Source organism: Hypanus sabinus, chromosome 2 (genome assembly GCF_030144855.1).
Source record: "Hypanus sabinus isolate sHypSab1 chromosome 2, sHypSab1.hap1, whole genome shotgun sequence".
NCBI classification, from domain to species: domain Eukaryota; kingdom Metazoa; phylum Chordata; class Chondrichthyes; order Myliobatiformes; family Dasyatidae; genus Hypanus; species Hypanus sabinus.
Window position 1 is genome coordinate 207,416,095 of NC_082707.1, and position 113,921 is coordinate 207,530,015.

The following is a 113,921-nucleotide window of genomic DNA, read 5'->3' on the forward strand; positions in this document are numbered from 1 at the left end:
TCCATTTCCGACACCTCGCTCCCCTTTCTCGATCTCTCTGTCTCTCTCTGGAGACAGCTTATCTACTGATGACTATTATAAACCTACTGATTCTCACAGCTACCTGGACTATACCCCTTCCCTTCCTGTTACTAGTAAAAGCATTTGCTCTCAGGATGAGGATTTTCATTCCAGAATGAAGATGTCCTCCTTCTTCAAAGAAAGGGGCTTCTTTTCCTCCACCATCAACGCTGCCCTCAACTGCATCGTTTCCATTTCACGTACGTCTGCTCTCACCCCATCCTCCTGCCACCGAACCAGCCCCCACATCCAGCACATAATTCTCCACAACTTCCATTATCTTCAATGGGATTCCACCACCAAGCAGAGCTTTCTCTCCCTCCTGCTTTCTGCTTTCCACAGGAATCACTCCTTACACAACTCCCTTGTCCATTCATTCTTCCCGACTGATCTCCCTCCTGGCACTTATCCTTGCAAGCGGAACAAGTGCTACACCTTCCCCTACACCTCCTCTTTCACTACCATTTAGGGCCCAAACAGTCTTTCCAAGTGAGGCAACACTTCACCTGTGAGTTTGTTGGCATCATCTACTGCTTCTAGTGATGCTAATGTGGCCTCCTGTATCTTGGTGAGACCCAATGTGGATTGGGAGACCACTTTGCCAAGCACCTATGCTCCATCTGCCAGAAAAAGCAGGATCTCCCAGTGATCATCCATTTTAATTCCACTTCCCATTCCTATTGCAGTATGTCCATCCATAGCATCCTTGACTGTCGCGATGAGGCCACACTCAGGTTGGAAGAACAACATATTATATTCTGTCTGGGTAGCCTCCAACCTGATGACATGAACATCAGTAACTCAAACTTCCAGTAATGGCCTCCACTTCTCCTTCACCATTCCCCATCCCCTTTTCTCTCTTTCCCCTTATCTCCTCTCTTTCTTTCTTCCATGGTCTTCTGTCCTCTGCTATGAGATTCCCCCTTCTCCAGCCCTGCATCTCTTTCACCAATCAATTTCCCAGCTCTTTACTTCACCCCCCCCCCCACCTCCTGATTTCACCTGTTATTTGGCTTTTCTCTCTCACTGCCCAACTTTTTACCCCACTCCTCATCTTCTTCTTCTCCAATCCTGCTGAAGACTGTACTCTTTTCAAAAGATGCTGCCTGACCTGCTGAGCTCCAGCATTCTGTGTGTGTTGCTTGAATTTCCAGCGTCTGCAGATTTTCCCTTGTTTTTTATTTATATTTTATTGTGTATTTTAATTATTATTGTGGGCTTTTTTGTGCTGCATCGGAGGTGGAGTAGCAATTACTTTGTTCTTTACACTTGTTCAAAGCTCAAAGTAAATTAATTATCTAAGTACATATATGTTACCATATACAATCCTGAGATTCATTTTCTTGTGGGCATACCCAATAAATGCATAGAATAATAACCATAACAGAATCAATGAAAACCTGCACCAACTTGGGTGTTCAGCCAGTGTGCAAAAGATAACAGACTGTACAAAAACAAATAGAAAGAAATAATAATAACAAATAAATAAATGATAAATATCAAGAATATGAGATGAAGAGTTCCTGAAAGTGAATCCATAGGTTACCAGGAACAGTTCAGTGATGGTGTGAGTGAAGTTGAGTGAAGTTAATCCCTCTGGTTCAAGAGCTTGATGGTTGAGGGTTAATACAATGCCTATAAAAAGTATTCACGACCTTGGAAGTTTTCATGTTTTATTGTTTTACAACGTTGAATCACAGTGGATTTAATTTGGCTTTTTTGACACTGATCAACAGAAGAGGATAGAGGGGCATCTGTTTAAAACAGAGATGCGGAGAAATTTCTTTAGCCAGAGGGTGGTGAATTTGAGGAATTTGTTACCACAGGCAGCTGTGGAGGCCAGGTTGTGGGTGTATTTCTGGCAGAGATTGATAGGTTCTTGATTGGACACGACATCAAAGGTTACGGGGGAGAAGGCCAGGGAGTGGGGCTGAGGAGGGGAAAAATGAATTCAGCAATGGCTGATTGGTAGAGCAGACTCGATGGGCCAAATGGCCTAATTCTGCTCCTAAGTCTTACGGTCTAAAAGGACTCGTGCCAAAGTGAAAACAGATCTCTACAAAGTGATCTAAACTAATTACAAGTACAAAACACAAAATGATTGTATAAGTATTCACCCCTTCCCTTTAAAATGATACACCAAATCATCTCTGGTGCAGCCAGATAGTATTAGAAATAACATACTTAGTTAAATGGAGATCTATTTTTGGAGACCTGTGCGCAGTCAAGGAGTTTCAGTTGATTGTAGTAAAAATACACCTGTATCTGGAAGGTCCAACTGCTGGTGAGTCAGTATCCTGTCAAAAATTACACCATGAAGACAAAAGAACATTCCAGGTAACTCCCCAAAAGGGTAATTGGAAAGCACAAGAAAATTTCCAAGTCACTGAATATCCTTTGGAGTACGGTTAAGTCAATCATCAAGAAATTGAAAGAATATGGTACAGCTGTAAATCTGCCTGGAGCAGGCCATCCTCAAAAACTGAGTGACCGTGCAAGAAGGGGACTGGTGAGTCAGGCCACCCAGAGGCCTATGACAATTCTGGAGGAGTTACGAGTTTCAGTGGCTGAGATTGGAGACACTGTGCGTATAACTGTTGCCCATGTGCTTCACCAGTCCCAGTTCGATGGGACATTGGCAAAGAGAAATCTACTGTTGAAAAAAAACTCACATGAAATCTCAGCTAGAGTTTGCCAGAAGGCATGTGGGAGACTCTGTAGTGAGCTGGAAGTAGATTCTATGGTCTGATGAAAGCAAAATTCAGCTTTTTGGCCATTAGACTAAACACCATGTTTGGCGTAAGTGAAACATCACACACCATCAAAAACACACCGTCCTTACTGTGAAGCATGGTGGTGGTTGTCTCATGCTGTGGGGATGCTTCCCTGCAACAGGCCCCAGAAGGCTTGTGAACATAGATAGTAAATTGAGTGCAGCAAAATACAGGGAATTCCAGGAGGAAAACCTGGTGAAGTCTGCAAGAGAACTGCGACTTGGCAGAAGATTTGTTTTCCAGCAAGAAAATGACCAAAGCATAAAGCCAAAGTTACACAGGAAACAACTAAGTTAACGTCCTGAAGTGGCCAAGTCAGAGTCCAGACCTCAATCCAATTGAGAATTTGTGGCTGGACTGGAAAAGGACTCATGATCCCCCTGCAATATGACAGAGCTTGAACAGTTTTGTAAAGAAGAATGAGGAAAATTTGCTGTGTCCAGATGTGCAAAGCAGATAGAGACCTATCCACACAGACTCAAGGCCGTAATTGCAGTCAAAGGTGAATCTACTAAATACCGACTTAAAGGGGGTGAATACTTATGCAATTAATTATTTAGTGTTTTATATTTGTAATTAATTTAGATCACTTTGTAGAGATCTGTTTTCATTTTGACACAAAGTGTCTTTTTTGTTGATTGGTGTCAAAAAAGCCAAATTAAATCCATTGTGATTCAATGTTGTAAAACTTCGAAGGGGTGTGAATACTTTTTATAGGTACTATAACTGTTCCTAAACTTAGTGGTGTCCTGAAGCTCCTGCACCTTCTTTCTGATAGCAGCAGCGAGAAGACAGCATGTCCTGTGAGAGCACTCCATTTAGATGTGTTTAAATGACATCAAGCAATCTTGAATCTTGATGTTGACCTGATTGTCAAGATAAAACGTGTTTAAGCAAAAGCAGGGGTTGACTCTTCGAGCTGCTCCGACGTTCAAAATCATCATTTGCTTCAGATCTGCTTCCGAAGTGCTCCACACCCCATTGTCTGGGTCATATCCAAGGTCAGTCAAAATAGACTCAGATAAATGTCCAGCTAGTACTGTAAGTGGGGCAACCATAATTGCAAAATGTGACACTACAAATGGCAGTGGACTCAGTATGAGTGATTGTCAGTGAACAATAATTTTTGAGTAATGAAACTAATTTTATCAGATTAAATAGAACTAAGAAATGAATTGAGATCAAATCATCCGAAAAAATGCTTCCTATTTGCAATGATGATACAAGTAGAAAATAATGGCTAATTTTAATTCAATCCATTAAGTTACCACACTGAGATGTTCTCGATGCATTCCTTGTTAATATGGGATTCTCTAGATACTTTTCTTTTGTTTTTGACCCTGCTGAAATACCTTTAACATCATCTCATCAGGAACATCAGGCAATTAGACAGACATCCATTTAGAACAGAGATGGGAGGAACAGAGAGTGGTGAATGTGTGGAATTTGTTGCCACGGGCAGCTGAGGACGCCATCATTGGGTAAATTTAAGGTAGAGGTCGCTAGCTTCTTGATTGATCAAAGCATGAAGAGATAGGAAGAGAAGGCAAAAGAATGGGGTTGAGAGGGAAATGGATCAGCCAAATGGCTGAATTCTGCTCCTATATCTTATGGTCTTGTTATGTTTTGTAACTACAAAGCATTAAATTATCTCAAAGAAAGCGCAGGAGTCTGGGAATACAGGTGCAACTTCCAGCTAGCTTTAAACGAGGCACGTGCATATCACATGGTAGTATGATGACGTATGCAATTAACGTATTGATACATATAACCAGTAATTAATTATTGAAAGAACAGGAATGCTTAATCAACAAATATATATATAGTTAAGATTACTTAACAATTATTGAAATATTAAATACACGACACTCCTCCCTGCTTAGTGATAAACTCCAACACCATAGAGAATGCATTTCAATTATATACACAGGATACTATATAATACAACCACAGTAAATTTTAATTGTCCCATTCAGGCAGAAAGATTTAATTGTTGTTAAGGATTTCTTACTCTTGTGTGATAATGTATTTCTTGACAAGTGAGATCGCTCTGCTTGGCCAGTGTGACTTGTGGCTGTGAAATAATAGGAGTTGACTCTGAGATTGCAGGTAGCGATCCTGACAACTCTCCTCCCTTCCTTTTTCCCTCTCACATTCCTGCTCTCTTTCTCATTCACATTCTTTCTCTCCATCTCTTTCTTCTTCCCTGTGTAGACAGCTTATGTTTGTCTGTCCAACCTGCTCTTTGCATATGCCCTACTTTGTTGCAATTTCCGTAAGCTTCACCTTTAAATTTGCATTTGTTTGGAGAATGTGAGCTCCTGCCACAACTTAACACTACATGTTCGACCAGGTCGATTTCTGTTTAGACTGTACAATTTTTTCACACTCGCTTTCATTTCTGAATGCAACTCAATTGCATCTCTGTCTGCAGTTTCCATGGAAACAGCGATTTCCACTGCTCTTCTACATGTAAGTTGTACTTCAGTTAGGAGTTTTTGAATGCTTTCTTTTAAGATTCCACAAACTAAACAACCTCTTAGTCTATCATTAAGACCATTACTGAACAGGCAATGCTTATATAATTGCTTCAATACAGCCATCTATGCTGAAATGAACTCCCCTTCTTTTTGATTACGCTAATGAAACCTAAAGCACTCTGCAATTAATAATAGCTTTGGTTCTAAGTATTCCTGCATCATTTTTACAATAGTCGGAAAGCTAAATTCTGTTGGTTTAGTTGGAGCAGTCAAACTTTGAAGCAAGCTGTATGCCTTTAAATCTAATGCACTCAGCAAAATTGGAACTCGCTTCTCCCCGACTATTTCATTTGCTTCAAAATACGGTTCCAATAATTCAGTATACATGAGCCAATTACACATCATGTAATCAAACTCATTAATCTTTTCAATGTATCCAGCTATTTTGGATTAAAAAATGATTATCACTCAGAACTCACTATTTATGAACCCATGAATTCTTCTGTTTTTTATTGACTTAAAAAAAAGTCAATCATGTCTTCTCTTGCAAAGACCATTTTTGCACATGCTGGGCTCTTTTTTACTTGCCCGTGCTCTTGCACCTTTTTTAAAATTTTGAACGCCTTGTTCTGCTTCAACGGCTTGGAAGCCCTCTCAGGTTCGTTTTAAAAATACCTCATCACCAATGTTATGGTTTCTAACTTTAAAACATTAAATTAATTCAAACAACATACAGGAGTCCAGGAACTTTGTGTTTACTTTAAGTAAAGCACGTACATATCACATGATAGCATGATGACATATGCAATTAACATATTTTTACATAGAATCAACTATTAACTATTTAAAGAACAAGAATACTAAATCGACCAATAATAAGATTACTCAAACACAACTGAAATATTAAATACACAACAGTGTATCTCCATGTGACAGAAAATGACCACGGTAAAATGTGGTTGTGTTACCTCATGTTTGGTATCAGTCCATGTGGGGACACCATTCAGATTTGATAGAGGCACTAAAGTGAAGAGCATCTTACAAAAAAAACTTACAACCCAGAGGGCGTAGGACGCCATGGAAGTCTAACAACAAGTGTATGTAAATATGAAGTAACAGAGTGCCACCTGGGTGGCAAAACTGTGGGAATGTAAAGACTGCAATGGAAACATTTGTAAAGGACTGAGAGTCATTGAATGATTTATTGTACATAATTTTATTTTTGAATAAAGTATATTTTGATTAAAAAACAGCTAGTGTCACACTATTACAACTCTAGGCATTCTGTTTTCTGTTCTTATTTGTTGATCAGTGTCAAAAGATAAAGTAAATCCACTGTGATTCTGTGTTGGAAAACAATAAAACATGAAAACTTCCAAAGGGGGTAAATACTTTTCATAGGCATTGTAACTCATAATGAATTATTTAAGCAAGTGAATACTTAATCAACAATTATATATACAAGATGACTCAAATATTCCTGAAATATTAAATGCAAAGAATAAGAGGTCAGATTGAGGAATAAAAAAAGGAGGGAAGGAGGAGGGGGAAAATTATCAGAAGGAGAAATTGATGTTCATGCTGCCATTCATTTTCATGATCCATCATTCATCGTTTGCTATTCAATTGTGTTTTTTTCAAATATACACAACTTTGATACAAATAAGGTAACACATACACAGAATTAAATATTACATGACCATTATTTTCCACTCATGAACATGTCAAATATCAGCTCTGTGGTTTTCAAAGAACTATTATTGAAAATCTTAAAGCTGGAGTTCTGCTGCAAGATTTTTATTTGCCTTTTGTGAACAAGAAAGCTGTTTATTGTACCAGTCAGCTTTTGTCATGCCTGAATACATTCACGTAAAGAATCTGCACTGCACCCCTTCCCTTTGCCAATTACTTCTCCCTTAACATTATCAGGTACTTATTTATTTATTTAGCAATACCGCATGGAGACGGCCCTTCTGGCCTTTCGAGCCATGCTGCCTAGCAACCCCACAACGCTGGTTAACCCTAACCTAATCAAAGCTTCAAAGTACATTGATTATCAAAGTATGTATGTAGTATACAGCCCAGAAATTCAACTTCCCCACAGATAGTCACAAACCAAGAAGAACCATGGAACCAACCTGTTCAGAGAAAAACATCAAACCTGCCCCCCTCCCCATGCAAAAAAATCGTGCAAACAGCAACAATAAAAGAGCGAAAACACAGAAGATAAAACACAAAAGTCATATTTCAGTCCAGTTCAGTTCACAGGACAATCTACAATGACCAGTGAACCTACCCGGTACGTCTTTGGATGATGGGAGGAAACCAGAGCACCTGGGGAAAACCCATGCATTCCAAAGGGAGGATGTGCAAACTCCTTACAGACGTACTCAGAATTGGACTCTGGAATGCCCCAAACTGTAATATCATGACACTATCCACTAGCTATCATAGATTAATAGTCCTTGTAGATCAGGGGTAAATATCAGATTCTCTTTGGAATGTATTGACTTTTTAAATTCTTTTGTTGGGATACCATTTTAGTGGAATTTGCGAGAGATGTATTGGTCTGTTGTTTTGCATTATTAGTTACTCCTGGTTTATTCTGAATTTGTTCTGAGGTACTACTGGTTGTTGTTGGATCCATGTGTGATGCCATTTGGGTAATCATTTGCTTTTCCAAGATGAATTCCTGTAATACAAGCAGAGGACATAAATCAGCCCTGAAACATTATTATAAGGATACCTGGTAACGTTCTGTAGGACTGATTATTTCAGATCACAGGGCACCTGGGTAGTGTAGTGGCTAGCACAACGCTACTACAGCTCAGCATGTCAATTCCTACCGTCTGTAAGGGGTTCGTACATCCTCCCCACTGAATGTGTGGATTTCCACTGGGTGCTCCAGTTTCCTCCCACAGTTAGTAGGCTAATCAGTCATTGTAAATTGTCCTGTGATTAGGCCACGGTTCAATCAGGGTTGCTGGCAGTGTGGCTCAAAGGGCCAGAAGTGCCTGTTTCATGCTGTATCTCTAAATTTTTAAAAAACGTCATCTTGTATAAAAACCATCAGGAAGAAGGTACAGGAGTCTCAGCACTCACACCATCAGGTTCAGGAAAAGTTATTATCCCTCAGCCACCAGTCTCTTGAATAAAGGGGATAGCTTCACTCAATTTCACTCACCCCAACACTGAACTAAGACGATTGTCATGGTGGGGTGAATTAGAGTACGGACAGAAGGGCCTTGGATAAGCACATTGCAAGTTGAAAAGCCCAAGGTTCAAAGTAAATTTATTATTAAAAATCACGTATGTCACCATATACTACACTGAGATTCATTTTCTTGTGGGCATTCACAGTAAGCAGAAAGAAACAGAATAGAATCAATGGAAATCCACACACAATAGAGATGAACAAACAACCAGTGTGCAAAAGACAACAAACTGCAAATACAAAGAGACAAGAAAATAATAATAATACTACATAAATAAGCAATAAATATCAAGAAGACGAGTTGTAGAGTCTTTAAAAGTGAGTCCATAGTTTGTGAAGTCAATTCAGTGAAGTGGGGTGGGGCAAGTTGAGTGAAGTTATCCCCTCTGTTCAAGAACCTGTTCTTGAACCTGGGGGTGTGATTCCTAAGGTTCCTGGATCTTCTTCCTGATGCCAGCAGAGAGGTGAACATTCAAACTGTGGAGCAATTTCCTGAAAGGAAGATAAGAACTCATTGGAAATAACAAGGCTAGAAATTAGAGACACAGGAACATCCAAATTAGATGAGTTGAATTCCAAATGGTGATGGCTGACAATGCACAGGGAGAAGAAACAACGTTTATATAGAATAAAAAGTTAAACGTTCTGACCTTTACCATGTTCAGTTTTGTCAGAATCAACATTTCCTCCAATGTCCCGTAATGCTTGACATAGCACTGATCTGCCAGATTGTTAATAGCCAATAGGAGAGCGCCAACCTCTTCACTCTAAGAAACACAAGCACATTTTGAAAACAACCATTAAATGGCAGATGAACATAAAAAGTATTTTGCATCAGTTTTCGCTGTGGAAAACACTAGCCATTTGCCAGATATTCAAGAGTGTCAGGGGATAGAAGTGAATATAGTCGCCATTACTAAGGAAGTTGAAAAGTCGGAAAACAGATAAGTCACTTGGACCAGGTGGACTACACCCCAGGGCTCTGAAGGAGGTAGTTGAAGAGATTGTGGAGGCATGAGTAATGATCTTTCAAGAATCACGAGATTCTGGCATGGTTCCAGAAGACAGAACCTCACTTTTTTTTAATACACATTTCTTTTTTTTGCACGTTTTAAAAATCTATTCAATATACCTATATTGTAATTTATATATTTATTGTTATTATTTTTATTTTATCATCTTTTTCTCTTCTATATTATGCATTGCATTGAACTGCTGCTGCTATGTTAACAAATTTCACATCACAAGCCGGTGATAATAAACCTGATTCTGAGACTGAGACTAGGAATTTGCGTATGTAACTTCACTCTTTAAGAAGGGAGGGAGGCAGAAGAAAGGAATGTATAGGCAAGTTAGTCTGTCTTTAATAGTTGGAAAAATGCTGGAATCCATTATTAAGGACAAGGTTCTGGAGTACTTGGAGGCACATGATCAAATAGGCCAAAGTCAGCATGGTTTTCTGAAGGGGAAATCATTGCCTGGCAAATCTGTTGGAATTTGTTGAGGAAATAACAGGATGGATAGACAGATGAGAGTCAGTGGATGTTGTGTACTTGGATTTTCAGAAGGCCTTTGACAAAGTGCCACACATTAGGCTGCTTAACAAGATAAGGTCCCATGGTATTACAGGAAAGATCCCAGCAGGGATAGAAGATTGGCTAATTGGCAGGAGGTAAAGAGTGGCAATAAACGGGGCCTATTCTGGTTGGCTGCTGGAGACAGGTAGCATTCCACAGGGTTTGATATTGGGACTACTTCTTCTCACATTATATGCCAATGATTTGGATAACAGAATTGATGGTGGCCAGGCTTACAGACAAAATGAAAATAGGTGAAGGGGCAGGTTGTTCTGAGGAAGCAGGAGTCTGTGGAAAGACTTAGACAATGGCAGATGGAATACAGTGTAGGGAAGTGTATGGTCATGCACTTTGGTAGAAGGAATAAAGATATAGATTATTTTTAAAATGGGGAGAAACTTCAAATATCAGAAGCGCAAAGGGTTTTGAGAGTCCTTGTGCAGATCACTCTGAAGGTTAACTTGCAGGCTGAGTCTGGTAAGGAAGGCAAATGCAATGTTAGCACTCATTTTGAGAGAATTAGAATATAAGAGCACGATGTGACAGGTGTAAGTCTGAGGTAGCTTCTTTGACACCTATGTTCTGGTCTTGTCCTCTTTGGGAGAATATTGGAAAGATATTTTAGCCTTAGTATCTTGTAAAAATATCTTGTAAAAATCTTTTTTCTTTGAATCTTTCTCATGGTTAGTTACTAAGAGATTGGGAGGCTTAGATTACACGTTACTCGGAGTCTGTTTACGTATACGTTAACTGTTATTAATGTAATCCTGATCTCTTTGTATCACTACCATTGTTTTGTTTATCTATTTGAAACTTAATAAAAGTGATTGATAAAGAAAAGAATATAAGAGCAAGATGTGATGCTGAGGCTTTATAAGGCATTGCTCAGACCGCACTTAAGAGTATCAGGTCCCTTATCTAAAAAAGATTTGCTGGCATTGGAGAGGGTCCAAAGGAGGTTCTCGAGAATGATTCCAGGCAAGAAAGGCATGAGGAACAATGGATCATTTTCAGGCTGTACCTGCTGGAGTTTAGAAGACTGAAAAGGGATGTCATTGAAACCTATCAAATATTGAACACCCTAAAAATTCTATATCTGAATGCACGAAGTGTCAGAAATAAGGCAGATGAGCTTGAAGCTCAGGTGCGAATGGGTAACTATGATGTTGTTGGGATAACGGACATGGCTGCAGGAAGATCAGACCTGGGAAATTAATGTACAAGGGTATACGTGCTATCGTAGGGACAGAAATGTGGGCAGAGGGGGTGGGGTGGCCCTGTTGGTGAGGAATGAGATTCAGTCCTTTGCAAGGGGGGACATAGGGTCAGGGGAAGTAGAGTCTGTGTGGATAGAACTGAGGAACAGTAAGGGCAAAAGGACCCAAATGGGTGTGGTCTACAGGCCACCAAACAGTAGCATGGATATTGGGTGCAAGTTGAATAGGGAGTTAACATTGGCATGTGGCAAAGGTAATGGCACAGTAGTTATGGGGGATTTCAACATGCAGGCGAACTGGGAGAATCAGGTTGGTGCTGGACCCCAGGATAGGGAGTTTGTAGAGTGCCTACGGGATGCATTCTTGGAACAGCTTATACGAGAGCTGACCAGGGACAAGACTATTCTGGATTTAGTCTTGTGTAATGAACAGGATTTGATAAGTGATCTTGAAGTAAAGGAGCCATTAGGAGGTAGTGACCATAATATGATAAATTTTTATCTGCAATTTGAGAAGGATAAGGGCAGATCGGAGGAGTCAGTGTTGCAGATGAACAGGGGAAACTATGGAGCCATGAGGGAGGAGCTGGCCAAAGTTGACTGGATGGATAGCCTAGCAGAAAAGACAGTGGAACAGCAATGGCAGGTATTCTTGGGAATAATGCGCAAGGTGCAAAATCAGTTCATCCCCCAGAGAAGGAAGGATTCAAAGGGGGGAAAGGGGCCACAGTGGTTGACAAAGGAAGTCAGAGATTGCATAGCATTAAAAAAAAGGAAGTATGACAGAGCTAAGGTGAGTGGGAGGACAGATGATTGGGAAGTTTTTAAGGAACAACAGAACTTAACTAAAAAGACAATATGGGGTGAAAAAATGAGGTACGAACGCAAGCTAGCCAGGAATATAAAGGAGGATAGCAAAAGCTTTTTTAGGTATGTGAAGAGAAAGAAGATAGTTAAGAACAATGTTGGACCCTTGAAGAATGAATTGGGTGAAATTGTTATGGGAAACAGAGAAATGGCAGAAGAATTTAATGAGTACTTTAGATCTGTTTTCACTAAGGAAGACACAAGCAATCTCCCAGATGTATGGTTGGGCCAAGGACATAGGGTAAAAGAGGAAATGAAACAGATTGACATTAGGAAGGAAACGGTGATGAGAAGACTGATGGGACTGAAGGGTGACAAATCCCCAGGTCCAGATGGTTTGCATCCTAGGGTACTAAAGGAGGTGGCCCTGGAAATTGCGGATGCATTGGAGAATTCAGGGTGACTTGGATAGGCTGGGTGAGTGGGTAGATACTTGGCAGATGACGTTTAAAGTGAATAAGTGTGAGGTTATCCACTTTGGGAGTAAGAACAGGAAGGCAGATTATTATCTGAACGGTGTAGAGTTAGGTAAGGGAGAAATACAAAGAGATCTAGGAGTCCTTGTTCATCAGTCACTGAAGGTGAATGAGCAAGTGCAGCAGGCAGTGAAGGCTAATGGAATGTTGGCCTTTATTACAAAGGGAATTGAGTACAAGAGCAAGGAAGTCCTCTTGCATTTGTACAGAGCACTGGTGAGACCACACCTGGAGTATTGTGTACAGTTTTGGTCTCCAGGGTTAAGGAAGGACATCCTGGCTGTAGAGGAAGTGCAGTGTAGATTCACAAGGTTAATTCCTGGGATGTCTGGACTGTCTTACGCAGAGAGGTTAGAGAGACTGGGCTTGTACACGCTGGAATTAAGGAGATTGAGAGGGGATCTGATTGAAACATATAAGATTATTAAGGGATTGGACAAGACAGAGGCAGGAAATATGTTCCAGATGCTGGGAGAGTCCAGTACCAGAGGGCATGGTTTGAGAATAAGGGGTAGGTCATTTAGGACAGAGTTAAGGAAGAACTTCTTCTCCCAGAGAGTTGTGGGGGTCTGGAATGCACTGCCTCGGAAGATAGTGGAGGCCAATTCTCTGGATGCTTTCAAGAAGGAGCTAGATAGGTATCTTATGGATAGGGGAATCAAGGGATATGGGGACAAGGCAGGAACCAGGTATTGATAGTAGTTGATCAGCCATGATCTCAAAATGGCGGTGCAGGCTCAAGGGGCCGAATGGTCTACTTCTGCACCTATTGGCTATTGTCTATTGACAGAGTGGATGTGAAGAGGATTTTTCCTGTAATGGGTGAGTCTAGGACAAGAGGGCAAAGCCTCGAAATAGAGGGACACTCTTTTCAAATAGAGATAAGGAAGAGTTTCTTTAGCCGGAGAGTGGATAACCTGTGGAGGCCAAGTCACTGGATGTATTTAAAGTGGAATTTGATAGGGTCTCGATTAGCCAGGGCATGAAAAGTTGTAGGGAGAAGGTAGGAGAATGGGGTTGAGAGGGATAATAGTTAGTCATGTTGATATGGTACAGCAGACTCGATGGGCCAAATGGCCTAATTATGGTCCTATGTCTAATGGTTAATAGCCAATAGTTACAGCTGGTATGAAGGGTAGAAATGCAGATATGCCCATTAGCTACTAAATCAACCACTGTTTCCTTATGTTCTATGTTCATCAGATCCAGCCCGAAAATCCAGGCTCAGGGCTGATATGTTGGCCTCCTCTTCTGCCACGATGAGGCCATTCTCAATCTGGACGAGCAACACCTCATATTCTGTCTAGACAGCCTCCAACCTGATGGCATGAACACTGATTTCTCTAACTTCCAGTGCTCTTTTTACCTCCTCCTTCCCTCTTCTTCAATTCCCCACTCTTACCTCTTTTCCTCACCTGCCTAAAATCACCCCCCCCTTCTTCGGGTGTCTCTCCTCCTTCCCTTTCTCCCATGGTCCTACCTTCACTAGCCCTTAACCTTCTCCACCTATCTCCTCTCTGTCTTTGACTTCATCTTCCTGCCCCCATCCACCTGGCTTCACCTATCACATTCTAGTTTACCCTCCTTCCTCTCCCCCACCTTCTTATTCCAGCTTCATCCCCTCCCCCCTTCATTTCCAGTCCTGCTGACGAGTTTCAGCCCAAAACATTCTCTGTGTAGTCTCCAATTCAGTTTTGATATTTCACACACCAGCATCCTGTACATCAACCATTCAGAGATCAGTTGCATAAATTTCACCAATACATTTTAACAGGTGAAAATTTTAAGCAAGATCCTCCTGTAATATCTGATGTGCTCTGGATGAATATCTCTCTCTACAGGGATTATCTGAGCTACTGGATATTTCCAGTACTTTGTAAACAATCTTAGCCCTGATCTTGCTGAATCCACTTCTATGGCTGTCATACTATAGTATACATTCACAATCACTATCATGCCCAAAGAGATTACAGAGAGTACAAACTCAAATAATAAAACCCATTCAGATGAAAGGAAAGAGGAAAGTAGTTTAAAAAAAGAGACAACATATGAAGAGAGGATGCAGAGATGGGTAACAGTCAGAATTAGGGAAGGGAGTTAAAGAGGCCTTCATAATCAGTGTATTGAGCAGAGGAGATGAGATGTTATGTTGAAGTTGTATCAGATATTAATGAGGCCTAATTTAGAGTATTGTGTGCAGTTTTGGTCACCTACCTACAGAAAAGATATAAATAAGGTTGAAAGAGTACAGAGAAAATTTACAAGGATGTTGTCAATACTGGAGGACCTGAGTTATAAGGAAAGATTGAATAGGTTAGGACTTTATTCTTTGAAATGTAGGAAACTGAGGGGAGTTTTGATAGAGGTATACAAAATTATGAGGGTTAGAGATAGGGTAAATGCAAGCAGATTTTTTCCACTGTGGTTGGGAAGGACTACAACTAGAGGTCATGGGTTAAGGGTGAAAGGTGTGAAGTTTAAGGGGAACATGAAGGAAAACTTCTTCACTCAGAGGGCAGTGAGAGTGTGGAATGAAAGCCAGCACAAGTGGTCCACGTGAGCTCAGTTTCAACATTTAAGAGAAGTGCAGGTCGATTGGAGTTTGCAGCTTAAAAGATTTTGCCACGGACATGATGGGCCAAATGGCCTGCCTCTGTGCTGTACTTTTCTGTGACTCTAGGAAATTCTACTGACTGTGGAGATTAACACAGTGCGCATTCCCTTTCACAGTAATGTGAGGAAAATGGAAGGATAGGGTCTTTGTGTCGTTCAGTTGACAATTTGATGACTAATTATTTGGTTCGGCACAACATTGTGATCTTAAGGGCCTGTCCCTGTGCAGTACAGGCCTATGACCTAGCTGAAGTAAATACTCCATGCATAAATTAGATTTGAAAACACCAGACGACAAATATTTTCAGAAGTATTGCTTCTTCAGAAATTTTTCTGTTTATGGTAGGTTGCTTGAAGCTGAACACAAATATAATTTCAGACTACTTATATGACATAGGAATTTGGAGAAACAAGAAATTTACTTTTACAGTATTGAATACAATGTGTTTAATTGCATAATGGTACTGATGTTTTGCAATAGTTCAACTAAGCTAAATATGTTCTGTTGATAATTTTCATTTGTACTTAGTGTCTAAGGTCTCTTGCTTAAGTTTTCAACAATAATCAGTCAGCATTGATGGATTCCAGTTGCCCTGATAACTTTCACCATGCTCGTCACTGACAGCACCAAGATTTGCAGGGGAAGTCTAAATGGGAATGCAGAAAATGAGTCATTAGTGATATGTTGCACTGCATGGTTTTGTATGCTTGAAGAATGTTGTCAACCAGATGCACGTAGTTTGGTGCTCTGCAGTTGCCAAGAAATTTTTCAACAACATCCTTGAATCCATTTCATGTGATTTTCTCCAGTCCCTGTAAAACTTCTTCAAACTGATTGTCAGTGATGACCTGTTTGATTTGTGGACCAACAAAAATGCCTTCCTTAATCTTGGCATCAGTTATTCTGACTTGGATTATGAATTGAAATAACAATTATGTGATTTCAAAAAATGCTGCATGATAGGGAAATTTCATGGCAATTTTCATGATCAGCAGTCCAAAATTTATAAGATACACAGAAAAGTATTCAGGAAGAAAAATCTTTCTTGTCCAGTGAAATTATATAACAAGATGTAACTATGTATTGTTAATATCTTTTATAAACGACACTAATACCTTGTAATTACCAACCGAGTTTATGGCATTACTAAAAAGTACATCCATCTTGATCATTTAAAAAAATTCTCCTTAATCGTTTTACAAGTTACCTGGTGGATGAGGTTGCCTCTGTGCAGATTTAATATCTGTTCCATCCGTTTGTTCTTCTCCTTTTTGTCATCATATTCCATTTGGAGCTGTGAAAGCTGGCTAGTCATCATCTGTTTGGAAACAAAGACCCAAAAAAGGACTCAATTCTGAACGAAAATAAGTGAATTGTCCTTGCAAAGTATAAACACAAGCGTTTCTGCAAATGCTGTAAGTCCAGAGCAACACCCACAAAATGCCGGAGGAACCCAGCAGGTCTGGCAGCGTTCGTGGAAGCGTTTCCAGCTGAGACCCTTCATTAGGGCTGGAAAGGAAAGGGGAAGAAGCCATAATAAAAAGGTGGGAAGGTGGGGAGGTGGTGAAGGATGACAAGCTAGAAAGTGATAGGTGAAGCCAGGTGGGTGGGAAAGTTAAAGAGCTGGAGAAGAAGGAATCCGATAGGAGAGGAGAGTAGACCATGGGAAAAAGGAAAGGAGGAAGGGACCCAGGGGGAGGTGACAGGCAAGAGAAGAGTTAAGAGGCCAGAGAGGGGAAATGAGGAAGAGGGAGGAATGTGGAAATTGGAGACTACTCAGACGGAATATGAGACATTGTCCCTCCAACCTGACAGTGGCCTCAAGTCAGAAGCAGAGACCACGGACTGACACAAATGGGGATTGGAATTGAAATGGTTGGCTACTGGGAAATTCCACTGCTCCAGTCCTGAAGACGGGTCTGGCCCTGAAAACTCAATAGGTTATTACTTTCCATTGATGCTTCCTGACCTGCTGAGTTCCTCCAGCATTTTGTGTGTTATTGCCTGACCTGCTGAGTTCCTCCAGCATTTTGCGTGTGTTACTCTGCATTGTATAAGACTGGTGGTTAATAGTCCTCAGCAATGTGCCAGAAGCTGAGGTCACAGTATCTGTTGAGCCGAGGAACACAGCCAGCTTTCAAACCAGAAAGTCATAGCATTCCTGCTGTCTGAGCTAGTTCATTCATTCAATCATGAAGGACACAATGTTCATAACATGACTGTTGCAGAAATGGACCCAAATATTGACACAGCTGAGCTGTGTTAGCAGTTCAGAAGCAGGCCATGTTACTCAATGGGACTTTGCCTTAACTGTGTGGTGGTGTCCATGTCACCCTCCTCCCACTTCCCCACTTTATCCAGGCCTTTCAATGGAGTTTCCAACTCTGCCATCGTACTTGTTCTAGTCTCCTTCTTGATACAGGACAGCCATTCTTCAGAATTGTAGCACACTCAACTGTTCAGCTGTCCCTACCACAGAAGGAGTATAGTGATATTGGGGAAGGTATAGAAAATTTAGTACAATGCATGCTAACAGGGGCTTCAAGGACCTGCAGCCAGGTGCACCTCACACAGATGTAGTTCCCTGGGACACTCTGGGTCTCCTGGGTCTGCAACATCTGGCATGAAGAACACACAATGGCCATTTAAACTGCACTAAGTGCCCCTGACAGAGTAAGAAAAAAAGGGAAGCTTACAGAAACTTACCTGGCAACTTACCCAGAGCCAACACCTCTTTTGAACTGAAGCCCCCTTTGGGCCAAAGCCTGACACTCCCACTCTCACCACTGGCCCACTCCAACAATGGCCGCTCCACGTGTCCCTTCTGTACTTTTAATTACTCCTCTCTGCACTGCTCCTGCCGCTGTGGGCTGGAATGAAGATGAACGCCCGTGAAGCTCTCCTTTTAAACAAGTGCCTTCTCACTGTGCACTACTCCTGCCACTGATCAGGCTGCTGGAATGACACTGGATGCCTGCAAAGCTCTCCTTTTAAATGAGTGTCTCTCCTTTTGAACGAGTCCCACCAACCCATGGGGAACCTCCTTGCCACGTGTTGCTCCTGCCGCTGATCGGGCCACCAGGATGACACTGAATTCTTGCGAAGCTCCTGTTTTAAGTGAACACCACTATCCTGTGAGAAACCTCCTTGCCACGTGCTGCTCCTGCCGCTGATCGGGCCACCAGGATGACAACGAATGTCCGAGAAGCTCTCTTTTTAAATGAGTGTTGCTGACCTGTGAGAACCCTCCTCGCTGTGTGCTGTTCCTGCCGCTGATCGGGCCACCAGAATGATCGTTTCTACTGGCAGGAGAAGGGGAAAAGGCAGGTGACTGGCACCTTAAAACCAGTCACTTCCAGGAGATGGGGCTCATCAGTCATTGTCAGCAACTCTTTCTGGAGAAGGAACACTCATACCCACACATAGGGAAGGCTTTAGAAGTAAACACCAAGGACAAATCTGGAGTCGGAGTCCATAAAGCTGTCCTAGGTTGAGTTTAATGCTGATTGACAACTCCAGTGATGCCACTGCTGCCAAATTGTCTTTGATTCATCAGCTGCATGGAGGGGGAGCCTGCTGTATGGGCAACCGCTTGCTCTCCATATCGTACTGCCCTGGCTTGTGTACAGCTAGGACACAAGATCCATGGTCAACCCTGATCACCCGAGGGCTAGTTACTACAACTAGAAGCAGAAGGTAATACCAGCTGGCAATGTTTGAAAGGAGCCGCAGCCCTTTCATACAGAAGCTAAAATGATCAAAAGTGTGTAGGTAGATTGGGAAAAGCTATGACACCCGGAGGAGATCCAAAGTCAGTTCCTATAATGTAAGTCAGTCTAGTAGGGGGTTCCAGTGAAACTAATTTTCACTGGATATCTTATCTCTTCCTCCCTGACCAGGAAGAATTGAGATAAAAAGCTGAGATGCATTCAGGGGATACCAGCAAAACACTGGAGAGAGCAAGAAACAGGTATTCAATAGACACCCACAAAATGCTGGAGGAACTCAGCAGGCCAGGCAGCTTCTATGGAAAAGAGTAAACAGTCGACGTTTCAGGCCGACCCTCCATCAGGACTGAAGAAGGGTCTCAGCCCGAAACATTGACTGTACTCTTTTCCATAGATGCTCCCTGGTCTACAGAGCTCCTCCACCATTTTGTGTGTGTTGCTTCGGATTTCCAGCATCTGCTGATTTTCTCATGTTTGAGATATTTAATAGTACTGTACTTGGAGATTAAAACCACTGGAAAAGATAGGCAAGGTTTCATTCACTCCCCGTAGAAAAGAGAAGACTGAAGCAAAACAAACCAGAAGTGCTGGAAACACTCATTAGCTCAGACAGCACCTGTGGGAAGAGAAACTGTTCTGAGATTCTCTGTCAGGACGAGGAGAGATAACCGGAAACTCAGGCTCAGCCTGGCAGACTCAGGGTCCTTTGCAAAATGGGTTTTGTAGACTAAGGTATGAGCAATTGTGGTACTGCAGAAGCAGATCTTACTGTGATTTTGTTCCTCCTGACTCATCACTTTGTAAATTCTAAGGGATGGAGAATGAGATTGCAAAAACTGTAAATGGTGGAAATTGAAAATAAAATCTGAAAAATCATATGCAGGCCATAAACACCAAAGGGGAAAAGACTACCTGACCCTAAAGAACCACTGGCTGACTTTGTTTTCTGATATTAAATGGCCCAATAAGCATTTCCAGTTCAAAAGATAATTAGCAGGTCAGCTTTTTTGAAATACACTCCTAAACTGTAGAATTCAGTACCTAAAGCTATAAGGGATGCAGACTCGTTTGACAGTTCAATTATTTTAAATTACCCAATTATTTAACCTTGCTTTTAACCAACATCTTTTTGTCTTTTATTTTCATGTTTGCACTTTATCCCATTATAAAGGTCTTTGAACTACATTGTCTGTATGGAAAGTGCTCTATAAATAAGCTATTATTATTATTAAATACAGCTAATATTATGGCATCATTGGATGTATACAAAATATGGGCAAATTCTTGGTCTCCCTTTATCCTCACGTTTGTGAACAGACATAAAGTAGCTTCTCACAGCAGAAAGAACACTTAGTCACTGCATGGCACTGTTACAAATTCGTCTGTCGGGGTAGGAGTTAATTTCCAGCATCCTCCTTAAGGAATTCCTACGTTCTCCCTGTAACTGCATGGGTTTCCTCCAGATGCTCCGGTTTCCTCTGAATTTCCAGTCAGTAGGTTAATTATAAATTGTCCTGTGATTAGGTTAGGGTCCTGTAATGGTTTTCTGGGTGGCGTAGTTCGTTGGGCTGGAAGGGCCTGCTCGGTGCTGTATCTCTACAATTAAATCAATAGATGCTGTCATACCAGTTTCGAGGTGTCGTATTCTTGGCGCAACGTTTCAAAGTTGTGCTGTTGCTGTTCCAGCTCATCGGACAACCTGCTCAGATTATTCACCAACATCTCGTTGGTGGATCGCAGTGTTTCATATTTTTCAATGACACACATCACCAGAGATTCTGCACTATCCTCCAGGTAATCTGCAACGTAAAGCAAGATTAAAATAAATACTGCAATCACCCACTATAATGTTGAAAAACAAGCTGGCAGTTAGAATAATTCCCTCTGTGTGTTTAATATCGGTGCAATATGTCATGAAATTTGTTGTTTTGCAGCAGCTTTACATTGCAGTACATAAGAATAAAAACTAGAAATTACAGTAAGTATCTATATCTATATGTGTGTTTCTTAAATTAAATTAAACAAGTAGTGTATAAAGAGCAACATTGAGTGAGTTAGTTTACAGGCTTGATCGTCCATTTAGAAATCTGATGGTAGAGCAGAAGAAGCTGTTCCTGAATTGTTCACTGTGTGTCTTCAGGCTCCTGTACCTTCTCCTTAACAGTAGCAATGAGAAGAGGGCATGTTCTGGGCGATGGGGGTCCTCAATGATGGATGCTGCCTTTTTGAGGCATCACCGTTTGAATATATCCTCAATGCTGGTGTGTGTGTGTGTGTGTGCGTGCGTGCGTGCGTGTGTGTGTGTGTGTGTGTGTGTGTGTGCGCATGGTAATGAAGGGAATGGAATACATGGACAGACTTTGACAGAGTGCATGTGGAGAGGATGTTTCCCATAAGACAGAGCCTCAGAACACAGAGACATCCATTTAAAACAGAGACGAGCAGGAACTTCTTTAGCCAGAGGGGTGGTGAATCTGTAGAATTCATTGCCACAGAAGCTGTGAAGACCAAGTAATATTTAAAGCAGAGGTTGATAGGTTCTTTATTAGTCAGGGTGTCAAAGGTTTCAGTGAGAAGGAGGAGAATGGGGTTGACAAGGGCAATATAGCAAGCATGAGGGGATGGCAGTGCAGACTTGATTGTTTGAATGACTTAACTCTGCTCCCATCTCTTACCTTTTACAATATGCCTTAAAACCAGATTTCTCTTTGTTAAAGGCACCAATCATCCTCTGGTTGTTGTGTTTTTATGATAGGTAATGCTTAACATTTTTATTTTAAAAACATATTGTTCCAATCATTGATCTATCAATGCCCCATGGACTATCAGAACTCCCAAAGAACTTCAATATACTGGATTTGATTATATTGTGATCTACAAGAATATGAAAAAGGTATGCGTGGAAGTTGCAGTAAAGCAAGGGTTAACAGACACCATCCAGGTAAATTTAGTCTACAGATAGAGTGCAGACAGCCCAGGCAAGAAAGGTCTTTGAAAATCCTGGCTTCCCCTTGCACACCAGGGTGAGAAAGAGAGGACGCAATGCTGTAAACTGGGCGAGGAATGGACCCCAAGCAGGGGTCCAAGGCCAGGAGGTACCCCGAGGAGAGGAGATGAGGATAGATGTGTTTGGTTGACCACTTCAGGTGGTCCTGAACTGCGAATCGAGGAGTTCGGAGGGAATTGGTGGCCAGAAGACTTCAGTAATTGAGCTCCAACGGTTGTGCATGAAGTGGTTTGGACTTTGATAAGTTTGGCGCCTTTTCTGTATTTTCTTATCCTTCATGTATACTGTATCATTATTAATCACATTTATAGTAATCTTTATAAATTGTAATCATTTAATCGCATATGGTGAACTGTCTGTTTTTGGGCGAGGCGGGGACATCACACAGCATCCACACCAGCTGATTACCCAGTTTGGCGGGGCCGAAGGCTGCTCCCCCTAGATGAGAACGAGCTGAGCGAGCCTGAGGCGACCCAGGGGGGTGCATGTGGTTCAGTGGCAAAGAATGGCACACAGTGAATCAGAATCTTTCCCTGTCATAGTTTGAGCTGGCAATGATGGAACCCAAGTGCAGAGGAAAGACAGGCTCCCATGAAGGGTCCATACATAAGAATTCCAACAGAACTCCACGGCCTAACTGAGTGACACTGTGAGACGAAACGTTCTCAAAACTAGAACCCCATTCTAAACGCTAAGGAACTGCCTCTAAATAGTACAGGCGATGTGGAATCACCAGATCTACCAAAATAAACTTAAATGGGGTAAACATTTAAAGATACTAGTTTGAACCATAGAAATTTTATTTCAGTTAAACTTCTTAAGTTCGGTTTTTAAACTGAAAATCCTGTACTCACTTTCTGGTAATTTGTCAATAACATTCAGGAGGTAGTCTTCATACATCTTGTAGTTTGACACCTTTCTCTGTAGTTTCTGTTGCCTGTGGATGGCAAGAAAAGTGACTAACATTTTGTTCAGATAGAAAAAAAATTGCTGTTGAATGTTAATTAAAAACAGTGTTAATTATAAACCATAAAACTGTAAGACATAGAAGCAGAATTAGGCCATTCATCCCATCGAGTCTGCTCTGCCATTCCATCATGGCTGATCCCAGATCCAACTCACCTGCCTTCTTGCCATATCCTCTGATGCTCTGACCGATCAGGAAATGATCAACTTCTGCCTTAGGTATACTCACGGACTTGCCTCCACTGCAGTCTCTCTGGCGTGTTCTGAAGGGTCACCCCTCAATTCAGGCTGTGCCCTAGGGTTCTGGATACCCTCATCACAGGAAACATTCTCTCTTCATCCACCCTATCTAGTCCTTTCAATATTCGATAGCTTTCCCCCCAACTCCCACATTCTTCTAAATTCCAGTGAGTACAGGCCCAAAGCTGCCAAACGTTCCTCATATGTTAACCCCTTCATTCCTAGAACCATCCTCGTGAACCTCCTCTGGACTCTCGCCAATGACAACACATCCTTTCTGAGATATGGTTCCCAAAACTGTTGACAACACTTCATGTATGGCCTGACTAGTGTCTTATGAAGCCTCAGCATTATCTCCTTGCTTTTATATTCTATTCCCCTTGAAATAAATGCCAACAATGCATTTGCCTTCTTTATCACAGACTCGACCTATAAATTAACCTTCTGGGAGTCTTGCTCGAAGACTCCTAAATCCCTCTGCACCTCTGATGTTTGAACCTTCTCCCCATTTAGTTAACAGTACACACTGTTGTTCCTTTTACCATAGTGCATTATTATACATTTCCCAACACTGTATTCCATCTGCCACTTCTTTGCCCCTTCTTCCAATTTGTCTAAGTTCTGCTACAATTGCATTTCTTCCTCAGCACCACTTACCCCTCCACCAACTGCAAACTTTGCCACAAAGCCATCAACTCCATGATCTAAATCATTGACAAACAATGTGAAAAGTATGGTCCCAATACTGACCCCTGAGGAGCCCCACTAGTCACTGGCAGCCAACCAGAAAAGGTCCTTTATTCCCACTCGCTGCCTCCAGCCTGTCAGCCAGTATCTTTCCTGTAATGCCATAGGATTTTATCTTGTTAAGCAGCTTCACGTGCAGCATCTTATCAAATGCCTTCTGAAGATCCAGGTAAATGGCATATTCTGCCTCTCCCTTGTCCACTCTGTTACTTTCTCAAGGAACTCTAACAGAATTGTCAAGATTTCCTTTTACAGAAACCATGCTGACTTTGACTTATTTTATCATCAGTCTGCAAGTACCCCGAAACCTCATCCTTAATAATAGACTCCAACAACTTCCCAATCAATGAGGTTAGGCTAACTGGCCTATTCTTTTGCCTTCCTTCCCTCTTACAGAGTGAAGCGACATTTGCAATCTTCCAATCCTCTGGGACCATACCAAAATCAAATGGTTCTTGAAAGATCATGACCAATGCATCTGTTATCTCTTCAGCAACCTCTCTCAGGACTCTGGGATGTAGTCCATCTGGTCCAGGTGACTTATCCTCCTTAAGTTATTCCTTTCATCCTCATGATGTCATTATAACCCAGCCAATGACAATACTAAATGTGCCGATGTTGAGGTGTGACCACTTGGAGAGGTCAAACTCTGACATCACAAGGCCACTGTGACATCATAATGAGATGCAACTTCAGGGCAGGATTTAAACTCTGATCACCTGGAGACCACAGGCAGAGCAGGCAGGGATGTAGTCCAAGGATCAGGATGCTGAATCTAAGGAAAAGGCCCTTCATCCTTAGATTCGACTGACTTTCCTGAATTTAATCTACTACATTGAAACTCTGAAGAGAAGAGAGACTGAACGGAACAACAGCTGGAGACGTCCAACGGGGAAGGAAGAATCCTACACCAGATGCACAGATTCCCCGACAGAAAGAACTTCAGCAACAGTGAGACAAAGTACCGATTCCTTTCATTCCTTCAGGGGTAATGTTCAGAATGATTACCTTTGGGAGGGATGATAGATTAGTTGCTGGGATTTAGGAAGGGGGGCTCAGTACTGGGTAAATATGGGTAATTACTGCTTGGGGCCCACTGTGTTTATTGATCCTGATTGCTAAGGAGCTGCTCCCAGTATCAACAAAGGCCCTCAGTGTGTCAGACACACCCCTCGTGCCTGTCTGAAGATGGTACCCAATGTCTAACTACAGACTGGGAAGCCTATAGCCTTTAATACTGAGGCAGTGTTTCACCCTATTCTGAATCGAGAAGTATAAACGTCTTGTTGTTTGTCGTGTGTTTTTAACAAGTTGCAAGAGAATGTAGGTCGAATAATTAGTGGGTTTGTGGATGACACCAAAACTGGTGTGTGGTGGAAGTGAGGGTTTTCTAAGTTTATAATGAGATGGAGACCAAGGAATGGGAAGTGGGCCGAGGAATGGTAGGTGGAACTTAACTGGGGCGAGTGTGATGTGATAGATTTTGGAAAGTTAAACCAATGCAGAACCAAGAGTAAATGACAGGGCCGAGGGAGAGTTGTAGAACAGAGAGACCGAGGGGTACAAGTAATGAACTCCCTGAAAGTGGGGACATAGGTAGACAGGACAGTGAAGAAGTATGCACAGGTTCTCACGCTGTGTAAATCTGTGTCTCCAAGTGTAAAGGGTCCTGTCATTGTCTAGTTTTAAGCTGGTGAGTTTAACCCTTTCTTCTTCCAGAGGGACAAGAGCATCAAAAGTGTGCAATCTGTGTGAGTGGCCAGTTTTAGAACAGATCCTGACTGTAATCGAACCGATGCTCCTCAGGTCAGGTACTCTGTGTCCCATCCAACTCTCTGTACTAACGACAGCCACTACTGTTCCCCTCCATGGATCAACTGGGTCATGGAAACGGTGTGAAACCACCTCTCTCACCTCAGGACTATTTCCATCCCGTCCATCCTGGGGTCAGAGTGTCCATCCTTCCACCTCTGAATATGTTTTTATGTTGATTTATTTCTGATTTCTGTGTGGTGCTGGATGTTTGTCATCCTGACCAGTTCTGCCTGAAGTTGTTTGGTATGATTGTTTCTCAGTGAAATTTGACAATGGGTTTCCCCCCGGCTTGGACCTTCACGTCCCCCCATTGGCACCAGGAATTGACCCTGATCCAGCTCTAGGCTCAGCTTGGCATTGCTCGGAGTGACCGCTCTGGCACTGGACAGGGCCCAGTCCCTGCGGTCAATTCTGGCCAATGTCGGCAGGGGACTCTATCTTGGCACTGAGGCAAACGGAGTCTCCGAGGATTCTTCAGTTGTTCCACCCAATCGTGCAGAGCGCGAGGGGCAGGTCAGGGCCGCTCGCCAACCAGTCTCTGTCTTCCCAGGCCCCACCATCAGGTAAACCCCAGTACACATTGGCACTGAGGCTTCCCAGAACAGAGGAAGGGTCCTTGGCTGGCACCAGCTGGCTCTGAGGAGTCTCTGCCCACTGGTACCAGAATCAGGCTGGATCCCCCAAGAGCCAACAGCTACCGTTGGTGTCCCTCACCGAGTGCTCACATCGTGCTTTCTGATAGCACCAACCCAGCATCACGACCCTGGTCTCCAGTTGGCACCAACTCATTTGGAGGTCCACCCTCTTGGACTGCAGCCCACTCAGGGGCTCCCATGTTGTGGGTTAGTTAGCCTGTGGGGAGAGCAGTCACTGCTCTCGATTTGCCCTTTATTTAACTCCCCCCTCCCAATGGGGACCCACCCACAGCTGCTCTCCACACTTCCTTTGGGGGTATCTGGGTTCCTAGGGCTAGCACACCCAGGGAGGGTATATGGGCCCCAGTGTCACCTCCCCCTCGTGGCAGGTGCTCACTGTAAGGGTAGAATTCCTTCGGCCCCTATACGTAAGTGAGTTCGGAGCTGGACAGCCACCCTCATCCCTGTTCCTAGGGATTCCCTCTTACCTTCCCTCCCTGCTGGTTCATCCGAAGGAAGCTTTTCAGGCGTCCCCATTCTCCAGAAGCCCAGTAGGAGCCCGAGTCGGTCATGACCACCAGTTGTTTCGGCTGATGTACCAAACACAAGCGTGATACAAGCCTGGAACTGAAGGTCTGGAAGTCCCTCCATGTGTCCTCCCAATCTGGCAGGTGAGTGGAGGCAGCAACAGGTGTAGGAGAGAGGTCCACCTTCCGAGAGTGCAGTAGGCTGTGGGAGATTCAGTGATGGAGCAAAGTCTCTTGTCCTATCCATCTGATGTCACCATTGCACCTGCCCTTCCACCTTTGACCTCCACTAGGACTTGTACCAAAAGAAGAGGATTCAAGCAACATTGAGCAGTTTCGTATCATCTCGCTGCTCACTGTTGAAGGGAAGATCTTCAAGATTGTGGCCCAACGTTTAACTGAGTTCCTCTTGAAGAATGGATACATACACACCTCAGTACAGAAGGGGGGAGTCCCAGGAGTACCTGGATGCCTAGAGCACACAGGAGTGGTGACCCAGCTGATCCGAGAGGCAGGGGAAACCTTGCAGCACTCTGGCGAGACCTAACCAACACCTATGGATCCATCCCACACAAGCTCATTGAAACAGCACTGACAAGACACCATGTTTCAGAGATGATCCAAAACCTCATTCTGGACTATTACAGTCACTTCAGGTTGAGAGTCTCCTCGGGGTCACTAACATCTGCCTGGCGTCAACTGGAGAAGGGTATAAAGCACTGGCTGCACAATCTCAGTGTCGCTCTTCTCATTGACCATGAACATGATTGTCAAGTCAGTGGAGGCGGAATGTAGAGGCCCCATGTCTAGATCTGGCACTCGGCAGCCCCCCCCCCCCATAAGAACATTCATGGAAGACCTGACGGTGATGGCAACATCTGTCCCTGGGTGCAGATGGCTCTTTCAAGGGCTGGAACGGCTCATCTCATGGGAAAGGATGAGCTTTAAACCAGCCAACTCCAGGTCTCTGGTCCTGAACAGTTCTGCTTTACCCTGGGAGGGATCCAGATTCCAATGGTGACAGAAAAACCGGTCAAGAGCCTGGGCAGGATCTTCGACAGTTTCCTGAAGGACACAGTGACACTTCAACAAACCAGGAGCGACTTGATAACCTGGCTCACTGCGATTGACAAATCGGGGCTTCCAGGAAAATTCAAAGCCTGGATGTAGCTACACAGAGTCCTGCCAAGGCTACTCTGGCCCCTTCTAGTCTACGAGGTGCCAATGTCGACGGTGAAGGCTCTAGAGAAGACCATCAGTCAGTTTCCCGGAGGTGGTTGGGGCTCCCCCGGACCTTAAGCAGCATTGCCCTGTCTGGGCATTCCACCAGCTGTGGCTCCCCATCAGCGGAATTCAAAGTCACTCGAGCCAGGGATGGTGTGATATACCGAGACACTTCGGCAGGAAGGAAGTGGCAGGCACAGGGAGCTGGCGACAGAGCAGAGGCAGGGCTGTGGCACAACATTTCGGTGGGCACTGTGGTGGTGGGGTGGGCAGGACTGGGCTGTTTTCCCAAACCGTGCTACAACAAAACCCACGGAAAGGAGAAGCGTCAACTGGTTCAGGACGAGGTACGAGCAGAAGCGGAGGAAGAACGATATAGCAAGATGGTCGGCACGTACATTCTCTCAACCCCGGCCAAACTGCACAGGTGGGGCATGGCAAACACTCCAGCATGCCAGCTGTGCCAGAAGAGGGGCACTTTGGAGCATATCCTCAGTTGCTGCCTGAAGGCCGTGGGGGAAGGATGATACCACTGGCACCATGACCAAGTCCTAAGGTCTATGGAAGATGCGATCAGCACAGCGATTCAAGACAGCAAAAATCAGCACACTCCCATACAGTCCATCACCTTTATTAGAGCGAGGGAAAAGGCTCAGCATTGGCCTCGCTCCTCGGGAGGGCTTCTTGCCACTCACGAGACTGGCAACTCCAAGTCGACCTAGGGAGGCAACTCAAGTTCCCAGAGATCATCTCAGCCCGGACATGGTGTTAATACGGAGTCTACAAAGCAAGTGGTCCTGCTGGAACTTACTGTCCCCTGGGAAAACCGGATTGAAGGAATTGGTGATGCTGGCTGGTTTTCCATGATACCATAAGGCCCTCTTCATTATTGCTGGAGACTTCAACCAGGCCAAATGCTAGAGTGAATTACCAAAATACCACCAGCACATCTCGTGTCCCAAAATCCAGGGGCCCAAAATCACTTTCACCACAGTTGCCCAACCTCCAGGTTCAAAGTTGAAAGTTCAAAGTAAATTTATTATCAAAGTACTGTACAGATCTGTAACCATATACTTCCCTGAGGTGCATTTTCTTGTGGGCATTCACAATAAATACAAAGAAACACAATAGAATCAATAAAAATAGGGGGCTTCAGTTCAAGAAACCCTTAGAAGACAGTGATCATAATGGGATTGAATTCTCCCTGCAGTTTGAGAGGGAGAGGCTAAAGTCAGATGTATCAGTACTAGAGAGAAGTAAAGGGAATTACAGAGGCATGAGAGAGGAGTTTGCCAAAGTTGACTGGAAGGGAACACTAGCAGGGATGACGGCAGAACAGCAATGGCTGGAGTTTTTGGCAGCAATGTGAAAGGTGTTGTTGAGATAGTTTCTAAAGAAGAAGCACTCTGAAGGCAGGATGACACAACTGAACCATGGCTGACAAGGGAAGTCAAAGCCAACATACCAGCCAAAGAGAGGACATATAATAGATCAAATATTAGTGGGAGGTTCGAGGATTGGAAGCTAATAAAAACAACAGAAGGCAACTAAAAATGTCATTAAATAAGGAAGATTTGGGAATACAAAAGTAAGCTGACCAATAATATTAAAGAAAATACCAAAGGTTCCTTCAGATATATAAAGTGTAAAACAGAGGCGAGAGTGGATATTGGAATGCTGGAGAATGATGCTGGAGAGGTAGTAATGGGGGACAAGGAGATGGTGGAAGGACTGAATAATAATTTTGCATCAGTCTTCACTGTGGAAGAGACACAGTTTGAGAGTATCAGGAGGCAGAAGTGAGTGCAGCTAAAGAAAAGTGACTGGGAAACTGAAAAGTCTGACAGTAGATAAGTCACCAGACCCAAAGTTCAGAAAGAGGTGGCTGAGGAGATCTGGGGCATTAGAAATTACCTTTCAATGATCTCTAGATTCTGGAAAGGTTCTGCAAGACTGGAAATTTGTAAATGCCATTTCACATTTCAAGAAGGGAAAGAGGCAGAAGAAAGCAAATTTTAGGCCAGTTAATCTGCAAAGATGTGGGAGTCAATTGTTAACCATGTGGTTTCAAGGTATCTGGGGCACATGATAAAATAGGCTGAAGTTAACATGGTTTCTTTAAGGAAACTTTTTTCCTGAGAAATCAGTTGGAAATCTTTAAAGAAATGACAAGCAGAATAGAGAAAGGAGAATCGGTTGGTGTTGTGTACTTGGATTTTCAGAAGGCCTTTGGCAAGATGCCACACATGAGGCTGCTGACATGGTTAAAGCAGTGACCGATTGGCGGGAGGCAAAGAGTGGGAATAAAGGGAACCTTTTCTGATTTGCTGCTGGTGACCAGTGGTGTTCCACAGGGGTCTGTGTTGGGATCATTTCCTTTTTGGAATACGGAATTGAAAGCTTTGTGGACAATACAATATGAAGATAGATGGAGGAGCAGGTAGTTTTGAGGAAGCACAGAGGCTACAGAAGGACTTGGATAGATTAGGAGAAAGGACAAAGTGGTGGCAGGGTTGGGAAGTGTATGATTATGCACTTTGGTAGAAGGAATAAAGGCATTGACACTTTGCTAAATACAGAGAAAATTCAAACACCTGAGATGCAAAGGGACTTGGGAGTCTCGTGTGGGATTCCATAAAAGTTAATTTTCAAGTTTAATTGGTGGTGAGGAATACACATGTGATGTTAGTATTTATTTCAAGAGGACTAGAACATAAAAGCAGGGATGCTTTATAAATCACTGGTGAGACCTCACTAGGAGTATTGTGAGCAGGTTTGGGCCCCTTATCTTAGAAAGGATGTGCTGAAACTGGAGAGGGTACAAAGGAGGTTCACAAAAATGAAAGGCTTATCAAATGAAGAGTGATGGCTCTGGGCCTATATTCATTGGAATTCAGATGAATCAGGGACTGTTGAAAGGCTTCAATGGAGTAGATGTGGAGAGGATGTTTACTATGGTGGGGAAGTCTAAGACCAGAGGGTAGAGCCTCATTTAGAACAGAATGAGGAGGAAGATTGGGCTACGAGACTAATGATGACTGTCACCACTGTGGTCTTGTCACTGGGACAGAAAGCTGTTTATTGCTGACTGTACTATTTACTTGTGAAACACCTTGGTTTCCCTGGCTGCATAGGTCTAGAGAAGACAACCTCTGGCCCGCCAAATGCGTGAGATTGAGGCGCGCTCCATTCCACGCCAAAGCCTGGTGTGTGTGGATGCTGTGTCATTTTATACCCTGTGACAAATTAATGCCACAAAATAACAGACAGTACAGTGCAGACAATTAAAGGAATTATATTTATGAATCTTAACTAAAGGGTTAGAACAAAGAACAATACAGCACAGTACAGGCCATTTGGCCCACAATGTTGTGCCGACCCTTAAACCCTAAATTCTAATTAAACAAATATACACAAGTTGGAGTTCATCTCGAACTTCTCTGTCATTCACTCGCTGGGCCCTCGGTCATCGTGACAGGACACACCACCTTCCGACCATCGCTTACAATCCATCTCGAACAAATGGGTTTCCCACCAGATCGTATGCTACGACCCGTTCTCCCCAGTGTCTTCTCTCTTTATCTCCTCTCGAACAAAAGCCCCAAGCCCCATCTTGGTGTCCCTCACCAGAGAAACCACCCCCAGTTCCAGCATCCTAATTGGATGGCACACATTCCTCATCATCCCTCATCTTCAACAACAATCCAAACAAGCATGAAACAGAACAGACTGCTCTTACAGAACTGCTAAATGAAATACATACAGCATAGCAATAAAAGGGCATTACACTTGTATTGTGTGCAACACGTGCATTTTGAATTATAATTTATTCCCTTATTCCCTTATTTATGGTAATATTTTGGTTTATGCGCCATGTTTGGGTGCACCATGGTCCGGAGGATCATTTGTATATAACAATAAACATAGAAACCCTACAGCACAATACAGGCCCTTCAGCCCACAATACTGTGCCAAATTTGTACTTATTTTAGAAATTACCTAGAGTTACCCATAGCTCTCTATTTTTCTAAGCTCCATGTACCTATCCAGGAGTCTCTTAAACGACTCTATCGTATCCACCACCGTCGCTAGTAGCCCATTCCACATACTCACCACTCTCTGCATAAAAAACTTACCCCTGACATCTCTGTACCTACTTCCAACCACCTTAAAACTGTGTCCTCTTCTGTTACCAATTTCAGTCCTGGGAAAAAGCCTCTGACTATCCACATGTTCAATGCCTCTCATCATTTTATACACTTCTATCAGCTCCCTCTCAACCTCCACAGCTCCAAGGAGAAAAGGCTGAGTTCACTCAACCTTTTCTTATAAGATATGCTCCCCAATCCAGGCAACGTCCTTGTAAATCTCCTCTGTACCCTTTTGATGGTTTAAAGTACCGATTCCACTCTAAGTAAGCATTCCTGCCCCTGAGCCATCCAAGTCTCTGTAATGGCCACAACATCATAGCTCGAAGTCCTGATCTACGCGCTAAGCTCATCTGCTTTGTTCATGATGCTTCTTGCATTAAAATAGACACATCTCAAACCATCGGTCTAAGCGCATCCCTTCTCTATCACCTGCCTATCCTCCCTCACACACTGTCTCCAAGCTTTCTCTATTTGTGAGCCAACCGCCCCTTCCTCCGTCTCTTCAGTTCAGTTCCCACCCCCCAGTAACTCTGGTTTAAATTCTCCCCAATAACCTTAGCAAACCCCACTGCCAGAATATTGGTCCCCTTCGGATTCAAGTGCAATCTGTCCTTTTTGTACAGGTCACGCCTGCCCTAATGATCCAGAAATCTGAATCCTTGCCACCTGCTCCAATCCCTCAGCCACGTATTTATCCTCCACCTCACTCTATTCCTATTCTCACTGTCACATGGCACAGGCAGTAATCCTGAGATTGCTACCCTGGAGGTCCTACTTCTCAACTTCCTTCCTAAATCCCTGTTGTCTGTTTTCAGGCTCTCCTCCCTTTTCCTACCTATGTTATTGTACCAATATGTACCACGACCTCTGGCTCCTCACCCTCCCACTTCAGGATATCGTGGACGGATTGAGAAACATCCCAGACCTTGGCACCTGGGAGGCAAACTACCATCTGTGTTTCTTTCCTGTGTCCACAGAATCACCTGTCTGACACCCTAACTACAGAGTCCCCTATCACTACTGCATTCTTCTTCCTTTCCCTGCCCTTCTGAGCCACAGGGCCAGACTCTGTGCCAGAGGCATGGCCACTGTTGCTTCCCCCAGGTAGGCCATCTCCTCCAACAGTACTCAAACAGGAGTACTTATTGTCAAGGGGGACAGCCACAGGTGTACTCTCTCGTATCTGACTCTTGCCCTTCCCTCTCCTGTTACCCAGTTATCTGTCTCCTGAGGCCCTGGTGTGATTACTTGCCTATAGCTCCTCTCTATCACCTCCTCACTTTCCCTGACCAGACTTGAACTTGGATGGACTTTACATTTAATGTAATAAACAAAGCTTCTCAGTCCTGAAGAACGGTCTTGTTTGAACCATTAATGTTTATTCATTTCCATAGGTCTGCCTGACCTGCAGAGTTCCTCCAGCATTTTGTGTATGCTGCTCTGGATTTCCTGTTTCTGCAGAATCTCTTGTCTCGATCAATTGACCCAAGCCATACAACATGGCCCAATGACAACAAAGATGCATGAGGCGATAATGGAAAGCGAGCTACCCCTCGTGTGATAGCCGACACCATGATGGAATTTATCCTCATATTCAGTACGGCACACTGCCTTGGGCCAGGTGAGGTAAAGAGTATTTAAAGACCCAAACCCAGCACCGAGCTCGTGGTCTACCAGACTTGGCCTACCAAAATTTCTGAGGCAGAGGTTATCTACAGCATGTACCTCAAGTACTTGGGAGACAGCAGCTTCATTGCTGCAGCAAAATTCTTCAAATCCGTAACTAGTGTAAAAGAATCATCCCCGCACAACTTCACAAACCTGTTGGACCAAACATCATACACGCATGGGGGACTCCAGCAGCTCTATGGCCAGTTGCCACGGGGAAGCAGAAACATCAGTAGACCTCAAAGGAGGAATAAAGACTGTGTGGAAGCCAGCATTGTTTAAAGTGGGCTTGTTCCCTGGCATCTGGGACATAAGGCACAAGACAGAACCAGCTGACATGTCTTGCTTAAACGTGCTCACAGCAGCTTAGAAGACGGGCATTGTGAAGACCTGGAGAACACCCAACAGACGACGGAGGCAGCAGCAACAGGATCGGGACATCTCCCTCATCCTCACTGTGAATATTTGTGCTGTACAATTGGCCTCTACAGTCACCTCCAATCACACATCAGATGAGCTGAACATCTCTATCATCAAAATCAATGGACAACCAGATCCCACTATCTACACTCAGCTCACTCCAATGAGCTGGACAGGCCCTTTGTCTGTCATGTCCCAAACTCTGTCTAGGCAGGAGATCCCACTATCTACACTCAGCTCACTCCAGTGTGCTGGACAGGCACTTTGTCTGTCATGTCCCAAACTCTGTCTAGGCAGGAGATCCCACTATCTACACTCAGCTCACTCCAGTGTGCTGGACAGGCCCTTTGTCTGTCATGTCCCAAACTCTGTCTAGGCAGGAGATCCCACTATTTACACTCAGCTCACTCCAATGAGCTGGACAGGCCCTTTGTCTGTCATGTCCCAAACTCTGTCTAGGCAGGAGATCCCACTATCTACACTCAGCTCACTCCAGTGTGCTGGACAGGCCCTTTGTCTGTCATGTCCCAAACTCTGTCTAGGCAGGAGATCCCACTATCTACACTCAGCTCACTCCAATGAGCTGGACAGGCCCTTTGTCTGTCATGTCCCAAACTCTGTCTAGGCAGGAGATCCCACTATTTACACTCAGCTCACTCCAATGAGCTGGACAGGCCCTTTGCCTTCATGTCCCAAACTCTGTCTAGGCAGGAGATCCCACTATCTACACTCAGCTCACTCCAATGAGCTGGACAGGCCCTTTGTCTGTCATGTCCCAAACTCTGTCTAGGCAGGAGATCCCACTATTTACACTCAGCTCACTCCAGTGTGCTGGACAGGCCCTATGTCTGTCATGTCCCAAACTCTGTCTTGGCAGGAGATCCCACTATCTACACTCAGCTCACTCCAATGAGCTGGACAGGCCCTTTGTCTGTCATGTCCCAAACTCTGTCCTATCTTGGCAGGAGATCACCAGGCGAACAGAGGAAAACAGTTGAAGTTCTCTAGACTCCTGGAAAAAGTGTAAATTCCCCAATTCCTCTATAATCCCTGACTCATGCTCACTCAAAGTGGAGAAGGAGCACACAGGATGAGAGTAGGAACCTCAGCCATACTCTGACAGCACAGCATAGTGAAAGTGTATCTGGTGCTTCTAATGCGGCTCCCTCTACATTGGTGTGATGTAACGTAGATTGGGAGAACAATTTGTGGAGCATCTTTGCCCCTTCCACAAAAAGCAGAATTTCTCAGTGGCCAACTATTTTGTTTCCTATCCCCATTGCCATATTGACATGTTGGTCCATAGCCTCCTCTTCTGCACCTCACATTCCACCTAAGTAGCCTCCAACTTGATGGCATGAACATCAATTTCTCCATCTTCTGATAATTCCCCCCTGCCTATCGCTTTTCCCTGGTGCCCCTCCTCCTCTTTCTCCCATGGTCCACTCCCCTCTCTTATCAGATTTCTTCTTCTTCAGCCCTTTACCTTTTCCACCTAGCACCTCCTGAATTCTTACTTCATCCTCCTACCCCCATCCACTTGGGTCCACCTGTCACCTTCAAGCTTGTCTTCCTTCTCCTGCCCACTCTCTTATTCTGGCTTCTTCCCCTGTCCTTTCCAGTCTTATTGAAGGGTCCCGTTGAAATCATCAACTGCTTATTCATTTCCACAGATGCTGCCTGACCTGCTGAGTTCCTCCAGCATCTTGTGTGTGTTGCTGTGAAAATATACCATTGCCACACCTATCCACATGCTCATCCTGTCATGCATCTCCTACACAATTGAGAGCAATATGTGGGCTCCCCATTATTGTCATCTGCTGCCAGAAAACCCATGGAACTGGAATGGGAGCAAGTCTAAAGGGACTACCCAGAAAGGAGAAGGTTAAAATTTAAAGTGTATCCAAGATCTATTTGAGAAAAAGAGGCTTTACAGTATTGTGTGCCATAGTTGAATTGGCAAACATTTGATTAAGTAACCATGTAAAAATGAGTACTGCTTGCAAAGAGCTAAATGTTTATTATAGAATGTCTGCCAGATGGTGTTGGCGATACACAGAGATGTTTAGCAGGCAGCTCAGAAACTACAAGATATAGAATGTCTGAACTACAATCCGCAGCGATGAAGCATCTAAATGAACTAGTGATTTTATGATCCCCTGAAGGACACAGCGAACTTGACTCTTGAGAATGCAAGTACGTCCATCGCCTGGACAGCCATCACTGGGGTCAGACATGGCATCTAGCCCAAGCATCACACTACATCTTCAGACCCAAGCGCAGGTTCACACAGAGACTTGGAAGGGTTAAACAAAACTAGGAATTTTATTAACAAAACAAATCAGTTGAATTTACAAGGTCTGGAATAACTTGGAATATAACTTGGCCAGAACTACTGTCGGCAAGGATCACGATGACTGCGGGGTTAGCACTGCCTTTAAAATACACTCCACACGAAACATTCAGCTGGTAAAACCCCAGACCAATTACAGACTAACGAGTAACCGTTCTGATAGGGGTCAAAAGCCTGAGGTTTCTTAATTGGACACCTGCAAAGTCTCTGTAAGTGCTCAAGGACAATTGCAACTTCAACGTAAACTCCAGAAGACCTAATGATAACATATAAAAAACCCTAAGCACAACAATACAGACAATTGCAATTAATAAAACGCAAAGAACACAAAAAAAGTGCAAGAAACTCAAAGCCCTCAGAATACTCTACCAACAACCCAAAGTCGTGACAGAACTCCATCCCCTAGGGCCGACACCTGAGAGAGCAGGTGGATGTAAATGGTGGAATTCTGAAATAAATTCAGGATTCAAGATAACCCTGGAAATAACCCAATATCAGAATCAGGTTTATTATGTGACGTGAAATTTGTGGACTTAGCAGCAGCAGTTCAAGATTCAAGATTCAAAAACTTTATTGTCATTCTAACTGTACATCAGCTCTGCAGGGCAGAATGAGACAGCGTTTCCCAGGAGCAGTGCAATCATAACATAACAAACGCAACACTAAATAATAAACATAACAATAAATAGTAAAACACAACAGCCACATGTTGGTTAAAAACAAGTTATAAGTGTCCAGTGAAAGTTAAAAGTGTCCAAAGCAGAGTCAGGTAGAGCAGCTATTTAGCAGTCTGACTGCCTGTGGGAGGAAGCTGTTTAGTAGCCTTGTGGTTTTAGTTTTGATGCTCCTGTAACATTTACCTGATGGCAGAAGAACAAACAGTTCATGGAGAGGGTGTGAAGGGTCTTTAATGATGTACCGTTTCTTCTGAAGGCATCGGCTCTGAAAGAAGTCTTGGACAGAAGGTAGGGAGACCCCAGTAACCTTCTCTGCTCCCCTAACCACCCTCTGCAAGGCTTTTTTTGTCAGCAGCACTGCAGCTGGAGTACCAGGTTGTGTTGCAAAAGGTCAGCACACTCTCAACCACGCCTCTGTAGAATGTAGTTAAGATGTTAGTGGGGAGTGATGCTTGTTTAAGTTTCCTCAGAAAATGCAAACCCTGCTGGGCCCATTTCACCATCCCAGTGGTGTTCCTGGACCAGGTCAGATTGTCCATTTCATAATCCCAGTGGTGTTCCTGGACCAGGTGAGATTGTCCATTTCACCATCCCAGTGGTGTTCCTGGACCAGGTCAGATTGTCCATTTCACCATCCCAGTGGTGTTCCTGGACCAGGTCAGATTGTCCATTTCACCATCCCAGTGGTGTTCCTGGACCAGGTCAGATTGTCCAAGATCTGCACCCCAAGGAACTTGATGTTTTCCACTCTCTCCACTGTGGAGCCGCTGATGCTGAGGGGTTTGTGCTCAGGCTGAGACCATCTGAAATCAGCAATCACCTCCTTGGTCTTGGTGACATTAAGCATCAAGTTGTCACTGCACCAGCTCTCTAGATGTTTGACCTCCTCCCTGTACATTGTTTCATCATTTTTGCTGATGAGCCCCACTACTGTGGTATCATCAGCAAATTTAATGATCAGGTTCCCCTTGAATCTGGCTGCACAGTCATGTGTTAGCAGTGTAAACAGCAATGGGCTGAGCACACAGCCTTGTGGGGATCCAGTGTGCAGTGTGATGGAGTCAGAGATGTTCCTGCCAACACGGACTGACTGTGGTCTCTCTGTGAAGAAATGCAGAATCCAGCGACACATGGCAGTGTAAAGGCCAAGCAGCGACAGTTTCTCCACTAGTCTCTGCGGGATGATGGTATTGAGCGCTGAACTGAAATCAATGTACAGGATTCTGGTCCTGACAAAAGGTCTCGGCCCAAAATGTCGACAGCGCTTCTCCCTATAGATGCTGCCTGGCCTGCTGTGTTCCACCAGCATTTTGTGTGTGTTGTTGTTAGGATTCTGGCATAAGTGTCTTTGTTGTCCAAGTGAGAGAGAACTGTGTGCAGTGTGGTGGATATTGTGCCCTCTGTAGAGCGACTTGGACGATAAGCAAACTGTAGAGGATCCAGCAATGAGGGGACGCTGGCTGTGATTTGAGGCTTGACAAGCCATTCAAAACATTTCATCACTATGGGGGTCAGGCCGACAGGACGGTAATCATTCAGACAGGCTACAACTGATTTCTTTGCTACAGGGATGATTGTGGAGGTTTTGAAGCATCTGGGGACAATGGCTTGACTAAGGGAGATGTTGAAAATGTCTGTCAGGACATCTGTTAATACATCAGCACATTCCTTGAGCACTCGCCCAAGGATGTTGTCGGGACCTCCTGCTTTTCGTGGGTTAACCCTGGCAAGGGTTCTCCGTGTTTGCTCTGAATCAATGATTGGAGCCGGCTGGTCAGATGTTAAGAAGGGACTGGCTCTCAATGCAATACATAATATAGAAGAAAAAAAATAAAAAAATGTAAATCAATTACAGTGTACATATATTGAACAGATTTTTAAAAACATGCAGAAATACTGTATATTAAAAAAAAAGTGAGGTAGTGTCCAAAGATCCAATGTCCATTTAGGAATCAGATGGCAGAGGGGAAGAAGCTGTTCCTGAATCGCTGAGTGTGCGCCTTCAGGCTTCTGTATCTCCTACCTGTTGGTAACTGAGAAAAGGGCATGCCCTGGGTGCTGGAGGCCCTTAATTATGATGCTGCCTTTCTGAGACACCACTCCCTGACCATAACCCTCCCAGTCTACCGAGTATTGTAGTCCCCTTAACATCCGTGAATTAAGCAGTCCATGGACTGCACAAGACAGTTTTACTATCTTTGATCCATGGCGGGGTGGTGGGGTGGCTCGGGAATCGGGGCCAAAGGGCTACAAAGTAACGGTTTCCATTAGCACACGTGAAAAGTGGGATGAATTCTCAAAGAACAAGGAAGGCCCACTGACCAGTTATCATCTTCCCAATCGTTAACTCCCTATCTTGCTCCTAATTTCCTTTGACTGTGCCACGGTTCTGACTGTTAATTTCCTATTTGCTTCTAATTCTCTCTGATGACAGCACACCTGGTTTCCATGAAGACCTGCAGCATAAGAACCCCAGCATTACAACCACTAGTCATCAGATCGTTGGTTTTGCCAGTGTGGTAATTAATGTTTCCCGGCCGCTTAGGACTGTGTGTTCTAAGTTTTGCTCCAGTTTCAGGGTTTACCTATGAGACCTCGTTTCTCCATGTCAAGGCCCCTCCTGTTTGCTGTTCAACATTCACGTCCACGTAAGCATCCTAACTCAATCTCTGTGCCTGTGTCCTGCACTTGGGTTCACTTCATTCGCTGCTTGCAACACCAGTATGGAACGAGGGGCCCAGTCTCTTTCTGTTGGACTTGGCTTGTTGCTGGGCCGAAATCTCTTTGGCCACGGGCCACCTGTCCAAACTGTTCAGCTCCAGGGACCCCAGCCTCTGCCTCCTGACCAGGGAAGAGAGGAGGCTGAATCCCAAAGTGACATTCGAAAGGGGACTTAACCCATGATGAATGAGGACTATTGCGGGTGATCTCCCAGACTGAATGTGCACTCCAAAAGGACGGATTACCAGAAACTAGGCAGTAAAAGGTGTGCTTCGCCCTGTCTGAACATGGAACCCCGAGGAAAGGCGAGAGGTTGCTTCAATCAACTTAAAAAATGCTTGCCTGAATTTGGAGGTGAATTGAGGACGTCTCTCCGAAACAATATCAATGTATAGAGGAAACCTGGTGCACAAGAATTTCTGCAGCTCAAGATCAGGTGGATGTGGAATTCGGGCATTAACAAAATGGTTCTTGAGATTGTTAAAAGCTGTCTCAGCCTTTGGGGACCAACAGAAAGAACCCATTGTCTTTTTGGTCAGGTAAGTTAGGGGACTGCTATTGAGCTAAAGTTTTGAATAAACCTAATGTACACGTTTGTGAACCCCCCCCCCCAAATGGTTTAATTTGTTCAACAGAAGTGAGTGGAGGCCAGTGTCGAACTGCACGAGTATTTTCAGGGTCCATGAGAAGATTTCCTTGGAAGATGATAGATTCCAAAAAAGAAACTTTGGGGACATGGACCTCAGTCTTCTCCAATTTCACTGACAGACAATTTTTTAAACAAGCAGGAAGAAACTGCCTTGCATGTGGTACACGCTCCTCAGAGGATAGTGAGTTTGAAAAAATCAATATGCCATCGAGGTACACAAACACTAACTTGTTAAGCACTTCCCTCTGAGTATCATTAATAAACATCTGTAAGCCAACTGGAGTGTTGACCTGCCCAAAGGGCATCACTAAGTATTCATGTTGACCTGTCGGGGTATTAAAGTTTGCCTTTCGCTCGTCTCCTTCATGAATATGAATTAAATTATAAGCATTCCTTGGTCTAGTTCTGTGCAAGTCATTGTCCCCTGCGACAATTCAAACATTGTGTTAATTAGGGGCAAGGGGTAGCAATTCCTAACTTAGTTTCACCTAAAATCTATGGAAGGTCTCAGGCTCCCATCTTTTAGGCAAATGAGAAGTGGAGGGTCTGATTAATCCTGAGGTGAGGGCCTCTTGAATATACTAGTGCATGGCCAGCCTTCGGGTGCTCGTTGATGCACAGGCCCCTGGCAATAATGGTGCGGCACAATCACGGTGTCGATGGGGTAATAGTATGGTTACCATCTGTTCACTAAATTCCTCAGGGAGGTCGGAACACTTGGGGTGAATTGTTTTTTAAGATCATCATAGATTGCGAACTCAGGAATGTCAGAGGCGGACTGGGAAACACAGGTGACGGACTCGTGAACTCGGGAAGTTTCTGAGAGGTGGAACTGATGACAGCTGGAAGCCCAGCCCAGTCTAATGCTGCAACAATGAGGAATTCCTGAAGATGAGGGGACCTCAGGGGAATGGATAACATCAAATCTTAGTATTTCAGAAATGTCCCCTATTCAGAAATCAAGAGGCTCTTAGCTGGCTCAAGTGGTCTACCATCAAGAGCAATGGCTATCAAAGGATGATCTAACTCAGAGATTGGGGCCCCCCATCTGTTGGGCCACCCCAGATCGTAAGGTTCAAAAGGTTCAAAGTATGTAAACAGTATACAACTCTGGAATTCATCTTCTCCAGTGAGCCACGAAACAATGAAAAACCATGGTAGTCATTCGAAGAAAAACATCAAACCCACCCCCTCATACACAAAAAGAAAGGCAACACGATCATCAACTGTCCAAACTCCCCTCCCCACTGCACCAAATAGAACAAAACATTGACCCCCAAACCCCACTCCCCTGAACAGTTTAACAAAACATTGACCCCCAAACCCCACTCCCCTGAACAGTTTAACAAAACATCGACCCCCAAACCCCACTCCCCCTGAACAATATAACTAACAAAACAGATCATTATATTGACCCTAAAGCCCTCCCCTCACACAAAAAACAGAATGAGAATGAATGGGTGAGAATAAGGAACGTGAAAACCATAGGACAGGAAAAGGTCAGGTTCTCAATGCAGCAATCAAATCCATAAATCCTGGATCTCGGGAACCTCTAATGTCATGGAAAGAGAGAGACACCACTCACCTGCAGAGGCCTACCCACCCCCCACCCCATCCCATCCCCGCCACACAGTCATAGGCTGCCACACACACTCCTCCAGCCGCAGATGGCATTTGATCAGCAATCAAATGGCCAGCAGTCACTGCTGAACCCTGGCTCGGCTTCTACATTTGCCTCGATGTTTCAATTCTCCTCGTTAGTTTAATCGGTGATTAATGGACACTGTAATCAATGAAATGGATTGCAAGCATTGGCTTGAACCCAGTCTCTAAGATTCCTTGTCTCGAGAGCATTCAAGCTTGCTTCCCGGAATCTTCTCAGAGAGAGCCAAGCATTGGATTACTCAGACAATCTCCTAGTTGTAAATCACAGACTTTAACAGCTCCAGAAACACATTTAAGATGAAAAGCAGACATAAAAGAAGTGAAATAAGCAGTTTTGTTGACATCTGGTAGATGTCAACCAGGGAGCATTGTACTCTTGCGCCATCTTGAGAGACGGTGAATCTAAAAAAGTTGGATCAACAAATTTGCTGATGATACAAAGGTGCAGTGGACAGTGAGGAAGTTTTTCCAAAGTTTGCAGAGGGATTTGGACCAGCTGGAAAAATGGGCTGAAAAATAGCAGATGGAGTTGAATACAGACAAGTGTGAGGTTTTGCACTTTGGAAGGAAAAACCAAGGTAGAACATACAAGGTAAATGGTCGGGCACTGAGGAGTGCAGAAGAACAGAGGGATCTAGGAATACAGATACAAAATTCCCTAAAAGTGGCGTCACAGGTAGACAGGGTAGTAAAGAGAGCTTTTGCTACATTGGCCTTTATAAATCAAAGTATTGAGTATAAGAGTTGGAATGTTATGTTGAGGTTGTATAAAGCATTGGTGAGGCTGAATTTGGAGTATTGTGTGCAGTTTTGGTCACCGAATTACAGGAAGGATATTAATAAGGTTGAAAGAGTGCAGAGAAGGTTTACAATGATGTTGCCAGGACTTGAGAAACTGAGTTACAGAGAAAGGTTGAATAGGTTAGGACTTTATTCCCTGGAGTGTAGAAGAATGAGGGGAGATTTGATAAAGGTATATAAAATTATGATGGGTATAGATAGAGTGAATGCAAGTAGGCTTTTTCCACTGAGGCTAGGGGAGAAAAAAACCAGAGGACATGGGTTTAGGGTGAAGAGGGAAAAGATTAAAGGGAACATTGGGGGGTGGGAGTGTGGAATGAGCTGCCAGATGAAGTGGTAAATGTGGGCTCACTTTTAACATTTAAGAAAAACTTGGACAGGTACATGGATGAGAGGGGTATGGAGGGATATGGTCCAGGTGCAGTTCAGTGGGACTAGGCAGGAGAATGGTACGGCACAGCCAAGAAGGGCCAAAAGGCCTGTTTCTGTGCTGTAATGTTCTATGGTTCTATGGGCCAGTTCCTTCTCACCCTAGGCCAATAAAGGCCCCATGTCATAGGATTAGAAGGTCTCTTCAGGACCATCACAGACCTCTGTCTATTGGATGGTCTTTGGAGTTTCCCCACCTCTCTGGACAAGTAGGTCAAGATGCCCTTGTCCTCCACAATAAAAGTGCTATTTCTCTTGCATCCTCCTGTCCAGCTCGGCAGAGGTGGGACAGTTTGGTGAGATCAGTCCCGCCCATCTGCGTGGTCTGCTTGGTTGTGGGTAAAGTACTTGGACGAGTAGGGACTGTGGGTGAAGGAACCAAATCTAGGAAATCACCACATGCTCCCTCTGGCCGTCCAACATCCGATTATCAAGTCAGATAGCTAAGTCAATCAGTTCGTCAAGGTTCTGAACCGGCTCGTTCTTGATCATTCAGTCTCTGTAGAACAAGACAACGAGGGCTTCTCTGCTGCACCTGCTCTCAGGTGCCGGTGTCAGGAACTTGCTGGAGGACTTGGCTATACTCTGCAACCATTGTTGTATATGGAGAAATCTTCCAGCCGTCTGCACTTCACATGGAACTCACTAATCTGCCATCTCTCTCCCACGGTGGCAGAGCCCATGCCACAGCCTTATCCATTAGGAGGGAGATCATATCTTCCGTCTTGCTCCATTGATTGGGAAACTTGAAAGGTGGCAGCTCGAAGACCAGAGAGCACTGTGTTAGAAGCCATGGCAAGACTCAGGGTTCCCATCAAAGTGCCCAGGTTTGGTGAATGTTTGACACCATTTGGCCCAGTGAAGGATGTTCCTGACTACTTGGCATTGTGAAGGTCCTGACAGACGCAGTCAGCTCTTGCAGCATCTTGTGTTGACCGACTGCTACACCTTGGAGCACAGCAGCAGAGCTAATGGCAAGTTGAATTCTGCTGAATCCAGAAGTGGCTCGTTTGTACAGTCACGTTGTATCTCGGACTCAAATGCAGGCTCACACAGGGACTCAGAGGAGTTAAACAGAACTTGGAATTTTATTGAAAAAAACAAGACAGTTGAACTTTGAAGGCCTTTGATAACTTGGTCAGAACTGTATCAGCAAAAATCAAGATGATTGAGCAAATGTGCGGTTAGCACTGCCCTTTTAAATGCACTCTGCATAAAGCAATCTGTACACAGCTGATAAAACTGCAGACTAATTACAAACTAACAAGAAACCATTCTAATAGGGGACAAAAGTCCAAGGTTACTTAGTTGGACACCTGCAAAGTTAATTGGAAGGGCTCAAGGACAATTGCAACTTCAATATAAATTTGAGAAGACATAATAATAGCATATGTCATTATGGCAGTTACATACAGGCCTCTCAACAGTGGCTGGGAGGTGGACAACAGAAAATAGAAAAGGTGTGTCAAAAGGGCAATGTTATGATACTCTTGGGAGATTTTAACATGCATTGATTGGAAAAATCAGGTTGGTAATGGATCTCAAGAAAGTGAGTTTGTTGAATGCCTATGACTTTTTAGACCAGTTTGTTGTTGAGCCTACTAGGAGATCAGCTAAACTGGAAGGGGTAATATGTAATGAACCAGAGGTGATTAGGGAGCTTAAAGTAAAAGAACACTGAGGAATCAGTGATCACAACATGATTGAGTTTGGTTGAAATTTGATAGGGAGAAAGCAAAGTCTGATGTAGTAGTATTTCAGTGATGGGGAAATTACAGTGGTATGAGAGAGGAGTTGGCCAAAGTAAATTGGAAGGAGCTGCTGGCAAGGATGTCAACAGAGATGCAATGTCATGCATTTCTGGGAAAAATGAAGAAGGTGTAGGACATGTGTTCCAAAAATGAAGAAATACTCAAATGGCAAAATTGTACAACTGTGGTTGACAAAGGAAGTCAAAGATATTGTAAAAACAAAAAAGAGGACATACAACAAAGCAAACATTAGTGGGAAGATAGAGGATTGGGAAGATTTTTTTTTAAACTACAAAGAGCGCATAAAAGTGCAGAAGAACTCGGATGGATTAGAAGAATGGGCAAGAGAGTGGCAAATGAAATACAATGTTGGAAAATGCATAGTCATGCACTTTGATAGTAGAAATAAATGTGCAGGCTATTTTCAAAATGGGGAGAAAATCCAAAAATCTGAGATGTAAAGGGACTTGGGTGGCCTTGTGCAGAACACCCTAAACTGGTTAACTTGCAGGTTGAGTCTGTGGTGAAAAAGGCAAATGCAATGTTAGATTCATTTCAAAAGGTCTGGAATACAAAAGCAGGGATGTGATGCTGAGGCTTTATAAGGCACTGGTGAGACCTCACCTTGAGTACTATGAACAGTTTTGGGTTTCTCATCCTAGAAGAGGCATTGAAAAGGGTCCAGAGGAGGTTCACAAGGATGGTTCCAGGAGTGAAAGGATTATCATATGAGAAACATCTGATGGCTCTGGATCTGTACTCTCTAGAACTTAGAAGGATGGGGGGGGGGGGGGATCTCATTGAAACCTTTTGAATGTTGAAAGGCCTAGACAGACTGGATGTGGAAATGATGTTTCCCACGATGGAGGAGTCTAGGACAAGAGGACACAGCCTCAGGATAGAGGTGTATCCATTCAAAACAGCGATGCAGAGAAATTTCTCTAGCCAGAGGGTGGTGAAGTTGTGGAATTTTCTGCCATGTGCAGCTGTGAAGGCCATTTCATTTTGAGTATTTAAGGCAGAAATTATAGAACATAGAAATTTACAGCACATCACAGGCCCTTCGACCCACAATGTTGTGCCGACCATGTAACCTACTCTAGAGATTGCCCAGAGTTTCCCCAGCGCAGAGTGCTCTATTTTTCTAAGCTCCATGTATCTATCTAAGAGGCTCTTAAAAGACCCTGTTGTATCCGCTTCCACCACCACTGCCGGCAGTACATTCCATGTACTCACCACTCTCTGTGTGGAAAAACTTACCCCTGACGTCCCCTCGGTACCTACTTCCAAGCAACTTAAAACTCTTTGTGTTAGCCATTTCAGCCCTGGGAAAAAGCCTCTGGCTATCTCATAATCAATTCTCCTCATCACCCTATACACCTCTATCAGGTCACCTCTCATCCTCCTTCGCTCCAAGGAGAAAAGGCCGAGTTCACTCAGCCTATTCTCACAAGGTACGCCCTCCAATCCAGGCAATGTCCTTGTATAGGTTCTTCATTGGACATAGATTGATAGATTCTTGATTGGATGTGGCATCAAAGGTTACAGGGAGAAGGCCAGGAAATGGGGTTGAGGAAGAGAAAAAAAACAGTCATAATTGAATGGTGGAACAGACTTGACAGGCCAAATGGCCTAATTCTGGTACTATGTCTTATATGAAAAACCCAAAGTGCATCAATACAGATAATTACAATTAATACAACACAGAGAATACAAAAAGAAACAACAGCAACAAACTCAAAGTCTTCAGAATACTCTGCTGGCGACCTGAGGTCGTGACGCCGAGAGTGGAAAATGAACCTATTCTCAGCTCTATTATTCCACGCTGATTAATAGCTGTGAAGTGGATTAAAGCAAACGGAAAATGAACTGGTTTTCTTCTCCCTGCCAGCTAAAACCCCTCTCCTGAGCCAGTCCAGACTGCCTCTCCCTCTTCTCACCACCATCAGGTGGAAGATGCTGGAGTCGTGGGTCCCACACCACCAGGTTCGGGAGCAGTTACTGCTCCGACCGGCTTCACTCACCTCAGTGCTGAGCTGACTCTGCAGGTGCGGACCCCCTTTCTGGGACCCTGTACGGTAACTCATGTTTCATGTATTATTTGTTTACTTTTTAATTATTTGTATAATTTGTCCTCTTTTGCACATTCAATGTTTGTGTTTTTGTAGTGTGGGGATTTTCACGGGCTCTATTGTGTTCTTTAGCTGCCTGCAAGAAGATGAATCTCTCAGTTTTATATGGTATACATACTTTGATAATAAATTTGATATTTGATATTTTCACCAAGTGGTTGTGAAACTTTGGAAAACTTTCAGAGGAATGAGACTGCATCTCTTGAGTAAGCAAAAACAAAAAATAGACACGTACAACAAGCTGGAGGAACTCAGCAGGTCGGGCAGTCAACATTTCCATGGATACTGCCCAACCTGCTGAGTTCCTCCAGCTTCTTGTACGTGTTGCTTTGACCCCAGCATCTGCAGTGTACTTTGTGTTAACAAAAAGATAGAGCTGGATTGCAAAGAAAGCCATGCCATGATTGTCCAGCATATGATCAGAGCCGACCATACACTGGCAATTTAAATGCTTGTCCAGGTTCACCTTATGCAAGATGGCTCCAGTGTGTGCGGATTCACTGCAAGCTGCTCCTACAGATCTATTCAATGTCTCTATTACAGTCAATCTGCTCTCTTAAATCAAAATTCTATCTTTCTAAAAATTACTAGTAGGTTAATCAACACTAGTTAGGCTGCATCTAAAGTATTACATGTACTTCTGATTGCCCCATTATCGGAAGAATGGCGAGGCTGTGGAAAGGGTGCAGGGGAAGTTTACCACGATGTGCTTAGGTTAGAGGGAATATGCTAGTTAATTCAGAAACAAAGGTTCTGAACTTAAAGAAGGGTAACTTTGAAGGTATGAGACATGAATTAGCTAAGGTAGACTGGCAAATGATACTTGATGGTGGATATGCAATGGCAAGCATTTAAAGATCGCGTGGATGAACCACAACAATTGTTCATCCCAGTTTGGCAAAAGAATAAACCAGGGAAGGTAGTGCACCCGTGGCTGACAAGGGAAATTAGGGATAGTATCAAGTCCAAAGAAGAAACATAAATTAGCAAAAAAAAGCGGCACACCTGAGGACTGGGAGAAATTCAGAGACCAGCAGAGGAGGACAAAGGGCTTAATTAGGAAAGGGAAAAATGATTATGAAAGAAAGCTGACAGGGAACATAAAAACTGACTGTAAAAGCTTTTATAGATACGTGAAAAGAAAAAGATTGGTCAAGACAAATGTAGGTCCTTTACAGTCAGAAACAGGTGAATTGATCATAGGGAACAAAGACATTGCAGACCAATTGAATAACTACTTTGGTTCTGTCTTCACTAAGGAGGACATAAATAATCTTCCGGAAATAGTAAGGGACCGAGGGTCTAGTGAGATGGAGGAACTGAGGGAAATACATGTTAGTAGTGAAGTGGTGTTAAGAAAATTGAAGGGATTAAAGGCAGATAAATCTCCAGGGCAAGATGGTCTGCATCCCAGAGTGCTTAAGGAAGTAGCCCAAGAAATAGTGGATGCATTAGTGATAATTTTTCAAAACTCCTTAGATTCTGGATTAGTTCCTGAGGATTGGAGGGTGGCTAATGTAACCCCACTTTTTAAAAAAGGAGGGAGAGAGAAACCAGGGAATTATAGACCGATTAGTCTGACATTGGTGGTGGGAAAAATGCTAGAGTCGGTTATCAAAGATGTGGTAACAGCACATTTGGAAAGAGGTGAAATCATCGGACAAAGTCAGCATGGATTTGTGAAAGGAAAATCATGTCTGACGAATCTTATAGAATTTTTTGAAGACGTAACTAGTAGAGTGGATAGGGGAGAGCCAGTGGATGTGGTATATTTAGAATTTCAAAAGGCTTTTGACAAGGTCCCACACAGGAGATTAGTGTGCAAACTTAAAGCACACGGTATTTGGGGTATGGTATTGATGTGGATAGAGAATTGGTTGGCAGACAGGAAGCAAAAAGTGGGAGTAAACAGGATCTTTTCAGAATGGCAGGCAGTGACTAGTGGGGTACCACAAGGCTCAGTGCTGGGACCCCAGTTGTTTACCATATATATTAATGATTTAGACGAGGGAATTAAATGCAGCATCTCCAAGTTTGCGGATGATACGAAGCTGAGCGGTGGTGTTAGCAGTGAGGAGGATGCTAAGAGGATGCAGGGTGACTTGGATAGGTTAGGTGAGTGGGCAAATTCATGGCAGATGCAGTTTAATGTGGATAAATGTGAGGTTATCCACTTTGGTTGCAAGAACAGGAAAACAGATTATTATCTGAACAGTGGCCGATTAGGAAAAGGGGAGATGCAACGAGACCTGGGTGTCATAGTACACCAGTCATTGAAGGTGGGCATGCAGGTACAGCAGGCGGTGAAAAAGGCTAATGGTATGTTGGCAAACAGTATTAAATAGATAAGTAGCAGAAAATAAGTTGCAGCAGCACCAGAATATCACAGTAATGCATAAAGTGCCGTTAGTGCAAGTATTTGAGTCCGTGTTCCCAGTTTCAGACATTGTTCTGTGGGAGTGGTGTGATGGAGGCCACAGCTCTGGGGTAGAAGCTGTTCTTCAGTCTATTTGTTCTGGTTTTTCGTGTCCTGAACCTTCTGCTGGACGGCAGCAGGTCAAACTGGGGGTGGCCGGGGTGTGTGGTGTCTCTGGTTGTGCTGTTTGCTTTCCTCCCGAGTCTGCTGGAACAGCTGCGATGCCATTACAGCTCAGGGCATCAGAGCTTGGAGTTCAATCCTCGCATCCTCTGTGTGGAGTCTGCATGTCCCCCCTGCAGAACGTGTGGGCTTCTCCAGGAGCTGCAGTTACCTCCCACAGATCAAAGATGTACCGCCATTGTAAATTATCCTGTGACTAGGCTAAGGTTAAAGAGGTGGGTTACAGGGCACCACAGCTCATTGGGGCTGAAGGACCTGTTCTTCACTGTATTTCTAAACAAATAAATAAATCTACCCTACAACTTACGGTCTTATGATAATAAATCAGCTTTGATAGAATGGGGAACAGACTCAATGGGCTGAATGGTCTAATTCTGCTCCTATGCCAAACGGTCTTACGGTCTTATGAATAAATGGGTCATAAAGAGGAGAAGCAGTATGTTATTTTATAAAGTAAGGGTGGCCAGAGGTCATCTTAAACTCAACACCAGCACTCGATCCTTTCATTGCTATAAATAGCACCGACCCTCACATTCATCCTCATGCCAGTCTAGTCACCACATTATTCCAACCACTACAGTTTCTTCATTGTCCTACATAAAAACAAAGTACATCACTGCTAAAACAAGAGGGTTCTGAATTTTATTCCATTTACTAAGAAGCAAATGTATACTTTCCAGCACCATGGTGGTTTTCAAGATTCAACATTGTTTCATGTCATTTCCAGTATACAAGTGTATGAAATAGTTGTTACTTCAGGTTCAATGCCACACAAAAAAAAGCACAGTTAAGATAGAGAACACAATAATAAAAATCACAATAAAAATAAATGCTCACAGTCTGGAGGAAGGGGGGTGTGTTGTGGTTGTGGGTATGTGTGCTAGTGGGTCACCCTGACTATAACTGGAGCGTATAAGAACCACCTCCCCTGTCTGTGCGTGACTGAGTGGGTTTTCACTGAGCAAAGGCGTTGTCTGTTTTTGGGCTTTTTGCAATAAAACCAGCTGTTGAGATAAACGAGCTTCTCTTTTCTGTCATTACGGACCAAATGCCAGGAGTGGGGCTTGGAATTGACGGCCAGACTGAAGAGCTATGGTGTTGGATGAAATGCCTTACGACCTAGGGACTAAGTCAAGGGGACGAGCAGTATGCCTCCCCAGCATCCTGAAGATGAGACGCCAACCTCCATGGAGAGCCTGAGAATCGAGCATCGTGCCTCGCCAGGGAACCCTAATGGGCAGGCGTACCCAGGCACCCAACCCAAGGGACATGGCGAAGTGCATCACCTACCTCCCTCGTGGTCCCTGTGCCACAGCCATGAGAGGATGTGTGACACGGCAGGCACCATTGATGCCACCAGAGCAAGAGGAAGACTGATTGGCCTCGGTAATTCATGCAACAAGGTCCACCCTGAAGCTCCCCAGATACAGTAGTGCCGGCTGCCTGCCTGGAGCATTACCTGCAGCAAGTCAACCTTGCCACGTGGCACAGCGCGGGGTGAGTCCCACTGAGACGGCACTGCACCTTGCCCTGCCGCTGGAGAGGGATGACCTGCGGGTCCTCCTCGACCTGACGCTGGATGAGCAGCGTAACCACAGGGCCCTCGCAGTGGTGCTGACATCACCATCATCGCTGGCCGAGACAGAAAGGGCACAAGCAATTTTAGCTCCCCCACCCCCCAACAAAGTGTTCCAGAGTCACCCTGCTCACGGCAAGCCCAGGGCTCGTGTCACTGAGGCAGAAGAGGAAACTGAGGAAGAGCCCGTGAGACAGGTCTGACTGGCACCGCGCCGGCTCCACTATGTGCCACGGAGCGATCTCAGTCCACGTGGCCCGGAACTGCCCCAGAGCAGCACCACGATACAGCCCAGCACAGCCACTGGGAAATGCCGAGCAGAATCCGCTTGCTGTTGCCTCTTCAGCGGGCCGTGAGGCTTACACGTGGACACAAGGTAAACATCACCACAGCCCATCACGTGTCCTCCTGAATACGGACCACCATCCCTGCCTGGCTGGACAATGACAGTGGTCCTGCTGGTCAGCGGCGACAGTGCAGCGATGAAAGGGAAGAGGAGGCTGGCATTGCAGTGGAGCACGAGGTGTGGCCAGCCAACTTCTGGCAGTTCAGCATCACTGGCCTGGACCTGAAGCTGCTGTCCCACTGGGGGGGTGGGGGGGGGTGCTGTGTGGATGTGTCGGGGGCAACACTCTATTTTGGTGCTGAAGCCTTGGCTCTCTGGCAGGGAATGGACCCAGTGGGTCAGCAACAACTACCACCGGTCTCACAGTGACCTGCCGCAGTGCAGGACACGGAACCGGGGCGGGCGATGCCAGCAGCGAGGTAGGCATTTCCACCACTGACCAGCAGCTGGGCAGCGAGCGGTGATACCGTGCTGGTCCAAGTGAGGAGATGGCTGAGCGTGGGACCGTGGCCAGGGTGCAGGGAGGACTCATCCCCGGATCCGGAGACCAAAGCCCTATACTTTCAGTGGGAACTCTGGAGGTGCGCAACGGGTTGCTGTTCCAGCGGTGGCAGATTTCCGACCGTGATGGACGTCTCCTGCAGCTGGTGGCTCCCAAGAGGCTCTACGCCATGGTGCTGCCGTCAGTGCACGGGTTGGTGGGGGCTGGCCATTTTGGGGTTGCAAAGACATTGGGCAAGCTGGACGAATGCTCCTATTGACCTGGGTTCAGGCAGCATGTGGAAATGCATGCTACAATGCTTGTATGTCCCAGTCTATGGCGCCAATGCATCAGTACCTGGCTCCTCGGTACAGATCATTAAGAGCACCAATTTCTTGGTGTTCACTTGGCGGAAAATCTCACCTGGTCCCTCAACACCAGCTCCATAGCCAAGAAAGCCCAGCAGCGTCTCTACTTCCTGCGAAGGCTGAGGAAAGTCCATCTCCCACCCCCCATCCTCATCACATTCTACAGAGGATGTATCGAGAGCATCCTGAGCAGCTGCATCACTGCCTGGTTTGGAAATGCACCATCTCAGATCGCAAGACCCTGCAGTGGATAGTGAGGTCAGCTGAGAAGATCATCGGGGTCTCTCTTCCCGCCATCACGGACATTTACACTACACACTGCACCCGCAAAGCTAACAGTATTGCGAAGGACCCCACGCACCCCTCACACAAACTCTTCTCCCTCCTGCCATCTGGCAAAAGGCTCCGAAGCATTCGGGCTCTCATGACCAGACTGTGCAACAGTTTCTTTCCCCAAGCTATCAGACTCCTCAAAACTCTGAGTAGTCTGACATCTGCATCATTTATTATTATTTTGTAATTTGTCCTCTATTATGCCTATTGTCTTGTTTATTAATTACTGCCCTGCACTGTTTTGTGCACTTTATGTAGTCCTGTGCAGGTCTGTAGTCTAGTGCAGTTTTTATGTTGTGTTATGTAGTCTAGTGTAGCCTTGTTCTGTCTCACATACTCTAGTGTAGTTTTGTGTTGTTTTATGTAGCACCAGGGTCCTGGAGGAATGTTTTGTTTCGTTTTTACTGTGTACTGTACCAGCAGTTTATGGTCGAACTGACAATAAAAGCAACTTGAACTTGAAGTTGGTGGGGGTCCCAGTGGAGCATGCAGAGATGGACCTCCTGGGCCCCTTCCCCTGTACTGACACCAGGAGCCCCGATGTTCTCCTGGCCAGAGGCATACGCGGTCCCAGACCGGAGCACCACCACTGCTGAGAGACGCGTGTGGAGTTCTTCTGCCGTTTCAGTGGCCCCGAGGAGCTCCACAGTGACCAGAGGGCGATGAATGACCACCCCCTTCATCAGCAACGTGAGGCTGGTAGAACGTTTTAACCACACCCTGGCTGCGCAGCTTGCCACCTCCATCGACTGGTTCTGTGGGCAGGTGTATGCTGACTCTGCTCGTGTTTGGGCAGAGCTGGCACGCCGGTTACCGGGTCTGCTGTTTGACCCCATTCCTGGTGAGGCGGGGTTGGTGAGCCCGCGGGCTCGGCAGAACCAAAGCATAGCCAGCGGCTGCCAAAACGGTCCTACGGTGCTCGCAGCCAAGGACAGGATTTTACTGGGGGGGGGGTGCAAGTATGGGTTTACTATCCCTCCCAGAAGAAGAGACTATCCCTCAAGTCGTGAGCCACTCAAAGGGGCCGGGAGGGGTGCTCAACCACACCTCTGATGTGGTATACAGGGTGCAGCTGCCCGAGCAGTGGAAAGCAGCTGTGCCAGGATCGGTTGGCATCGCGTCAGCCCTTGGCTCAGTGAAGCTGACAGAAGGAAGGAAGTGACATGCTGGGTGCCCTGCCTCTTACCTCATCAAACAGAGCCTCCCCTGGGGTGGGGCTCCAGGCACCAAACCCCACCAGCAACCCTAGTAGCAGCATCTATCACCGCCAGGAATCTCGGACCTTGTAGCGAGCTCTGGTGTCACCCGGTTCAGCAGCTGACCCCTCGGGGGGGGGCAGTGTGGCACACGGCAGAGGGGGTGGGGTTTCAAGGTTGACAGCTAGACCCAGCATTCCTGGCTGACAGCAGTATTTATTGTTCTTGTTCAGGGGATTATGATGGAACGTTCAAGTTAATCTGTTGTTACATTTTAGCTTGAGTTATACAGTTGTTCATATGTGTGTTTGTGGGTCACCCTGGCTGTCACCAGAGTGTCTGATCATCACTTCCCCTGTCTGAATGTGACTGAGTCGATTCTCAACGAGCGATAGCACTCCGTCTGTCATTGAGCTTGTTGCAATAAAACCAGCGGTTGAGATAAACAAGATCTTCTCGTCTGTCATCATGGACCGAATACTTGCCACTATGCTTAAAATAGCTTCTATACATTGGTTGATTGTATATCCATAAATTGACGCTAGGCACAGAAGTGTCTGTACATAAGGTGATTGACAGGTTGCGTATAAAGTGCAAACCAAACCCCTGCACAACTCCCACTTTATACACAGCCAATATCCTTTAGAAGCTGAGATATCCTTTATCATAGATGGTAAAATAAAACTGAGGAAACAGCTTGCTAGTTTGATCAGTCTAATCATGAACGTGGTGATTATGAGCCAAAAGGAAGTCTCTCTTGCCTTAGAAACAGTGTGCAGAATGTCATGTGTTAGCATCATGAGAAAGACTTGTAAAAGACCCAAAGTGGGGGCCAGTGTTGAAATTAAAGAATTGAATTATGACATGCAATTCAGAAAACTGGTCATTAAAGTGTCCTGAATTACACGTTAGCCGTGAAGCAGTGTGCTCATTGCTGCCATCAAGGACACTTTGAAAATGTGATGCCCCTTGAAGAACTCCCATCACCCAGGACGTGCCTTCTCCTCATTGCTACCAGCAGGAGCTGGAAGACACACATGCAACATTTTAGGTATATGTAGAGCAAAAATACATCTGGGTTGGACAGAGACACGTCTCTACCAAAGGAGGCGTAAGGCACTCCTTTCCTCCACAAGCCTGCAGGTCACTTTGGGCAAGTTGTAGCAGCACCCCCCCCCCCCCCCTCCCGATCAGGGTCAAGAGAAGCTGTGGGAGCAGGTGGTGCATATCACAAGTCCTGGTTATGCGACCACTGATGCCAGGCAGACAATCTCTGAACAGTATTGATAAAATGGCTTGAGTCACTTGTCTTGTAAAGATACTGCCCAGGGCAAGACATGACAAATCACTTCTGTAGAAAAGTTAGTCAAGAGCATTCATGGTCAAAGACCATGACCACCCCTCATACGACGTGGCACATAATGAATGAACGAGTACAAAAAGAAAGCATTGTGGTCTCTTGTGGTCATACTGCATTCAAAACAAAAATTGGATGCATTAAGGGACTAATTTATTGAAGCAAAGTGCTTTAAGACATCAATATTTTGGGAATGAAAACAACTGTATTAACAGCCAGAAATTCCACATTCAAGCAAAACAATTACTCCAACCTCCAGTGGCAACCACTGAAGTCACAGATTGTACAGTGTGTTTTGATACCAACATATCAAAATACATTGACCTTACTTAACCGTGAGCATATGATTCATTATGTCACAGAAATAGGATTTCTCAGCACTGAATATCCTTCTTTTGTCCATGTTTATTTTTAGTTGTAAAATGTTTAGCAATCAGTCGTGGACCTTTGCCAAATAGTGAAGTGAAAGATGATGCCTGTAATTTCATCACTGGCCAGCAAAAGAAAACAACTTTTATTGTTGTGGTTCAGCTTTTTGTTTGAGAGTATTCTGGAGTTCTGTGAATTAATTCAAACCACAGCTAGTCTTCAGTTCTTATTATAAATGGCAAGCTGTAAATTGCAGTAACAACCTGGCCCACAGACAGATTGTAAATGCATCAACCAAGTGATAATACAATGCGGTGTTTGAATTACTCTGCATCATCTCTGGTTTTCAGGAACTTCAACCTTTGTAACATAGTGAACATTATGCACGGTCAGGGAAATTCTCAATTAGTTTGTCGCAGACAAGGTATTTGAACATTCAGAGGTGTCTCTCACTGTAGACATGAAATTCAATGCAAATTATTGAGGTAAATGATGTCATTGTAACTATTGAAACTGTATTGAATCACCTCCTGAACCACTGATCTTAAGGGTATAGAATGTGATATACTTTTGGTTTGTGAGACTCTCCATAAGAACCCCTGCTTGTCATCCAATACTGCAACCAGAAGACGGAGTAAAATCATTGTGGAAACCCAACCCATTACTGAAAACTTGGCATGGATGGTCCCAGGTCTGGCTGCAAAAGGAGGAGGGTCAGGCAGGGGGCTAGTAATAATCCAGAGATACAGAGATGCCAAGAGAAGCTCCAATGGCCTCATCCCTGGGAGAGCAAGGATCCTCGAAGATGGGCTACACCTGGGGACTACTTGTAAGACTGGCCAAGGACAGAGGTCTCTGTCAAGCTGCAGTCAGAAACCTCTGACCCAGTAGGGTGATGGGCTTAAGAAGAAGAAAAAGAGCTCGTCAACAAAGCACTAAAGTCAGAAGGTATACAAACACAAGGGATTCCGCAGATGCTGGAAATCTAGAATAACACATACAAAATGCTAGAGGAACTCAGCGTGAGGCAGTGTCAATAGGAATGAATAAGCAGTTGACATTTTGGGCCAAGATCCTTCTTCAGGTCCTGGATTTATAATAGATAAGTATTAGAAGAACAAACAAAAAGGCTAATTGCATAAAGACTATATGGTATTAGTAGTTGGTGATACTAACTTTTCCAATATTAATGGGGATTGCCTTAGTGTAAGGAACTCAGATGGGATGCAATTCATTGATTGTATTCAAGAGTTTCCAAAGCATAAACACAAGAGGTTCTGCAGATTTGGAAATCCAGAACAACACACAAAATGCTGGAGGAACTCAGCAGGTCAGGCAGCGTCTATGGAGAGGAACAAACAGTCAGCGTTTTGGACTGATACCCTTCCTCAGGTCCTGTACTTATGAAATTTTGTTATGTTGTAATGTCATTGACTCTTTGGTGGGTTATTTGTCTTTAATTTATGGAACTATTTTCATTATAACTAACAGTGTCCACTGTGCATGCAGCAATGTAAGAAATGCTTGGATTTTTCAATTTCCAAAATATTGTTCAATTATCTTTTTCCAGGAATGCAGCCCTGTGGTAAACCAAGGGACAGTTCAGAATCAGATTTGATATCACTGGCATACATTATCAGATTTGTTGTTTTGCCTCAGCAGGTCATTGCAATACATAATAAAAACTATACACACACGCACACACACACACTATATAGCCTGTCGTACATGTTTATAATATGTTCTAAAGAGCAAGGCAGCTCTGCTCTACCTGGCTTTAATCTCTTCTAATTGTTGGATCAGGTCTTGTAGCTCCCTTTGTTTCACCTCATTCTCCTTCACTTCCATCTGGTGCTTTTTAATGGCACGGCATCTTTTAATCTCATTATCCTTGATAAACTTATCAAACCTCAGGGCTCTTTCCTTATTCTGTAGACAAAATGTAAAGAGCACAAAACCATCCGTATTATTTGTTTTGTTAAAATGGGAAGAAGAACAAAAATACACAAAAGGTGCAGGTTCAACACAAGGCTAAAACAAGAGATTCTGTATGTACATGAAATCCAAGTCAGGTAGTATCCATGCAAATGAATAAACAGTTGACATTTTGGCATGAGGTCTGATGAAGGGACTCAGCTCAAATGGTTATTTGAGATGTTGGCTGACCCATTAAGTTCCTCCAGCAATTTGTGTGTGCTGGGCGTAGCCATGCTTATTTACTGTTCACTCTGACAATGAAACTAGAAAACATGTCAAATAATTAAAATACCATCAACCTAAGACAGGGGTTCCTAGCCTGAGGTTCACAGACCCCTTACTTAATGGTATTGGCCAATGGCAAAACAAGTTTGGAAACTCCTATTGTTAAGTTAGAGCGCTTCAGTTTCAAACCAAACTTACTGGATGAAGCGGTTTCAGCATACTTGACAAATCCGAGGTTTAAAGTTCAAAGTTCAAAGAAAATTGATTATGAAAGTATGTATCTCTCACCATAAACACCCCCAAGATTCATTTTGTTACGGGCATAATCAATAAATCCATAAATGTGCTTAGCATTTGGAATAAAATGGACAAACTTGGTGCAATTAGAGATTGGTCGGTATGACATTGTGGGCATCACTGAGTCGTGGCTGAAAGAAAGCCATAATCGGGAGATAAACATCAAAGGATATACTTTGTATCGAAAGGACAGGCAGGAAGGCAGAGATGGTGGTGTGGCCCTGTTGGTAAGAGATGGAATTATAACCATATAACAATTACAGCATGGAAACAGGCCATCTCAGCCCTTCTAGTCCATGCTGAATGTTTACTCTCACCTAGTCCCATCTACCTGCACTCAGCCCATAACCCTCCATTCCTTTCCTATCCATATACCTATCCAATTTTTAAAAAAATGACAAAATCGTAGCTGCCTCTACCACTTCTACCGGAAGTTCGTTTCACACAGCTACCACTCTCTAAGCAAAGAAGTTCCCCCTCGTGTCACCCCTAAACTTTTGCCCCTAAACTCTCAACTCATGTCTTCTTGTTTGAATCTCCCCCACACTCAATGGAAAAAGCCTATCCACGTCAACTCTATCCTCCCTTTAATTTTAAATACCTCTATCAAATCCCCCCTCAACCTTCTATGCTTCAAAGAATAAAGACCTAACTTGTTCAAGCTTTCTCTGTAACTTAGGTGCTAAAACCCAGGCAACATTCTAGTAAATCTTCTCTGTACTCTCTCTATTTTGTTGACATCTTTCCTATAATTCGGTGACCAGAACTGTACACAATACTCCAAATTTGGCCTCACCAATGCCTTGTACAATTTTAACATTACATCCCAACTCCTATACTCAATGCTCTGATTTATAAAGGCCAGCATACCAAAAGCTTTCTTCACCACCCTATCCACATGAGATTCCACCTTCAGAGAACTATGCACAATTATTCCTAGATCACTCTGTTCTACTGTATTCCTCAATGCCCTACCATTTACCATGTATGTCCTATTTTGATTATTCCTACTAAAATGCAGCACCTCACATTTATCAGCATTAAACTCCATCTGCCATCTTTCAGCCCACTCTTCTAACTGGCCTAAATCTCTCTGCAAGCTTTGAAAACCTACTTCAATATCTACAACGCCACCTATCTTAGTATCATAGACAATAGACAATAGGTGCAGAGAATAGGTGCATTTGGCCCCTCGAGTCTGCACCGCCATTCTGAGATCATGGCTGATCATTCACTATCAATACCCAGTCCCTGCCTTGTCCCCATATCCCTTGATTCCCCTATCCATCAGATATCTATCTAGCTCCTTCTTGAAAGCATCCAGAGAATTGGCCTCCACCGTCTTCCGAGGCAGTGCATTCCACACCTCCACAACTCTCTGGGAGAAGAAGCTCTTCCTCAACTCTGTTTTAAATAACTGACCTCTTATTCTCAATCCATGCCCTCTGGTACTGGACTCTCCCAACATCTGGAATATATTTCCTGCCTCAATCCTATCAAATCCTTTAATTATCTTAAACGGTTCAATCAGATCCCCTCTCAATCTCCTCAATTCCAGCGTGTACAAGCCCAATCTCTCCAATCTCTCTGCGTAAGACAGCCCTGCATTCCCAGAAATCAACCTAGTGAATCTACGCTGCACTTCCTCAATTGCCAGAATGTCCTTCCTTAAACCTGGAGACCAAAACTGTACACAATATTCCAGGTGTGGTCTCACCAGGGCCCTGTACAAATGCAAAAGGACATCCTTGCTCTTGTATTCAAATCCCCTTGTAACAAAGGCCAACATTCCATTTGCCCTCTTCACTGCCTGTTGCACTTGCTCATTCACCTTCATTGACTGGTGAACTAAGACTCCTAGGTCTCTTTGCATTTCTCCCTTACCTAACTCTACACAGTTCAGACAATACTCTGCCCTCTTGTTCCTGCTTCCAAAGTGGATAACTTCACATTTATTCACATTGATTGACATCTGCCAAGTATCTGCCCACTCACCCAGCCTATCTAAGTCTCCCTGTATTCTCCTAACGTCCTCTTCGCATGTCACACTGCCACCCAGTTTAGTATCATCAGCAAACTTGCTGATATAGTTTTCAATGCCCTCATCTAAATCATTGATCATCTGCATACTTACTAATCCAATTTACCACCCCATCATCCAGATCATTAATGTATATGACAAACAACATTGGACCCAATACAGATCCCTGAAGCACACCACTAGTCACCGGCCTCCAACCTGACAAACAGTTATCCACCACTACTCTCTGGAGTAAGAGGTGGCATAGGGTCAAAGTGTCGAATCATTGTGGGTGAATTCAGAGAGCGTTAAAAAACCATTATGGGAATCATATATAGGCCTCCAAATAGTAGCCAAGATGTGTGGCTGAGATTGAAAAGGGAGCTGGAAAAGGCTTGTAATGAGGGTAATGACACAATTGTAATGGGGGACTTTAATATGCAAGGGGATTGGGAAAATCAGGTTGTTTCGGATCACAAGAGGGAATTTGTTCAATGCCTATAAGATGGCTTTTTAAGTACAGCTTGTGTTTGAGCGTACTTAAGGAAACCATCTTAGATTGGGTGTTGTGTAATAACACAGATCTTCTAAGGGAGCTTAATGTAAAGGAACCCTGAGGAGGCAGTGAGGATTGAATTCTTACTACAGTTTGAGAGGGAGAAGCACAAGTCACATGGATCAGTATCACAATGGAATAAAGGGAATTACAGAGGCATGGGAGAGGAGCTTGCCCAGGTGGACTGGAGGAGGATATTGGTGGGAATGAAGGTGAAGCAGAGATGGCTGAAGTTTCTGGGAATAGTTCAGAAGGTAAGTTCCATAGAGGAAGAAGTTCTCAAATGGCAGGGGTAGGTAACTGTGGTTGACAAGGGGAGTTAAGGATTGCAAAAAAGCCAAGGAAAGGGCATACAAGGCAGCAAAAGTGAGTGGAAAGTTAAATGATTGGGAAGCTTTTAAAATCCAACAAAAGGCAACCAAAAAGATAAAAAATATGAGGGTAGACTTTCAGTTGTATAAAGAATAAAAGGGAGTTGAGAGTTGATATTGGACCATTGGAAAATGATGCTGATGAGGGAGTAATGGGGACAAAGTAATGGCGGATGAACTTATTGGGTACTTCTCAACTGTCTTCACTGTGGAAGCAGTGTGCCAGAGGTCTGTGTGGGTCAGGTAGCAGGAGTGAGTGCCAATGTTATTACCAAGTATAAAGTGCTAGGCAAACTGAAAAGCCTTAAGGTGGATACTGGTAAGTCTCCTGCACCAATTGGACCACATCGCAGAGTCCTGAGAGAGGTTGCTGAAGAGATAACAGATGTATTGGTCATGATCTTTCAAAAATTGCTTGATTCTGGCATGGTCCTGGAGGACTAGAAGATTGCAAATGTCACTCAAATCTTTTAGAAGGGAGGAAAGCAAAAGAAATTAGCCTAACCTCAGTGGTTGGGAAAGTGTTGGAGTCTATTATTAAGGATGAGGTTTCACTGTACTTGGAGATTAATGGTAAATAAGTCAAAGTCAACATGGTTTCTGTAAAGGGAAATCTTGCCTGACAAATCTGTTAGAGTTCTTTGAGGAAGTAACAAACAGGGTGAACAAAGGAGAGGCAGTGGACATCATTTACTTGGATTTTCAGAAGACGTTTGATAAGGTGCCACACGTGAGGCTGCTTAACAAGACAAAATCCTATAGTGTTACAGGAAAGATACTGGCATAGACAGTAGTGGCTGACAGGCAGGAGGCAGCGAGTGTGAATAAAGGGGGGCTTTTCTGGTAGGCTGCTGGTGACTAGTGATGCTCCTCAGGGGTCAGTACTGGGACCACTACTTTACGCATTGATTGTCAATGATTTAGATCGTGGAATTGATGCTTTGTGCAAAGTTTGTAGATGATATTAACATAGGAGGAGGGGTAGGTAGTGCTGAGGAAGCAACGCAATTGTAGCAAGACAGACAAATTGGAAGAATGGGCAAAAAAGTGGCAGATGGAATACAGCATTGAGAAATGTATGATAATGCATTTTTGCTAAAAGGAACAATAATGCAGACTATTTTCTAAATGGGGAGAAGGTTCAAACATCAGAAGTGCAGAAGGACTTAGGAGTCCTCGTGCAAGACTCCCAGAAGGTTAATTTACAGGTTGAATCTGTGGTAAAGAAGGCAAATGCAATGTTAGCATTTATTTCAAGGGGAATAGAATCTAAAAGCAAGGAGATAATGCTGAGGCTTTATAAGACACTAGTGAGGCTGCACTTGGTGTATTATCAACAGTTTTGGGACCCAAATCTCATAAAGGATGTGTTGTCATTGGAGTGAGTCCAGAGAAGTTTGCGAGAATGATTCTGGGAATGAAATGGTTAACGTATGAGGAGCATTTGGCAGCTTTGGACCTGTACTCACTGGAATTTAGAAGAATGGATGGTGTGGATTCCTATTGATGGATGATGCTTTCCAGAGACAATGCTTCATGTAGATGTGCTCAATGGTGGGGAGGGCTTTCATCATTCCATTTCTTTTCCTTACCGCCTGCTCTTTTCTTTCAAATTCTGCCCTCTGCTGGCTAACAGCTTCCATACGTTGGTGGAACTCATCCCGTTTAGCTGCGAGTTCAGCATTAACTTCATCAACTTCCACCTCCTTCTTCAGCACTAAGGTGCTCTGATGCGTTCTGCAGTCATTGGCAAGGATCTCTCCAGCAGGCTGGAATAGTCACAACACTGAGCAGTTAGGACATGGCCACGGCCGAGCGGGCTGAAGAGAGCCGAACTATGCACATCTATACTCCTGTCCTTCCAGAGCAGAGAGCATCGTGACAAGCTGCATCACTGCATGGGACGGACAATGCACTGTGGCAGACAGGAACGCTCTATAACATGTAATCAAAACTGCCGATGCATCCTACCTACCATCAAGGAGAAATATACTAAAGGGTGCTAGATAAGGGCCAGTACCATCATGAAGGATTCCCCCCCCCCCCGCTCATGGACTGTTTGCCCCACTCCCGTCAGTGAGGAGGCTGCATAGCATCCACTCCAGGACCACCAGACTCAAAAATAGTTACTTTCCCCAAGCTGTAAGTCGAATCAGCACCTTCACCAACCACCACTACTTTATCATTTCCTGTCAGAGTCACCTTTTGTACAGACCCTCCTGTGCCTAGTGTCACTTTGTGGACACACAATCAATGTATATAAGCTGTTATTCATATTTAATGCCTGCCTGCTGAGTATTTCCTTTTAATTTCAATCTTCTGTGCCTCTCATGCCATATCCCCAATTCTCTCCATTCCCCTCTCCCCAGCTGTATCACGTTTTATGTCTGCATATTCCCAGTTGCTATTTAAGTTCATTGACCTGAAACGTTATTCCTGCTTCTCTTCACAGATGCTGCCTGGCCTGCTAAGTATTATTTCATTGTTCTAATGCTAAGTATTGTTCTATTTGGTTTCATTACTTTGTGGCTCCCTGACCTGCTACATGTTACCTCCATTTACAAGTTTTTATTTCAGATTTCTTGTATCTGGAGTATTTTGTTATGTCTATATGTCATCACTGGAGCTGTGTGAATCCCAGAGACTAAATCCATGGTGAATATTAATAGTGAAAGTCACTGAATCATTGACGTTAACTGCACACCTGTCCCAGAGATTAATAGTAAGGGTAAGTGCTACTTCCTTACGGTTGTCATAGCTAGTGGGGTGTGGGGATAAGCTCCCATTATCTATTAACACTCCCTGTGACAAGCTTCTCAAACAGCCTCTGAGAGCCAAGTCCACCTCCTGCCTTCTCGTGTGGCTTAGCTACTAAGCCTGGCAGAAACCCTTTCTACTCACAGGAGAGGCGGCTTAAAACCAGTCACTTTGGACAGGTGGGGCTTGACAGCCGTGGTTGGCAGCTCATCTAGGAGAAGGAAGGTTCTGATTATAAACCCGTGCTGCTGTACCCACTCATGGGGAAGGATTCCAGACTAAATGCCAATAAATAATCCAGAGCTGGAGTTCCTAACCCAGTCCTACTACATTCAGTTCACCACTGACCAGCAACTCCTGTGAAGCTGCTGGTGCCGAACTGTATCGGTCTCGCCTGTTCCTGTGGATTCATCCGCCAAGTGGAGCCCGCTGCTTACTCTGTATGTCATACTGTAACTGGCTTGCACATCAGGTAGATAAGCTGGGAAACTACATCCATGATTGACCCCAACCAACAGAGGTCCTCAAAGTGCTATCACAACGGAATAAACTGTACAGAATAATGTGAAAGGAAATTTTTTTAAAAACTTACCTCTTTGATTATTGGAATATAATTAACATTTTCATTTTCATCTCTGAAAGGAAGAAATTGAGTAAAGACGTTAAAGGACAGGTGATGGTATTGACACTCATTACCTGTGGAAAGCTCAGAGTTAGTTGCCCGTCATACAATTCACCAGTTTCCCGTCTATTAATTAATTAATTAATTCAGAGATACAATGCAGAATAGGCCCTACTAGCTCAACAAGCCACTCTGCCCAGTAACCCAATGATTTAATTCTGGCCTATACACAGGACAACTTACACTGACCAAATTAACCTACTAACTGGTACATCTTTGGACTGTGGGAGGAAACTCGAGCACCCGGAGGAAACCCACAAAGCCATGGTGAGAATGTACAAACTCCTTCCAGACCGCACCAGAATTGAACTCCAAGCTCCAGAATGCCCCAAGCCGTAATAGCCATGCGCTAACCACTACACTACCGTGGCGATTAAAGAGGATTTGATTTGTATATCAACTGGGATCGTCAGGTTATATCATGTTGGTGATGAAACACATCGTCCTGCCTGAGAAGCAGCTTAGGCTCCAGTTGCCTACCAGAGCAATAGCTCCATAGCAGATGCCATCTTATTGGCTCCTTGCTGAACCCTGGAACATTTGGACAGCAAAGATGCACACATCAGGATGCTCTTTATCGATTACAGCTCAGTATTCAATATTATCATCCCCAGAAAACTAATCAATAAACTTCAAGACTTTGGCCTCAATACCTCCTTGTGCAATTGGATCCTCAATTTCCTCACTTGCAGACTGCAGTCAGTTCAGACTGACAACAACACCTCCATGATCTCCATCAGCATGGGTGCACCAAAAAAGCTGTGTACTTAGCCCCCAGCGCTACTTGTTTTACACTTGTGACTGTGTGGCTAAGCACAACTCCAAAGCCATATTCGAGACACCACTGTAATAGACTGAATCAAAGGTGGTGACAAATCAGCACATGGACGGAAAATCCGGCTGAGTGGCGTCATAACAACCACCTCTCACACAATGTCAGCAAGAGCAAAGAGCTGATTATAAACCAGGGGAAGGAAACCAGAGCTCCAAGAGCCAGTCCACATCGAAGGATCAGAGGTGGGGAGGGTCAGCAGCTTTAAATTCCTTGGAGTTGTCATTTCAGATGACCTGCCTGGACCCAGAGGGCAAGTGTAATTTTGAAGAAAGCATGGCAGCACGCCTACTTCCTTAGGAGTTTGCAGAGATTCGGCATGCCATCTAAAACTTTGACAAACTTCTATCAATGTGTAGTAGAGAGTTTTCTGACTGGCTGCACTACAGCCGGGCATGGAAACACCAATGCTCTTGAATGGAAAATCCTGCAAAAAGTAGTGGATACAGCCCAGCCCCTTATGAGACAATCCCTCCCCACCGTTGAGTATAGCTACATGAAATGTGACTCGCCATGATCATTCTTAATTAGTTCAATTTGAATAAATATACACTTTTAATTTGAATAGTTATTTGTTTAGCAATATAGCACAGAATAGGCCATTCCTGCCCTTCCAGCAATGCTGCCCAGCAACCTCCAACAACCCTGATTTAACCCTGCCCTCATCACAGGGCAATTTGCAATGACCAATTAACCTGCCCATTACCTCCTTGGACTGTGGGAAGAAAATGGAGCACTGGGAGAAAACCCACACCTTCCACAGGAAGGATTTCAAACTCCTTACGGAGAATGCCAGGATTGAACTCTGATGTCCTGAGCTGGAATAGTGTCCTGCTAACTTCTATGCTACCAAATATTACCCAGAAGAGAAGAACACTTCTGTTTCTACATTTAGAAATACCCACTGAGATTTGTTCCGAACTTTTATAGTGGCACTTGATGTATCTATCAGATTATGAAAAGCCAGTCCTCAAAGATTCACTTTTGCTGGTATGTAAATCTGTCAGTCATCAGTTAGGATATTATTATCAAATAATTTATTTAATTTTTATTTAGAGATACAGCATGGAACATACCCTTCTGGCCCTTCCACTTGCATTGCCAACAATCCCCCAATTAACCCTAGCCCAAAGACAGGACATTTTACCATCACCAATTAACCTACTAACCGGTGGATTTAATTTATAACTAAAGTCCAAAGGATGTTGCTAGGTCTGGAGGGCATGAGTTATAAGGCGAGATTGAGTAGGTTAGAACTGTATTCTTTGGAATATACTAGGCTAAGAGAAGATTTGATAGAGGTATACAAAATTATGAGGGTATAGATGGGGTAAATGCAAGCAGGCTTTTTTCCCCTGAGGTTGTGTGACACTACAACCAGAGGTCATAGGTCAAGGGTGAAAGGAAAAAAGTTTAAGGGGAACATGAGGAAACTTCTTCATTCCAAGGGTTGTGAGAGTGTGGAATGAGCTGCCAGCACGTGGTACATGCGAGCTCGATTTCAACGTTTAAGAGAAGTCTGGATAAGTACATAGATAGTTGAAGTGTGGTCCTGGTGTAGGTCATTGGGAGTAGGCAGTTTAAATGGTTTTGGAATGGACTAGATGGGCTGAAGGACTTGTTTCTGTGCTCTACTTCTTTCTGACTGTATGACTGAGGAGGAAACTGGAGCACCCAGATCGCGTTCGTGCATTCCACAGGGAGGACATACAGACTCCCTAGAGGATGCTTGGACTGAACTCTGAACTCTGAACTCTGAACTCAGTTCAGATGTATACAGGCCTCCAAACAGCAGCTGGGATGTGGATTATGAATTACAACAGGAGATAGAAAAGGCGTGTCAGAAGGGTCACGTCATGATAATCGCTGGGGATTTTAACCTGAAAGTGGATTGGGAAATCCAGGTCAGTACTAGACCTCAAGAGAGAATTTGTAGAATGTATAAAGGATGGCTTTTCAGAACAGCTTGTTGTTAAGCCCACCAGGGGAATGACTGTGCTAGATTGGCTGTTGTGTAATGATCCAGAGGTGATTATAGAGTTTAAGATTAAGGAACCCTTAGGGAATAGTGATCACAATATGATTGAGTTCACTTTGAAATTTGAGAAGGAGAAACTAAATTCCAATGTGTCAGTACTTCAGTGGAATAAAGGAAATTACAATGGCATGAGAAGGGAACTGGCCAAAGTTGACTGGAAAGTGACACTAGCAGTAAAGACAACAGAGCAGCAATGGTTGGGGTTTCTGTGAAAAATTAGGGAAGTGAAAGACAGATATATTCCAAATATGAAAAAATTTTCAATGGAAGAAGGAAACTATCATGGCTGACAAGTGAGGTCAGAGCTAAAGTGAAAGCAAAAGAGAGGGCATATAAGGAAGCTAAAGCTAGTGGCAAGGTAAAGGATTGGGAAGCTTTTAAAAACCTGCAGAAGTAACTTAAGAAGATCATTAGGAAAGAAAAACTGAATTATGAAAGGCAGCTGATGACTAATATCAAAGAAGATACTAAAAGATTTTTTTAAGTATATAAAGGGTAAAAGAGAGTTGAGGGTAGATATAGGACCAATAGAAATTGACACTGGAGATACTTATTGTAATGAGAGATTCAGAGATGGCAGAGGAACTGAATGAGTATTTTGCATCAGTCTTCACTGTGGAAGACATCTGCAGTATACTGGATATTCAAGAGTGTCAGGGAAGTGAAGTTTGTGCAGTGAAAACTATGACTGAGAAGGTGTTCAGGAAGCTTAATGGTCTGAGGGTGGATAAATTTCCTGGACCTGATGGAATGCACCCTCAGGCTCTGAAAGAAGTAGCTGGAGAGATTGTGGAGGTATTAAAAATGATCTTTCAAGAATTGATAGATTTTGCCATTGTACCTGGTGACTGGAAAATTGCAAATGTTACTCTGCTATTTAAGAACGGTGGGAGGCAGCAGAAAGGAAACTATTGGCCAGTTAGCCTGACATCAGTGGTTGGGAAGTTGTTAGAATTGATTGTTAGGGATGAGATTCCAGAATACCTGGAGGCACATGACAAGATAGGCCAAAGCATGGTTTCCTGAAAGGAATATCTTGTCTGACTAACTTACTGCAATTTTTTTGAGGAAATTACATGCAGATAGTCAAAGGAGATGTAGTAGACGTGGTGTACTTGGATTTTCAGAAGGCCTTTGACAAGGTGTCACACATGAGGTTGCCTGGCAAGATAAGATCCCATGGGATTACAGGGAAGTTACTAGCAAGGGTGGAGCATTGGCAATATATGTCAATGATTTAAACTAAGGGATTAATGGATTTGTGTCTAAATTTGCCAATGATACAAAGATAGGTGGAGGAGCAGGTAGTGTTGAAGAAACAGAGAGCCTGCAGAGAGACTTATGGGCAAAAAAGTGGCAAATGAAATACAATGTTGGAAAGTGTATGGCCATGCACTTGAGTGAAAGAAATACATGGGCAGTCTATTATTTAGATGGGGAGAGAATTCAAAATGCAGAGATGTAAAGGGTACCCTAAAGGTTAACCTCCAGGTTGAGTCAGTGGTGAAGAAGACGAATGCAATGTTGGCATTCATTTCTAGAGGTATAGAATATAAGAGCAGGGGTGTGATGTTGAGGCTCTATAAAGCACTTGTGAGACCACAATTGGAGTATTGTGTGCAGTTTTGGGCTCCTTATTTTAGAAAGGATACACTGACATTGGAGAGGGTTCAGAGAAGATTCACGAGAATGATTTTAAGAATGAAAATGTTACCATATGAGCAAAGTCTGGCAGCTCTTGGGCTGTATTCCCTGGAGTTCAGGAGAATGAGGGGGGATCTCATAGAAACATTCTGAATGTTAAAAGGCCTGAACAGATTAGATATGGCAAAGATATTTCCCATGGTAGGGGAGTCTAGGACTAGAGGGCAGGACTTCAGGATTGAAGGATGTCCATTTAGAAAAGAGTTGCAGAGAAATTACTTTAGTCAGAGGGTGGTAAATCTGTGGAATTTGTTGTCACAAGCAGCTGTGGAGGCCAAGTCAGTGGGTGCATTTAAGGCAGTGATAGATAGGTTCTTGATTAGCCAAGGCATCAAAAGGTAGGGGAGTGAGGATAACTGGAGGAATTGGATCAGCCCATGATTGAATGGTGGAGCAGACTCGATGGACTGAATGGCCTACTTCTGCTCCTATATCTTATGTCTTATGCTCTCCCACAATAGTAAACATCCTCTCCGCATCCACTTTATCAAAGCTTTCACTATTTGATAGGTTTCAATAGGTCGTGCCTCATTCTTCTGAATGCTAGTGAATACAGGCCCAGAGCTATCAAACGCTCTTCATACGACAAGCCATTCAATCCTGGAATCATTTTCATGAACCTACTCTGAACCCTCTCCAGTTTCACCATGTCCTGTCTAAGATAAGAGGCCCAAACTTTCTCACAAAACTCCAAGTGAGGCCTCGGCATTGCTTTATAAAGTTTCAACACAACGTTCTCGCTTTCATATTCTAGTCCTCTTCAAATGGATGCTGACACTGCATCTGCCTTCCTCAGCAGGAGGAAGATGTGTCAGCATCGGAGAGGGTCCAGACAAAGAATGACCCCGGTAACTGAAGGAGCAAGTTATGAGGATCGTTTGATGGCTGAGGGCCTGCACTCATGGGAGTTTAGAAGAATGAGGGGGAATTTCATTGAAACCTATTGAATAGTGAAAGATCGAGAAAGAGTGGATATGAATTGGATGTTTCCTAAAGTGAGGGAGTCTAGGGCCAGGCGGCACAATTGCAGAATAGAGAGACATTCCTTTAGAACAGAGATGAGGAGGAATTTCTTTAGCCAGAGGGTAGTGAATCTGTGGCATCCATTGCCACAGACAGTTGTGGAGGCCAAGTCATTGTGTATATTTATAGTAGATGGTGATAGGTTCTTGATTAGCCAGGGCATCAAAGGTTACAGGCAGAAGGCAGGAGAATGGGTTGAGAAGCATAATAAATCAGCCATGACCAAATACTGGAACAAACTCAATGGGCTGAATGGCATTATGGTCTACCACTTATTTTGTCCAGCAGTGCCTATGCTATGCACCATTCAATGGAAGTATTTGCTCTACTCTCCATACTACTGTGGCAGACCCTCATAAACTTTCCCTCTCCAGTCCCGTTGAAGAGCAAAGCAGTGGGTGCTCAGAAAGCCCATTAATGACTTTGAAAATATCACCTTTCTTTCATCAGCACTGGACCAGAATCCTGGAGTTGCTTTTTGACCGCACTGCAAAGAAAGATGGGGAGTATAGATAGAGTAAATGCAAACAGGCTTTTTCTACTGAGATTGGGTGAGATTAGAATTAGAGGTCATGGATTAAGGGTGAAAGGTAAAATGGTTATGGAAAACACAAGGGAAAACATCTTCACTCAGAAGGTGGTGAGAGCGTGGAATGAGCTGCCAGCACAAGTGGTGGATACAGGTTCAATTTCAACATTCAAGAGGAATTTGGATAGCTACATGGGCGGGAGGGTATGGTGGGCTATGGTCCAAGTGCATGTCGATGGGAGTAGGTAGATTAACAGTTCAGCAGGGACTAGATGGGCTGAAGGGCCTGTTTCAGTGCTGTAGTGTTCTGTGACTGTAAAATATTTAGATTAAACTTTCAAGTGCCATTCTGATAAGCTGTAAATGCTGACCTTCCCAACAACGACCCCATCCCATAAGAGAAGAAGCAGACTGCAAGGAGTATATCTGAAGCACAAAATGCTTCATCCCAGGGAAATGCATGAGGAGAAAACATCTTTTAAAATACAGAGGAGAAATATTTGGAGATGGGGAAAACAGATACAGAGAGAAAACAGTACAACAGATTTTGTTTTGGACCAGTTTTATGATCCGAATCAGAATCCGATTTAATATCACTAGCATATGCTGTAAAATGCGTTGTTTGGTGGCAGCAGCACAATGCAATGCATCATAAAAACTATAAATTATGTAAGTATATCGTGCCTATAAAAAGTATTCACCTCCCCCTTTGAAGGTTGTTTTACAATATTGAATCGAATCAGTGGATTCAATTTGGCTAATACACACAATATGCTGGCCAGGCAGCATCTAGGAAAAGAGTACAGTCAATGTTTCGGGCCAAAACCCTTCGGCAGGACTCTTGTTTGTGATTTAGTTTGGCTTTTTTGACACCGATCAACAGAAAACACTCCTTCATGTCAAAGTGAAAACAGATCCCTACAGATTGGTCTAAATTTAATACAATTAGTAAACACAAAATAATTGCATAATTACTCACCCCCTTCAAGTCAGTATCTAGCAGATACATTGTACATCAGGGCACCGCCATTTCCCCCGCCCCCCCATTCTTCTTTACAAAACTGCTCAAGCTCTGTCAGATTGGATAGGAATCATCAGTGAACAGCCTTCTTCAAGACCAGCCACAAATTCCAAATTGGGTTGAGGTCTGGACTCTGACTTGGCCACTCCAGGACATTAACTTCATTGTTTTTAAGTCATTCCTGTGTAGCTTGGCTTTATGCTTGGGGTCATTGTCTTGCTGGAAAACAGATCTCCAAAGTCACAGTTCTCTTGCAGACTGCATCAGGTTTTCTTCCAGAATTTCCCTGTATTTTGCTGTATTTATTTTACCCTCTATCTTTACAAGCCTTCTAGGGCCTGCTGCAGTGAAGCACCCCCACAGCATGATGCAGCCACCACCATGCTTCACGGTAGGGATGGTGTGTTTGAATGATACACCACGTTTGGCTTACATCAAACATTTCATTTAGTCTGCTGGTCAAAAAGCTCAATTTTGGTTTCATCAGACCACAGAACCTTCTTCCTCTGACTTCCAAGTCTCCCACATGCCTTCTGGTAAACTCTAGCTGAGATTTCATGTGAGTTCGACTGTGGCTTTCCCTTTGCCACTCTCCTATAAAGCTATGAGCACCCGGGCAACAGTAGTTGTATGCGCAGTCTCACCCATCTCAGCCACTGAAGCTTGTAACTCCTCCAGAGTTGTCATAGGTCTCTTGATAGCCTTCCTCACTAGTCCCCTTCTTGCACGGTCACTCAGTTCTTGAGAACAGAGTGCTCCAGTCAGATTTACTGCTGTACCATATTCTTTCCATTTCTTGGTGATTAACTTAACATGTTAACTTAACTCCAAGCAACAATCAGTGACTTAGAAATTTTCTTGTGCTTTTCAGTAACCTTTTTGCGGAGTTGCTTGCAGTGTTCTTTTGTCTTCATGGTGTAGCTTTTGACTCACCAGCAGTTGGACCTTCCAGATACAGGTATATTTTCACTACAGTCATTTGAAACACCTCGACTGGATGGTGATCTCTATTTAACTAATTATGTGACTTCTGAAACCAATTGGCTGCACAGTGATGATTTGGTGTGCCATATTAAGGGGGGGGGGTGAATACATATGCAATCACTTATTTTGTGTTTTATATTTGTAATTAATTTAGATCACATTGTGGAGATCAGTTTTGACTTTGACATGAGAGTCTTTTCCTGTTGATCAGTGCCAAAAAAAGCCAAACTAAATCCACTGTGACTCAATGTTGCAGAACAATAAAACATGAAAACTTCTAAGAGGATGAACAGTTTTTAAAGGCACTGTACATACAGTACTGGTCAAAAGTCATGGTCGGGGGGAGGGAGAGGTGGTGCAGGTGCTGACATATCCAATCCTGTGACACCAGGAAAGGTCATTTTATTCCATACAGTTGGTTTATTGATCATTACAGAATGTCTCTCTGGTGCTCCCCGCTCCCTCCCCTCTCCCTTCCCTAACTATGATTCCCCTCTCTTTGCTCCCTTTCCACTCTCTAGTCTCCAATAGAGACCCATATCTGAATTAGGTTTATCATCACCCACATATGTCATGAAATTTGTTTGTGTGTGTGTGTACACAAACCACACACACCCACCCACCCCTACCTTTGCACAGTACTATATATATAATTAAATAAATAGTTGAACCAGAGAGCAAAAAAAGAAAAAATAGTGAGGTAGTATACGTTGTCACAGCACCCACAAATAATGAACTCCTTCTGTGATGTAACCCTGTCGTATTCTATAATTCTTTCAAACTGAGATCTGCAGTAATTTTCTGCTGTCCCTTGAGCAGAAACTCAATTTCCCAGGTGAACTTTACAAGCAGGAGATCAGAGGGCAAACACGAGGAAATCTGCAGATGCTGGAATTTCAAACAACTCACACAAAGTGCTGTTGGAACACAGCAGGCCAGGCAGCATCTATAAGGAGAAGCACTGCCAACGTTTTGGGCCGAGACCCTTCGTCAGGGCTCAGGAGATCAGAAAGACTCTTTGCTGAACATATTGCCAGTACACATGTCAAACTCTGATGTACGTTATTCCCCAAAACAGCAGGATTAGCCACAGTACAGATACAAGCCGAATCAAGCGGAAACCACTATGCCAACACACTAAGTGCTGGGGGCACTCAGCCAGTCAGGCAGCATCTAAGGAAATGAATAAATAGTCAATATTTTGGGCAGAGACCCCTCATCAGGACTGTAAATGAAGGGAGACCAGAGGACACAGCCTTGGAATCGAATGATGGCCATTTAGAACAGAAGTGAGAGGGAACGACTTTAGCCAGAGGATGGTGAATTAATTGCCATAGATGGCTGTGGAGGCCAAGTCATTGGGTGTATTTAAGGCGGAGGTTGATAGATTTTTGATTAGTCAGGGCGTCAGAGGTTACGGGAAGAAGGAAACAGATTTGGGTTGAGAGCCATAATGAAACAGCGGAGCAGGCTCAATGGGCTGAAAGGCCTCATTCTGCCTCCATGTTCTCTGGTCATATGGCCTAACATTCATTTCCAGTCTTGAGGAAGGGTCTTGGCAGGGAATGTTGAGGCTGCCTGAGCTGCTGAGTTCCTCCAGCATTTAGCGTGTGTTGATCTGCACAGTCTCTGTCCTGTGTTCAGGAAACATTACTGCCAGATACGGTTGCTTACATCAATAAAGGCAGTGAGTCTCGGGTAACGTTCCCAATTTACTTGCACCATCTTGACGGGTTTTGATTGACAGGATTATTAACCACTCCTGGCTCGAAGCTTCTCACCAAGAGTAACTTTAAACAATCTCTAAAGCCGTCTGCAAATAAGGCAGCGCACAAGTTCCGAATCTCGGCTGACCCGGGACGAGAGGAGCAACAGTCTTTACCTTCGTTCTCCCAGTTGAGTGACAAAGATATTTTTCACAGTATTTTTAATGTGAAGCGGTTGGCGGCGAATTTCTGCCAAACAGGCGAGAGCGGCGGCGTCGGCGTCCATCCCTCACAGCTGTTAACAGTAACGCAGCTTCAGCTTCTCCAGTGCTATGTTTGATTTTGGAAAACTGAGCTGGGATACTAAGCAATCCACAGCGAGCCGTGCATTTTGTTTTGGAAGTGTTCCTGAAGCCCGGAGCCACAGAACCCGTCTGGGTAATGCAATCGGACCTGCATCAGGTGACGGCGTGAGGATAAACATTTCATGATCACCATGGGAACTCCGAAAGAGCGGGGAGCAGCGCAAACTCGATATGCTCACGCAACGGGTCCAGTCCTTTCCTGCCCTCCAGACCCCCTACCATCCTAAAGCGGGCATGGCCAATAGACATGGGAGTAAAATAAGGCTATTCGGCCCGTCTAGTCCGCGCCGCAGCTCGATCACGGCTGATTTATTATCCCTCTCAGCTTCAGTTATCCTGCCGTCTCCCCATAACCTTTGATGCCCTGACTAATCAAGAACCTATTAACCTCGGCTTTAAATATACCCAATGACTTGGCCACCACAGCGGTCTGTGGTAATTAATTCCACAGATTCACAGACATCCCACCCTCCAAGGTAGCACCACCACCTCCCCCCCCCCCCCCCCCCCCCCGTCCCCCGCAACCCCATATCCTCTTCCCCCCTCCTCCGGTCGACCTCCAAGGGTGTATGTATACAGGACATTTGATTATGAAAGAACACAACATTTTATTTGATCACATATTGAAACTATTTATACACACACACATTCCTTGTTGAGCATTTTGTTGGCAGTCTCAATGCGAATGCAAATAGCTTTTCTATTTCTTGCAAACTTTCCTTGTACTGTGACGTGGCTTGCTCGGCAGATTTGAGCATTTTGCCAGAAGTCTCAACCTCATAGCAGTCTGTGTCAATGAATTTGTTAATTTTGCAAGACACCAGATTCACAAGTGTTTTTTGAGACAGCTGACTTCTGAATTCTGTCTTGATGTCACGCACCATGCTGGATGCCCTTTCTACATCACAGTTAGAATTTGGCAGCACCAAATGCAGCTTCATCATCTGGCAGAGCTCTTTGAATCTCCACTGCCCTGTGCTCACAGATTTTACTTTGGACAGCTTGTTCCGGAACTCATCAACTGGCAAACTTTTGTAGTTTGGCACCTGTCCTTCAAGGTTGGTTGAGACATAATCCAGGACTTCCAAGTGGAGCTGTTCTCTTGCGTCTGCCCTGATCACATTTGGAAATCTCTCTGCCAAAGTCAAAATCTGCTCTGGATTCACCTCGTCTTGGCTCCCTGTGTTGACCACTGAGATTTTTCAAGATATTGTCCCTCATTGGGAAATTCTCTGAGATTCTTTGAAGACAACAGACATAGAATATTCCGGCATCTTTGAAAAACTGCTTTGTCTTGTAAGGGGTGGATCTCTTGTGCTTCCTCACTTAGCAAGGGGGATCTCTTGTGCTTCCTCGCTTACCAAGGGGGATCTCTTGTGCTTCCTCACTTAGCAAGGGGGATCTCTTGTGCTTCCTCACTTAGCAAGGGGGATCTCTTGTGCTTCCTTGCTTAGCAAGGGGGATCTCTTGTGCTTCCTCACGTAGCAAGGTAAGGGATCTCTTGTGCTTCCTCACTTAGCAAGGGGGATCTCTTGTGCTTTCTCACTTAGCAAGGGGGATCTCTTGTGCTCCTCACGTAGCAAGGTAAGGGATCTCTTGTGCTTCCTCGCTTAGCAAAGGGGATCTCTTGTGCTTCCTCGCTTAGCAAAGGGGATCTCTTGTTCTTCCTCGCTTAGCAAGGGGGATCTCTTGTGCTTCCTCGCTTAGCAAGGGGGATCTCTTCTGCTTCTTCACTTAGCAAGGGGGATCTCTTGTGCTTCCTCACGTAGCAAGGTAAGGGATCTCTTGTGCTTCCTCGCTTAGCAAGGGGGATCTCTTGTGCTTTCTCGCTTAGCAAGGGGGATCTCTTGTGCTCCTCACGTAGCAAGGTAAGGGATCTCTTGTGCTTCCTCACTTAGCAAGGGGGATCTCTTGTGCTTCCTCGCTTAGCAAGGGGGATCTCTTGTGCTTTCTCGCTTAGCAAGGGGGATCTCTTGTGCTTCCTCACGTAGCAAGGGGGATCTCTTGTGCTTCCTTGCTTAGCAAAGGGGATCTCTTGTTCTTCCTCGCTTAGCAAGGGGGATCTCTTGTGCTTCCTCGCTTAGCAAGGGGGATCTCTTCTGCTTCCTCACTTAGCAAGGGGGATCTCTTGTGCTTCCTCGCTTAGCAAGGGGGATCTCTTGTGCTTCCTCACTTAGCAAGGGGGATCTCTTGTGCTTCCTCGCTTACCAAGGGGGATCACTTGTGCTTCCTCGCTTACCAAGGGGGATCTCTTGTGCTTCCTCGCTTAGCAAGGGTGATCTCGTGCTCCTCACGTAGCAAGGTAAGGGATCTCTTGTGCTTCCTCACTTAGCAAGGGGGATCTCTTGTGCTTTCTCACTTAGCAAGGGGGATCTCTTGTGCTCCTCACGTAGCAAGGTAAGGGATCTCTTGTGCTTCCTCGCTTAGCAAAGGGGATCTCTTGTGCTTCCTCGCTTAGCAAGGAGGATCTCTTGTGCTTCCTTACTTAGCAAGGTAAGGGATCTCTTCTGCTTCTTCGCTTAGCAAGGAGGATCTCTTGTGCTTCCTTACTTAGCAAGGTAAGGGATCTCTTCTGCTTCTTCGCTTAGCAAGGAGGATCTCTTGTGCTTCCTTATTTAGCAAGGTAAGGGATCTCTTCTGCTTCCTCGCTTAGCAAGGTTGATCTCTTGTGCTTCCTCGCTTAGCAAGGGAAGGGATCTCTTGTGTTTTCTCGCTTAGCAAGGGAAGGGATCTCTTGTGTTTCCACGCTTAGCAAGGGAAGGGATCTCTTGTGTTTTCTCGCTTAGCAAGGGAAGGGATCTCTTGTGTTTCCACGCTTAGCAAGGAAGGGATCTCTTGTGTTTTCTCGCTTAGCAAGGGAAGGGATCACTTGTGTTTTCTTGCTTAGCAAGGGAAGGGATCTCTTGTGTTTTCTCGCTTAGCAAGGGAAGGGATCTCCTGTGCTTCCTCACTTAGCAAGGGGGATCTCAGGTTCTTCCTCACTTAGCAAGGGGGATCTCTTGTGCTTCCTCGCTTAGCAAGGGGGATCTCTTGTGCTTCCTCGCTTAGCAAGGGGGATCTCTTGTGCTTCCTCGCTTTGCAAGGAGGATCTCTTGTACTTCCTCGCTTAGCAAGGGGGATCCCTTGTTCTTCCACACATAGCAAGGGGGATCTCTTGCGCTTCCTCGCTTAGCAAGGTGGATCTCTTGTGCTTCCTCGCTTAGCAAGGGGGATCCCTTGTTCTTCCACACATAGCAAGGGGGATCTCTTGTGCTTCCTCGCTTAGCAAGGGGGATCTCTTGTGCTTCCTCGCTTTGCAAGGAGGATCTCTTGTGCTTCCTCGCTTAGCAAGGAGGATCCGTTGTTCTTCCACACATAGCAAGGGGGATCTCTTCTGCTTCCTCACTTAGCAAGGGGGATCTCTTCTGCTTCCTCGCTTAGCTAGGGGGATCTCTTGTGCTTCCTTGCTTAGCAAGGGGGATCTCTTGTGCTTCCTCGCTTAGCAAGGGGGATCTCCTGCTTCCTCACTTAGCAAGGGGGATCTCTTGTGCTTCCTCACTTAGCAAGGGGGATCTCTTCTGCTTCCTCACTTAGCAAGGGGGATCTCTTGTGCTTCCTTACTTAGCAAGGGGCATCTCTTGTGCTTCCTCACTTAGCAAGGAGGATCCCTTGTTCTTCCACACATAGCAAGGGGGATCTCTTGTGCTCCTCACGTAGCAAGGTAAGGGATCTCTTCTGCTTCCTTGCTTAGCAAGGGGGATCTCTTTTGCTTCCTCGCTTAGCAAGGAGGATCTCTTGTGCTTCCTTACTTAGCAAGGTAAGGGATCTCTTGTGCTTCCTCGCTTAGCAAGGGGGATCTCTTGTGCTTCCTCGCTTAGCAAGGAGGATTTCTTTTGCTTCCTCGCTTAGCAAGGAGGATCTCTTGTGCTTCCTCGCTTAGCAAGGAGGATTTCTTTTGCTTCCTCACTTAGCAAGGGGGATCTCTTGTGCTTCCTCACTTAGCAAGGAGGATTTCTTGTGCTTCCTCACTTAGCAAGGAGGATTTCTTTTGCTTCCTCGCTTAGCAAGGAGGATCTCTTGTGCTTCCTCGCTTAGCAAGGAGGATCTCTTGTGCTTCCTTACTTAGCAAGGTAAGGGATCTCTTCTGCTTCTTCGCTTAGCAAGGAGGATCTCTTGTGCTTCCTTATTTAGCAAGGTAAGGGATCTCTTCTGCTTCCTCGCTTAGCAAGGTTGATCTCTTGTGCTTCCTCGCTTAGCAAGGGAAGGGATCTCTTGTGTTTTCTCGCTTAGCAAGGGAAGGGATCTCTTGTGTTTAAACGCTTAGCAAGGGAAGGGATCTCTTGTGTTTTCTCGCTTAGCAAGGGAAGGGATCTCTTGTGTTTCCACGCTTAGCAAGGAAGGGATCTCTTGTGTTTTCTCGCTTAGCAAGGGAAGGGATCACTTGTGTTTTCTCGCTTAGCAAGGGAAGGGATCTCTTGTGTTTTCTCGCTTAGCAAGGGAAGGGATCTCCTGTGCTTCCTCACTTAGCAAGGGGGATCTCAGGTTCTTCCTCGCTTAGCAAGGGGGATCTCTTGTGCTTCCTCGCTTAGCAAGGGGGATCTCTTCTGCTTCCTCGCTTAGCAAGGGGGATCTCTTGTGCTTCCTCGCCTAGCAAGGGGGATCTCTTGTGCTTCCTCGCTTTGCAAGGAGGATCTCTTGTGCTTCCTCGCTTAGCAAGGGGGATCCCTTGTTCTTCCACACATAGCAAGGGGGATCTCTTGCGCTTCCTCGCTTAGCAAGGTGGATCTTTTGTGCTTCCTCGCTTAGCAAGGGGGATCCCTTGTTCTTCCACATATAGCAAGGGGGATCTCTTGTGCTTCCTCGCTTAGCAAGGGGGATCTCTTGTGCTTCCTCACTTTGCAAGGAGTATCTCTTGTGCTTCCTCGCTTAGCTAGGAGGATCTCTTGTGCTTCCTTGCTTAGCAAGGGGGATCTCTTCTGTTTCCTCACTTATGAAGGCATGGGATCTCTTGTGCTTCCTCACTTAGCAAGGGGGATCTTTTGTGCTTCCTCGCTTACCAAGGGGGATCTCTTGTGGTTCCTCACTTAGCAAGGGGGATCTCTTCTGCTTCCTCACTTAGCATGGTAAGGAATCTCTTGTGCTTCCTCACTCAGCAAGGTAAGGGATGCTTGTGCTTCCTCACTTAGCAAGGGGGATCTCTTCTGCTTCCTCACTTAGCAAAGGGGATCTCTTGTTCTTCCTCGCTTAGCTAGGGGGATCTCTTGTGCTTCCTCGCTTAGCAAGGGGGATCTCTTGTGCTTCCTCACTTAGCAAGGGGGATCTCTTCAGCTTCCTCACTTTGCAAGGAGGATCTCTTGTGCTTCCTCGCTTAGCTAGGAGGATCTCTTGTGCTTCCTTGCTTAGCAAGGGGGATCTCTTCTGTTTCCTCACTTTTGAAGGCATGGGATCTCTTGTGCTTCCTCACTTAGCAAGGGGGATCTTTTGTGCTTCCTCGCTTACCAAGGGGGATCTCTTGTGGTTCCTCACTTAGCAAGGGGGATCTCTTCTGCTTCCTCACTTAGCATGGTAAGGAATCTCTTGTGCTTCCTCACTCAGCAAGGTAAGGGATGCTTGTGCTTCCTCACTTAGCAAGGGGGATCTCTTCTGCTTCCTCACTTAGCAAAGGGGATCTCTTGTTCTTCCTCGCTTAGCTAGGGGGATCTCTTGTGCTTCCTCACTTAGCAAGGGGGATCTCTTCTGCTTCCTCGCTAAGCAAGGGGGATCTCTTGTGCTTCCTCACTTAGCAAGGGGGATCTCTTCTGCTTCCTCGCTAAGCAAAGGGGTTCTCTTGTGCTTCCTCGCTTAGCAAGGGAAGGGATCTCTTGTGCTTCCTCACTTAGCAAGGGGGATCTCTTGTGCTTCCTCGCTTAGCAAAGGGGATCTCTTGTTCTTCCTCACTTAGCTAGGAGGATCTCTTGTGCTTCCTTGCTTAGCAAGGGGGATCTCTTCTGTTTCCTCACTTATGAAGGCATGGGATCTCTTGTGCTTCCTCACTTAGCAAGGGGGATCTTTTGTGCTTCCTCGCTTACCAAGGGGGATCTCTTGTGGTTCCTCACTTAGCAAGGGGGATCTCTTCTGCTTCCTCACTTAGCATGGAAAGGAATCTCTTGTGCTTCCTCACTCAGCAAGGTAAGGGATGCTTGTGCTTCCTCACTTAGCAAGGGGATCTCTTCTGCTTCCTCACTTAGCAAAGGGGATCTCTTGTTCTTCCTCGCTTAGCTAGGGGGATCTCTTGTGCTTCCTCGCTTAGCAAGGGGGATCTCTTGTGCTTCCTCACTTAGCAAGGGGGATCTCTTCTGCTTCCTCGCTAAGCAAAGGGGATCTCTTGTGCTTCCTCGCTTAGCAAGGGAAGGGATCACTTGTGCTTCCTCACTTAGCAAGGAAGGGATCTCTTGTGCATCCTCGCTTACCAAGGGGGATCTCTTGTGCTTCCTCACAGCAAGGTAAGGGATCTCTTGTGCTTCCTCACTTAGCAAGGTAAGGGATGCTTGTGCTTCCTCACTTAGCAAGGGGGATCTCTTCTGCTTCCTCACTTATGAAGGCATGGGATCTCTTGTGCTTCCTCACTTAGCCAGTTAAGGGATCTCTTGTGCTTCCTCGCTTAGCAAGGGAAGGGATCTCTTGTGCTTTCTCACTTAGCAAGGAGGATCTCTTGTGCTTCCTCACTTAGCAAGGGGGATCTCTTGTGCTTCCTCACTTAGCAAAGGGGATCTCTTGTTCTTCCTCACTTAGCTAGGAGGATCTCTTGTGCTTCCTTGCTTAGCAAGGGGGATCTCTTCTGCTTCCTCACTTAGCATGGTAAGGAATCTCTTGTGCTTCCTCACTCAGCAAGGTAAGGGATGCTTGTGCTTCCTCACTTAGCAAGGGGGATCTCTTCTGCTTCCTCACTTAGCAAAGGGGATCTCTTGTTCTTCCTCGCTTAGCTAGGGGGATCTCTTGTGCTTCCTCGCTTAGCAAGGGAAGGGATCTCTTGTGCTTCCTCACTTATCAAGGCATGGGATCTCTTGTGCTTCCTCGCTTAACAGGGTGATCTCTTGTGCTTCCTCACTTAGCCAGTTAAGGGATCTCTTGTGCTTCCTCACTTAGCAAGGGGTTCTCTTGTGCTTCCTCACTTAGCAAGGGGGATCTCTTCTGCTTCCTCACTTAGCAAGGGGGATATTTTGTGCTTCCTCGCTTAGCAAAGGGGATCTCTTGTTCTTCCTCGCTTAGCAAGGGAAGGGATCTCTTGTGCTTCCTCGCTTAGCAAGGAGGATCTCTTGTGCTTCCTCACTTAGCAAGGGTGATCTCTTGTGCTTCCTCGCTTAGCAAAGGGGATCTCTTGTTCTTCCTCACTTAGCTAGGAGGATCTCTTGTGCTTCCTTGCCTAGCAAGGGGGATCTCTTCTGCTTCCTCACTTATGAAGGCATGGGATCTCTTGTGCTTCCTCACTTAGCAAGGGGGATCTTTTTGCTTCCTCACTTAGCAAGGGAAGGGATCTCTTGTGCTTCCTCACTTAGCAAGGAGGATCTCTTGTGCTTCCTCACTTAGCAAGGGGGATCTCTTGTGCTTCCTCACGTAGCAAGGGGGATCTCTTGTGCTTCCTCGCTTAGCAAGGGTAGGGATCTCTTGTGCTTCCTCGCTTAGCAAGGGGGATCTCTTGTGCTTCCTCACTTAGCAAGGGGGATCTCTTGTGCTTTCTCACTTAGCAAGGGGGATCTTTTGTGCTTCCTCGCTTAGCAAGGGAAGGGATCTCTTGTGCTTCCTCGCTTAGCAAGGGGGATCTCTTGTGCTTCCTCACTTAGCAAGGGGGATCTCGTGCTTCCTCGCTTAGCAGAGGGCATCTCTTGTGCTTTCTCGCTTAGCAAGGGTGATCTCTTGTGCTTCCTCGCTTAGCAAGGTTGATCTCTTGTGCTTCCTCACTTAGCAAGGGAAGGGATCTCTTGTGCTTCCTCGCTTAGCAAGGGAAGGGATCTCTTGTGCTTCCTCGCTTAGCAAGGGAAGGGATCTCTTGTGCTTCCTCGCTTAGCAATGGGGATCTCTTGTGCTTCCTTTCTTAGTAAGGGGGATCTCTTGTGCTTCCTCACCTAGCAAGGGAAGGGATCTCTTGTGCTTCCTTGCTTAGCAATCGGGATCTCTTGTGGCTCCTCACTTAGCAATTGCCCCCTTTCCAGGTACCCAATAAAAAGCTCTTCTGCTTGGCGGTGTATTTCAGGGTTGCTCACATCGATCTCCTGAACGTTCTGTTCTCTCAATACCTTTGGCTCAATAAATCTGCTTGCTCTGTCATGCAGGAGCTCTTCTACACTCTGACCCAACTTGAAGAGGATACGTGCTTTGTTTTGACAAATTGAATTGAATTTGTCAAAACATTGTGTGACATGGAGAAAACATGTGTATATTTTCATTTCAGCCTCTTCTGAATATGAGATGACTTCTGATTCTCACTGTTTAGCTCAAATTATAAAATAAAGGCTGGCCATTGGTGGAGCAGATGGTCCAAACTTTTTCCTAAAGAAAGCCAATGTGTAGGACAATGCTTTTGTACTCTCTGCTGGGCAACATTGCAGAATGCTTGAAACTGTTTTAGGTCTTCTTTTCATTTGGAACTAGGACATCAATAGCGTAGCTCCTTAGCAGCTAGCCAGATAGTTTAAATAATGTTAGCTATGCTAATGAACGAATGACACCTGCTAAACTCACCTCAACATGTCTTTTACACTCATTTATCCCACAATGGGCAATAGAAAATTGCAAATAATGCAGCGAGCAACTGTCATTATTTTTGACCCCTATTAGGCAGGGCTGCACTTTAGTGTTGTCTGTAGTGGAGTATGTTTTATAATTTTCTTTCTTTGAAACACTCTGCCATGGTGCTGCAGGACACTAAACTGAACTGATGGACAATGAAAGAGAGAGAGAAGCTTCCCAAACCTCTATCTTCACACTCAGTTTTGCTTTGTTGTATGCACTCTCTTTTGTTTTTATATTAGCTTTGACTTTCCTTGTTAGCCATACTTGTAATAGTTTGAGTATTTCTTCACTTTTGGAATACATTTATCCTGTACCTTACGCCACCGCTGCTCTGCCGTTATTCCTGTCAGCAGCTCCTTCCAATTTACTTTGGCTAACTTCTCTTTCATATCACAGTAATTTCCTTTACTCTGCTGAAATACTGCTACATCAGACTTTATTTTCTGCCTATTAAATTTCAAGTTGAACACAATCATATTCTGATCATAGGTTCTGATGGTTCTTTTACCTTCGGCTCCCTAATGGGCTCTGGTTCATTACATAACACCAATCCAGTATAGCTGATCCCCTAGTAGGCTCAATGACAAACTGCTCTAAAAAGCCATCTCTTAGGCATTCAACAAACTCACTCTCTTGAGATCCATTACCAACCTGATTTTCCCAATCAGACAGACAGACAGACATACTTTATTGATCCCAAGGGACATTGGGTTTCATTACAGTCGCACCTACCAAGAATAGCGTAGAAATATATCAATATATAACCATAAATAATTAAATAATAATAAGTAAATAATGCCGTGGAAATTAGTCCAGGACCAGCCTATTGGCTCAGGGTGTCTGGCATTCCGAGGGAATCGACTTGCATGTTAAGATCTCCCATGACTACCATAACATTGCCCTTTTGACGTCATCTCAGTTATTGTTAGAAGGCCTGTATATATCTTCCATCAGGGTCCTTTTACCCTTGCAGTTTCTTAACTCAACCCACAAGGATTCTACATCTTCCAATCCTGTGTCACATCTTTCTACTGGTTTGATATGATTCTTTACCAGCAGAGCCACACCACCCACTCTACCTACCTTCCTATCCCTCCGATACAACATGTAACCTGTGGATAATGAGGTGGATTTTCAAAGCTTGCAGGGAGATTTATGCCAGTTAGAAGAATGGGCTGAACGTTGGCAGATGGAGTTTTAATGCTGAGAAGTGTGAGGTTCTACATTTTGGCAGGAATAATCCAAATAGAACATACAGAGTAAATGGTAGGCATTGAGGAATGCAGAGGAACAAAGAGATCTAGGAATAACAGTGCATAGTTCCCTGAATGTGGAGTCTCATGTAGATAGGGTGGTGAAGAAGGCTTTTGGAACACTGGCCTTTATAAATCAAAGCATTGAGTACAGAAGTTGGGATGTAATGCTAAAGTTGTACAAGGCATTGGTAAGGCCAAATTTGGAATATTGTGTGCAGTTCTGGTCACCGAATTATAGGAAAGATATCAATAAATTAGAGAGAGTGCAGAGATGATATACTAGGATGTTACCTGGGTTTCAGCAATTAAGTTACAGAGAAAGGTTGAACAAGTTAGGTCTCTATTCATTGGAGCGTAGAAGGTTGAGGGGGGATTTGATCGAGGTATTTAAAATTTTGAGAGGGATAGATAGAGTTGACGTGAACAGACTGTTTCCATTGAGAGTAGGGAGATTCAAACTAGAGGACATGATTTGAGAGTTAGGGGGCAGAAGTTTAAGGGAAACACGAGGGGGTATTTCTTTACTCAAAGATTGATAGCTGTGTGGAATGAGCTTCCTGTAGAAGTAGTAGAGGCCAGTTCAGTTGTGTCATTTAAGGTAAAATTGGATAGGTATATGGACAGGAAAGGAGTGGAGGGTTATGGGCTGAGTGCGGGTAGGTGGGACTAGGTGAGATTAAGAGTTCGGCACGGACTAGGAGGGCAGAGATGGCCTGTTTCCGTGCTGTGATTGTTATATGGTTATATATGGTTAACCTTGGACCTTCAGTTCCCAACTACAACTATCCTTCAGCCACGATTCAGTGATGGTTACAACATCATACCTGACAATCTGTAATCGAGCAATAGGATCATCCACCTTATTTTTTACACTCCTTGCATTGAGATACAACACTTTGATACTGCATTTGCTACCCTTTCTGATTCTGCATCCCTAATGTACTGATATTCACCCTGCTGGCTGCAATTTCATCCTATCATCTGCCTGCCCTTTCTGACAGTCTGACTGCACGCTATCTTTGATTTTACCATCTGTCCTATCCTTAGTCCCTTCATTCCAGATCCCACCCCCTACCAAATTAGTTTAAACCCTCCTCAACAGTTCTTGTAAACCTGCCCCTGTGAATATTGGTCTCTTTCGGGTTCAGGTGCAACCCATCCCTTTTGTACAGGTCATACCTCCCTCAGAAGAGATCCCAACAATCCAAGAACCTGAAGCCCTGCACCAGCATCTCAGTCATGCAGACACTAGTCAGGACAAACTTGGAGTATTGTCAACAGTTTTGGGCCCCTTACTTAGAAAGGATGTGGTGTCATTGGAGAGAGTCTAGAGGATGTTCATGAGGATAAATCCAAGAATTAAGCAGCTAATATACGAGGAGCGTTTACCAGCTTTGGGCTTGTATTCAGTGGAAACTTCAAGAATGTGGTGGTGGGGGGGGGTGAATCTCAATGAAACCTACTGAATGTTGAAAAGACTAGATAGGGTGGCAACACACACGAAATGCTGGTGGAACACAGCATCTATAAGGAGAAGTACTGTTGACATTTCGGGCCCGAAACGTCAGGTCTTGGCCCGAAACGTCGACAGTGCTTCTCCTTATAGATGCTGTATTCCACCAGCATTTTGTGTGTGTTGCTGGAATTTACAGCATCTGCAGATTTCCTCATGTTTGCTAGATAGGGTGGCCGTGAGTTATCCAGAACTAGAGGGCATAGCCTCAAACTTGAGGGGCACTGTTTTAGAACAGAGATAAGGAGGATATTTTTTTAGCCATCAAGTGGAATGCTGTGCCACAGACCGTGGTGGAAGCCAAGTCCGTAAGTATATTTAAAGCCGACGTTGACAGTCTCCTGATCGGTCAGGGCATCAGAGAATGCATCCCATGGACTGAAAGAAATGACAGAAATTATCATAGAGATTTTAGTGATGATCTACCAAAATTCTCTGGAACATCACGAAGATTAGGTGCCTTAATCAAGGTGCCCAATGGAACACAGGGAAAAGGAAATAACTGGAATGAGGAATCCACGGATTGGACCATGACAGGTGGAGCAGGCTCAATGGGCCAGATGGCTTACTCCTATTCCTATTTCTTATGTTCTTATGTTCAAAGGACATGGTGAGAAGGCAGGTGTATGGTGTTGAGTTGTATCCGGGGTCAGCCATGATGGAATGGTGGAGCAGGCTTGATGGGCTGAATGGCTTGTCTGCTCCTATGTCTTATGTTCATATGGACTGAATGGTTGAGGGGAAGTATCTATTCCTGAACCTGGGGCTGTGGGCCTTCAGGCTTCCTGCCTGATTATATCTGCAAGAAGATGGCATGGCCTGGATGGTGGCAAAGAATTGGAAGTTGGGCGATCAGTTCAAGTCAAGTCAAGTCAAGTCACTTTTACTGTCATTTCGACCATAACTGCTGGTACAGTGCATAGTAAAAATGAGACAACATTTTTCAGGACCATGATGTTACATGACACAGTACAAAAACTAGACTGAACTATGTAAAAAAAACAACACAGAGAAAGCTACACTAAACTACAGACCTACACAGGACTGCATAAAGTGCACAAAAACAGTACCAGCATTACAATAAATAATAAACAGGACAATAGGGTGAGGTGTCAGTCCAGGCTCTGGGTATTGAGGAGTCTGATAGCTTGGGGGAAGAAACTGTTACATAGTCTGGTTGTGAGAGCCCGAATGCTTTGGAGCCTTTTCCCAGACGGCAGGAGGGAGAAGAGATTGTATGAGGGGTGCATGGGGTCTTTCATAATGATGTTTCCTTTGTGGATGCAGCGTGTAATGTAAATGTCTGTGATGGCGGGAAGAGAGACCCCGATGATCTTCTCAGCTGACCTCACTATCCGCTGCAGGGTCTTGCAATCCGAGGTGGTGCAATTTCCAAACCAGGCAGTGATGCAGCTGCTCAAGATGCTCTCAATACAACCTCTGTAGAATGTGATGAGGATGGGGGGTGGGAGATGGACTTTCCTTAGCCTTCGCAAAAAGTAGAGACACTGCTGGGCTTTCTTTGCTATGGAGCTGGTGTTGAGGGACCAGGTGAGATTCTCCATTGGGTGAACACCAAGAAATATGGTGCTTTTTACGATTTCTAGCGAGGAGCCATCAATGTTCAGCAGAGAGTGGTCACTCCGTGCCCTCCTGAAGTCAACAACCATCTCTTTTGTTCACATTAAGAGACAGGTTGTTGGCTCTGCACCAGTCCGTTAGCCGCTGCACCTACTCTCTATAAGCTGACTCGTCGTTCTTGCTGATGAGACCCACCATGGTCGTGTCATTGGTGAACTTGATGATGTGGTTCGAGCTGTGTGTTGCAGTACAGTCGTGGGTCAGCAGAGTGAACAGCAGTGGACTGAGCACACAGCCCTGGGGAGCCCCCGTGCTCAGTCTGATGGTGTTGGAGATGCTGCTCCCAATCCAGACTGACTGAGGTCTCCCAGTCAGGAAGTCTAGGATCCAGTTACAGAGGGAAGTACATGCAGTCACACACAGTACTTACAGTACACACAGTACTTACAGTACATACAGTACACACAGTACTTACAGTACATACAGTACACACAGTACTTACAGTACATACAGTACACACAGTACATGCAGTCACACACAGTACATACATTCACACACAATGCATACAGTCAGACACAGTACAGTCACACACAATACATACAGTCAGACACAATACATACAGTCAAACACAATACATACAGTCAGACACAGTACATGCAGTCACACAGTACATACAGTCACACAATGCATACAGTCAGACACAGCACATACAGTCACACACAATACATACAGTCAGACACAGTACATATGGTCACACACAGTACATAAAGTCACACATAGAACATACAGTTACATTAACGCATACAGTCACACATGGTACATAGAGTCACATATGGTACAAGCAGTTACAACAGCACATACAGTCACAAAAAAATCATATTAACTCAGGTCCCTGGGTGTCATAGCTTGTAGATTGGTGATGCATGGGATGTTGTCCTGGGGCCATGTTTCTGCAAGAACAAGCACACAGCAGTTCCTCATCTCACACTGGTTTTGCAGATGAAGGCAAATTAGTTTGCCTCCTGTTGTTTCAGTCACAGGAGAAGGCAAGTCTACTTCTCTTCTGGGGAACGAACACTGGAAAACAGCACTGACAGGAGAGACAGCCTGCAAGGGCCAGGCCCCAAACTAGTACAGATTCCAATTCAGTCCTGATTGAGTCATAGAACAGTACAACACAGAAACAGGCCCTTTGGCCCATTTAGTCCATGCTTAACCATTTAAACTGCCTACTCCTTCACTGGGATCATAGCTCTCCATGCCCCTACCATCCATGTACTTATCCAAACTTCTCTTATGAAGGGTCTTGGCCTGAAATGTTGACTGTTTATTCATTTCCATGAATGCAGCCTGACCTGCTGAGTACCTCCAGCAGTTTATGTGTATTGCTATGGATCCTGACATCCTCTGTTCTCTCCCACACCCCCTCTGGGCACTTCCTCCCCTGGTGGTTGTAACAGGTGACACCACAACATGAGGGCCTAGTCCATGCAACAACCAAGGCCACACAGCTTCCCCACCATCAGTCTCACCAGTGAACCAATAAAACAGACTTGCAGTATTTTGCATTTCCAATGTCCAACCAGATCATCCCATCTCAAGAAAAATGTTTCAAGCACACACTTGCACTATTTGTTGGACCCAGAGAGGCTGCTGTGACCAAACACGTCATCTTACTAGAAAATTCCATCTAGTTAAATATCAGACAATGGGAATTGGTACTGTAATGGGCAAGACTAGGACCAGATGGCACAGCTTCAGAATAGAGGGAAATCCATTTAGAACAGAGATGAGATGAATTTTGTTTTGGCTGGAGGGGTTGAATCTGTGGAATTCATTGCCAGGTAGAACTGTGGAGTCCCAGTCATTAGGTATATTTAAGGCAGATTCTGGATTGGCCGGGGTGTCAGAGATTATGGGGAGAAGGTAAGAACTTGGGGCTGAGAGGGATAATAAATCAGCCATAATAGAATGGTGGAGCAGACTTGATGGGTCGAATGGCCTAATTCTGCTCCTATGTCTTATAGTCATGTGACCTTGTGGTTGCATTTGGTGGCATATATGGACATTGGTAATAGATTTGTTTTGAATTTTGAAGTTGTCAAAATGTTTCTGCTGTCAAGGCTTGTTCTGACCTTACAACTCGATGTTAAATGTAAACGTTGGTCCTGCAATATGCAAGGCTTTTTTTGAACACTTGGGTGACCTACTCAAAGTGCTAGGAACCTGTGGACCAATATATTTTCAAAATAGGACTCTTAGTGTCAGGTCATAGATGAGAATCAAGAGAAAGTCAAGAATAAGACTTGGAGTATTTAGAGAGAGATTATCAAGGTAAGTTGATGCTTTTCAAAATAGAATACGTGGGATAAAGGAAGATAAGAACTCAAGAAAATGAGAGTAGAAATAGACAAGATGTTCCCACTGACCTGACTCACCTTTCACTAAGATCATGGCTGATCTTCTCCAAGTCTAACCCCTGTGCCTGTTCACAACAGCCTTCAATTTCCTTTATTTTTTAGAAATTTATCTCCCTTGAGTGATCTAGTTTCCCAAATCTTCTCGAATTGCAGAGGTTCACCAACTTCAGCCAAAAAAGCCATCCAACTCAATATAGAAGTTTGCTGATGACACCACAATTGTAGGCAGTATCTTGGGTAATGATGAGCGTGAGTACAGAGAGGAAATTAAGAACCTAGTGGCATGGTGCGAAGACAATAATCTATCCGTCAATGTCAGCAAGACCAAGGAATTGGTTGTTGACTTCAGAAGGAGTAGCGGACTGCACGACCCCAGCTACATCGGTGGTGCACAGGTGGAACAGGTCAAAAGCTTCAAAGGTCAAAATTCAAGACTGTTTAATGTCATGACCGGTTCACAAGTGTAAAGGGGAAAAAGTAGTTGTTGCTCTGGATTCAATGCAGCACAAAAAAACACAAGGAACACAATTATTAAAAAAAACACCATAAATATACAGACATTAGATAGCTTATATAGATTGATTTGATTGCATGTCCATAAAATAACACTATGCACATTCAGTGACAGACAAGAAACGATAAAGTCTTTGTGGGTGGGGGTGCGGAGGGGTGGGTTAGTGAGTGGAGGTGTTGATCAGCCGTACTGTTTGGGGAAAGTAACTGTTTTTGAGTCTGGTTGTCCTGGTGTAGGCTCCTCCCTGATGGGAGTGAGACAAACAGTCCGTGAGCCGGGTGGGTGGGATCCTTTGTGATGTCGCGGGCCCTTTCTATATATACAGTAGGTCCTTGATGACAGGTAGGCCGCTCCTGCTGCTCTTCCCGAGGTTAAATATACCTCCCATTGCGCTCCCGTTGGCTGGTGTACCAACATGTTTCACTTTTCTGGTTGGTCACGCACTTGCACAAAAATAGAACAGCTTTTTACCCCCTCTCTAACCTTCCTTAGAGGACAGAGAGAAGAGACAGCGGGCAAGGCAGCACCACCTGGTAAACTCGGGAAGAGGCTCCCAACCGCTATTGCGTTGCGGGGACAAAGAGACAGGTGGTTGGGACTGCGCTGTGACCCTGACCTGACAGCCGGTAATGTCACCATCCGAACCGGGTTAAAATCCCTGCAGACTTTACGCAGCGCCTACCGCGTTCTTTCCATACGGTAATGTGGAATTGTAACAATAATCTTTTTAAACAGCCGGAAAAGAAAAAAAAAACAAGATTTCGGTTTTAACCATAGGCACTAAAATAATAGCAATAACTTCTTTATAAAGTATTTTTCAGACAGACGATGTAGTTCAAAGTGTTTGACAATGGGATGAATTGCAAACATGAAAATGAAAAAAAAGACAAAAGATGTTAGTTAAAAACAATGTTAAATAAACAGGTTTTGGGTTGGCGTTTAGTCTGCATCTCTTGTAGTTGAATTCCACAGTTTGGGGCGCGGTTCAGAAAAGCTGACCGGCCAATTTTCTTTTGAGGGAGATCGTTTAAATTGAAGAGACCGGCAGAATTATAAAGAGAGCTCGAGCAGGATTATAAAGCGAAAGTGATGCTGAGATGTACTCCAGTCCCAAACTATTGAGTGTCTTTAAAACAAGAAAAACAACTTTAAAATCAATTCTAGAAAATGCAGGAAGCCAATACAGAGTAGCTGGGGGGGGGGGGCGCACATGCCCCCTCATACTGGTTTTGGTTAAAAGACTTAGAGAAAAGATAATGCACGCAGGTTTACTCGCGAATTTTTGGTGACTTGCTGTTAAAATGAAGGATAATCACTGAAACGAGCGGGGAAAGTTTGTCCTGGCTCGGCAAAGTCATTTCCAGGGGTCGCGGCGCGCTGGATGTGTTGCGGTGTTTACAGGGACGCGTCAAAGGGGTTTAGAGGCAGGCTTCACAGCTGTAGGCTTCCATCAGCTTCTGTTTTCAGAATCCTTCTGGGAAGCCGAAACGGTCACAGGATAGCCCGGCGGGAGATGATCACATATTCCAACTAAAATATACATCGAAACATTTTGTTTTGGTTTAATGGAGACTTCTGCTGCGCTCTGCGTTCAACTAGAAACATCGGTATGTTGAACGGCTAATGAACTTTTTCCCGTAAAATCTCCGTGGCGAGACAGACCTTGGCACCGTGTTCTCGTCTTTCAGGAGACATTTCACTGTAAGCTTTCCGCGGCGAGACAATGTTTTCACTTCATCAGTTTTGTTTACCCGCGATCCTGTTGCATGCGGCAGGTGCCATTTACATCTCGAAACTTGAGGCGAGATTAAATGTTCAGCCTTGGCAAATTGCCCACGGAAATGCACTACTTTCATCTGGGGAAGATTTATGTGTTAAGTTTTCTGGTACTACATTTCATTGGGTTAGTTCGCCCCAATTTCACAGTGCTGCAATATCTGTAATCTTTCAGACCACGCACCTTGCCTGTCTAGTAGGAGTTCCTAGACCGATTGGAAGAACGGGCAAAGAAGTGGCAGATGGAATAGACTGTAGCAAAGTGTATGGTCATGTATTTTGGTAGAAGGAATAAAGGCATTGAATACTTTCTAAACGGGGTGCTAAAGGACTTGGGCGTCCTCGTGTAGGATTCTCCGCAGGTTAACTTGGAGTTGATTCGGTGGTAAGGAAGGCAAATGCAATATTAGTATTCATTTTGAGAGGACTAGAATATAAGCCCACAGGCCATAAGATACGGGAGCAGGGTCAGGCTATTTCAGCTCCACTCATATCAGAGAGTGCACACAGCATGCATCCTGAAGTTCTTACCCTCTGAAGAAAAACCCCAGTGAATGAATGACACTCCGTCTGCTCCACCATTTCATCATGGCTGACCCAATTTTTCTCTCAGGCTCCATCTCCTTCCTGCCTTCTCCCCGTATCCCTTCATGCCCTGACCAATCAAGAATCTACCAGGCTCTGCCTTCAATATACATACAGACTTGGCCTCCACAGCTTCCTGTGGCAAAGAATTCCACAGATTCACCACTCTCTGGCTGAAGAGGTTCCTCTTCATTTACGTTCTAAATGGATGCCCCTCTATTCTGAGACTATGTCCTCAGATCATAGACTCTCCCACCACAATAAACATCCTTTCCACATCCACTCTATTGAAGCCTTTCAACCTTCAATAGGTTTTAATTAGGTCACCCCTCATTCTTCTGAATTTCAATGACTAATATCCATCCAATGTTCCTCATTTGACAAGCCTTTCAATCCCAGGTTCATTCTCGTGAACCTTCATTGCATCCTCTTCAATGTCAGCAAATACTTGTTTCGATAAGGGCCCAGAACTGCTCGTCCAAGTGAGGCCTCACCAGTGCCTTATAAAACCTCATCATTACATCCTTGCTTTTATATTTCAGTCCTCTCCAAATACTTCGCATTTGCCTTCGTCACAACTGACTCAACCTGCAAATTAACCTTTAAGGAATCCTGCACAAGGACTCCCAAGTCCCTTTGCACTTCAGATTTTTGAAATTTTTCTCCATTTAGAAAGTAGTCTATGTTTTTATTTCTTTTATGACCATACACTTCCCAACAGTATATTCCATCTGTCACTTCATTGCCAATCTGTAAATTGGCCCAATTTCTCCCAGATTGGGAGATTTTCGCAATCTGTATTCTCCCAGTTCTCCCAATCTGTATAAGTCCTTCTGTAGCTTTTCTGTATTCTCCCAGTCGGTATACATCTGTCTGTAGCCTTTCTGTTTCCTCACTACTACCTGCCTCTCTACCTATATTTGTTTTGAACTGCAAACCTGGTCACAGAGTCATCAATTCTGTCCTCCAAATCATTGACATGTAACATACAAAGGAGCAGTCCGACACAGACCCCCTGTGGAACACCAGTAGTCACCGCCAGTCAACCAGAATAGGCTCCCTTCACTCCCACTCTTTGCCTCCTGCCAATCATACCAGTATCTTTCCTGTAATACCATAGGATTTTAACTTGTTATGCAGCCTCATGTGTGGCACCTTATCAAAAGCCTTCTGAAAATCCAAGTGCACAACATCCACCAATTCTTCTTTATCTGCTTGTTGTTCTTCAAAGAATTCCAACTGATTCATCAGGCAAGATGTTCCCTTAAGAAAACTGTGCTGACTATGGCCTATTGCATCATGAGCCCAGAAACCACATTCTTAACAAACGACTTGAACATCCTCCCAACCACTAATTGACTTATAGTTTTCTATCTTCTGCCTCTTTCCCTTCTTGAGAGTGGAGTGACATTTGTGATTTTCCAGTCCTATAGAACCATTTCAGAATTAATTGGCTCTTAAAAGATCATTACTAATGCCTCCACAATCTTCTCAGCCACCTCTTTCAGAATCCTGGGATGTAAACCTGGTCCAGGTAACTTTTCTACCTTCAGACTGTTCAGTCACCCAAGAATATTATCCCCAGTAATGGCAACTTCACACACTTCTGCCCCCGATACTCTCAAACTTTCAGCATACTGTCTCCAATTGTCCCCCATTATTACCCCTCCAGCATCATTTTCCAGCAGTTTGATATCTATTCTCATCTTTTATTTACACTTTACATTCAGAAGAAACCTTTGGATTCCTTTTTAATCTTATTGGCTAACTTACTTTTGTATTCCATCTTTTCCTTCTTTTATGATCTTTTTAATTGCATTCTTTTGGCTTTTAAAAGCTTACCAATTTTCTAATGTCCTGTAGCGATGTACTACATACAGAGCTAGAGATGACACGCAGTCGGTAAGTCGTTTCGAGACTAGTTTATTCAAACTTGGCGGCGTTGGCATTTAATCCCAGCACCCACCCTCTCCGGGCGGAAATGACGTCAGAGGTGCATTACCAAAGTCTCCCCCCCCCCCCCCCCGCACGCTGGCTATTTGTGAGCCAGTTCGCCTGCGCAGAAAGTGGGTCACCACATAACCCCCCACCCCAGAACTGACAATACACCCCTCAATGTCCTCAGACTGGGTCGGACTCTGTTTGGGAGGTCTGCCTCTGCGCCGCAGTGCCTGAAGCTCAAGTCCACATGGGCTGGTTTCAGTCAGTCCACCGTGAAAACCTCCTCTTTCCCCCCAATGTCCAGAACGTACGTGGACCCCTTGTTGTTGATCACCTTGAACGGCCCCTCGTACGGCCACTGTAGCGGTGCCCGGTGTCTGCCCCTTCGTACAAACACAAACTTACAGTTCTGCAGGTCTTTGGGTACATGGGTTGGAGTTTGTCCATGCTGTGAAGACGGTATGGGGGCCAGGTTGCCGAGCCTCTCACGTAGTTTGTCCAGGACTGCTGCAGGTTCTTCCTCTTGCCCCCTTGGGGCTGGTATGAACTCTCCTGGGACTGCCAGGGACGCGCCGTACACCAACTCGGCCGATGAGGCATGCAAATCCTCTTTGGGCGCTGTACGAATTCCAAGCAGGACCCAGGGAAGCTTGTCCACCCAGTTAGGTCCTCTCAGGTGGGCCATGAGAGCCGACTTCAAGTGACAGTGGAAGCGTTCCACCAGTCCGTTCGACTGTGGGTGGTAAGCAGTTGTATGGTGCAGCTGCATTCCCAACAGGCTGGCCACAGCTGACCATAGGCTGGAGGTGAACTGGGTGTCTCTGTCGGAGGTAATGTGGGCCGGTACACTGAAGCGTGCTACCCAGGTTGCAATCAGAGCTCGGGCGCAGGAATCGGCTGATGTGTCGGTGAGTGGGGCCGCCTCTGGCCACCTCGTGAACTGGGCTACCATAGTTAGGAGGTACCACGCTCCTTGGACCACTAGTAGGGGGCCCACGATATCCACATGAATGTGGTCGAACCTCCGGTGGGTGGGTTCGAACTGCTGCGGCGGGGCTTTAGTGTGCCTCTGCACCTTGGCTGTTTGGCACTGCGCACATGTTCTGGCCCATTCACTGACCTGCTTGCGAAGTCCATACCACACGAACTTGCTGGAGACCAGCCAGACGGTTGTCCTGATAGATGGGTGCGCCAAACCGTGTATGGAGTTGAAAACTCGCCGCCTCCAGGCTGCCGGGACGATGGGGCGAGGTTGACCGGTAGCCATGTCGCACAGGAAGGTCCTCTCACCTGGGCCTATGAGAAAGTCCTGCAGCTGCAAACCCAAGACTGTGGTCCTGTAGCTGGGCATCTCGTCGTCTGCCTGCTGCGCCTCTGCCAGTGCTGCATAGTCCAACCCCAGGGACAGGGCCTGGACAGCTGGTCTGGAGAGTGCGTCCGCCACGACGTTGTCCTTTCCCGAGACATGCTGGATGTCCGTCGTGTACTCGGAGATGTAGGACAGATGTCACTGCTGGTGAGCTGACCAAGGATTGGACACCTTCGTGAACGTGAAGATCAACGGTTTGTGGTCCGTCAATGCGGTGAATGGCCTGCCTTCTAAGAAGTACCTGAAATGCCGGATTTCCAGATACAGTGCCAACAGCTCCCGGTCGAAAGCACTGTACTTGAGTTTGGGTAGTCATAGGTGCTTGCTGAAGAACACCAGGGGCTGCCAGCGCCCCTCGATGAGCTGCTCCAGCACCCCACCAACTGCTGTGTCAGATGCGTCCACCGTGAGTGCCGTCGGAACATCCATTCTGGGGTGCACCAGCATCGCGGCATCTGCCAAGGCTTCCTTGCCTTTAACGAAAGCGGCCGCGGCCTCCTCGTCCCAAGTAATGTCCTTGCCTTTACCCGACATCAGGGTGTACAAAGGGCGCATGATATGGGCTGCTGAGTGGAAGAAATGGTGGTAGAAGTTTACCATACCAATGAACTCCTGCAGGCCTTTGACCATGTTGGGCCGGGCAAAGTGGCGGATTGCGTCTACCTTGGCGGGCAGAGGTGTTGCCCAGTTTTTGGTAATCCTGTGGCCCAGGAAGTCGATGGTATCAAGACCAAACTGGCATTTGGCCTGGTTGATCGTGAGGCCGAAATCACTCAGGCGGGAGTAGAGCTGGCGAAGCTGGGACAGATTCTCCTGACGACAACTGTTGGCTATAAGGATGTCGTCCAAATAGATGAATGCAAAGTCCAGGTTGCATCCCACCGCATCCATTAGCCGCTGAAACGTCTGTGAGGCTGAACGGTATTCGGAGGAACTCAAACAGGCCGAATGGGGTGATGAGTGCTGTTTTGGGGATGTCTTCAGGGTGCACCGGGATTTGAAGGTATCTCTGGATGAGGTCTACTTTGGAAAAGATTCTTGCCCCGTGCAGGTTTGCTGCAAAGTCCTGTATGTGCGGCACGGGGTAGTGGTCTGGAGTTGTAGCCTCGTTCAGTCTGCGGTAGTCGCCGCATGGTCTCCAACCCCCGGCTGCTTTGGGCACCATGTGCAGGGGGGAGGCCCATGGGCTGTTGGACCTCCGTACGATCCCCAATTCCTTCATCCTCTTGAATTCCTCCTTCGCCAGGCGGAGCTTTTCCGGGGGGAGCCTTTGTGCGCAGGTGTGGAGGGGTGGTCCCTGGGTCGGGATGTGGTGCTGTACACCGTGTCTGGGCATGGCTGCCATGAACTGCGGTACCAGAATTGATGGAAAGTCCGCCAGGATTCTGGTGAATTCGTTGTCTGACAGCACGATGGAGTCCAGGTGTGGGGCCGATAACTTGGCTTCACCCAGGGAGAACGTCTGGAATGTCTTAGCATGGACCAGTCTTTTCCCTTGCAAGTCGACCAGCAGGCTGTGAGCTCGCAAGAAGTCTGCCCCCAGGAGTGGTTGGGCCACAGCGGCCGATGTGAAGTCCCACGTGAACCGGCTGGCGCCGAACTGCAGCTGCACTGTGCGGGTGCCGTAGGTCCGTATCGTTCTGCCGTTTGTGGCCCTCAGGGTGGGTCCTGGCTTCCTGTTGCGGGTGTCGTACCCTGTCGGGGGCAAGATGCTGATTTCCACTCCAGTGTCGACCAAGAAGCGGTGTCCCAACTGTTTGTCCCAGATGTACAAGAGGCTGTCCTGGTGGTCAGCTGCCATAGTCATTAGTGGCAGCTGGCCCTGGCCCCGGCCCTTGCAGGGCGGGCGACAACAGTGGGCTTTTGTGCCCCACCACTGGTGGTAGAAACACCACTGTTCACTGGCCTCCTCACTCCTGCCTCTGTGTTGTGTGCGCCCCACTTCCGGGCCTGGTCTGGTCTGCTGTTGGGTGCGTGGCCTGGTAATCTGACTGACGGATGCCACGCTCTCCCTCTTGGCTTTCCACAGCACGTCTGCCCGGGCCACCACCTTCCGGGGGTCGCTGAAATCTGCATCGGCCAGCAGCAGATGTATGTCCTCGGGCAGTTGCTCCAGGAACGCTTGCTCGAACATGAGGCAGGACTTGTGTCCGTCAGCCAGGGACAGCATCTTGTTCATTAATGCTGACGGCGGCCTGTCTCCCAAACCGTCCAGGTGAAGCAGGCAGGCACCCTGCTCACGCCATGAGAGGCCAAAGGTCCCAATGAGCAGCGCTTTGAATGCTTCATATTTGCCTTCTTCTGGGGGCGACTGTATGAAATCCGCAACCTGGGAGGCCGTCTCCTGGTCAAGGGCACTCACCACGTGGTAGTAACACATGGGATCAGAAGATATCTGCTGAACCTGGAACTGGGCTTCTGCTTGGCTAAAACTATGTGAACAGATGAAGAGTCGGTCATCTTTGGTCCAAATCCCGTTTGGACCATCAGGGTCACCAATGTAGCGATGTACTACATACAGAGCTAGAGACGACACGCAGTCGGTAAGTCGTTTCGAGACTAGTTTATTCAAACTTCGCGGTGCTGGCATTTAATCCCAGCACCCACCCCCTCTGGGCGGAAATGATGTCAGAGGTGCATTACCAAAGTCTCCCCCCGTGCGCTGGCTATTTGTGAGCCGGTTCGCCTGCGCAGAAAGTGGGTCGCCACAGTCCCACTAATTTTTGCTCTATTATATGCCCTTTCTTCGGCTTTTATATTGGCTTTGACTTCTCTTGTTAGCCACGGTTGTGTCATCCTGCCTTTAGAATACCTCTTCCTCCTTGGGGTGTGTACATCCTGTGCCTTCCGAAGTATTCTCAGAAATTTCAGCCGTTGCTGCTTTGTTGTCATCCCTGCTGGTGTTCTTTCTTTCCCAATCAATTTTGTCCAACTACTTTCTCATGCCTTTGTAATTCCCTTCACTCCACTGTAACACTGAATAATCTGACTTTAGCTTCCCCTTCTCAAATTGCAGGGTGAACTCTATCATGTTATGATCACCTCCCCTAAGGGTTCCTTTGCCTTAATCAATTCCAATTCATTGGACAGCACCCAATCCAGATTAGCTGACCCCTTAGTGGGCTCCACCATGAACTACTCTAAAAAGCCATCTCATAGACATTCTAGAAAATTCCCCTCCTGGGATCCAGCATCAACCTGATCTTCCCTATCTCCCTGCATATTGAAAATCCCATGCCTGTTGTAACACTACTCTTTCACGTGCATTTTCTATTGCCCGTTGTAATTTGTAGGCTACATTTTTACCACTGTTTGTTGGTCTGAATATAACTCCCATGAGGGTCTTATTACCCTTGCAGGTGCTTAGCTCTACCCACAATGATTCAACATCTTCCAATCTTGTGTTTCCTCTATCTCATGATTTGATTTTTTTTTACCTCAGATGTTAAGCTCCTAGCTATCATCCATGATTCAGTGCTGCCCACATCATCATACACACCAATATGTAACTGTACTTCATCTACCTTACTCCATATACTTCATGCATTCAAATAGAACACCTTGCGTCCTGTGGTCACCCTTTTCGATTTTGTTCTTTTACAATTTTCCCGATCAACAGCCTCTTCTTCTAAACACTGCCTTTGTTTGTAAACCAGCTACCTCATTCTCAGTACTATCACTCCAGTTCCCATTCCCCTGTCAAATTAGTCTAAACCCTCCTAGCTCTAGTAAACCTGCAAGGATATTGGCCCTCCATGGGTTCAGCTGTAACCCACCCCTGTCGTGTAGATTGTACTACCCCAGAAGAGATCCCAGTGATCCGTAAATTTGAACCCCTGCCCCCTGCACCAGTTCGTCAGCCATGCATTCGCCTACCCTCACTGGTGTGTGGCACAGGCAGCAATCCGAAGAGTTCTACCTTAGAGGTCCTGTTTTTCAACTTTCTACTGAGCTCTCGAAGACCTTTGTTCAGGACCTCCTCACCTTTGCTTCCTGTGTCATTGGTGTCAACATGTACAAAGACTTCTGGCTGCTCACCCTCCTCCTGTAGAATTCCATGGACCCGATCCGAGACATCCCTGACCCTGGCACCTGGGAGGCATCCCGGATGTATCTATCGCACTGATAGAATTTCCATCTCTTTTCTCTTTAACTATGGAATCTCCTATCACTACTGCAGTTCTCTTCATCTCTCTTCTCTTCTAAACCACAGCACCAAAACTCAGTGCCATACAACTGGTCGCTGCAACTCTCCCCTGGAAGGTCATTCCCCCCCTTGCCAATTTCCAAAGTGGTATACTTATTATTGAGGGGACATCCACAGAGGGACTCTATACTCTCTGCCCATTTTCCTTCCCTCTTCTGACAGCCCCCTGTAGCTCTGATCGATCGCCTCCACATTCTCCCGTATGAGCTGAAAGTCATTGAGCTGGAGCTTGGTGCACCTGGTGTAGATGCGTTCATCCGGGAGGCTGGAGGTCTCCCAGGACTCCCACATTTCACACACAGAACAAAACCCTGTCCCTGGAGCCATTCTCACTGCATCATCTGTGTCCTAAAAGACCCAGAATGAAGAATAAAGAAGAAAAAAAGAAAAAGAGAAACTTTCCAGATGCTTACGTTATTGATGAGCCAAAGTCACTCCAGCACTGGCCCTCTCAAACAATGGCTGCTCCAAGAATGGCAGCTCTGCTTGGCTTGTGCCAGCCTTATTTTTATTCATCCTTTCTCATGAATCCCACTCAGTGATTGGTCGCAGTCCAACTTCGAAAAACTGCTGCGAAGCAGTGCCTTTTTAATCTTGTGCAAACCTCAGTGGAAAGTAGTTCTCTTCTTGTACTCCTGCTCTGTGATTGGTTGCAGTCCAGCTGCCTCGAGGATAGAAATGCAAGAGTGTAATGCTCAGGCTTTATAAGGCATTGGTCAGACTATACTTACAAACAGTTTTGGGCTGACATTGGAGAGGTTCCAGAGGAGGTTTGCAAGAATGATTCCAGTAATGAAAGGGTTAACGTATGAGGCGTGTTTAATGGCTTTGGGCCTGAAATCACTGGAGTTTAGAAGAATGAGTGGTGATAACACAGAAACATAGAAAACCTACAGCATAATACAGGCCCTTCGGCCCACAAAACCGAAGCTTGGAACTACCTGGGCTTTCCCCATAACCCTCTATTTTTCTAAGCTCCATGTAGCCATCCAGGAGCCTCTTAAAAGACCCTATTGTTTCCACCTCCACCACCGCTGCCGGCAGCTCATTCCATGCATTCACCACTCTCTGCATAGAAAACTTACCCCTGACATCTCCTGATCTCATCAAAACTTAACAAATATTCAAAGGCCTGGGTAGAGAGGATGTGGAGAGGATATTTTCTATAGTGGAGGAGTTTGGCACAATCTCAGAATAGAGGGTTGTCCTTTTAGAACAGAGATGAGGAGGAATTTCTTTAGCCAGAGTGTGGTGAATCTGTGGAATTCATTGCCAGAGATGTCTGTGGAGGTCAAGTCATTGGGTATATTTAAAACAGGTCTCCTAAGTTCTTGATTAGTCAGGGCATTAAAGGTTACGGGGTGAAGGCAGGAGAATAAGAGGAACTAATAAGTCAGCCATGGTCGGTTGTTGGATCAGACATGTTGGGCCAACTGGCCCCATTTCTGCTCCCATGTCTTATGGTCGTATGTTTATTTATAGTTGCAAAATGTTTAGCAATCAGCTGTGGGCAAATGCCAAATAGCAAAGTGAAAGATGATGCCGAAAATTTCATCATCAACCAGTAGGAGAAAACAAACTCTACTTCCATTCTTGTTGTTGAACTTCTTGTTAAGGAGTATTCTGGAGTTCTGAGAATTAATTCAAGCAGTAACCAGTCTTCAGTTCTTATTGTAAATGGCAAGCAGTAAATTAGAGTAACAGCCTAAGAGATATGGTTTACAAAATGGTGACTATGGATCGTTTGTATATATGCAGCAGCCAAATATTAAGGGAATGGGGTTGTGTTAATTGGCCTACATCAATCCAGGCAATTGTCATTAAGGACTTCAATCAGCCAGGACATACCCTCTTCTCATTTCTGCCATTACAGATGAGGTACAGGAGCCTCAAGACACATCCTCAACATTTCAGGCACAGCTTCTTCCCCTCTGCCATCAGATTTCTGAATGGGCAATCGATAATAAACCCATGAACACTACCTCTCTATTTTTTTGATCTCCTTTGCACTACTTACTTAATTTAATATTTATATACATATTTCTTATTGTAAATTATAGTTTTTAATATTATGTATTACAATGTGCTACTGCCACAAAACAACAAGTTCCACAATATTTGCATTCCCCCATCCACCCCCTGGATCAGGGTCACATGAAGTCATGGGAGCAGGTGAGTAACGGTGGATGGTCATATGAGTAGCTGGTGTATATTACAAGTTCTGGTTAAGCCACCACTGATATTGGGCAGTCAATCTCTGAGGAGTATTGATAATAGCTGGGCTGACCTGTCTTGTAAAGACATTGCCCAGAAGAAAGCAATAGGAATGCATTTCTGTTGAAAAATTTGCCATAGGAAGACCATGATAGCCCATGCCATATGTCATGGCACATAATGAATGAATGATCATATCACCCTGTCTTTATATTCTATGCCCTAGCTAATGAAGGCATGTATCCCATGTGCCTTGTTAACCATCTATTTATCTGTGGTTTGATATGTCACAAAATGCAGAGACGGCTTGATCCAAAGGTAGGGCAATGGAGATGATTTCATGGTAATTGATAACTTTAATCATAAACAGCAAAAATAACAAGCCACAAGGGGCCCCAAAACAAGAGAACAGATACTAAACACAACAAGCTAACAGGTAACTGAAGGCTGGAAGCAACTGGTTGAGGCCGGATGGTTCGATGGGTGAACAGGGATTGTGGTTGGGATCGAGGTTGAAATAGGGTGCAGGTGATGAGTCAGGAATGAAGTGGTGGGCAACTCCTGATAGCTGGGTGGAATCTGGGAGGTGCCTGCCGGTGCAGGCCTGACATAATTTTCTGGAATCTTTGGACATGTATACCAAACTTTCTCTGTTTCTCACTATGACCTAGTGGTCAATAATTCATTGTGTGTGTTCTGGCCTTATTAGCTCTCACAAAGTGCATATTTCATACAGTTGGCCCATCCAGTCTGCTCTGCCATTCAATCATGGCTGAGCCTTTTCACACGTCCTCAACCCCACTCTCCAGCTTTCTCCCGGGAACCTTTGATGCCATGACTAATCAAGAACCTATCAAGCACTGCTTTAAACACACCTAATTACCTGGCCTCCACAGCTGCCTGAGGTGGTAAATTCCAAAAATTCACCACTGTTTGGCTAAAGAAACTTCTCTGTATCTCTGTTTTAAATGGACACTCTCTATCCTGAGGCTGTGCCCTCTTGTCCTATACTCCTCCACCATGGGAAGCAGTCTTTCCATATCTCTTCTGTCTAGGCCAGGGGTCAGCAACCTTTACCACTGAAAGAAACACTTGGACCCGTTTCCCACAGAAAAGAAACCACTGGGAGCCGCAAAACCCGTTTGACATTCAAAATGAAATAACACTGCATACAACGTTTTGTTTTGCCTTTATGCTATGTATAAACAAACTATAATGTGTTGCATTTATGAAATTGATGAACTCCTGCAGAGAAAACGAAATTACATTTCTGCATGCAACAAAAACATTTTGAACGAAAAAAAGACGTTGGGTTGAAGGTTACTTTTAAGTAAAATACTCAACGTCTATTTGAGTCCTTCTTGTATTTATGAAAAACGCCAAACTTAAATTTGCCGCCAGCAGCAAACCAAAAATAACATCAGCCAGCTGTCAACCTGAAAAATAAAAGGACTATTTCACTGAACAATGAAAACATATGAATATACGTAAAATAATAGGCAATTAAAATATTTATCATACTTGTTCAGGTTGACTCACACCTGACAATGCAGTCGTATTCAGTAGAGATGAATCGATGCTTAGGGGAGTGACCGGGAAGGATAATGTGTTTTTTTCCTCTCTGAACTCACAAAAGCGTTTCCCAAACGATGTTTGCATTGCGATGATTGCAGAATATAAATACTCCGAATTTATCATGTCGTGACCTTGTTTGAACTCTCTCAAATTGGGGAAGTGAGACAATGTGCCTTTCTGTAAATCTCTGGCAAGCAACGTCAACTTGCGCTCAACTGCCAAAACATCCTCCAACATGTGCAGGGCTGTACGTCCTTTCCCCTGAAGAGCTGTGTTCAGCGTGTTCAGGTGCGCTGTCATGTCTACCATGAAGTGTAGCTTTTCCAGCCACTCTGGCTGTTCCAGCTCAGGAAAGTTGAGCCCTTTGCTGCCCAGGAAAGTTTTCACTTCTTCCAGACACGCGACAAAGCGTTTCAGCACCTTCTTTCTGGACAGCCAGCGATAAAAACACGTTGTAGCGGTGTGCTACACGCAGTCAGTAAACTGCAGTCAAAGATAGCTTTATTTGAACTAAACAGCCTTGCTTTTAAGCCTCCCTCAACCCGCCCCCCATGGGCGCGGATGCTGCAAAAGACACGTACTCACAAACCCCCGTAGGCTATCTCCCTTAGCCTGAACGCTGGCTAATTGTGAGCCGGTTCGGATGTGTCAGGAAATGGGTCGCCACAACGTCTTATTTAGATTGTACAAGATCACCATAATCTTCAAATTTAGATTTACATTTCAAAAACTAACAAACTAACATAAAATACATTTTAATTAAATACTGACCATGTAGCGGTGTGCTACACGCAGCGCTAAAATTACGACACGGAGTCGGTAACTGCAGTCGAAGGAAAAAACTTTATTCGAAAACTTCAGCCTCACTTTTAAGCCTCCCTCAACCTGCCCCCCATGGCGCAGAGGCTCCAAAGCTCTGTGCTCGCAAACCCCCGTAGACTATCTAATTGTGAGTCAGTTCAGATGTGCCAGGAAAAGGGTCGCCACAACCAATTATTTCCCAAAGCAACAGGGAGCCGCAGCACAGACTTAAAAGAGCCACATGTGGCTCCGGAGCCGCGGGTTGCCGACCCCCGGTCTAGGCCTTTCAACGTTCAGAAGGTTTCAGTGAGATCCCCCTCATTCTTCTCAGTTCCAGCAAGTACAGACCCAGAGCCATCAAACGTTCCTCATATGATAAACCTTTAATTCCTGAAAATAACCTTGCAAACTCATCTGAACCCTCTCCACTGCCAGCACATCTTCTCTCAGATGAGGAGCACAGTACTCAAAGTGAGCCCTCACCAGTGCCTTATAAAGCCTCAGCACCACATCCCTGCTCTTGTAAACACGAGGAAATCTGCAGATGCTGGAAATTCAAACAACAGCACACACAAAATGCTGGTGGAACACAGCAGGCCAGGCAGCATCTATAGTGAGAAGTGCTGTCGACGTTTCGGGCCGAGACCCTTCGTCAGGACTAACCGAAAGGAAAGATGGTAAGAGATTTGAAAGCAGTGGGGGGGGGAGGGGGAAATGTGAAATGATGGGAGAAGACCGGAGGGGGTGGGATGAAGCTAAGAACTGGAAAGGTGATTGGCAAAAGTGATACAGAGCTGGAGAAGGGAAAGGATCATGGGACAGGAGGCCTCAGGAGAAAGAAAAGAGGGTGGAGGGAGCACCAGAGGGAGATGGAGAACAGGTAAACAACTAAATATGTCAGGGATGGGGTAAGAAGTGGAGGAGGGGCATTAAAGAAGTTAGAGAAGTCAGTGTTCATGCCATCAGGTTGGAGGCTACCCAGCCGGTATATAAGGTGTTGTTCCTCCAACCTGAGTTTGGATTCATTTTGACAGTAGAGGAGGCCATGGATAGACATATCAGAATGGGAATGGGACGTGGAATTAAAATGTGTGGCCACTGGGAGATCCTGCTTTTTCTGGTGGACCGAGCGTAGGTGTTCAGCGAAACTGTCTCCCAGTCTGCTTTGGGTCTCACCACTATATAAAAGGCCACACCAGCAGCACCGGCCGCAGTATACCACACCAGCCGACTCACAGGTGAAGTGTCGCCTCACCTGGAAGGACTGTCTGGGGCCCTGAATGGTGGTGAGGGAGGAAGTGTAAGGGCAGGTGTAGCACTTGTTCCATTTACAAGGATAAGTGCCAGGAGGGAGATCGGTGGGAAGGGATGGGGGGGGGGATGAGTGGACAAGGGAGTCGCGTAGGGAGCGATCCCTGCGAAAAGCAAAAAGGGGGGGAGGGAAAAATGTGCTCTTGTATTCTAGTCCACTTGAAATGAATGCTAACATTGCATTTGCCTTTTTCACCACTGACTCAACCTACAAGTTAACCTTTAGGGTGTTCTGCACAAGGACTCTCAAGTCCCTTTGGATCTCAGATTTAAGATTTTCTCCCAGATTGGAAAATAGTCTGGACATTTATTTCTACTGCCAAAGTACACAACCATGTGTTTTCCAACATTGTATTTCATTGCCACTTTCTTTTCCATTTTCCAAATCTGTCAAAGTCCTTCTGCATTCTGCCTGTTTTCTCAACACCACCTGCTCCTCCACCAACCTTTGTATCATTTACAAACTTGGCAACAAAACCATCTATTCTATCATCTACATCATTAATATACAGCATAAAAAGAAGCGGTCCCAATACAAACCCCTGCGGAACACCACTAGCCACTGGTATCCAACCAGGAAAGGATCTTTTTATTCCCACAAACTGCCTCCTACCACTGAACCAATGCTCCAACCATGCCAGTAGCATCCCTGTAATACCACGGGCTCTTAACTTGGTAAGCAGCCTCATGAGTGGCACCTTGTCAAGGGCCTTCAGAAAGGCCAAATATACAACACCCACCACATCCCCTTTATCTATCCTACATGTAATCTCCTCAGAGTTCCAACAGGTTCGCCAGGAGGGATTTTCCCCAAAGGAAACCCTGCTGACTTTGTCCTATCTTGTCCTGTGTCACCAAATACTCCATCACCTCATCCTCAACAACTGACTCTTCCCAGCCACTGAGGTCAGACTAACTGGTCTATAATTTATTTTCTGCTGCCTTCCTCCTTTCTTAAAGAGTGAAGTGACATTTGCAATTTTGAAGTCTTCTGGCACCATGTCAGAATCCAAAGAATTTATAACCATATAACAATTACAGCACGGAAACAGGCCATCTCAGCCCTTCTAGTCCATGCCGAACGCCTACCTACCCGCACTCAGCCCATAACCCTCTATTCCTTTCTTGTCCATATACCTATCCAATTTTTTTTTAAATGACAATACCGAACCTGCCTCTACCACTTCTACCGGAAGCTCGTTCCACACAGCTACCACTCTCTGAGTAAAGAAGTTCCCCCTCGTGTTACCCCTAAACTTTTGCCCCTTAACTCTCAACTCACGTCCTCTTGTTTGTATCTCCCCTACACTCAATGGAAAAAGCCTATCCACATCAACTCTATCTATCCCCCTTATAATTTTAAATACTTCTATCAAGTCCCCCCTCAAGCTTCTATGCTCCAAAAAAAGAGACCTGACTTGTTCACCCTTTCTTTGTAACTTAGGTGCTGAAACCCAGGTAACATTCTAGTAAATCTACAATTTTGAAAGATCATTTCTAATGCCACCACAATCTCAAACACTATCTCTTTCAGAACCCTAGGATGCAGTTCATCTGGTCTGGGTGACTTTTGTACCTTTAGGTCTTTCAGCTTTTTGAGCAGCTTCTCCCTTGTAACAGTAACTGCAGCTACTTTTCTACCTTCATACACTACAACATCAAGCACATTGCTAGTGTCTTCCACAGTGAAGATTGATACAAAATACTCATTTAATTCACCTGCCATCTCCTTGACCCCCATTATTATTTCTCCTGCCTCATTTTCTAGCTTTTATCTAGTCTTGCCTTTATCTCTCATTTCTCTTATATTTTTTACATACTTGAAAAAACTTTTACTATCCACTTTGATATGATTTTCTAGCTTGCTTTCATACTTCATCCTTTCCTTTCTAATGAATTTTAGTTGCTCTCTGTAGGTTTTTAAAAACTTCCCAATCCTCTATCTTCTTACTAATTTTTCTTTTGGTTTTACAAAGGTTTTGTCTTCCCTTGTCAGCCACGGTTGTATTATTTTGCCATTTGAATATTGCTTCATTTTTGGAATATATGTGTCCTGCACCTTCCTCATTTTTCCCAGAAACTCACACCATTGCTGCTTCGCTGACATCCCTGCCAGCATCTCTTTCCAATTTACTTTGGCCAACTCCTCTCTCATCCCACTATAATTTCCCTTACTCCACTGAAATACTGCTACATCAGACTTCACTTTCCCCCTATCAAATTTCAAGTTGAACTCAATCATATTGTGAACAGAAGATGTTGATGAGGCCTAATTCGGAGTATCGTGTGCAGTTCTGGTCACCGCCTACAGGAAAGATGTAAACAAGGTTGAAAGAGTGCAGAGAATATGTACAAAGATGTTGCCAGCTCTGGAGAACCTGAGTTACAAGGAAAGATTGAAAAGGTTAGGACTTGGTTAGGAATGGGTTAGTAAACTTGCTGATGGTTGGAGGTGTTGTGGATAGTGTGGAGGGCTGTCAGAGGTTACAGTGGGACATTGATAAGATGCAAAATGGGCTGACAAGTGACAGACAGAGTTCAACCCAGAAATGGCAGTGAGGTGGTTCATCTTGATAGGTCAAATATGATGGCAGAATATAGTTTTAATGGTAAGACTCTTAGCAGTGTGGAGGATCAGAGGGATCTTGAGGTCCGAGTCCATAGGTTGACTGTGCAGGTTGACTCTGTGGTTAAAAGGCATACAATGCATTGGCCTTCATCAATCATAAGATTGAGGTTAGGAGCTGAGAGGTAATGTTGCAGCTATATAGGACCCTGGTCAGACCCCACTTGGAGTACTGTGCTCAGTTCTGGTTGCCTCACTACAGGAAGGATGTGGAAACCATAGAAAGGGTGCAGAGGAGATTTACAAGGATGTTGCCTGGATTGGGGGGCGTGCCCTGTGAGAATAGGTTGAGTGAATTTGGCCTTGTCTCCTTGGAGCGATGGAGGATGAGAGGTGACCTGACAGAGGTGTATAAGATGATGAGAGGCATTGATTGTGTGGATGGTCAGAGGCTTTTTCCCAGGGCTGAAATGGCTAGCATGAGAGGGCACTGGTTTAAGGTGCTTGAAAGCAGATACAGAGGATGCATCAAAGGTAAGATTTTACCCAGAGTGATGAGTGCATGGAATGGAAGGCCGGCGATGGTGGTGGAGGAGGGTCTTTTAAGAGACTCCTAGACAGGTACATGAAGTTCAGAAAAATAGAGGGCTATGGGTAACCCTAGATAATTTCTCAGGTAAGAACATGTTCGGCACAGCATTGTGGGCCGAAGGGCCTGTATTGTGCTGTAGGTTTTCTATGTTTCTATGTTTAATCCTTGGAATGTAGATTAAGAGATTTGTTGGAGGTATACAAAATTAAGAGGGGTATAGATAGAGTAAATGCAAGCAGGCTTTTTCCATTAAGGTTGTTTGAGACAACAAGTAGAGGTCATGGGTTAAGGGCGAGAGGTGAAAAGGCTATAGGGAACATAGGGGGAAACTTTTTAGTCAACGGGTCCCGAGAGAGTGAATCGAGCTTCCAGTGTGAGTGGTGCATACGAGCACGAACTCAGCAAATAAGAGAAATTTGGACAGGTATATGGATGGCTGGGGGTACAGAGGGCTATCGTTCAGGTGCATGTCAATGGGAGTAAACAGATCAAATGGTTCAGCATGGACTAGATAGGCCAAATGGTTTCATTCAGTGCTGTACACTTCTATGACTCGTTCCCTTTACACTTGTGATTGGGAAATGATGTTAACAATCTTGAATCTCTACGTTGCTGTTCTATTACTTTGAATCTGAATAGATACTATCATTATGATTGCTGGGGTAAATAGAAGCAAGCGATGTTTACTGTGAATATTTTCTTCACCAACAACCACATGCATTAATACCATGCTTTTGAAATAGCAAATAGTCATGATGTAATTGAAAGTGATGCTATCAAAACTTGATACACCACTATATAAAATCCAAACTGTTTGAAGATATACTAGAGATCAACATCTTTGTCCAAGAGGCATGTTCAGAATCAGAATCAGGGTTAATATCACTGGCGTATGGTTTTGGAATTTGGTGTTTTGTAGCATCAGTACAATATCTTTACATATTATTATCATCATTATATGTCGTGTTATATGACATCATCATTATGTGCCGTGTCATATGATATCATCATTATGTGCCGTGTCATATGACGTGGGCGATCATGATCTCCATGATCATGACTGGTCTTAACAAATTTTTCTACAGAAGTGGCTTGCTTTTGCTGCCTTCTGGGCAGCGTCTTTGGAAGATGGGTAACCTCAGCCATTGCCAATACTGGGAGATTGTCTGCCAGGTGTCAGTGGTCACATATCCAGGACTTGTGATATGCACCAGTTGCTCATACAACCATCCACCAGCTGCTCCCATGGCTTCACATGAACCTGATCGGGGGCCAAGCAGGTGCTAAACCTTGCCCAAAGGTGATCTCCAGGCTAGCAGAGAGATGGAACACCTTGCACCTCCTTTGCTGTCTCCACCCTGCTTCTGGATACATTAGAATGCACAATAATAAAACAAAACTATAAATTATAGTAAGAAATACATAAATATAAAATAAAATTAAATAAGTAGTTCAAAAAGAGAGCAAAAAAAAGAAAGCCATTAGTGAGGAGGTGCACATCGCTTCATTACTTACTTACTTCCCATTATGCTGCTGGTGTTAAGGGCAGCAATGATGTCCCCCATCTCTGTCTGTCCTTGGCCACTGAGATGTAGAAGGATTCTTCAGTGCTGTTTTGGCAACAGCTTTATTTGACAGAGGGTTGTTAGCTCAGAGCTGAACCCCTAAATCTGGAGGACCAGTGGGCCACTCCTAGTCCGGCATCTACCCTATGACCTGTTTGGCATGGGTGACCCTACCCAGAATCAAAGCACAAAGTCCTGACTCCAGCCAGCATAGCTCTCCGGGTGACTGAGATGCGCAAGTCTCCAAACCACGACAAGTTTGTGGTCCTTTTGGAGGACATGTCCTTTCAGAAATCTGATGGCTGAGGGGAAGAAGCTGTTCCTAAGACATTGAGCGTTTGCCTTCAGGCTCTTAAACGTCCTCCTTAACGGTAGCAATGAGAAGAGGACATGTCCTGAGTGATGTTGGTCTTTGACGATAGATGCAGCCTTTTTGAGGCAACACCTTTTTGAAGATGGGTGGCATGATAGTGTAGTGGTTAGCACAAAGCTTTACAGTACAGCCAAAACCAGTTCAGTTCACACCAGGAAATTGTACCTTTTCCCCATGACTGTGTGGGTTTGCTTCTGGTGCACCAGTTTCCTCCCACGGTCCAGAAGATGTATTGGCTGTTTGGTTATATCTCCCATGATTACACTAGGATTAAGTCAGGGGGATGCTGGGCATAGCAGCTCAAAGGGCTGGAAGGGCCTATTCTGCATGGTATCTCAATAAATAAGTGAAAAAATAAACAAATGCCAGATGTTTTCAGTGCAGGGGAGAATAATGCCCATGATGGTGTTGGCTGAGTTTATGACTATCTGCAGCTCTTTCCTATCCCCTCCATATCGTACACTGATGCAACCAGTTAGAATGCTCTCCAAGGTACAGCTGCAGATTTTCCATTACATCTAGTGTGAAATTTCCAAACCTTTGGAATTTGGCACATGTTTCCAAACAGTGGAGTTATTAAAGTTGGGTTACTTAAGAGACAGGATTGTAGGAGTCATTGGTCTGTAGAGCCCGAGGAGAATACAGTGAAAGACCATGGAAGGATCTGAAAACAAGGACATAATATTGTGTTTTGTCCTCTAAACTTGTGTTACCACAAGTGTTTCTCAATTTGCATTACTTGCTGCTCTGTGATTCTTTGCCACAATCCAGCGACCGGCCAGGCACGCACCTGTTTACTTCTGTAAACAGAGGTAATGTTGACTGTGGTTTTGGGGCCCAGGAGGCAAATCTGAAAACTCAGAAGCAGCAGTGACTTGGATGATCTGATATAGTACAACAGAGGCTGAGTTGCGAGGCCCATTGCATCCAGTTTAGAGACAGTCACAGCGGCTAGATTTCAAAAGTACCTCATCGCCTGTATGATTCCAGGAAGGGGTTAGCGTATGAGCAGCTTTTGATGGCTCTGGGTCTGTACTCACTGGAGTTCAGAAGAGTGAAGGGGGAACTTACTGAAACCTAAGGAGTATTGAAAGGCCTAGATAGAGTGGAAGTGGAGAGGATGTTTCTGTCAGGAACGGGGGCCGGATGGACCCAAACACAGCACGCAGACACTGAAGTACTAGGGGAAGGACAGGATGGGGATGCCATGGCATTTAAGGGTTAATGCAGGCAGGAGGATCCCAGAGTGCAGGCGAGGCAGGCAGTCAGGCAGATCCCACGGTTTGGGGCAGGCAGGCCGACAGATCCCTCATGGCGGGCCGCAGGGATCCCGGGCAGGGCCGCCTCCCAGGCGGGAGCAGAGAGGCCTGGGCCAGTCGCGGACACCTGGGCAGGTGCAGGGCACAACCCTTAGGGAGCAATAGGGGGAAGGGGCAGAACCCCCACTAGGCAGCGGCAGTCCGGCCGGACCCACCCGACGGAGGCAACGAGTAGGAAGCTGGGTCCAGGGTAAGCAGCAAACCTACAGTGATCCACCGGGTACATTGGTAAATTGGGAAGGGCAACCAACAGCATGGTAGCACCAGCAAGGAGAATAAGGCGGAACAGCGGGACCAGCGCACAGGAGAGAAGCAGGAGGAACAAGACCAACCGGATAGAGCATATACAGAACAGTCCAGCAAACAGGGCAGAGCAGGATTCCAAGCAGGGCAGCAACC

The 113,921-nt window shown here is 44.9% G+C and overlaps 1 protein-coding gene across 3 annotated transcripts; it reads right to left on the bottom strand.

The window, feature by feature from the left end:
- Positions 1-6,116: 6,116 nt before the first annotated feature.
- Positions 6,117-75,383, bottom strand: si:ch1073-416d2.4 (coiled-coil domain-containing protein 42 homolog). 3 transcript variants are annotated; one of them, XM_059962647.1, is made up of 9 exons: positions 75,108-75,383; positions 65,005-65,047; positions 63,248-63,424; positions 57,981-58,138; positions 22,868-22,950; positions 20,633-20,805; positions 16,486-16,596; positions 9,185-9,295; positions 6,117-8,006 (listed from the first exon to the last, which is right to left on the bottom strand). In XM_059962647.1, the coding sequence occupies exons 1-9, from the start codon at positions 75,215-75,217 to the stop codon at positions 7,800-7,802; spliced, it is 1,173 nt and encodes a 390-aa protein (XP_059818630.1). In that variant the 5' UTR covers positions 75,218-75,383; the 3' UTR covers positions 6,117-7,799. The 3 variants fall into 3 exon arrangements, with proteins under 3 accessions (XP_059818630.1, XP_059818625.1, XP_059818637.1); XM_059962642.1 differs by having other exon boundaries at positions 6,119-8,006; positions 9,179-9,295; XM_059962654.1 differs by lacking the exon at positions 6,117-8,006 and adding an exon at positions 8,026-9,020 and having other exon boundaries at positions 9,179-9,295.
- Between the last annotated feature and the right edge of the window lie 38,538 nt (positions 75,384-113,921).

Coding starts and splice junctions, on each gene's coding strand:
- si:ch1073-416d2.4 (XM_059962642.1), bottom strand. CDS start 75,217: ATGGACGCCGACGCCGCCGCTCTCGCCTGTTTGGCAGAAATTCGCCGC. Junction 63,425..65,004: donor ATATTCCAATAATCAAAGAG/GTAAGTTTTTAA, acceptor TGACTATTCCAG/CCTGCTGGAGAGATCCTTGC. Junction 22,951..57,980: donor TTAGAAGAGATTAAAGCCAG/GTAGAGCAGAGC, acceptor TGCCATCCACAG/GCAACAGAAACTACAGAGAA.